The 108199-nt window shown below is 38.8% G+C and overlaps 3 protein-coding genes across 13 annotated transcripts; 2 read left to right on the plus strand and 1 right to left on the minus strand.

The window, feature by feature from the left end:
- The first annotated feature begins 46716 nt into the window (after positions 1–46716).
- Positions 46717–58260, plus strand: NFE2 (nuclear factor, erythroid 2). 5 transcript variants are annotated; one of them, XM_074270146.1, is made up of 4 exons: positions 46717–47002; positions 48487–48774; positions 51554–51724; positions 56893–58260. In XM_074270146.1, exons 3-4 carry the CDS (start codon positions 51611–51613, stop codon positions 57904–57906), a joined length of 1128 nt encoding a protein of 375 aa, XP_074126247.1. In that variant the 5' UTR covers positions 46717–47002; positions 48487–48774; positions 51554–51610; the 3' UTR covers positions 57907–58260. The 5 variants fall into 5 exon arrangements, with proteins under 5 accessions (XP_074126247.1, XP_074126248.1, XP_074126249.1 ...); XM_074270148.1 differs by having other exon boundaries at positions 46870–47002; positions 48487–48503; XM_074270147.1 differs by lacking the exon at positions 48487–48774.
- Positions 58261–60816: 2556 nt separating this feature from the next.
- On the minus strand, positions 60817–67690 carry HNRNPA1 (heterogeneous nuclear ribonucleoprotein A1). Of its 4 annotated transcripts, XR_012482560.1 has the most exons (12): positions 67560–67690; positions 66811–66927; positions 66488–66634; positions 66157–66367; positions 65959–66051; positions 65777–65869; positions 65396–65470; positions 64972–65130; positions 64262–64414; positions 63782–63847; positions 61186–61263; positions 60817–60943 (listed from the first exon to the last, which is right to left on the minus strand). XR_012482560.1 is itself a non-coding variant. In XM_074270150.1 (11 exons), exons 1-10 carry the CDS (start codon positions 67572–67574, stop codon positions 63792–63794), a joined length of 1119 nt encoding a protein of 372 aa, XP_074126251.1. In that variant the 5' UTR covers positions 67575–67690; the 3' UTR covers positions 63220–63556; positions 63782–63791. The 4 variants fall into 4 exon arrangements, 2 of the variants coding, with proteins under 2 accessions (XP_074126251.1, XP_074126252.1); XR_012482561.1 differs by lacking the exon at positions 64972–65130; XM_074270150.1 differs by lacking the exons at positions 60817–60943; positions 61186–61263 and adding an exon at positions 63220–63556.
- A 535-nt stretch (positions 67691–68225) lies between these two features.
- CBX5 (chromobox 5) lies at positions 68226–99411 on the plus strand. 4 transcript variants are annotated; one of them, XM_074270152.1, is made up of 5 exons: positions 68226–68356; positions 86964–87142; positions 92770–92956; positions 97085–97185; positions 99133–99411. In XM_074270152.1, the coding sequence occupies exons 2-5, from the start codon at positions 87006–87008 to the stop codon at positions 99281–99283; spliced, it is 576 nt and encodes a 191-aa protein (XP_074126253.1). In that variant the 5' UTR covers positions 68226–68356; positions 86964–87005; the 3' UTR covers positions 99284–99411. The 4 variants fall into 4 exon arrangements, with proteins under 4 accessions (XP_074126253.1, XP_074126256.1, XP_074126255.1 ...); XM_074270155.1 differs by having other exon boundaries at positions 97088–97185; XM_074270154.1 differs by lacking the exon at positions 68226–68356 and adding an exon at positions 84908–84928.
- Positions 99412–108199: the final 8788 nt, after the last annotated feature.

Below are 108199 nucleotides of genomic sequence, written 5' to 3' on the forward strand. Positions count from 1 at the left end.
ACAACCATGTTCTCTCCTCCTTTGTGATAGTGGATATTAAATCTTATGAGATTCTGACTGTTTTTCCTCAGTACTTTGAATTCTATTTCCAATTACTTGAAGTATTTGTCTTGACTTGGATGTTCCAGACTTTGGCTATAAACATTCCTGGAAATTTTTATTTTGAGTATGCTTTCTATTTTTTTCCTTATACCTATTTTTAATTTTTATTTTAAAAATTATTTTAAAAAATTTTCCATGTAAAAACAATACTTTTTATTTGTATATGCACAATCATTTTTTAACATATTTCCTTATGAATCATGTTGGAAGAGAAAAATCTGAACAAAAGGGAAAAATCATGAGAAGGAAAAAAAAAAAAACAGAAGAAAAAGGGGGGGAAAGTGAACATAGCATAGATTTATGTTCAATCTCCATGGTTCTTTCTCTGGATGTGGATTGCATTTTCCATCCAAAGTTCACTGAACTGCTGAGAAGAACCAAGTCTTTCAGATTGATTATTGGACAATCTTCTTGTTGCTATATATTATGTTTTCCTGGTTCTATTTGTTTCACTCAGCATCATTTCATGTAAATCTTTCCAGGTCTTTCTAAAATCAGTCTGTTCATTTTTATAGAACAATAATGTTCTAGTACTTTCACATACAATAACTTATTTAGTCATTCCCCAATTATAGGCTTCTCCTTATTTTCCAATTCTTCGCCACCACAAAAAAAAATATATATTTTTGCACATGTGGGTACTTTCCTCTCTTTTATAATTTCTTTGGTTTATAGACTCCCTAGTGGCAAAGTAAGATCAAAGGGTAGGAACAATTTGATAGCCCTTTGAACATAATTCCAATTTGTTCTCCAGAATGGTTGGTATTTTTCAACTCCAACAATACAGTAATGTTCCAGTTTTCCTACATCCCCTCTAACATTTATCATTATCTTTTCCTGTCATCTGCCAATCTGTGAGATGTGAGGTAGTACCTCAGAGTTGTTTTAATTTGCATTTTTCTAATCAATAGTGATTTACAGCATTTTTTATATAAGTATAGATGGCTTTAATTTCTTCATCTGAAAATCATTTGACCATTTATCAGTTGGAGAATTTGAATATTCTTTCAGGAAGTCATCTGTAGATTCTACTTTAACTTTGTATTCTTATTCTAATTATTTCTTCATACTTCTGGCAGGATTGTCATGGCCATGAATGTTTCGGTCCTGCTGCTATTTTCTCTTGGTGTTGAATGCTTTGTTCTTCAAAGATCACAGGATTGCCTCAGTTCAGGAGCTTCCATCTTTTAGCAGGCACTAGACCATCAAAACAAAGGCATAGTCTGATCACTTCTCTCCTGGGCATTCCACAGTCCACAATCCATAATTATATATCTAGGTTAATAGCTACATATTTGCTCTTGGATGGCTCTCCAGTAGATAATAGTTGACTGCAGTCCCCTAATAAGTGAAAGGCTCATCAAGTTCAGAGCAATCAATCCTCTGATCTTGCTCCTTTCTCAGTACTCAGGCTCAGTCCTCACTCCAACCTGGGCAAATGCACTGTTCTTTGTTGGAAGATCTGGAAACTAAATTCAAGATTCTAGCTCCTCTGAGAGACTGAGCATTGCTGGATTGCACCAGAGAATGAGTATACAACCCCAATCTATTTTTGTTCCACAAATACTGCTCTGGTCACTTGCAGGTCAAATTTGTGATTTGGGTCTAGTTAGATGCCACAATAAGATTTTTCATTAAATTTCTTTATCACTGTTCTTCTAAGAACTTTGTTGATGTATTTATGAGGCATTTGAACTACATTGCTTCCTCCTATTCTGCCATTTTTCTGGTCTCCTTAATCATGTCTTTTTTATGACTTAGTTCTCTCAGAATCCCTCAGCTTCATTGTACTTCACAAATTCTCTATATTTTTATCCATATTCTTTTCAGATTCTTTGTTCTCATTTCAAAGGGAATGTGTCCTTTATTCTTTTGAAGAAAAAAAAAACCCTCTTTTTGTACTCTGTATCCATTCCTTCTTAACTCCTGTGAGACATTGTTTCATAACTTTTATCTGCTCTCATATTTATCTTTAATCTCTTCTTTTTAACTGATTTCTTCCTTACCTACAAATATATATATATATATATATATATATATATATATATATATATATATATATATATATATATATATATATATATATTTCCCCCCCCCTCTGAGGCTGGGGTTAAGTGACTTGCCCAGGGTCACACAGCTAGGAAGTGTTAAGTGTCTGAGATCAAATTTGAACTCAGGTCCTCCTCAATTCAGGGCTGGTGCTCTATCCACTGCGCCACCTAGCTGCCCCAACTTACCGGCAAATATGATTTCTCCTTTCTCAACCAAAATGTATTTTATCCATGACTATTTTCTTTGGATTTGGTCTCCCACTTAAGCTTTCATTTAATTTTTTCTTTGTCATTTTCTAGTCAAACTTCTTCAGGGGGTGAATTACATTTATTGATATATTTCCTTAAAAACCATCCACTCCTATAATCTGGTTTTCATTGTAATTATATCCATAAAACACCTTTTTAACAAATCACCAATGGTCTAATTAGCTAAGTAAATGTATTATGTTGAATTATCATTTTATAATACATTATATTATGTTATAATTATCTAATTCATCACCTTCCTTGACTACTCTGCAATTCTGTTTGTTTGGGTTTTTTTGTTTTTATTTTTGTTTTTTTAATGATTGAGTCTTCTCATATACCTTTTTGTGGAAAACCAGAAATTTTGCCTATTCTGAATGGGGAAATATAGTAACTTCATGGCGTGGATATAGAGCTGCCAAGTTTTAACCTGATGATGCTCCAGGACTAGTGCTGGATTTGCTGTTTGAATGCACTGTTTTTTTCAAAACCACAATCTTTGTGCATGCTAGATAGCATTCTTGTTTATTCTGTTTTTTTTCATGCTTAAGAAAGTTAAGCTTCAGTTAGTAATAGAATGTCTCTCTTAGGTAAGATCCAAGTGCTTTTTCTTTTGAGGGGAATGTACAGGTGATAGGGAGAGGGAAGAGTTTAGATACTGTATGTTTTTCTATATGAATTGAATAAAGGATGTCATAAGCACTTCTGTTCCAGATCCTCACTTTCTGACCATTCTAGTGTCCCCATCTTTTTTCAGATAATTTTCTTTCCCCCCCCCTTTTTTTTTTTTAATTTAAATGTACCTCAAGGTCATAGGATCCAGGATTTGGAACTGAAAGAGATCAGATTTGGACCTTATCTCACAGATGAGAAAACTGAAACCTAGAGGGGTCAAATGCTTTGTCTAAAATCACAGAGCTAGTTTGTGTTGTAGTTAGAACATAGAATGCATGCTTCCTGAAATTCCTGAAGTTCTGTGAACAAGAACTTGATTCCATAACATCAGAGAGCCCCTCATTCCACCAAAAAATGAAGCCCAAATCCACCCTTTCCCTGAGAGTTCTTTAATTCATACTTATTTCTGGAAATGCCATACTCTTCTACTTACCATTTGGGAGACTTTAAGCAATGAATAGAACTGGAGAATAGGAAAATATGAGATTTACAAAGGATTAAAAAGGTGATAGAAAAACTATTTCTGAGGGTTGCCTATATCTATCTCTTTGTCTGTTGGAGGTGTGTTTGGGAGGTGTGGATGTGCATATCCATATATATATACACCTATATACTCCCAGAGAGGGTAAAATCTTCCACTTGTTCATAAAATTAAAGAGCATTCAGACCTTTTTTCACTACATTATTGCTCAATGGCTTTCCTTTAAAAAGAGAGCTTATCTTCCCCCATTTGATGTCACTCACTGTTATAATGGTTGGGTCTGGGTTTTCTAAGAGTTAGGAGAAGGTCAGCAGGATTTGGATAGGGGAGTAAGAATGCAGTCTCCAAAAAAATAAAGTACCAGAGCTTGCTGGACAAGATAATTCCTTGATCTCCTGTGTATGTATTCTATTCAGTCAATAAAGTAAGTAGTCTTGCCTTAAATTCTTTGAAACATCCTAGTAGCCTGTTACTTTGTCAAGTGAAACTGGAATGAGAGTCCCTTTCTGAGCTTAAGGAGTGCTGCTGAAGTATAATAAAACATGTCATTATGGGGGAGTCTGTGCTAAATAGTGAGTGAATATCAAACGCAGAATTCAGTCAACAGATAGTTAGCACTTGCTATGTATATTTTTCCTCACTGTCTCATCATGACTTCATTAGTGAATCAGACAAAAGTCAAGTTCTTAAATACTCCATAGTGCCTTCTACAGCCACCTATATGGTCATTGAAATAAATTGTTCTCATCTACTCAATTCTATCAGAAGTCTTCATATACCTGGGATAGACATCACCAATGGGTCTAAGGTCTGTCAGTTATCCATAATCTGGTTTAGCCTGTGTGCTGAGCTGGTTTATTAGGATGTGACTATTATGCATGCTTCAGGTTTTTGGGAGGTAAAAGTAAATGTCTAAAGTGGACAAGCAGCCCAGAAAAAGCCTTAGCCAGCCTTCATACAGAGGCACTTATCCTCCCCAATCAAAAAAATGAACAAGGAAAAAGGAGGAGAAAAACCAATTCAGGAGGAAATCTAGCCTATGTAAGAACTGATAGTGTATTCTATGTTCCCTAGTCCTCTCAAGCACACTTACTCTGCCTCCCCTTCCACAAAGAAATAATGGATATGAATTTTCTCATCTCTTCTTGAGTAGCCATGCTTGAGTAGCCATAGATTCTCAATCTCAATGCCAGCGGAGAATAAGCTCTGTCAGTTGTTACACAGCTGGAAAGACTCCAAAGATAAGCCTATATACTTTCAGGAGGTCTGAGGACCACCTTAGATAAAATTCAAAGAGTTAAATACCAGCAGAGTGGCACAGATTGGGATCACAACTCTCTTCACCAGTTCTAGGCAGGTTGTAACATCCATGACTACAGACTTTCTGAACTTTGAACCATTGTGGCATAACTTGTATAGCTCTGTGCTAAACATTATACAGGATGCAAAAGACATCCTCAAAAAAAGTTGTTCCTCACTGAGAAAAAGGCTTGTCAAATATTATATAGCAAGACAGATATTATTACAAGGCAATGTTGTGACTCAGGATCATTTAAGTGATCTTAATAAGATTCTACAAGAATTCACAAATCATTGTGAACAGGATAAACTGGAGGAGGTAATGAATGAGATAGGACCCAAAAGAAGGATAGGATTAAGATGGGGAAAGGAGATTGCAGATGGGGAAGGCAACATGAACAAAGATTTTGAGCTAGGGACAAGAGGTCCTTTAGGCACAGTCAGAAAACCATCCATGATTTTTTTTCCTGTAAGAAAACCAAAAGCTGGGAAAGTAAAGAATAGATTATGGAAAGCACTGAATGTCAGACCAAGGAATTTGGATTTGACCTAATTGGCCACAGAAGCCCATTGGAGGTGGGATTACATTTTCTGAACTGTTAGGGCATAATGGTAAGTATAGCATAGAATATTGAAAAGAGAGTCTAAAGACCTAGGTTCAAGGCTCTGTGAGATTGCTTTGTATCTTGGTCTCAAGCTCTTTGCTTCTCTGAGCCTCTGTTTTCTCCTCTGTAAAGTGAGGTTATTCTCAGTTCCCTATGTCTCTAATATCTGATGTTATCAAGTGGTAATAGTGTTAAGAAGGAACTGATGTGTGTGATGGAGGAAGTCCAGATGCCTCAGACAGCCAGAGACCCAAATAGAGTAGAGGTGAGAGAATCAGGAAAAGTGCATTCCTCAGCAAAGTATACTGACCTGACACACCCAGTAGTCTCTTCCTATTGCTCTCAATCATATCATTTAATTTTCTTCCCTTTCCTGCCAAGAACTTTCATCTTAGGGTTAATCAGATATTATTGAACCATTAGCAATTTCATATCCAAACTACCTATGAGAGTGCAATATCAATAGGAGAAGGCAACATGGTGTAGAGAAAGACTCTGGGACTGGAATCAGAGGAGGTGAGTTTGAATCTCACTGAAGTTCACTAACCAGTTCATCTTTTAGTACCTCAGTTTCCTCCTCTATGAAATGAGGGGGGTAGAGGCAGAACTTGAATAATCAGTTTTGGGGAATGAAGTATTTCTTTTTAGTCACAGATTGAAATAAATAACCCAAAGATCACTTATAGCACCTTGGGTTCAGTGATTCAATGGGATTCAACAAACACTTATTAAATGACTACTGTGCGCTGTGGATACAAAAACAAAAAACAACTGTCCTCCGGCTCCTTGCCAATCCCAACCCTATCCTGTTTTAACTTCTCAGAGATGTTCAAATTTTTTCTTCCCAGGATCCAAACCTGCCTCATGGGAAATGTTGCCAGGCCCTCCTCATTACTAAAGGCTGGACCAGCTTCCCTTTTAAGGAGTACAGTAGATGCTGTCATATTTATTATGTCAGGGTACACAGTTGCCTTCCTTCCCACTTGGTGCCTGGCACAGTGCCTATGTAATATAGGAAGAGGTGTCTGCTATACCTCAGGGTGCTAGTCATCACTTCAGAGAGATGAGGGTGGTTCATTCACTCAAATGCCTCCTAAACGCCTCTGGGCACCTGCCAGAATAATCTTTCTTCTATGTTGATCTACTCATGATATATCTGTCCAAAAATCTCTAGTAGCTATTCATTGCCCATCTGGTAAATTTCCAAATCTGCTGCTTGGCCTTTACTGATGCCCAAAAGCTGGCTCCCCCACACCTTATCAGCCTGATCTCTTGTTATTCCCTGAAGGAATCCTGTGCTCCAGCCAAATCAGAAAAATATGGCCTGAGAGCATACAAAGCCTTTGCTGTCTCTGCACCTTTGCTCACTCTATTCTCCAGGCTTGGAGGTGCTTGCACATTCCCTCCTTGCCTTTCTATTCCTTCCCTGGAAAGGTGCCTTGGTGGAGAATATGTCTTCTAGGGGGCAACAATTCAGATGGTGGAAGTACATCAGTAGAGAGTTGACCACTGTTTCTGTTTGATCAAAGTAATAAATTGTCTCCTCAAGCATGGAGGACTTCAAGGATCCATGGGTACTCTTTACATTGAAACATTCATTTGGTTTTAATGGAAGAAGTACCCATGGATCCTTGAAATAGTTGTAGTAGTAAAAGAAGTAGTAACTGACATTTATATAGTGCTTCAAGTGAGTTTTCCAGTGTCCATGGTACCCTTTAACTAAACTTCCTCTTTTGCCCACTTGACAGATAGGAAAATACAAGCAGGGGACGAGTGGTGAGTACTGTGTTTAATGATAGATGCCACAGCTTAAGAAGTATGGTAATAAGTGGGAGAGTTTCCTTAGGAGGAGAACCGGGGAAGTACAAAGTCATTGAATCTGTCATATGAAGATTGGTGGAAGAAACTGGTGGGGTTGAAGGCCTGAGCCTCTGAATTTCTGACTTTTGTGCATTCACCATAAGTTGTGACCCACACCCACCAAGTTGCTACTCCCCAATCTTATTCATGCCTTGCCATTACATACCTATGCAGCCCCTCTGTCCTGTTTTCCACCTTTATATCTGGAGCAGTCATCAAATTTACAAGACCATTACTAGAAAAGATATGCCAATTGCTTAAACTCCACTCACCATGCCTCTATCTTCTCTAACCATAACATCCCTCCCTGATCACCATTCTTTTACGCTCCATTTAGGGGTCTAGAACACAATTTATTTTTCCCAATTGCCCTGAGCATATAAAGTAGCCCATCCAGTGGAGGTAACAACGTACTTCTGGCAAGCTTAGCTCCTTTCTGTCAAATATTTGACCCTGCTTTCTTCAACCTGAAGGAGTTCTTGGAAGCCTTTTCAATGCTTTTTCTCTATTCATTGTGTTTCTTAGAGCACAATAACAGATGGTCATTGAGAGTGAGCAAACATTTATTTAAGCAAAGGGTGAATTGGAAATTGGGAAAGGAATACAGATCAAAGAAGAGTTTAGAATTTAATTGATTCAGGAAGAAGCTAAGATCTAGACTCAAAGATGTCTACACTTGGCAGTCTTTGGGGTAGTAGGAACTGGGAGTCAAGAAACCTCTTTTGAGGGAGAGGGGTCTAGGAGCTTGCTTTCCCCACTTATATGTAGGACTGGGGAGATCTCCTTTCCACCTTTCAAAGATTGTACCTTGTCTTTTACCATCTCTCAATGATCCTCTAGTCTCTTTGAAAAATATCTCTCAGTTAAATGAGACCCATAGTCATGAGCTCCTAAGTTTCTCAATCAGGAATCTAACTTCTTATATTTACATAGGCTCAGAAGACTATCTTTTAGGGATCTGACCAATACACTTCTTCATTCCCCATCCCTATACAGGTGTTTTATATATTTGAGAGCTTAAATGTAAATGGAGAATTATGCAACTAAAGTGCCTACAATATCCCTATTGGCAGCTAGGTGGTGCCATGAATAGCTGAATCTGGAATCTGGAAGATCCAAGGTAAAATAATCTCAGAAACTTACTAGCTATATGATTCTGGGCAAATCAGTCACTTAATTCTTTTTGTCTTAAATCCCTCAACTATAAAATGGGAACAATTACACTTACCTCACAGGATTATTGTAAAGTTCAAAAAAGAAGCTATTTGTACAGTGCTTAGCATAGTCCCTGGAATGAGGTAATAACTATATAAATTCATATTCCCTCTCCTTCCTACTCTTTGATCTAGAGATTCCATTATTGAGTAATGTTCAGGGAGGACTAGCACCTCTGGAGACCCACCTTTAGTGTCTACCTGTTACCTAATTCTCACCTGTGGCTCCATGAAGCTCTAGCATGAGCAGTGACCACATCGCAGTAAATCATCTTGACAGATAAATTAAACCAGGTTGAGGGTAGCTGACATTAGGGGGAATGCCTACTCCAAGCATATGAAGAGTTTTCCTGGCAGGAATGGACAGAAATTGATGCAATAACATAAAAGATGACTTAGCTCTTGGGTGGCCAAGAGGCCAGTAGGTTTATTGAAACAGATTTACCATCCTAACTTTGAGAGGCTTATTATAGTGAATTTGGGTGCCTTTAGAATAGAACATCAATGACCACAGGAATATAGAGGGATAAGAAGGGGACCTAGAATAAGGGAGATATAGATAGCAGATTTTATGGTTTTCCCTCTGAGACTTAGCATTATACAAAAATCAAGGTTTTCTGGATGTGAGGATTATATATTGAAGAAGGTCCTTGATGAAGCTTAGCTTTTCCAGTGTGATCCATCTGGCCAGGGAATCATTCCTACACACGCCAAATTTCATTTCTAAGCATTTTGTGTTGTCAATTGGTTGGAAACACAAAAGGAAACTCTATTCCTGTATACCTAGAGTTGAAATCACTAGAAAAAATCCTAGAAACTTTGTGGTCTAATCACTATCATTTTACAGAGAAGAGAATTTTAATATAAATGTGATTATAACCAACTATATTGGAAGAAGTAGATTTTCCTTCACTTTCAATGACAGTCAGAAATGCTAGAAGAAGATGAAATATGATATCCACAGGACCAGAAGGCTCATCCATCAATGTTCTCATCAAGATATAACATAGATAACATATATATAAGATGTCCACTCTTTCTGTTATGGTTTGCTTGCATTTTTGTTTTCCTTCTCTGGTTTTTTCTTTCTTTCTAGATCCAATTTTTCTTGTGCAGCAAAATAACTGTAGAAATATGTATATATATATATTGGATTTAATTATATACCTTAACATATTTAATATGTATTGGACTACCTGCCATCTAGGGGAGGGGAGAAGTTGGTACAGAAAGTTTTACAAGGGTCAATGTTGAAAAATCACCCATGCATATGTTTTGTAAATAAAAAGCTATAATAAAAAAATTAAAAATTAAAAAAAAATAAAAAGAATCTGGGGGTTTCTGTGGAAAAACTGGTAGATTATGGTAGAAAATAGCCTCTGTGATTTCTATCACTTCTTTGGTTATCTTTTTTACAGCAGACTTTGAAGTTGTGAGTTTGATTAATTCTGGTTGGATTGGTAAAAAGCCATGAATTAAAGAGAAGAACCTATCTATCACCCAGAATCATGACAGAAGCCTGGGGTGAAGGTTCAAGAATAAATACAAGGCCAAGAGGTCTCCCAGAAGCCCAAAGTAGAATCTTAATGTCAAATGACAACCCACAGGATGAATATTTCAGAGGGTTCATACATCTCTTATAGATTTTGTGATCATGACAGCATCTCAGAAAATATAACATGGCCAACACGGGGCCTTTTCAGATCATCAGGATGGCTAGCACAGGTATCTATGAGAGCTGCAGCAGGTCACTGCTCCAATGATTTTCTAGCCATTGGAGGGCAGCAATGTTTGCTAAATAAAGTGGCTCCATCCAGGATGCCTGTGGAAGTCCTGCCCAGACAAGAATTGGTAGCCATAGGGAGGACAAATCAAACAGGATTGTTATCTGTGGCAGTCCCAATCCAATCATCTGTGGAAGCTACTGAACAGCCAACTCAAGCAGAATTTTTCTTTGTGAGTCCTTTGTGCTTTTCTTGGATCATTATATTGCTGAGAAGAACTAAGTCATGCATAGCTGATCATCACACAATGTTGTTGGTGCTGTGTACAATGTTTTCCTGGTTTGGCCCATTTCACTTTGCATCAGTTCATACAAGTTTTTCTTAAATTAGCATATCCATCACTTCTTATAAAACAATAGTATTCCATTACATTCATATGACATAGGTTATATAGCTATTCCCCAATGTATAAGTATCCCCTCAATTTCCAATATTTTACTACCACAAAAAGGGCTGCTTTAAGTATTTTTGCATATGGGGGTCCTTTTCCCTTTTTTATGATCTCTTGGGGATACAGGCCTAGTAGTGGTATTACGGGGTCAAAGTGTATGCATAGTTTGATTGCCTTGTGGGTATTGTTCCAAATAGCAGAATAGTTGGATCTGTTCAAAACTCCACCAACAATGCATTAATGTTTCAATATAATTCATAACTAAGAAACAATTCTGGGACTTTGTTGTGGCTGAGATTATCCAGAATGTGAGCCCAAAGGATTATTATTATGACAAGCTTAGGGTATAGCTTGTTTGTGGGGCTTTAACTCTGGAAAACAGGATGTCTCCTAATATCTTGACACCTTTTACACCTTTCTAATTAACTATCTCAGTTAAATTCTTAATATTTGACTTTTTCATTACATGAATATACCACAATAGATTCAATCATTCTGTAATTAATCAACACCCACTTCTAGTTTTTTGCCATTATAAATATATTTGTTCCTATGAAACCTTTCCCTCTGTTTTTGATTTCTTTGGAGTCATTGCCTCTTCATGGTATTGCTAGGTCAAAGAATTTGTACATTTTACTGACTTTTTGGTTTTTGCTCTTAATTGTTTTCCAGAATATTTGGACTGATCTGACAGTTCTACCACCAATATGTTAGTGTACCTAGACTCTAATACTTGCCATTTTTCAGTTTATTATATTTATCAATTTTTCCCCCCCTGAGGCTGGGGTTAAGTGACTTGCCCAGGGTCACACAGTTAGGAAGTGTGAAGTGTCTGAGATCACATTTGAACTCAGGTCCTCCTGAATTCAAGGCTGGCACTCTATTCACTGCGCCACCTAGCTGCCCCTATGTTTATCAATTTGATTGATAGATGGTAAAACCTCGAATTGATTGTACATTAATTATATATAGAGATATGTATATATACACACACACACATTAGTGAATTTGGAATATTTTTTCAAATGGTTGTTGGTGTCCTACATTCTTCTGAGAACTTCCAATTCATATCATTTGATTCTTTTTTTTTTTTTTTTCCCTGAGGCTAGGGTTAAGTGACTTGCCCAGGGACACAGCTAGGAAGTGTTAAATGTCTGAGACCAGATTTGAACTCTGGTCCTCCAATTCAGGGCTGGTGCTCTATCCACTGTGCCACCTAGCTGCCCCATCATTTGACTTTTTAGACATAGAAAAATGCCTTTTCTTCCTATATATTGGCAACAATTCTCTATCTTGATTGTCAAATTTTTTTCAGAGATTATTACTGCAAAAATTTGTAAGATTTGTTCTAAAGTAATGATTTGTCTTCTAATTCTAGCTATACAGATTCATGTAAAACTTACTAATTTTATCATTCCAAATTTTCAGCTTAGTCTTCTGGGATCACCTTTGTTATTTCTGGCCAAATATATCTCCTTTCCCTGCACCTTTACTTTTTTAAATGTGACATTGAATATTTAGGTGCTATGTCTTTTAAGGCATAAGTGGCATATGGTGGACATCTAATTTCTCCCAGAAATGACTCATAGTTTTTTTTCAAATAGAGAGCTCTTAATCCAGTAGGTATTGTTCCTGAGATTATCAAATACTAGATTACTTTCCTTGGTTGCTTCTAGATTTGGTCTGTCCATTAATCAATTTTTCTATATTTTATTCAATGTCAAACAGTTTTGATGAAGGACTGAAGGAGAAGAGGGCTTTTCCTTTACAACACAGCCCTGTCTCTAAATTCTCTGAGAGGTCTTGCTAGTACTGAATCATTAGCAACTTCATACTTAACTTCTTTGTAAGATCTCTGTCAAGAGAGGAAGCAACCCAATTTAGGGAAAGAGCCTGGGATTAAAATCAGATGACCCAGATTGGATCTCCGTTGTTGACCATTGATTCATCTTTCAATGCCTCAGTCTCTTCCTCTATAAAATAAAGTAGGTAGAGGATAGATGACTGTTTTTTTGGGAATGGAGGATTTCTTCTTATGTATAGATTGGAATAGATAATCCTGAGATTTTTTTTCTAATATCTGGGGTCAGCGATTCAATGGTGTTAACAAATAAGTAATAAATGTCTACCATGTGCTATGGATACAAAAACAAAATTATATCCATCTCTACTAGCCACAAGGAACTTATACTTTAATGTTAGGTTGAGAAAGTAGAAAATGTATATATAGAGAAATAAATAGAAAATACATATGTAGGTTAGGGCCCTGTAAAACTTCTAGGTTCATATTCACTGGGACAGTGGCCCAAGATGCTTAGTTAGCTCGTTACACACCAACTGGGAGTTTACTCAGGGACAATCTTGAAATATAATTTCAGTAAAACCTAAATCTTAATTACCCCAAGTAATGGGGTCCCCAGTTCCAATACCATCACTCAAGGTAATAAAGGTAAGTTACATTGAGATGATCCTAATTGCACTCCAAAGAAAATACAGACACTGTCAAGGATTTATGAGAGCTCCTAAACAAATAAAGAGAAAATATGAAATATTCCTAGCATCATAGATTTAAAGATAGATAGGACAAGGGAACTTAGACTATTGAATTTGACCTCCACATTTTACAGAGGAAGAAACTGAGTCTGGGAGAGGCTAGCTCATTTGTTCAGTATCACAGGGGTAGTAAGGTCATACTAAGGTCTGAATTCAATTTTGAACTCTTGCTTACTAACTCCCAACCTGTGTACTTGCCCCAGAAGGGCCTCATATTTTGGGGCTAATGAACAAAGTGCATCCCTTCTTAGTATCTGTAATGTTAGAAGCATTCACTATAATAGAAGGAAGTATCAAGTTTTCCAATTCACAAGTGACACTTAATACTTTTTTAGCCATGAGGAGCAGTTGCATTTTATTTTTTTTACTAAGTAATTAATGATGCTTAGGAAATCCCTTTCTCTCTGTAGATCTGATTCACTTAATTTTCTAGTTTAGGAACACTTGATTTGACATTACCCATCAGCCAATCTCTAAGGTGAATCCCTCTTGTGGTTAGACAGGTTGACTCTACATTCTGGCTCCCTATGAGCTCAAAATCTTCCCTCTTTTACACATCAAGTTGGCATCCATCTCTCCATCCATCATCCATTTACTCCCTTTTTCTTGGGTAGCAACTTGCTTTATTTTTTTATCCATATGCTTTTGTTGAAACCATATGCCAGCTGCTACTATTTCTTGGAACAGCAAAGTCATCCTTGAATCTTTCCTATCAGGCCACTTGAGGAATATTTTTTCCCCAATAGTATTTTATTTTTCCAAATATATGTAAAGTTAATTTCAATATATATTTTTTCTCTATTTTTATTAAAGTTTTTTAATTTTCAAAAGATAACCATGTATAATTTTTCAACATTAACCCTTGAAAAACCCTATGTTCCAATTTTTCCCTCCCTTCTTCCCATCCCCTCCCCTAGATAGGAAGTAATTCAATATACACCATATATTTTTGAATTCTAAATTTTTCTTCTTCCTTCCCTTATCTCCCCTCTCCCCAAGACAGTAAACAATCTCATTTAGATTAAATGTGCAATCCATTTAAACATTTTTTCATACTTGTCATGTTGTACAAGAAAAATCAGATTCAAAGGGAAAAAATTATGAGAAAGAAAAAAAAAAAACTAAAAAGGTAAAAATACTATGCTTCAATCGACATTCAGTCTCCACAGTTCTCTCTCTGGACGTGATTGGCATTTTCCATTCCAAGTGTATTAGATTTTCCTTGAAATAGCCTCATTCTTGAGAAGAGCCAATTCTATCACATAATCTTCTTGTTACTATATACAGTTCTCTGCTCACTTCACCAATTGAGGAATCTTATGTAATTCTCATATGCCTTTGCCCAATTTAAGAAAAATATAGATTGTCCCCTCAGTACCTGTTAGATACTAGCCCCAGTCTCCAGCTTCCTGGTCTTGAAGAAACAAGGTATCTTGTATGTCTTCTCTACTGAATTCCACAAACATTGTTGCATTAGGCCCTGCAGGACAGAAACAAAAAGGAAACAGTTCCTGCTCTCAAGAAATTCATGCTCCAAAGACTCAAATCCCATTCTGTAACAATATCTGGTAGTCAGGAGCTCACTCTCCACATCCTCATTTCCCTTCCAAAGTCCCAACTTTGCAAAGGCAGAACTAATCCTGATGTATGATTGCTATGGGATATTCCTACACAATAAAAAACAATGAATATGAAGAATTCAGACAAACTCAGGAAGATTTGTTTAATCTGGTTTAGTGTAAAACAAGTAGGGTGAGGAAATCAATTTGGACAATAAGTACAAAAATTTAAGGGAAAAGAACACTAGAATAAAGCTTAACACTGTATAACTGTTATGATCAATCTTGACCAAGATGAGATGAGCAAATATATCTCCCTTTTTTCCTCAGAGTAGAGAGATGCTGAGTGCAGAATGTTGACTAAAATTCAGATTTGGCTGGTTTTGCTTAATTTTTTTTGTTGTTGTTACAAAAGAAGGATCAAGGATGTAACTACAGGAATAAATCTAGAAATGATTGAGATGCTAAAAAGAGATCTGTCAAACTTTAAAATAAAGACAGAAGGGAAGTCTCAGTTCTCCCCTAGACCAAGAGCTAAAGTCACAGAGAGTTGTAGAAGAGCTGAAAGTAACCTTACAAGCCATGTGGACCAATCCCTCTCATTTCACTTATGAGAGAAATGAGGCCCAGAGTAGAAAATGATCTGTGCAAGATCATGCATGTGGTTTAAATGTTGAGGGAGGATACAACTCAGATCTTCTGAATCTTAAAAAAAAAAAAAAAGGGAATTCTTTCCAATATACTTCATATTCCAACAGCTCCATTTCCTGTATTATAGGGTCCTAAAGAAGGTCATTGAAGCTTAAATGTCCCCTTGTACCAAACCCATCTAGACTTTTTAGACAAGTGCACATTTTTACCTTCCCTTAACCTCAGCCCTAGAGCATTTTGTGTGGTCAATGATTGGTTGGTTGATTTTTTCATCTGTAACACAATTGTGTCTACAACCCTAGAACCCAATCACTAGAAAAAAAAAAAGAAAAGAAAAAAAAAACAGAAAAAAATTAATTTTCTCTACTTTGGATGAGCATCATGGTCTCTAGAAATAAATTCAATATATTATTCAGAAGAAAAAAGGTTTATCCATTTGTGTATCTTTGTGTGTGCATATGTGTAAGAAATGTGCATACCCTTTGATCCAGGAGTGTTTCTATTGGAGTTACATCCCAAAGATCTCTTAAAGGAGGAAAAGGGACCCATCATGTACTAAAATATTGTGGCAGCCCTTTTTGTAGTGGCAAGAAACTGGAACCTGAGTGACTGAATAAATTATGGTATATTAATATTATAGAATATTATTGTTCTATAAGAAAGAATCAGCAGGATGATTTCAGAGAAACCTGGAGAGACTTATATGAATTAATGTTAAGTGAAATGAGCAGAACCAGATCATTATACATGGTAACGAGATTATATATGAAGATCAATTCTGATGGACATGGCTCTTTTTAACAGTGAGGTAATTCAGAGCAGTTCCAATGATCTTGTGATGATGACAGCCATCTATACCCAAGAGAGAGGACTGTGGAAACTGAGTATGGAATACAAGATAGTATTTTCACTCACTCTTTTTATTGTTTGCTTGCATTTTATTTTCTTTCTTATTTCTCCCTTTTTTAACCTGATTTTTTTCTTGTGCAGCATGATAATTATATAAAAATGTATACACATATTGATTTAATTATATTTTAACATTTTTTTAAAAAGAATGAAATTACTTATTGAGGGCCCATCATTTAACCATCAATGACTGTTCTTTAAAATCTGAGTATTTCTGAGTGTTAGAAGTCATACTCTGAGGTTTTTATCACTTCATTAATGAGCTCATTCTGATTATTGGAGTGTAAGAAATTGTGCAATAAAGTGATTCTCCTTGTCCCTTGGGAATGGCTATTCAATTGAAAGATCAAAAATCAAAGCTGGAGGACATAACCTAGGAGCATAACAGAGGCCCAGTCTGAGGGCTTGAGGGTAAAGGTAGAACAGATTACAGTTCAAAAGGGCCTAGTAGGTAGAGAGCTGCAGGAAGCCCAAGTTAGAGTGCTTCTGGAAGAAAAGATTTCTTTCTCATTGCTCCCAGGATGATCTAAACCAAAGCAACCTAGATTCTAGGAATGACACATTTCAAAGGATATTTGAGAACCATCCTTCAGGAACCATAGTGAGGTCAAATCTTGCACCAATACTCTTGGTAGGGCCAAATCAGGCAATTTTAGAAGCCATTGCAGCATCAACTTGATGCTGTGGTACAGTGGTATTGCCAACACAGACAAAATGGTGAGCTTTGGGGGGATAATTAGACTGCTTTGGGAGCCCTTCTGGGGCCATATCAGACAAGTTGTGGAGCCATAATTGCACTAATTCAAGCAGCTTTGCAAGGTACAGCAGGGTCTCCCTAGGTGCCAGTAGCAAGCCCAGTGGCAACTAATTCAGACAACTTTGCAATCACTGTCAGGACCAATCCATGCTCCAATAGGCACCCTGATGGGACTAGCTGGATTATATTTGGAGAAACAAATCTAGAAAACCTGAGGAAAGCTCAGGGGACAACACTAGGCTCTCTCTGACCAATTCAATAGCTAGTGCTGGGCCATCTCTTAGGGAAAAGACCCAAACTGGATCATATATAAAAGAGGGAACAGAGAAAATCAAGTTGGAGTGCTTAAAGATGTTTTTCAAGGAAAGGAACAGGAGAAATATTCCTCAAATAATAAAATGCTGATGGGGCTCCTTCTCTCAGAGCAGGAACAGATCAGCTGAAATAAATAAATACAAAATCATCTCAGGAGAGAAGCAGAAGGCCAAGCCTGGACTTTCTCAGGCTTAAGCCTCTATCAAAAGTGTCTCAGTGACAGGGGAAACACTGCTCAATGAAGATAATTCAAACTGCACTGTAACTATCTGAAGTAGCAAGTCTAAGGGCCTCCCAGCTGTATTCTTCAACTATAAAGTTCAGGCAGTGAGGAATTATAAAACTGGGCATTATATCAGAAACAGAATCAGGACTTTTCAAGGTGGGAAAAATCAATATGCATGGAATACATTCCTGGTAGAGACATTCTCAAGGGGTTCAGCCATCCCCCAATTATCATATTTTGTTACCCTTCCTCTACCAGCTTCATCATAAGAAAAATGGCATATGGGACAGTATCCCCAGTGGAACCCAAATGAATTTGGAGATGATCCCAGGCATGAAATTTGACACTTGAGAAAATGTGAGTATAGTTTGAGGAATCCTCTCTTATGGGCTATGTGACTGCAGTTCATCGGCTAAAGGCAGGGCCAGAATCTAAGCCAGGGGATAATAAATTTGGTCACCAGTCAACATGAGCATTCAAATGTGTGAAAAAAGATTGTATAAGAAATTTTGAATTATTACACAGTTATTTTTTTTTAAGTTTGTTAAATTTGACAGAATTGAACAAGTAAAGGAATGATATGGGTCCTCTTTAAACTTTTTAAAGCACGTACATTTTTAATATTTTGATATTTTAGTACTTTTTTTTTCTTTTTGCACCTGGCCCTTCCCACTAATACTACTTTTCCATCATCTCAGTAGAGACTTCCCTTGTAACAAATAAATGTATTTAAGAAAAACAAATCTGTAACTTGGCCACGTCCCATTCTTTATCACTTCTCTGCCAAGAGTTGGGAGGAGTCCTCTGAATTTGCAACTGGTCACTGCATTGATTAAAGTTTTGATGTTTTCCAAAGTTGTTTTCCTTTACATTATTTTATTTATTTATTTAAAAAAAATTTTTTTGCCAGCTTTTTTTATTTTATTTTTTATTAAAGCTTTTTATTTTCAAAACATATGCATGGATAATTTTTAAACATTAACTCTTGCAAAACCTTGTGTTTCAATTTTCCCCCTCTTCCCCTCCCCAGATGGCAAATAATCCAATATATCCTTTTCATTATTTTAGTTTTTATATAAATTGTTCTCCTGGTTTTATTTGTTTTGTTTTGTTTTGTTTTTTTTGTATGTAATTTCTTCTTAAAGTTTTCTCCAAATTTCACTGAATCCCTTACATTCAGACAACTCTGTGTTGAGCCACTCTCCAATTAATGGACACCAACTTTATTTCTCATTCTTTTTTGCTATAAATGTCTTTGTACCACTGACTCCTTTCCCATTATTTTCTATTCTTTAGAGTAGAAAATGCCTATTCCTGATATTGCCAAATCAAGAGTCTGGACAGTTTAGTATCTTTTTGGATCTGGCTTAAATATTTGTCAAAATATTTAGATTAACCCACAGCTTCACTAATATTGTGTTAATGTGCCTAGCCTTTCCAACATTTACTATTTTCAGCTTATGTCATCTTTTCTGTCTGTTAGCTGGATACTATCACTTCAGGGTTAAAATATTTGCATTTATCTTATTAGTGAATTTGGAGCATTGTTGCAAATGGTTATTGATTTCCAACATTTCTCTTGAAAAATGTTTATTTATATCATGTGACTCCTTATCTACTGGGGAGTGGCTCTAATTCTTATATAGGATATTCCAAAAGTTTTAGAGCAGTTAGTAGTTTAAAACTGCTCTAAGATTGTTGTACCCTGTATATTTCATCTATATCTTGGATATCAAACCTTTACCTGAGATATTGGCTGCAAAGATTTGTTCCAAATTACTAAATTCTTTTCTAATTCTACTTTTTTTTTGTTTGTTTAAGCAAAATTTATATGAACAAAATTGTCTGTTTAATCAACTGTGTTCATATCTGTTCCTTGGTGAGTTCATTCTTCTCCTAGATATAATTGTAAAATAGATCTCTTTATTTTTTTATTGATATTGCTTTCAATATTTAGTTCATGTGTCCTTTAAAGACTTAATTGTGATAGATGGAATGAGATGTTGTTCTAAAATAATGTCCATAATATGTTTAACCTAATTGTACATTACAACCTATATCAGATTGTTTCGCATCTTGGGAAGGGGAAAGGGAAGGAAGGAGAAAGAAAACTTTGGAACCCAAAAATATTATTTAAAAATGAATGTTGATGTGCCAGACTGTCCGGGCACACTATGAATTCCCCTAACATGTTGAAAACTATCTTTACTTGTAATTGGAAAAATGAAATTCTAATTACATAAAATAATTTCCATGAGACTGCTTTATAATTTTTCTAGATATTTTTGTTAGTGTTCTTTAGCCAATGGTTGGTATCCTTGAATTTATCAAAGGCTAGCTTATTGTGGTTAATAGCTTCCAGGTCTTATGTATCTAGTGTGCTCCACTCATGCACTACTTTCATTATTATTGTTATTATTACCAGAACCATATAGTTTTGACGATCATTATCTTGTTGTTTCAGTTTAAGATTCAATACTGGTAGATTCCTTTCATTCTTTTCTTGAGATTCCTTCCCTTGAGATATTTGATCTTTTGTTCCTCTAGATTAATTTTGTTATTATTCTGGCCAGTACTAGAAAGCAAGACCTTGGTAAATTGATTGGTGCCAGCTCTTTAAATTTACTAACATAATATAATTTCCACTCATGACTCAAACATGAATAGTAACACCTCTCCATTTATTTAAACCTATAGTTACATCTATAAAGAGTATTTTATATTTTTACTCATATAAATTTTGAGCATGTCTTATTTAACTCCTGTTGTTGTTTAGTCATTTCAGTCACAATTATTCCTGACTCCTTTTAGGATTTCCTTAGCAAAGATACTGGAGTGGCTTGCCATTTCCTTCTTCAGCTCTTTTTACGGATGAGGAAACTGGAGCAAACAGAAGGAAACTGAAGCAAAACTGAAGCAAACAGGGTTAAATGACTTGTCTAGGGTCACACAGCTGGTTAGAGTTGAACTAAGGTCTTCTTAACTCCAGGTCCTATCCATTCTATCCACTTCACTATCAAGCTGCTATCTTAGAAAAATTTATGTTTCTATGTTTCTAATTGCATATATTAGCTCTTTGGTTTAAATAGGTATTACAATAAGTTTTTTCATAAGGAGAGGTCTACTTATTCCAATGATTTTAATGTTTTTATTTGAAAACATATCTTTTTAAATAAAAGGCATTTTATGTTTCTGCTTATATAATGGTAATTTTAAAATTGTTTTGTCATTATTGTAATATATCTTCCTAAAGTTGAACCATCTCTGCTTTTTTTTTTTTTTTTTTTTTTGGCTGAGGCAATTGGAGTTAAGAGACTTGTCCAGGGTCACACAGCTAGGAAGTGTTAAGTGTCTGAGGCCAAATTTGAATTTAGGTCCTCCTGACTTCAGGGCCAGTGCTCTATCCACTATGTTATCCAGCTGCCCCAGTTATTCTTTTTTTTAATATATTTTATTTTTTCCTGAGGCTGGGGTTAAGTGACTTGCCCAGGGTCACACAGTTAGGAAGTATTAAGTGTCTGAGCACAGATTTGAACTCGGGTCCTCCTGAATTCAAGGCTGGTGCTCTATCCACTGCGCCACCTAGCTGTTTCCTCCCCCCACCCACCCACCTTCTCCCCCCCACCCCACCCCCAGTTATTTTAATCTGTATTGCTCTTAATGACACTGAGTATTTTAAATGTGTTTTTGCTAGTTTGTACTTCTTTTGAAAGCTTTTTAACAATATCTAATGACTACTTAGCTCTTGGGGAATCCTGCTTTGTTCTTCTCTAGCTACTGTTTCTCTGTATCTTTACCTACCTTCTGTTCTTTCATTCCCTCTCACTTCATTGGGAAGATGTATCCCTAATTCTTTTAAAGGGAGTCCTTCCATCTATTCTGGATTACATTCCTACTTAACTCCTGTAAAATATACCCATAAATTAGCCTTGCTCTTAGATACATTTTTAGTTTTTGCCTCTACTGTTTCTTTCTCCTTCATATGAATACTCTAGGCTATCCTCTGAGACCCTCCCCTAACTCCCCAAACCATTTGCCTTTTTTTCTTGTACACTGCCTTATCCCTTAATATGTAATCTAATTTCTTTCCATGTCTGGATCAAACATCTCCAAGGATTGAACTACACTTAGTGTTTTCTTTCCTTAACACCCATTCATTCTATAATCCACTAGAATCTGACTTCATTCCATCCTATTTCCATCCTAAAAGTTTGTTCTCAGAAGTTGTCTATGAGGCTTCTGATTTCTGTTTGTTGATATAGAGATAGGTGATGCATATAGGTATGATATAGGTGATATAGATGATATAGGTGATGGATATAGTATGATATAAGTGATTAGCTGAAACCTGTTTATTGGCAAATTAAATTGGAAGTTTGAGACCAATTTGTTTTTTCCCCCAGTTTCTTTTTTTAATTAATTAATTTAATTAATTTTTACAGAAATTTTATGCATAGGTAATTTTCCAGCATGGCCAATTGCAAAACCTTTTGTTTCAACTTTTCCCCTCCTTCGCCCCACCCCTTCCCCCAGATGACAGGTTGACCAATACATGTTAAATATAAGACCAATTTGTTAGGAAACTTATAAATGACCTCTGTTGGAGAAGAACAGACCACACCAGAGCCACAGGACTGCATCAGATGTTTCTAGAAGAAGGGAGATATCTACTTTTTCCCTTCCTGTTTTTTATCTGTAAAGTCTGCTTATAGATAAGGTCTACTTATCAAAGGGGACTGACCGCTTTGATTTTTTTCATTGTTATCAAAGGGGATTGCTCCCTTTGATTTTTGTCAAGCACTATCATTTTTTCTCTCATATTTGGAGGGGGGTGCAATTTAATTATTTTATTAACCAACAGATTATTAAATTTAAAAGGATGGTCATCTGGCCATCTCTTTTACCAAAGACAAACACTTCATCAAGCATTTCTTGGGACTCATGAAAGAAAAAATGGATAGTATGTGACAAAAATCAAAGAAAGCAATCCCCTTGATAACAATGAAAAAATCAAATACTATATCCAAAAAACGATGACAATGAGTTAATAATTGTCTAATCCCATGACCTTTTTTCAGTTATTCCCTTCCTTGATCTTTAGGCAACATTTCACACTCACTAGCTGCCTCCTTGAACTTTCTTTCTCAAACTGCCATAACGCTCTATTGTCTTATATCTTCTCCAAATTTTCTAAGCATTCCAATGTTTCCTTTGTCTGACAATTTTCCCCATTTCCTAAATGTGGGTATTCCCCAAAGTAAATCAGCAAAAAGAAAATATATTCCAGACTCTTCCTGAGGACTATTTAATCCATCATATCCATTGCCATGAATGTTTAGTCTTCCAATTTCTATTTTTATAAACTATAAATAATGAAAATAAAGGGAAGGGATGAGAGACAGACAGATAGAGGACAGAGACAGAGAGACAAATTCAAAGAGGCATAGAGAAAGAGATCCCATTTCTAGGGACTGCCAACCTCTGTATGATATATACATATATATATATATATACATATATATATATATATATATAATGTGTATGTGTGCATATATGTAAAACATACATTTATCATGTATATGATTGATGTGTATATGCATATGTATGTTGTATATATATATATACATATATATATATGTGTGTGTGTGTGTGTGTGTGTGTGTGTGTGTGTGTGTGTGTGTGTGTGTGTGTGTTTTATTTTTTCCTCCAAAGATGGTGAAATCTTCCATTTGGACATGATTCTAAAGCAATTCAAGAATTCTTCCCACTATAATATTGCTCAAACTCTACTGTGACAAAGACAGCTTATTATTTCCCTCCTCAGAAGTCCTTTACTGAGATAATGCTCAGGTCTGGGTTCCCTACAACTAGGTAGAGTCTAGTAGTGTTAATAGGGTTTGAATCAGTTAGGAGGAATGCAGCCTGGAGAGATGAAAAGGAATTCTTAGAAGGGTTGAATGCTGCACAGGATAATTGGACATTTCCTCCATAGCCTGTGGATGTTCTCTGATCAGTACATAAAGAGGAAGTCTTCTCTTCAATCACTGGCAGCAGATTAGTGCCATGTTATTTTGTCTAGGCTTCACTGAGGCTGTGTTATCTTCTAGGATAGGAGAACTATCAATGAACTATCCCCATGCATAACATTAAAGAGGAGAAAATGATAAACAAATGAGATGGCTATCAGCCTAAGAACTTAGTAAATGATTATTTGGCATTTATGCATATCTTCCTCCCAATGTCTATGAACTCTTACATTTTAAAAATATCTTTTTGTTTATATTGCCTTAATGTCTGAAAATATCCCTTCCTCCTCCATTACTTAGTGTGCCAAAAAATTTAGTAAAGAATAAAAAAGAAAAAAAATAATGGAAAACAGTTCAGCAAAGATAACCAAAGTGACAGCTGAATCTGACAGTAAGTTTCATGTCCTGTAGTCTTCCCAAACACAAAGGAATCTTAAAGGGACTATATAACCCATATCAATACCCCCTAAAGGAAGAAAAAAAGTAGGTGGGTTTTCTCATCTTTTATTAGCACCAAGTCCTTGTGACCATGGATTCTCAAAGTCTAAGGGAGCAGAAGACAAGTTCTACTAGATCTTGCCAAGCTGAGAATGGTCCAGTAATAAGCCTCGAGGCTTCAGGAACACCCTTCCTAAAACAGAATGAATTTAACTCCAGGTGGACCTGAGGATGACTCGGGTTAGAACTACAACTCTTCCTAACAAATTCTAGGCATAGTACAATCTATGTTGGTGGAGGGAACCTCCACAATTACATAAGTACCAACCATTAATGTGTAATTGGTTGGTCATTTCCATACAACACATGTAATTATATATATATATATATATATATGTATATATATATGTATGTATTCACACACATATGAATATCTGATATGCATTTATCACATGTGTATGTGCAGGTTGTATATGTGCATATATATTGTGGACAGTTTTCCTCTATGGAAAGTTTTAAATGCCAGAGTAGATCTGGATTTTACTCTATTGTCCACAGGAGCCCATTGAAAGCAAGTCTAAATTTTCTAGGTAGTTTAGGTATGAAGGAAAATGTAGCATAGAATACTGAATCAACCTTAAAGGAGGGAAAGGGACCCACATGTACAAAAACTGTAACAACCCTTTTTGTAGTGCCAAGGAACAAGAAACTGAGTGGATGTTCATCAGTTGGAAATTGGCTGAATAAGTTATAGTATATGAATGTTATGGAATATTATTGTTTTGTAAGAAATAATCAGCAAGATGATTTCCGAAAAGCCTGGAGAGACTAAGTGATGTGATGCTAAGTGAGTAGAAGCAAAAAGATCACTGTACATGGCAACAGAAAGATTATGTGACTATCAGTTCTGATGGACATGACTCTTTCCAACAATGAGATAATTCAAGCCAGTTCTATGATCTTGAGATGATGAGAGCCATCTAAACCCAGAAAAAGGACTGTGGGAACCGAGTGTGGATTACAACATAGCATTTTCACTTCTTTTGTTGTTGTTTGCTTGAATTTTATTTTCTTTCTCATTTTTTTTCCTTTTTGATATGATTTTTCTTGTGCATCAAGATAACTGTATAAATAGGTATACCTGTATTGGATTTACACATATTTACACCATGTTTAACATATATTGGATTATTTGTCATCTAGGGGAGGCGGTGGGAAGAAGGGGGGAAATTGGAACACAAGGTTTTGGGAGGATCAATGTTGAAAAATTATCCTTGCCTATGTTTTTAAAATAAAAAGCTTCAATAATAATAATAATAATAATAATAACAAACTAAACAGAATACTGAATCTAGAGTCTAAGACCTAGATTCAAGAAGAGCTCTGATTACTTTGTGTCATGGCCTCAATCACTTTCTTCTTCTGTAAAAAATTAGAGAATTGAACTTCTCTAAGTTCCCTTGGGATTCTAACAATTCATGCCCCTGGAATACAAATGGCTCTGACAGTAGAAAGGTCTGAGAAGGGGCAATTTTGATGCAGGAAGGACACCTGCAGACAACATGAAGGCTTCATAGGAGGGCAAGTCTAAGAAAACTAAGTCAGAAAAAAATAGATCCGTCAGAAACATATGTCACTATAATCTGGCATGCAACAATCCCATTTACTATTATCCATCATTCACCTATTCTAATATCCAAGGAGGGATTGGATTATTTTCTTGTTTGTTTTTTAGCTTTAAAAAAAAATCCTAAAATTTATTTGTTCATTAATGCTGAAGATGGGACTAGAAACTTAGTTGAAGAAAAAATGTGATGAAAAATCAGAAGATTAGGAAAGAAGAAAGAGAATATAGGTCATGAAAAATGGGAAAACACACACACACACACATACGATAAAGGGAAACCAGTTTGGGCAGCCAGAGTCAGAGATCTTGTCTAATCATTGTTTCATGTAAGTTTCTAGCAGATATTTTTCAAAGATGTGGAGTTTGTCCAGAGCTCAGCAGTGTGTGTGTGTGTATTCAAAGAGCTGTCAATTTTGGATTTTCCCAGCAGGCTTTGGATAGGTAGTAGGATGACCCTAATATGATTCAGGAGTGACCATTCATCTTTGAGGACATCCAAATAGATAGTGCCTTGGTATCCATATACTTAAAGGTTCTTAAACTAAAAATAGTTAGAAATCTGATTACTGTGTAGACAGGGTGGATATGACCCCCTTTGCTCTTTTCCAAAAACAGCATAGCTATCCCATTTTATTCAAACATTCCAGGGACTTAATTTACATGGGTTTTTTTTTTTTAACTTGAAGCAGGGCACACAAAAATTGTCCTGTCCTTTAGCCTCTTTGGGATGCATTAGAACCTTGTACCTTATTTTCAGGTTGTCCCCTTTTGGGGGGAATATTCTATCAAGCCCCTCATTCTCCATACAATCCTGTCTTTGTCATGCTCAGTTCTTCCTTCATTTCCCCTTCCTCCTCCTTTCATCTCTGTTGCTTCTGAGTTTTTCTATCCCCTAGCCAGGGTCAGGGCCTCCAATATACTTGTGGTCTGTGATTCTTTTTCTAAGTTACTGATATAAATTGCTAAAGAGTAGAATAAATATTTCTGATGCTGAAAATTTAATTTATATCATTTCAAAAAGCTAATTTCATTCCTTAAAGCTTGAATTGCTAAAAGGGTGAAGTCTTGAAGTTCTCCAACCTCTTGGCAATCCCAATCCAATTATACAACTAACTGCTTAGATAAATGTCTGATCATATTTTCTTCTTAAGCTCCAAACCTGGCTTGTGGGAAATTCTAACTTCCTCTTGAAAGAGCACAGCAGATGCCTATATTGATCTTCTCGGGCCATAGAAATAAATGTCTACCTACTTTGTAATTGCACCATGACAGTCTGCCTTCAAGTAGTTCATATAGGTTAGTTGTCATTTCAGAAAGTGAGAAGCACTCACTTACTTGAATTTCTTGAATGCATCCTTTGACAGTCTTTTCTATTTTGATACATTCGAGTGATTCTTCTATCCTAGAGTCAGGAAGAATAAAATTAAAATCTGGCCTCTAATCCTAAATAGGTGACTCTAGGAACCTTGCTTCTCTGTCCCAATTTTTCAGCAGTAAAATGGGGATAATAATAACACCAATCTCCCTGGTGATTGGTGAGGATTGTGAGGATATTGTGAGGATCAATTGCAATATCATTTGTAAAGCACATAGCATAGAATAGGCACCCATTAAATGCTTGTATTCTTCCTTTCTTTACTGCAGTCCCAGATCTTATTACACTAAATCTGTCTCCAATCTGATCTCTTGTGCTCCCCTCCTTTCACCTTGTGTTACCAGACAAATCAGATAGATGTGGCCTGAGAACACATCTGGAATTCCCTTGCCTGTCTGTGTTAACGCATTCTATTTCCCAGGCTTGGAAATGTAAACATTTTCCTTCCTTGCTTTTGGATTCCTTCTATTTCCCTTTAGTCCTTTGATTCTAAGAGATTCTAACAGTTTTCTTTTAAGATTTCTTGAAATTTGATTTATAGGCTCTTTTTTTTGGTTATGAGATTCAAGTAATAAAATGATTCTATTTTTCTCCTCAAACTTTTCCAGATCAAAAAAAGATAATGATAACAAGAACACATTTCAAAATTTGTAGGATGCAATCAAAGTACTCAGTGAAAAATTTATGTCTCAATATGCTCTCCAACCTCTTCTCCACCTCTGGGCTTCCTTTTTAAGGATAGCTGAAATTCCATCTACTTTTATGATGGTAGATAATAAGCATTCTCTCTCTCTCTCCTCCTATTTTGCAAATCATTAATATAATATTGAAATTAATTGCTCTTTCAATGTTTGAGAAAATTTCTTTACATTTTCATCTGATTCTGAAGATATCTTTTTTTTGAGAGTTGGGAGTTTGTTCAGTTTCTTTTTCTAAGACTAAGTTGTTTAAATTATCTGTTTCTTAAGTTTAAAAGAATTCACATATTTAATCTATATCAGATTACTTGCTGTTTTAGGGAGGGATGAGATAAGGAAGAAAAATTTGAAAGACAAAGTCTTACCAAAAAATGAATGTTGAAAACTATCTTTACATGCATTTGGCAAAATAAAATACTATCGAGTTTTTTTAAAGTATCTATTTTTTGCTTAATCTGGGCATTTTAGAATTTTATAAAAATTCAGCCATTTCATTTAAATTGTCAATTTTAATGGTAGATAGTTGGCTAAAATATTTTCCAATAATATCCTTTATTTATTCTTCATTTACAGTTTCATTTTTTTATGTTGGCAGTTTGGTTTTCCTCTTATTCATTAACTGTGTTTTCTTTTTTTTTTTTTTTTTAAATAGATCTTAGTTTTCTTTGTTCAATTTTGTAAAAATTCCATTTTAGTAATCTCTTCAGTTTTTAGAATTTCTATTTTTTTCACATACTGTTTTTCTTTTTAAGTCCCATACCCAAATCGTTGATGTAGTCTCTTCTATTGTTGCAGAAAGAACAATTTTCCCCCTAATGACTGCTTTGAATGCAACCCACAGATAGTTTTATGTGATCTTAATGGGGTATGGGGGTTGAATCCAAAAATATATTGGGGCTTTAGGATTGATGAGGTTTAGAATTGGAGTACCTAAATGAAAATAGTTCTAGTGGCAGGTTCAGGGCACAGGGAGTCAAATAGAGCTCCCCTGCAGCCCCTTTGGATTCAGTGCAAGGATACAGAATTAAATGAGGTCTAGTAGAAGCACAAGAATCCCCTGTAAAGGAATTTACAGACCCGAAAACCTAGATTGATAAAAGAGGTTTATTATAGGGTTTGGAAGTCTAGTTAGTAAAGTTGAAGGTGGAGATAAAAGGCACCAGAACCAGGGTTCCAGTGGAAAGAGATCCTTTGGTGTGCTAGGCATAAGGCTGCCATGTTAGGAACCTCTGCAAAGAGAGAGAGCTCCAGCTTGGCTCTTTTATAATGAGAGATTTAGCCAAAGGGGCCTGTGGGTGGTGTCCCAAGTTGACTCAGATCTGGATGGGGGTTGTAAGAGCCCAGATCTCCTATTGGAATTCAAAAGGGTGCTTTTGATAGGATTTGTGAATCAAAGGTCCTAGCTTCTTGAATTGATAATGTATCAGCTAGGAGGGAATCAGAAAGGAATAAATCAATCTGAAAGGATTAGTTTCCTAAAGGGAGCACAACCCACATCAGGATGGTGTTGAAAGGTGTCTCAAAAGAATTTGTAGGCTTAAAGCATCTCCAATGAAAAAGGCAATTATTTTATTATGCTATTGGCAGCAGGCTAAGTTCCAAAAGGGAGTTTAGTGATTAACAAAAAGAAGGACTCAAGCTTAGTTCTCTAGTGGAACTCACAATTAATAAATGGGAAGATGGGAATAACTTGTTGCCATAAGGCATGCAAAGTTCATAATGAATTAGCTAATACTGAGGTCAATGAAAGGAATTCAACAAAGGCCCACTTAAGGAAAACAAAGGCACCCTCGAGTCCAGTCTGGCCCACCTGGCTACCAAGGGTATGGTCTTGATTCAATTCATTTATTAGTCTTATTGTTGGTATAATCTTTAATGAAATTACCTACCATTTCAATACTTTGTTCTTTGGCCTGAATTCTAGGATTAAGTTATTTAATTAAATTGATTTATTTTAATTCTTTCTTCAGCGACCCTTTTCAAAATAAAATTGTTATTGTGGTCAATAAATGATATATTAATATCTGATTTCCTGATCTACTTTGTGAGGTTTTGATGCCTTGAAAGATGGTCACTGCATGGGATAAACTGAGTGAAGACCTCTCATAGGAATATGGACTTGAGACTGTGCAATAATAACTTGAATTTTGGCTAAAAAGCTGCAGTTGTTTGATTGTCTTGGATGAACATTTCTCCTCCTTCCCCTCCCCCCCTTATTTAGCATTTAAGTACTTCTTTTAAAGAGATGATGGCTTTGGGAATTCTGGTAACAGAATTCTCTCATCCAAAAATATTTGCTTGTATAGCAGTTCCCTTGGGAAAATTTAAAATAAGAGTTTGTCGGGGCAGCTAGGTGGCGCAGTGTATAGAGCACCAGCCTTGAATTCGGGAGGACCCGAGTTCAAATCTAGTCTCAGACACTTAACACTTCCTAGCAAGACCCTGGGCTTAACCCCAGGCTCAAGGCGGGGGAAAAAATAAGAGTTTGTTATTTGCTATTTTTTTTTTTGTTTCTGGGATAGATTTCTGCATTTAGAATGTAAGCCTGGATTCCCCCAGACAATGGGAGAAAGGGTCTAAGGAGAGTGGGGGCTTCTGCATTTAAGGTCTATTTAATCTTGTGTTTTGCAGTTTGTGCTTTGTACTCCTTTACTGACAACACCTTGTCTGTTAGGAGTTGCCCTTTCTCTTAAAATCAAAATAAAATCTTTTTTTTTTTTTTTTTTTTTTTAATTGCTTTTCTACCTTGAGAATCTAGGATTTTAATTTGGGTAAGGGTTATCTTCCCACACAGTCTCCTTTTATAAAAATGCAATGCACGGATACACACACTCAAACTCATTTCTTTCCTATTCAATAACTGCCTGAAGCATGTATAGCTAACTTTTCTAAAATCCTATTCATATTTTTAATGTCTTTTGTTTTTTTATTATATTTGTCTAGCTCAAAAAGTTAGACTTTTAAGATTCTCTGATATTATAGTGTAATAAAATTTAATCCCATTTTAATCCCATTTTGCTAAGACTTAATCAAGCTAGATTTAATATCCCTTTTCATGTTTCCTCCCTCTTATAAACTCCACCCACTACCCATATCCCAGAGAAATTTGCCAAAAAGTCAAACCATTACATAATTACCTCCACTTTTGAAATCCCACCCATCACCTACTTTCCAGAAAAACTTGATCAACCCCAAAGGTCAAACTCAACAATTTAAACTATTTTAGCAATTACTATAGTCTGCAGACTAATCCTATCACCTGAGAACCTTTGTTTTATGTGTCAAATCACAAATCAGGGCAGTGGTTAAGGGGGTTTCAGAAGGGGAGTTGCAAATGATGTAATTTCAATTTTAATTACATCATTGATTGCCAATAAGAAGACACACCTATGTTGCTTGAGAGTTTACTCTATAATATTGCTAATTCTTAGAAAAGACCCTGTCAGTTCTCATTTAAGGTCTTTGGTCTTGAGAAAAGTCATTGATCCAATTTATTGGTTATTGTTAGCTTACCCTCAAAGTGGACAAAGTGGGAAGAAATGAAAGATGTAGAGGAGTCTCTTTCATGAAACCTTCTGAGAACTGGAAGACCTAGAAAAAGAAAGCCTGGATTTCAATATAAAAAGAAGCCCAGAAGTGCTGTTTGAATGGATCTATTTTGCCTTCCATGCCAAAACTACATTGTCTATTCCCTTGAAACAAATAATTCCCTATGGCTTAATCATGGTGCTAGCCAAAGTGCTGATTGATGATTAGTTGATTTTAAGACTTTACTTCTTAATCCAGATGGCCAGGAGTTTGACTTCTGTATGGGCCATGTGGACATGCTCTCTGTGAACAAAGAAAGACATACCCAATCTTTTTGCTGTGTTCTTAAAAAGAATATAACTACCCCTATTTCATCATCTTAAAAATGCTAGGGACTCAGTTCACATGGTTTTCTGACTTGGGGCACACAAATCTGGGCACACAAAAACTGCCGTTCTTTAGTCTCCTTGGAATGCATTAGAGCCTTGTACCTCATTTTCAGGCTATCTATTCTCTTTGAGATATTCTGTGAAGCCCCTCATTCTCCACACAATACTGTCTTTGTCATACTCAATTTTTCCTTCCTTTTCACCCTAATTTCACTTCCCTCTCCTCTTCTCTCTGTTGCTTCTGATCTACTATAACCTTTAGCCAGAGTCCAGGGTAAAGGATTGAATTCGGTAAAAGTCTGAAATGGAGGGGCCTCCTGTATTATGGTTATCCCTTCTACATCGAAGGAGGTTAGGGTCATGGAGCCCCCACAATTAAGAATATCTGCAAAAAAAAATTTTTGGCCCTCACTTCATATCAGAGAAGAAATCTGATTTTTTTTTCTTTTATTTCCATACAGTATTTACAATATTTTATTGCGAAATTTGGGTGAAAATATTTTTCTATGTCATCTGCTGGCCTGTACGTTTTACTTTCAGCTTTATCAAAATTCCCCCAAATTCCCATTTTATTTCTTATGCTGACCTGTGATACATTGAAATCTTGATGGGGAAAGTAGAGGTTTGGAAAAGATAATTATACTGTTCTCTGTGATCTTTTGTATAAGTTACCAAATTGAATTACTTTATTTTTAAAATTTATTTTTTAACACACATTATTTTGTCAATCATGTTGAGAAAGAAAAATCAGAACAAAAGGGAAAAACCATGGGAGAGATTAAAAAACAACAGAAAAAAGAAATGAACATAGCATGAGTTAATTTACATTCATTTTCCTTAGTTCTTCTGAATATAGATGGCATTTTATGTCGAAAGTCTTTTGGAATTGCTTTGTATCACTGAACCACTAAGAACCAAGTCTTTCATAGTTGATCATCAGACATTCTTATTATTGTGTACAATATATTTCTGGTTCTGCTTGTTTTGCTCAGCATCAGTTCATGTGAATCTTTTCAAGCCTTTCTAAAATCAGCTTATTCATCATTTTTAATAGAATAATAATATTCCATTACCTTCATATAACACAACTTGTTCAACTATTCCCCAATTGATGGACATCTACTCCTTTTCCAATTCTTTGCTACCACAAAAAGAACGGCAACAAACATTTTTGCACATGTGGATCCTTTTCCCTCTTTTATGATTTCCTTGGGATACAGACCCAGCAAAGGTACTGTTAGGTCAAAGGGTATGCACAGTTTTATAGCCCTTTGGGTACAGTTCCAGATTAATCTCCACAATGGTTAGATCATTTCACAGCTCCACCAATAATGCATTAGAGTCCCAGTTTTCCACATCCCCTCCAACATTTATCATTATCTTTTCTTGTCATCTTAGCCAATCTGAGAGGTATGAGGTTGTGCCTCAGAGTTGTTTTAATTTGCATTTCTCTAAGAGTGATTTAGAGCATTTTTTATATAACTATAGATGGCTTTAATCTCCTTACTTGAATTACTTTAAACAGTGAGTAAGTATTTCTGGTACTAAAAAGTAGCCCATATCACCTTTTTTTTTTTTAATTAGCTTCATTCCTTAAAACCTGAATTATTGAAGGGGAGAAAAAGCCTGAAGCCTTCTCCTCCATTCCCTTGGCAATCCCAAGGCTCTAATAACTACTTAGAGAGATGTCTGATCTTATTCTTCTTAATCTCCAAGACAAACTTGTAGGAAATTATGCCAGGGTCCCCTCTGCTAGAGGAGCTGGATCAACTTCCCTTGGAAAGAGTAGAGCAGATACTATCATATCTATCATATGAGACCACACATTTTAATATTGATCTATTTTGTGCCTGGCACAAAGCCAGACGTGTCTGCCCTCAGAGTGCTTATAACCTAGTTGCTATTTCAAAGGGAGGAGGATGACTCAATTACTCAAATTTCTTGAGTGCTTTCTACAGGACAAAGCCCTTATCTGTTTAGCACCTAGTTTCCCAAAGTGCCAGAAGCACATCCCATGGAACAAAGAACTTAAAGAGATTGAATCAATCAAGATTTATTAATCACCTATCATATGCTAATTTCCAAAAATACAAAAAAAAAAAAAAAAAAAAAAAATCAAAATAATTCCCACAGTTCAGAAGTTTATATATTCTTTTTTAAAATTTTATTTATGATTTTTTGACATTATATATGCATGAGTAATTTTTTTTTATAACATTATCCCTTGTATTCATTTTTCCAAATTATCCCCTCCCTCCCTCAACTCCCTCCCCTTGATGACAGGCAATCCCATACATTTTACATGTGTTACAATAAAACCTAGATACAATACATGTGTGTGAATACCATTTTCTTGTTGCACATTAAGTATTAGATTCCGAAGGTATAAGTAACCTGGGTAGATAGACAGTAGTGCTAACAATTTACATTTACTTCCCAGTGTTCCTTCTCTGGGTGTAGTTGTTTCTGTCCATCATTGATCAACTGGAAGTGAGTTGGATCTTCTTAATGTTAAAGATATCCAAGAAGTTTATATTCTAATAGAGAAACACTATGTAGGTTTAAATAACCTGGGAAAAGAAGGTACTAGTCCCCAAAAGAGGACGAAGAAAGACTGACTCTAGAGTCTTAGTACAAGACTTAAGCTAATCTTGAAGGAGTCCAAAAAAGCAAAGAAGAAGAGTCTTCTAGGCCCAAGAGACAAGAAATGGAGTGTCATGTATGAGAGACAGCAACAAGGCACTATAGATCATTTATGGTCAGTATAGACATAGACTATGTTTAGGGAAATCAAGTATAAAAAGATTGGAAAAGATAAAAATGAGGCTAGCTTGCAAAGAGCTTTCAGTGCCATGTTTATATTTATATACAATATAAATTTGAGTTAAGAGGAAGTCACTGGAGTTTATTGAGTAGGGAAGTAACATACTCAGACCCCAAATTGAAGCCACATATTTCTCTGGTGGGAGCTACCTAGATGTCTGCAGTTGGAGTTTTCTTAAGTAGACACAATGGATTGTGAAGCCTTTGGGGAATTTATCCAATACATGCACTAGAGAGCACCCAAGATGGCCACTGGACTGGTGACTCAAGGAAAATGTCATATGGTGGACAATGCAAATATGATGCTCTCTTGCTGAGCAATTTCATTTAATTATTTATTTGTGTTTCTCCCAAAGAGTTTCTGAAACCACACGTCTCCAAAAATCTCTAGAGCCCATTTCATTTATTCTTTATGCTGGGGTGCATCATTATATTATTTTCAGTATTTTCTCTGCCAATTTGGAGTCACAATTCCCTTCTTATAAACAAAATGTCCCAGGCTTGAAAGGAATCTCAGTGACAAAACATTTTTCCAAGAGGCCTGAGACACAGTATCACAAATGCACACACCATCCACAAGAAGAATGTACCCATTTAGGGAAAACCTGCCAAGAGCAGTTTGTTCTGGAACACACTCACAGAGTATTATCCATTTGAGATGTGCCTGTGGAGGGACATATGTGAGAAAGGATATTCTAGGTGAGGGGATCAATGGATCAAGATGGGAAATTAGAACAACTAGAGCATGTGCAGCATATATTTGGGATGAGGAAGAATATGACTTGACCATACACAGGTATTCTACTTCCCAACCCCAGAGAAGGATGCCCTTTTCCAAGCAGCTCCATTTCTCGCCCCCCTCTTCTTGTGGGGAATTGCAACAGGGTGAGAGACGCTAGGGTTCCTGGAAGGTGCCTGAGGCCTGGCAGAATGCCCTATCCTGTGGTTATGGCTGGCCCTGCCCCAATAGTGATGGGGGGTGGAGAAAGTCAATGGGTGGAGACTGGTTCCTGGAAGGTAGGGCCCCTAGGTTCCTACTGACTACTGGCCAAATTCTCTTTGATCTCTGGGACAATCATCATCCCAATTCTATCCTCTGCATCCCAGTTATCCCAAATACATAGGCTGGGTTCAACTCAATGGTCCTCTGGAATTTCTGACTTCAGGATTTCCGCCTACCTCCTCTTTTTGGAGTTCAGGCTTGTAGGTTTCTCCTCCTGGGATGTTCTAGACTTTCCAATGTTGCTCTGGAGCCTCTCTGAAATTAGTCAACATTTCTAAGATGAGAAGTAAATGGAAATCTTAGATATTATAAACTGACTTCTAAATGGAAGTCCTCTTGCTGGGGACCAGTTGCCTCCTCCAAGCCCCAGATCCTAAAAGCTCCAGAATGGATGATCTTTGACCTCCCTTAGATCCCAACTCTTTTCTTATATCACAAGCTGGGATTTGAACCAGAATATTAAAGCCTCTCTTCTGAGTCTCTGTTTTCTACCCCCTCCCCCCAAATTAGAAGGCCTTCATGTGTCTCAGGGCCATCCATAGCTTCCCTTTCCACCACCTCCCTCTGCCCCTGGGTAACCGCCCTGGCTCTGTGAGCTCAGGATAAAGCCCCAGCCCTCCCCTTGTCCCTTGTGGCTGCCTCCCTTTTCCGTCTGTTGAGAGAGGAAGCCAGGGGGGTGTCAGGCCTGCTCTGCAAGGGCACTGATAAAGAGGCAGCCTATGCTCCCACCTCCTGGGGCCACTGTGGTCAGGAAGGCAGGCTGACTCCCTATAGGGACACCCTCCTCCTCCCCCATTCTGCCCCACACTCTCCACCCTTCTCGGGAAGCTGGTTGCATAACCAAGAAGGGTATTTGGCAACATTTCTTGTGGTCTGATGGCAGGGTGTGTGTGGTAGGGTATTTGGGGGGGGGGTGGAGAGTGACAGAAGTCATCTTCTCTTAGGAAAGGGACAAAACAGGCTGAGAATGGTTGAATCAAGTAGGAAAGGGGACAGACCCTTAGGGCCTAGAGTCTGGTTCTCTTTGTGTCACTAATTCACTGTGTGTCCATAGCTAAGGCCTTTCTATTTTTGGCCCTGGTGTTCTTACCTAGAAAACAGAGGTAGGGCGAGAAAGTCTCGTCTAATTTTTTAATACTTCTGCTGTCCTTTATTTCTGTTCAACTTTGCCTGATGGGTCTCCTTTTGCCTCTGTGATCCTTTGTCACCATGCATGTCTGTCTCTTCAAATATTTATTAGGCATCCACTGTGTAAGGTGCTCAGAGAGAGCATATGGAATCTTTCATTCAAAAAATGAAAAAAACAAAAAAACAAAAAAAACAAGCCTGTTCTCAAGAAGTTTATCTAGTAGGGATATAAGACATATCCTCAATCTCTTTAAATTCTATGACCTATTCCTTCATGCCATAGGATTCTATCTCTATCCATACACAGGGATGGTCACAATATGATCTCAGTAGAACCCACAAGTGTTCTACTTTCCTCTTTAAAAACTGACATTCATCTATATGATCCTAATCTCTTATCATACCTCTGCCTATTCCTTACCCATTCTAATTAACGTCCAGACCTTTCAACCCTTCATGCCTCAGGATTTTCAGGGCATTTCCATTGTTCTGACTTCCCTTCCCTTTTTTTCCAATCTTGACCAAGAAATTCAACACTATCTTTTTGCCTATCATTGCTCATCCTTTGCTAAACCTCAGCCCTTTCATCCATCCTCTCCACTCCTATTTACATGCTATTGAGCAGACTTGGAAGAAATCCCAAACATGTTAACTAGGAACATAGTAAATTCATGTCATCCAGCTTTGACTGGGTCCTCATTTTGGTAGGTAGTCCCTTTGTTCTTCCCTAATTGCTTCCCCATCTCATTCTAGACAAAAGTTTTTTGTTGGTTTTTTTTTTTTTTAATTAATAGTTTTTATTTACCAGATATTTGCATGGGTAATTTTACAACATTGACAATTGCCAAACCTTTTGTTCTAATTTTTCCCCTCCTTCCCCTCCCCCAGATGGCAGGTCGACCAATACATGTTAAATATGTTAGAGTATAAATTAAATACAATATATGTATACATGACCAAACAGTTGTTTTCCTGAATAAAAAGAATCAGACTTTGAAATAGTGTACATTTAGCCTGTGAAAGAAATCCAAAATGCAGGGAGACAAAAATATAGGGATTGGGAATTCTATGTAGTGGTTCATAGTCATCTCCCAGAGTTCTTTCCCTGGGTGTAGCTGGTTCAGTTCATTACTGCTCTATTGGAACTGATTTGATTAATCTCATTGTTGGAGAGAGCCACGTCCATGAGAATTGATCATCAAATAGTATTGTTGTTGAAGTATATAATGACCTCCTTGTCCTGCTCATTTCACTCAGCATCATAGACAAAAGTTTTAAAAATCTTCTCCTTCCTCCTTTTCCAACTCTCCCTTTTCCCTTTTTGACAGTTGAAGATTTGGCTTCTCATAGTATTTTCACCTTTTTTTGTTATTGTTGTTTGATTGTTTTTTCTGTCTTTCATGTTTTTTAAAAATTTTTATTTATTTATTGCAAAGCTAGATTATTGAACACTGAAAACTATCTTTGCATGTATTTGGAAAAATAAAATACTATTTTTTTTAAAGAAGAAAATAATAAAAATAAAATAATAAACTTCCATTAAAAAAAGACTTGGCTTCTTCTTGTATTGAGAAAAGTGAGGCTATCAGAGGTAGTCCCCTTCTTCTCTCTTTAATGTCCAAACTCCTTAATATCACCCCCCTCCCATTCTCTCTTCCTTTCCCTTAGTTTGACAGTGAGGTGGCCTCTTCTCTCCTCCTCTTGAGCACATTGCAAACCTCATTCATCTTCTCTTTCTCTCTACTCTTCAACCTCTGCCTATCTATTAATTCCTTTTCTACTACCTTCAGACACACCATTCCTTCAAGCTGTTGTCCTGCATTCTTGTCCAGTCACATCTGACTGTTCATGACTTTAAGGACATTTGTCCATGGGATTTTCTTGGCAAGGATACTTGAGTGGTTTGCCATTTAAATCCTTCTCCAGGAGATAACCTTTTTGTCAGTGAGATAATGAGACAAAAAGAAATAAGACTGGGGAGCATCTGAGGCTGGATTTGTACTCCAGCCCACTGCTCTATCACTTAGCTGCCCCATATGTTCTACTTTCTCCCTTTCTTTCTTTTAAAATTTCTTTATTTTTAATACATATTGCTTTATAATTCATGTTGGGAGAGAAAAATCAGAGGAAAAGGAAAAATCTATGTGAGATTTTTTTTTTTAAAGCACAAAAGTAAACATAATATGTACTGATTTACATTTGGTCTCCATAGTTCTTTTTCTGGATGCAGATGGAATTTTCTGCCCAAAGTCTATTGGGATTGCTTTGGATTTCTAAATCCCACTAAATCACTGTATAATTGATCATCGCACATTCTTGCTGTTACTGTATATAATGTATTCCTGGTTCTGCTTATTTCACTCAGCATCAGTTTGTGACCTTGCTTCTGATTTTATCATTCAACTAAAACTGCTTTCTCCAAAACTACCAATGATTTCTTAGTTGCCTTTTTCTCAGTTGTCCTTCTCCTCGATTAAACTGTAGCATTTTACCTTATTGAGTATTGTCTCCCCCTAAACACATTCTTCTCTCTGGGCTACTACCTTAACATAATTTTCCTCTTAATTGTCTTACTACTCTTTTCAAGTCTCCTTTTATGATTCACCATGCCCCTTAACTAAGGGTGTTCTTCAAGACTCTGCAGTAAGTCTTTATTGGGCCACTTCTCCTCTTAGAGACTAATTTTGGTCAGGATGCAAATATGCTTAGCGCATGTTTTATGCAAAACAGGAATATATTAGTTTGCTTTAAAAACAAATTCTGGTATTGTATGTGCATTTTTGTAGAAATTGTTACTGGAATTGTAACTACTTAATTTCAATCAAGATTCTGTAAAAATTTAAATAAAACAAATTTAGAAAAAAAAAAAAGACTGCAGTAAGTCTCCTGCTCTTTGTTGACATTTTCTTTCTTGATGATCTCATTAGCTCTATGTCCAAATAATGTCCAAACTCCTTAATATCACCCCCCTCCCATTCTCTCTTCCTTTTCCTTAGTTTGACAGTGAGGTGGCCTCTTCTCTCCTCCTCTTGAGCACATTGCAAACCTCATTCATCCTCTCTTTCTCTCTACTCTTCAACCTTTACCTATCTATTAATTCCTTTTCTACTACCTTCAGACACACCATTCCTTCAAGCTGTTGTCCTGCATTCTTGTCCAGTCACATCTGACTGTTCATGACTTTAAGGACATTTGTCCATGGGATTTTCTTGGCAAGGATACTTGAGTGGTTTGCCATTTAAATCCTTCTCCAGGAGATAACCTTTTTGTCAGTGAGGTAATGAGACAAAAAGAAATAAAACTGGGGAGCATCTGAGGCTGGATTTGTACTCCAGCCCACTGCTCTATCCCCTGCATCACTTAGCTGCCCCATATGTTCTACTTTCTCCCTTTCTTTCTTTTAAAATTTCTTTATTTTTAATACATATTGCTTTATAATTCATGTTGGGAGAGAAAAATCAGAGGAAAAGGAAAAATCTATGTGAGATTTATCATTTTCTCTATGCTGATGATTTCCAAATCTCTGTATCTAGCCCCAGTATTTTCCTGAAACTTCAATTTAACATCACTAATTGTCAATTGAATATTTCAAATTTAACATGTCTAAAACAGAACTCATCTTTCACTCAAAACTTTCTCCTCTTCCACACTTCTCTATTTCTGTCAAAAAGCACCAGCATTCTTCCAGTGTCCCAGATTCATAAGCTTATATTTATCTTGCTCCTCATTCTGCTTTGCTCCATAAATCCAAACAATTATCAAATCTTGGCAGTCTCCCTTGACAACATCTCTCAATCTGAACTCTGTTCTAAACTAACTCAGCTACCATCTTGGTTTAGATCCTTATGACCTCTCAGCTAGATTATTACAAAAGCTTCCTAATTGTTCTCCCTGTCTCAAATCTCTCCCCACTCCAGTCCACCCCCTACACCACTACTAATGCTATTTACCTTAAGTGTAGAGTTGGTCCTATGTCTCTCTATTCATCAAATACAAATTCCTGGGTTTAGTTTTTAAAATCCATCACAATCTGGCTCTGTATAATCCATCATTCCAGCTTCACTGGGTACTATCTCCCCTCACACACCATGAAATCCTCACAAAATGATCTTTTCTCTGTTCTTATCCTCAACGCTTCATTTCTTTTCTCTGTGCTTGGAATACAAACTATCTACATGGTTCAATACATAGAACACTGGCCCTGGCATGCTCTTCCAGAAAGGAGAAGATCTGAATTCAATTTTGGTCTCAGACTTACTAGCTATGTAACTCTGGACATGTCATTTAACCTGTTTGCCTCAGTTTCTTCAATTGTAAAATGAGGATAATAATGGCCCCTACCTCAAAATCAAATGAGATAATATCTGTAAAGTGCTTAGTACAATGCCTGGCACATGGTAGGCTCTATATAAATATTTATTTCCTCTTTTGAGGAAGAACTTCTGAATGAAATGTTTCCTGATCTATTGGTGCCTTTTCTCCCTAACTACTTTTAACTACATTGTGTATGTTTGAATTTATTCACTTTATATTCATTCTGTATACACATTTGTATTTATCATCTTCCCCTACTAGACTGAAAGCTCTTTGCAAGTAAGAATTATTTCATTTATAGTATTTCTAACATAGACCCAAAGATCAATGATTGTTTTTGTTTGTTTGTTTGTTTTTTGTTTTTTTCTTTTCCGAGGCTGGGGTTAGGTGACTTGCCCAGGGTCACACAGCTAGGAAGTGAGAAGTGTCTGAGACCAGATTTGAACTCGGGTCCTCCTGAATTCAGGGCTGGTGCTTTTTTTTTTTTTTTTTTTGCATGGGTTCTCCCAACATCAAGGAGGATTGAAATTCCTCTATAATTTAAAAGATGACCTTAAAGGGTTACTTTAACTGAAAATTTCATCACTTGGGGCCAGTCTGGTGATGGGCTTCTCTGATGAAGTACAGGAAAAGCACCAGGCCAACAGACTGGAAACTAGAGATACATATAGAAGTACAAAGAAAGATAGATCTTGCCCTCAGGGAGCTTACCTTTAATTGGGGAAGACATCTTACAGAAGAAAGTTGAAAAGCAAGGGGGATAGAAATGGGAAGAGTACCTGCTCAGAGACATAGTGGCAAAGTTGGGCACAGCTGGGAGGACAATGAAACATGTCTAACCAGAGCCCATTTCTAAAATGGAAACCCACCAATGAGAGGAGAAGACAGCATGGAAAAGAGATGTTCTGAACTAAGAAGCAGCTGAGTCATGGTGGGGAATTAGTAAATCTGAATTCAAATCCACCTCTCTAGCCCATGTTTCTTCATTTCTTCTAAAAAGGGGATACTGGACTTGATAGTTTCTGAGATTGCTTCTAACTCAAGATCTATGAGACTTGAGGCTGGGGCACAGTCTTCCATAAATACATATAGCATCCATGGGAAGAGGACTGGAAATTTGGGCAAAATAGTAGTGATAAATGCCCCAGTGGCCCCCTTGCCCTAGAAAGTCTCATTTCCACTCTTTTGGCTCCCTCCTCCAAATGATGAACTCCTTCCCCCTGAAGGATTCAAGTTAGTCATGATTACTCCCTCACTTCTCTCCTGACTCAATCCTCAACTCCTTGGATTTCCCCATCATGCTCCCAAATGTACTTTCTCCGTATTAGAACCAAAGAGGTTCAAATTCCATTTCTGTTACTTACCATCTGTGTGACTTTGAGCAAATAACAAATTCTCTGGGTCTGCTTCCTCCTGTATAAATCTTTACATCTTTACATGTAGTTGAAAAATAAAATTTTATTGAAAAAAACAACAAGAAGAAATTGAGGTAAGCCGAGGCTATGTGACTTGCCCAAGGTCTCCTGAATCACAGAAATCTAAAAACCATTGGAGGCTAGAGTTGAACTCTGTTCTTGACTCCAAGTCTAGAGCTCTATCCACTGAACCATCTAGCTCCCTGTGGGGAAATTCAAACTAAATCAGACCTGGCCTAAGTTAAATGAAGCCTACAAGTCACAGAATTCCATGGCCAGAGTCTTAAAGAATCCATGAAGTTGCAAATCTAGTTCTGGTGACAGAACCAAGCCTTGAAAATTGGGGCCGGGGCCGGGGTTGGGGGGGTTGGGGGGGGTGGGGGGAAGGTTTGGCTTTTACCTACTAGAAGGGCTTCCATCTGAGTGAGGGATGTCCCTGTCCTACTCTATCCTCTCTAATAAAGATGGACAAAGATCATTCATAGTACTTATTACCTAGAACTCTTATGTAAGTACTTATAAGGAAGGTGTTGTTTTATAAACACTGGCTAGCAAGGATTCTTGTTCTTCTGTTTGTTTAATTTTTATTAATTCCTTTTATGTTTACATCACTTCATTTTCCACTATAATTCTCCCCTCTTCTCCACTTAGAAAACCATCCCTTATAACAAAAAATGTTAAAATAAGGAGAATAACAAAAATGCAGTTGGACACAATCAGCAACACCCATTAGGCCTTGTCCCATTTAGCCAGAGTCCCCAACTATGGCAAAGAAGACTGACCTGTTTCTCCTTCTTTTCCTCCGGCTAAACTTGCTCATCACAGTTACACAGTGTTGTTCTTTCCAGTTACCTTGTTGTACTTCTGGGTACATTTTCTTCCTGCTTTACTTGGCATCAATTCATAGAAGTTTTGCCATGATTCTTTGTATACTTCACATTCATTGTAATATGTTATCGCCTTTGTACTCTATACTCCTTTTAATCATTTCCAACCAATGGGCAGTTACATTGTTTCCAATTCTCTATCACTACAAAAAGTGCTGTTATAAGTATTTTGGTTTATATTGGACCTTTCTTTGGTTTTTGACCTAAATATATGCCTAGGAGAAGGATCTCAAGGTCCAATGGCATAGCTATTTTAGTCACCTTGTTAGAATAATTCCAATGGGCTTTCTAGCATGATTGAACCAATTCACAATTCCACCAACGGTGGACTTATCTTTCCACAGCCCATCCAACAGTTTGATTCTTCCCATCTTTTGTCACCTTTGCCATTTTCCTGAGTGAAACCCAAATTAGTTTTGACTTGAATCTCTCTCATTATTGGTGATAAAAGATAAGAGAGATTTTTATCTCTCTTATCATCTCCCTCTTACTCTTTGACCCATCCTGGACTACTTATCTTTCCCCATTTATTACATACCATCTCCCCATGCCATGGCTTTGCCCAAGTTATCCCATGGGACATCCTAGAATGTGGTGGAATGCTCTTGCTTCTCATCTTGGCTTTGGAGTGCTCCAATCTTTGTTCAAAGATACCGTGTCCTTTGTGAGTCCTTGCCTGGATTAGTTCCTCCTTCCTCATGTCAAAAAAAAAAAAAAATTCTTTATAATGACTGTATATATTTTGAGTATATTGATTTCCCCCAGTGGAATGTAAGCTTGTTTTTTGTATCCCCATAATCTGATAGTTTTGTATCCCCATCACCTGGAATATAACCAATTGTTACTAATCATCAAACTCAATTACTTGCTGGTGCATTTCCAGCACTTCTACTCAATCACTGGGCAGAAACTTCAGTGGGCCTGAAATCAGGAAGGCCTAATTTCAAGTCCATCCATAGACCTTTACTGACTGTGGGAACCTAGATAAGTCACTTGTCTGCCTCAGTTTTCCCAACTGCAAAATGGGGATAATAATTGTACCTACCTCCCAGGGTTGTTTGAAAGGATAAAATGAGATAATATTGTAAAGTGTGTAGTACTATATAAATGTTTATTTCCTTCCTTCAGCAATCATTCATCTTTTATTCAACAGCACTTTATGATGACAAAGTATAGTATCTCATTTGATACTAGGAAGGTAGTGCAAATATTATCATTCCCATTTTATAGGGAATGGGAAGGGAAAGGAATGAACATTTATATAGTACATATTCTCATTTAAACCTCTCTCAACAAACTTGAGATGTAAATGCTGTTATTAGCACCATTTGCAATGAAGAAAACTTAAGTAAATAAAAGTTAAATTTTTTGCTCAGGATCATACAACCAGTGTCTGACAGATATTCTGACTCCAGACCCAGGGCTTTACAGATGAGATAACTGAGATTTAAATTATTAGTATGAGCTCCCTGAGAGGAGGGATTATATCATTTTACCTTTTTTTTTTTTTTTTTTTTTTTTTTTTTTTTTAATGTCCTTCAAGACCTGACTAGGACCTTAGAAGTAGGCATTTAATATTTTCTAAATGAGACTAAAATGAATGAACTGTTCACAAACACATAGCTACAAAGCATCAGTCTTCTAATTTAGATTTTTGACCGCCTACTTAGGCCATTCCACCAAACTACTTCCTCGTCTGCTTATTGATTGTAACAAATCAGTTTGCCATAAACCATGAACACAATGTTTCCCACCATTCACATCACCTGTATGGAGTCTAACAGGGGGCTTTGGAAGTTTCAGTACATGACCAGGACATATGGCATCTCTGCCCACCAGTTGGTGGAACATAACAAGCATACATATGTGACCTAGACTGGTACCCATGTGGGAAGCAAAGAGGCTTTTATGATGCCCTGAGCAGACTTTGCCTCCTGTTCTACACAAGACATACATATAAAGTTCTACTCTACTCTGCCACCCTCCACCAAGACATTCACAGATGCAACAAGTTGCTAGGGAAGACTCTGAAAATCAAAGTGGAAAGAGTATTGGATTTGAAGTTGGAGGACCTGAGTTCAAATTTCAGTTCTAATCCGTACTACCTGAATGATGTTAGGTAGGAACACTTAACCTCCTGAACTACATTTTCTTTTTTTGTCCCTCATTAAAATGAGGCCTCTATGGTCCTTTCCTTTCCATATCTACAGCAAGAACCTTGATCCCATGACTAGATGGCTCCTGTGGTCCATTTGGATTCCAAATCTATGATCCTCTAATAAAAGAAAAATGGGTTTAAGGTACAGCTTGAAGAACTAAGGCTAGAGATCAGGAGGGATTAATAGAGTTCCTAGAATCTGGAACCTTAGGGATGAGTTAGCTCACAAGCCCTCATTTTATAGAGGAATTCAGCCCAGAAAGACTTCATTAAATGACTTTAAAATGACATTAAATGTCTCCCAAATCCAAATTCAGTATTCTTTCTACTAAAGCAATTTCAAAACACTAGAAAGCTAGGGGAAAGGGTGAAAAGGGTAAAGGGACAGCAAAAAAGGCCTTAAACTTTCCTTCCTTCCTGATCTACCTATTTGGGATGGAACAAGAGTTATGGACATCTGAGAAGGGGAATGGACGCAGTATCTTTTCTAGAGCCCCAGTTGCCAAACACATAGAAGAGACTGAAATCTTCAGGGGTGGGATGCAGTACCCTCCACACTTGCCCTGGCAGTTGGCAGGCTGCAGAGTCCCTGCCTGGGACAAGCAAGCTGATGGGGAGGACGGCCAAAGGCATCTCTTTAAGGTAGGTGAGTAATTCTGCTCCCCACCCACAATACACACACATACACACACACACACACACACACACACACACACACACACACACACACACACACATCCTGGGCAAGAAAGAGGCCTTTGTCCCAGGCCATATGAGGCAGAGGGGGAGGGGAAGTTACAGGTAGAGACTTTAAAGCATCCATTCCCCCACTCCTCCTGCACATCAGTCTTCCTGCTCCCCATGATCTGGTCCTGGCTCGGATGGGGCATCCTGAAATGAGGATCCTAGGTGTTCTGACCCTATACACCTCTACTGGCCCAGTAAATCAGGAAGCTGGACAGGTGGATCATGGCCATCTCTTTGAGGCCTTCCCTATTCCTCATTTCTGTCACCCAGGGGCTGCTAGAAATCAGAACCAGTGTAAGGGCTTGTAGGTCATTTTCAGATAGGGCTGCCACAATTAGGATCTCATCTATACACAGAATGCAAGCAACTGAGGCCCATTGGGCAGGGAGCATGTATGTCTGGGTCTGCCCAGTAAGCCTGGGGCTTGGGGGTGGAGTAAGAGGTGTGGGCAGAAACCACATAGGGCTCAAGTTTCCTCTGTCAGCCAGAAGGGGCAGGAGGAGAGGAGGGCCAGGGAGAAAGGGGAGGTTGGGAGGAGGGACTGATAGCTCATAGCCTGGGGGCTTTGGAGAAGAGGTTTCAGCTGCCTGGGGATCTACAGCCTGAGCTCTTGAACTCAGTCCCTGGATATGCTACAAGGAACGAATCTCCATCTTTCCTCCCAGTGACACCAGTGTGGTCTGTCTCATCTCCCTGCCTTCTCAGAGACAGAAATACCAAGAGAAACCTCTCCTTCTTCTCTCCACTGCCTGGACACTACTACAGGTAAGGGACTGGAAAGGAGATTCTAATGGGGAAATTAGGGCAAGAAGAATTCTTAACTTTCCATAACTTCTGCTGAGTCTTAAGATCAGATCTTTGGATTGGGAAATGTCTTTGGAAAGGCAAATAGATATAGGTTATACACTCTTGAGATCCTCATGAAACAGAGTACAAAAAGAGAGAGTATCTCAAGAAATAGAAATTGGGATGGATTATTTGAAGGATTTGCTGAAAAAAGAAGCCTGAGGGAAACACAAGAAGAAAAAGTGGGACTAAGTAAAATCAGGAAAAATCAGGAAAAATAGTGTTCTTATTATCTAACTAGGTACATGGGAAGAATTGAAAAAGTTCAGTATGCACCATCTTTTTCCTCCCATCCATCCATCTATCCCTCCATCTATCCATCCATCCATCCATATATACACAAATACATACATAGTCACATCCCAAGGTTCCTAATAGATTTAATGTGGGCGTTGTATGTATGGCAGAGGAAGGTATAGGGAAGCAGTATAAATACAGAGAATGGGTCCACTCGGGATACCTGGTTCCGTGCCTCAGTATATTCTTTGCCCCTCTGGAAAGATGGAAAGTAAGATTCAGAATTTAAAATGAAGAGTGAAAAGAGAAAGAAGAAAATAATTTCTTTCATGGAGGAGCCTGGCTTGGGGTGGTAGATGCTAGACTGGGGAAAGTGAGGATGATGGGGAGCAAGGATCTTTCTTTTACTCCTTCTCACTGCTTCCGCAAGGAATAGGCAGAGTAGAAGTTGAAGAGGATAGTGGATAGTATTCTCTGCCCTCCCTTCACCTTCCCCAGCTGTACTTACATTTCCCCTCCACCCTACTAACCCCCCCAAGAAGCAGAGTTCTGTTCTGAAAATTTTCCTTTCTAGCTTTTTCTCTGGGTTGATTCCCCCTTTCTTTCCTTTACTTCTTTTGCCTTTTTCTCTGTGTATATTTCTCTAGTTTTTTTGTCTCTCTTCAACACATCTAATGTTATATCAATCTCAATTATATCTAACTAAAGTTTTAGCCAACTTTTCTTGACCACCACCAAAGGTAAGCTCATTTCCTGATTGGGAGGCTAGTATGAAAACAAAATGAGGGCAAAAATAGAGACCTTGGGGCAGCTAATTGGCACAGTGGATAGAGCACCAGCCCTGAAGTCAGGGGGACCTGAGTTCAAATCCTACCTCAGACACTTAACACTTCCTAGCTGTGTGACCCTGGGCAAGTCACTTAACCCCAATTGCCTCAGTAAAAAAAAAAAAAAGAAAAAGAAAAAGAAAAGAAACCTTGAAACCAGGATACACGAATTAGGAAGCACAGAACTCAGGGATACTTGGGATCTAGGGCAGAGTAGAAATCCTGGGAAGCAGGATTTGGGAAAGTTCTCCCTCCTTTCTTCAGCACCTCCAATTCTCAAGCCTTGGTGCTCCCTCCCTAGATGATCCTAATAATTCTCTATTCCTCATCTCCTCATAGGACTCCAAGATCTTTCTGTAAGTGTTTAGAGATTCCATCAAGAATATACAGAGCAGAACTAAGAAGAGGCAGCGGTAGCCTGAGGGAAAAGATGTTTCCATCCTTAGAAATCTCTATATTCTGCTGTTTATATTCAACTTCCATTTGTATGGGCTAAAAAAGAGATCATTCAACATGAAGGCAGGAGGATGGAGAAAATAGCCCTAGCAGAAGCTGTACGCACTACTGAATGACCACCTGGAAAAGTATCAAGAGACAGGGAGATTTCCTTCAGAAGACCTTCCTCAGGTGAAAGTCACTAAGAAATAAACTTAAATGCATTTGTATGGAATAAATTGTATGTCATAGCCACAGATATCTCCCCAGTGTCTTCCCACTAATCCTTGGCCCTCTCCCTCAGGGTACCCCACACCCTTTTTATTTGGAATGATCTTTTTCACCATCTGTCCACTCCTTTTTTCTCCCCACTTCATTGGGTCTCAAACACGTGTTTTCTGAAATTGAAATCCCTAAGGGCCAAAGAGGATAAACATGTTTTTGAGGGGACTCTTGACTATCACCAGGTTAGTTGTGGGGAAAGAAAAAATTTACCCCTTCCTCACCCCCTGGCTCAAATCCCTTAATTTCCCCTTGCAGAGAGATGGTAGAACCAACCAAGAGATACATCACCATTTTCCTGAATGGGGAAGACAGAACTTCAGGGAAATGGGCCCAAAGGGAAAGAATACTAAGGCCAAGGGAAAGAGAAAAATCAGAAAAATTTAGACCTTGGGTTTCCAAGGGACTTTAAGACAGCATGTCCTTTTTACTCACAAGGGCATTATCTGCATTTAAAGATGAGGCAATAGAACATCAGAGGGTTTCAATGATATGCCCAAGTTTATACGGGCAGTTACTAGTAGAAAAGGAAGCACATTCTAGGTCTTCTGCCTGCTGACGCCTGAAGGAGGCAAAGGCAGAAACCCTTCCCAGAGAAACTGAGAGGAGAAAAAGAGGGGCTTCGAGTGGAATAGGATAAGGGAAAGAGGGGGCATATCTATGAAGTAAGAGCCATTTCCCCCAAGCCCTCTCACTTTTCCTTTGTCACCACCCTTAAAGGGACTCAGGAGTGACTGTTCTTCATTCACATTGCTTTTACACAATTTCCGGCCAGAAGCCAAAGTAGAAGGCCAGAGGTTGGGGTTCCGGTGTTGAAATGGCATCAAGAACAGGACACAAACACCCCACCCACTTAGCCCCAAGACACAAAGGGGTTCACCCTATGACTACACCCAGCCTGAACCCAAGGCCTCCAGGCAGGCCTATGGACATTGGCAAGGAGGAGGTTGGAAGGAAGGCAATGATACTGGGAGGAGGGGGGAAGATAACACAAGATGGGGAGTCATAGGGTCAGTGTTCAAATCCCAGACTATCCATTGCTTTCTGTGGGAGCTTGGACACATCTAAGCTATCTAGTCTTTAGCTTTCTCCATTATAAAAGGAAAGGGTTGGACCAAATGATGTCTAAGGTTGCTTTAGATGTAAGCTATGATTCTATGATGCTTGGGACAGGGGACACTTAGAAGAGAGGGACATGAACAGAGAAGGTAAATAGGGGAAGAAGGTAAGGGCCATTGATACATTCCTCCTGTTTGAGAACATTACTGTTAATAATATTACAAATAATTATTTTATTAATATTACTAATAAACCTCAACAATACCTTATGTATACATAAGAACCTTTTCTAGTTCTCACTAAATTGAGTTATTAAATATTACTTTTTGAGGGTTTGTGCCTAATTAAGGAGTAGGATCTATACTAATTTACCATGATTGATTGGGAATGTCTGTTTCTAAGGCCATACTTACTGCTGAGATCATTAAAGCATTTTAGCCTTAGGAACCTATTATTGAAGGTTTCTCCTATGCTAAGGAAAGTAAGTTTGACCTCCTTTCGGAAGAAGAAGAGGTCTCTGATTCTTAAATTATGAAGAGGTCCCTCTCGATGTCTTCCTCAAACTTGTTTTAAATTTCTTCACTCAAAGAAGATGATGGGGTGCTGCCTTAACAATTTTTAGATGCTTTCTCCCACCCACTCCCAACTACTTTTCCTCAAATCCCTTCCTCATCTGGCCCTATACCTTTCCTATCAGAGAAAAGATAAAGAGAAAAGGGATGTGAACTGGCGTGAAGAGGAATGAGTTGGCAGTGTTTTGCCTAGAGAAAAATAGATTGGGAATGCTAATAATGGTAATGATCTTCATGTCTTCAAAATGGATTCCTAAATGGATGGAACAACTGGAAAATATTGAGGATAGATAGTAAAAAGAACTTCTAAATAAGAGATGAAGGAAAACTGGAGGCAGTTTTGCTTTGAAGAGATCTCAGTTTAAAAAGAAAACTGTGTGGGCTGGGGAATGACTCTTTTGGGGCCACAGGCACAGAGGTTATGCCTGGAAACCCTATCTTCCTTTCCTACTCTACTCTTTGCTCTAGGGCTGATAAGCTCTTATCTCCCTTGGCCAGGAGGAGCCTAGGGTGGGGAAATAGGAGTGAGTAAGGCTATTATCAAGGACTAGGTCTGGAGTGGAGGTGGTTGACTCTTTCCATGGTACAGCCTCTTAAGGATCTCAAACTTCTTACATATCTTAGGAAGAAAAAAAAAAAGGTTAAGGTCCTGGAAAGGATAAGTAAAATGAAGGAGAGAAATAAACTTCTGCTGTTGCCCCAGAGAAAAAGCCCTGGAGTCCTGACTCCCTTTCCCAGCTGTGGATGTGGTTTTGGGGTGTGAAGAGGAATAGAAGAAAGGACTAAAGACCAGGGAAGATAAAAGACCTAACTGTTACTGCCTCTCCAAAGACAAATAATTTGTTTTAACAGAAAAGTGGGTTCTGTGATACTAAGGACTTCCCAGCTCATAGAATTTGGTGGTCAAGTAAGGGAAATAGGAGCCTTTTTCCCTCGAGGGATCTCCCAGAAGTCAGAGAGTTGAGATAAGGGGAGAGTCCCTCCCAATACAAGCTGCAGGATGGACAATAGGCACTTGGGTAGGTGAGATCCTTACCCTTCTCACTTCATCATTTCAGGTTGCTTGGGTGACCCTTGGCCCCAGGGGAGCCTTTCCTGGCTCCTGGCCTGGTAGGATGCCCCCGTGTCCTCCACAGCAGAGCAGGAACCGGGCTACGCTACTCACTGCCCCAGAACTGGGAGAGATGGAGCTGACTTGGCAAGAAATTATGTCTATCACAGAGCTGCAGGTGAGAAGGGGGAGGATGGTCTGGGCAGCAAGGGTGGTGACTAGGAGTCTGAGGAGAAGGGCCAGAAAATGCTCTCCCCGAGAAGGGTGTGACTGCAGGAGTAGGCCAGAATTGGAGATCAGGTGAAAATCAGACAAGCCCAGGTCAGGAGATGGGGATGGGCAAGAAATTTGGCCTGGGTAAACAAGGGAGAGAGTAGCTAAAGAGGGCTGGGAGCAGAAAGGGAGTAGCTGTTGGTGTGGTAAAGGAAACACAGGCTTTCTCCACTGTTTTTCTTCCATCTTCCTTTTCTCACTTGCTCACCTACTTTCTTTGTTTTTTTCTCTTCTCCATCATTCTTCCTCTTCCTTTACTGCTTCCCTATTTAATCCTTTTCCCCATACCTTTTTACTTCCTGCTTCCTCTCACCTCCTTAACCTCCCCCTCTTTAGTGTCCCCTTACCCCTCTTCTTACCCGGCCCCTCCCCCCAGGTAAGAGAGTCTGGGGCCTTTGAGGGAGGATGATGCAGGGGTCCCCTCCTCCTGCTGGTCAGACAAAGGGGTATCTGTTGAACAGAACAATGACTTCTTTGTCCCTAGTTGGTTAGGGATCTGGGGTGGCCGCTGGCCATGGGCTGGGGGCAGTGCTCATAGCAGGCTTACTGCATCCCTGCTTGGACTGGATGGCAGACAGAGGAGAGACAGATGGAAGCAGGGGCAAGAAGAAATTGTACCGATCTTCAGAGTCCCGAATTACCCCAGAGCTCTTCACCTCCAATTCTTTCCGTTTTATCTCACTCCGTCATTATCCTTTTTCAGACTTTCTCTCTTTTCCCCAGTTCTAGATTCCTCCTCCTCACCTTCCACTTTTCTATGTCCCCCATTCTGTCCCTTTCCCTTCTAATTCATCAATGCCTCTCACCCCACATCTCCCTAATCTCTAGGTTTTTAAACACAGATGAGCATCCAATACTAAAATGTTCTCCCTCCCTCACTGTTCTTATATCTTACAAAAACAGCTGCATTATTATAAGATCATGAGATCCCTTATGGAAGCACTTTGTTGTTGCTCCTCATCTCAGATCTCCTCCACCAAACTGCCTCCCACTCAGCAATTGTCCTAGCAAGTTGGTATAAAAGTCCCCAAAAGAACTTGACCCTAGAAGGAAGACTTGACATCCATTCCTCTGTCTATACACAGAAAGATTCATAGGATTATAGGACCATAAAGCTAGACTTGAAAAAGACCTCAGAGGCAATCTAGTCTAAACCCCAAACTGGGATAATGACTTGACCAAGATCACATGCACAGGCATGTTAAAGGCTTTCTAATTCCAGAGATTCTTTGATTCTTTGTATCATAATTTACCATTGATGTACTTCCTTCTTAGAATAATGAAGATCTTTTTTAAATTTTAAAACTTTTTCCAAAAGATTCTTCGACTAAATGCTTTGGGAATTCTTCCTTGGATGCTAAACTCAGTATCTCCTATAATTAATAATAATAGTCTAGCTAACATTTAGATAATTCATTTAGGTTTGCAAAATACTTTACAAATATTAGCTTAGTTCATCTTCACACCCTGGAAAACATAGGCTAATATAATCCCCATTATACAGGTGAGAAAATTGAAAAATACAAGGTTAAGTGACCTGCCCAGGGTCACACAGCAAGTAAGTATCCAGGGCCACATATGAACTCAGGTCTTCCAGACCCAGTACTCAACAGACTGCGCCACCTAGCTGCCTCTTTATTTACATATTAATTTAATGGTTCCTTGTGTCAAGGACCCTTTTGGCAATGTGGTGAAGACTGGAAATCATGTTTTTAAATACATAAAATTAAATATCCATAACATTGCAAAGGAAATCAATGATAATGAAATGATTTTTATTAAAAAAAAAGTTCCTGCACCCCAAGTTAAGGACCCCTGCTTAAGTCAAAACTTAGTAAATAGGCCATATTTTCTGTCCCACCCTATGTGGTCTCTATTTCCCCAAACTTTTTTCTTGCCTTCAGACTATCATTTCAGATCCTTCAATCAGCCATTCAGTCAAAAAAAATATTTACTATGTGCTAGGCACTGTGCTCAATTATGGGGATACAAAGAAAGGCAAATCAATCAATCAATCAATCAATCAATCAGTCCCTGCCCTCAAGGAGTTCACAAGCTAATCGAAGAGAGAACTTGCAAATAATTATGCAAAAGTAACATATGCTAGACAAATTGGTGATATATCACAAAGGGAAGGCTTTAAGTGAGGTCTGGAAAGGCTTTTTTAAACTGGGACTTGAAGAAGGCAAGAGAAAGGAAAAAATTCCATGAGGCATAGGGGGTGAGTGGGGCCAACAGTGAAAATCCATGGACTTGGGAGATAGAATATTTTGTTGGAAAAAAAACAAAGAAGACAATGCCATTGAATAACAGTGCATAAAAGGGAGTAAGAGATAAACTTAGAAAAGTTGGAAAGTTTTGATGTGCTTTAAAAGCTATAGGATTTTATATGGAGGTAAAAGAAATCATTTAGAGTTGATTGAACAGAAAGCAGGGCAAGGCCAATGTGAGACATAATCAGACTTGTGATTAAGGAAGCTGTCAATTTGACCGCTGAGTAGATGTCCTGGAGTGGGGAGAGACCTAGATAGAGAAACCAACCAGCAGGCAGTTGCAAAAGCCCAGGTATGAGGTGATGAGAGCCTACACAAAGGTGGTGAGAGATGGAAACACATCAGGGAGATGTTACAAAAGCAAAATCAATGGGATAGATCGCACTGGGTGACTTAATGGTGCCTTTGACAGTAACAGGAAAGTCGGGAAGAAAGGAAGACTTGGGGGTAAAGATAAGGAATTCACTTTTAGACATGTTGAGTTTTAAATAAATATAGGACATCCAGTTGGAGATGCAAGACTGGAAGTCAGCAGAGAGGTTAGGGATAGATGAAAAGATCTGAGAACACTTATATTGAGATAATTGCATGATGTTAATGAGGTCACCAAGCAGAGAGCTGAAAGAGGATCCAGCAAAAAAAGACTCAAGAAACAGTCAGAACCAGAACCACGAAAACCTAAGGGAAGAGAGTATCTAGGAGAAGAGAGTGGTAAATGGCATTACATTTTTTTTTTTTTTTCAGGCTGGGATTAAGTGACTTGCCCAGGGTCACACGGCTAGGAAGTGTTAAGTGTCTGAGACCAGATTTGAACTCAGGTCCTCCTGAATTCAGGGCTGGTGCGGCATTAAATGTTAAAGAGAGCATGAGGAAAGAGAACTTAGATTTGGCCATTAAGAAATCACTGGTAATTTTGGATAGAGTAATTTCAGTTGAATATTGAAGTAAAAATCTAGACTTTAGAGCCTAAAGATGAGAGTGAGAGGAAAGGAAGTGAAGGCTCCAACTGTAGACAGTCTCCTGAAGGAGTTTAGCTACAAAAGGGGAGAGACAGATAGTGAGGATTTTTTGAGGATGGTGGAGATATTTATAGGAGGTAGAAAAGGAACTAGCTCTCTATGAAGAGCCTCATTTTTTTTTTTTTCCAATGAAATATGAGGAAAAGGTTTTCAGATGAGAGAACCACAAGAGGTTTGAGGAGGGATAAAAAAATGTTTAGAAAGGGCAGCTAGATGGTGCAATGGATAGAGCACCAGTCCTGAAGTCAGGAAGACCTGAGTTCAAATGTGACCTCAGATGCTTAACACTTTCTAATTGTGTGACCCTGGGCAAGTCACTTAACCTCAATTGCCTCAGTAAAAATAAATAAATAGAAAAATCACTGATGATTGGGATAAAGAATCAGTTTAAGAAAGTATAATTAGATTGCCTTGCTACAGTGAGAGCCCAGTTGTAGTGATTCCCATGAGCAGTTTCATGATTTTTCTCCAGCTTTATTTGGCACATGGGTGGTAGTGAAGTCAGCAAAGGCTAAGAGTAATCCATGGTTAAGGCTTGGAAGGGCAAGATGGACAATAAGATAAAGGAGCAGGGGTTTCTTTTTTCTTTTTTCCCCCGAGGCAGTTGGGGTCCAGGGTCATACAGCTAGGAAGTGTTAAATGTTTGAGACCAAATTTGAACTTGGGTCCTCCTGACTGGTGCTCTATTCACTGCGCCACCTAGCTGCCCCAAGAGCAGGGGTTTCTAGAGAGAAGACAGTTTGGGACTGAAATGATTCACCCAAAGAGTCAAGATGAAGAAGGGAGGAGAATGTAGTCAGAGTAATAGTGACAGACTGGGAAAGAACCGAGAGGAGGAGAGTTGCGAAATTTCGATGAGTGCAAAGAACACTATTAGGGTGTAAAGGTAAAGGGGAATGGTAACAGATTGGGAGCAGTGGAAGGGATTTCAGAGTTTTCTCCCATCCTCAATCTTCCTAACTTCTGTTTTCCCTTATCTTTTTCTCACCTATCCCCAAGTATTTCCTGACCTTTCAGGAGGGAATATGTGTCAGGATGGGACTGGAGATGGGAGTAGATATCTATGGAGAGTTGAAGCTGTAGTGCTGGGCCTTGGTATGAGATTTATCCCATCCTGCCCTGCTCCCCAGACTCCCCACTATTCCTTCCAGAAACATACCAATTAGTATATTCCCACGGGGTGCTACTTTTTCCTTTCTGTGGCTTGCCAGTGCTTGTAGGAGCCTAGCTGGGGGGAAGAGTTCACTCCATAGAAACCTTTCCTGCCCCATTGCCTGGAGGAAATGCTGGGATGTGTGTGCTAGATAAGTTAGGACTGATGTGTACCAGGGGACGAGGCTGAATATAAGGCTGGAAAGCCTGTGTGGAGAATTCAGAGCTAAGCCCAGAGAGAAGGAAGTTGATTATAATGGAATGAGGACCAGTTATCGGTCATGTTGATTGAAGGGCTAAGTATAGGAATAGAAGAGCTAAGGAAAGTATTAGCGGCTGAATGTGGGCAAAAAGACACTGTAGGATTGGGGATAACTATAGAGAAAGGAGGTTGCATGTAAGGATGAAAAGCGGAGTTCAACAGAAGTTGAGTATAGGGGATAGGGATGCTGAATGGAATGGGAAAGTGGGTATAAAAAATGGGGACATGAGTATGGGAAATATGAAGATGAATAGAATGGGGGGATGAGCATGAAGGAATGGTAAGGGGTGCTGGGGATGCTTGGAAAAACAGGCCTAGCCAGGCAAAGCTTCTTTCACAGTGAACTGACCGGTCTTTCCTTGCACAGGGCCTTGATATACAAAATGAGCCAACCTTTGAGTCCCCAGTGCCATATCCTGGGCCTGCACCTCCCCCTGCTTATGGACCTTGCCCAATTCTCCCTGACACTGGGAGCCACCTCACCTCACCCTATGAGGGTCTCTACCAGGACTTCCCCCCACCTTCCGCTATAGTTCCAGATTCTCCCTATGCATATGGCAGCTTGGCCCTTCCTGTTTCCAAACCCATGACTCTCTCAGGACTCCTCAGCGACCCTCTCCCCAAGTCCCTGTCCCTGCTGGACATGGGGCTGCCTGTGGGACCCACCAAACCTCAAGAAGATCCTGAATCTGACTCTGGTTTATCCCTCAACTACAGCGATGCAGAATCTCTAGAGATGGAGGGAATAGAGGCTGGGAGACAGAGAGGAGAATATGTAGAGATGTTCCCAGTTGAGCACCCCTACCCCCTCATGCCTACCTCTCTAGTCCATTCCAACTATCCTCTGCCACCTCCCGAGACTCACTTGACTTTTGAACCCATGATGTGCCCTGCAAAGGCCAAACCCTCAGGGAGAGGGGAGTCAGGAAGCAGGGATGAGCGCAGGGCTTTGGCCATGAAAATCCCCTTTCCCACTGAGAAAATTGTCAACTTACCTGTGGATGATTTTAATGAGTTGGTGGCTAGGTATCCGCTGAGTGAAAGTCAGCTGGCCTTAGTCCGGGACATCCGACGGCGGGGCAAAAATAAAGTGGCTGCCCAGAACTGTCGAAAAAGGAAGCTGGAGACCATTGTGCAGTTAGAACGAGAATTGGAGAGATTGGGCAATGAGCGGGAACGGCTGCTCAGGGCCCGAGGGGAGACCAACCGGACTCTGGGGGCCATGCGCCAGCAATTGGCAGAGCTGTATCGAGATGTCTTCCGGAGACTGCGTGATGAAGCTGGAAATGGCTACTCCCCAGAAGAGTATGCCCTGCAACAGGCTGCTGATGGTGCCATCTTCTTGGTGCCCAGGGGAGTCAAGATGGAGACTTCAGACTGAATGGGGAAGAAAAATTAGGAGGGAAAAGAAATTGGAGATCACGTGCATTTCCTTCTTCCCCCTTTTTAGACGGGTGCTCCTCAAACGTGGTTCTTTCAGACAGAGGTTGGAGAATTGAATTGATTTGGAAGGTTCAGGAAGAAGGGCATCCCTGGGAAAGTAAAGGGTAGGGGAACAAGTAGGAATGCCACAGTGGTAACTTCAGGAGAGCCTGGTTTGGGGTATGTAGGAGGCCTGGAAGCTGTTCGCTCCCTTCCTAATCATCCCCCTCAATTCAATTCCCCAGATAGGCCCCTGCCCCTCCAAGGACTCAAATTAAGCTTTGAAAGATAAAGCATGATACAAAAAACTTTATTTGGTCTTTTCACTTGTATAATTTGGGCAGTGTCGGGCATCAACATAGAAACTGCTCATAGGCGGGAGTTATTGGGGGGAAGGGAGAGGGATATGGGGGAGTGCTTAGGGGATGAGTGGAGAACATACTGGTTGGACCCTGAGGAATAAGTCGAATCTAGTCCCCAATAACAGAAGGAAGGTAATAGTAGGTTCTGGAGATTTAATATCTAGCAGTTATCTTCTCTGCCCCTTCTAGACCAGATCCTATAGGCACAGGGGACTGCAGTTGGTACAAGACTTCCTCCATTCCCCTCCCCCCCTGGACTTCCTAGGAACATTTCTCCCTTAGAGAACAGATCATTTTTCCAAAGCTTAGGGTTGGGGAGTAGAGGGGAAAGGTCAGGGAGGTGGAAAGAAGGCAGTAACATATCTTAACTTTCCTTTACACAAAAGTCCATAAACCTGTATTCTAATGAAATCAGTCTAGGGCCAAGCTGTAATAGAAAGCCCAAAAACTTAATAGGTAAGTTTTTAAGTAGACCTCACCATGACTACTGATCCGTCCTAAAACAGGACTGGTAAAATTCTCATCACTTGTGATGAGCTTGTTCAATCTTATTTTGCCTAGAAGAAATGACTGCTCCCTGAATTCAGACACTATTTGACTCACACAAATTAAGAATTTCAGGAGAGAAAGCTAGTCTAGGAGTATCTCATGGTTCCAAAGAAATGGTCATCCAACTGTGCTGTTTATAATACAGAGAAGACTGTACACAAATATTAGAGGAAAAAACTGGCAAAGTGACAAAACAAAATTTGGTGTCAGAATGCAAACTACCTGGTGGGTATTGGAAGTAGAGCATTAGAGTAGAAATGCCATTTAACAAAATGGACAAACTATTAGATGAGCTAGAGCAGTGTTAAGTGAGATAAGAAGGGGGAATAAAAGTTGTTCAAATTTAAGTATGCACTCCTCCCATTTCCAAAAGGACTTGAATAGGAATAATTAGACAAAACCATCCAGTCCTTGAATAGGAGTCGTTTAAAAATTTTTTAAACCAGGTATTTTCCTGTACCAGTCATAATCTTGAAAACTCATCTTTCCTCTTCTCCTAAAAATATCTCTAAGCAACTTGGTTTAGGGTTGCTCATTATATTTAAGAAATTCTAGACCATTCCTAAATCCACATCACTCTGCAATCCTACTCAATTTCTTTTTAAAAGGATTGGTTCAGATGGTGCTCCATATCACTTGAATGGCTAGACAGAAACTTCTAATTTTGGTAGCCCCCAATGCACTGGTGGCTCCAAATCTGAGACATTTGGCGTTTGCTGCACCTTGGCTGTAGGGAATGGGGTCTTTCTTGTTTGATTTCCAGCTTCCTGAAATCTTGATGTTCATTGATTTAAAGGGCTAATTACTTACTAGACTAGGAACTGGACCTGATTTTATTTGTACAGGGATAAAAGATAAAGTACTTTTATGTCTGGCTGGCTTTTAAGACCTGTTCCATGGATTTCTAGAAATGTCAATTTATTGTAGTAGGTAGATACATGGAAATTTCAGGGAGGTGGGGAAGGCTGTTATGCCTCATGTCTGACACAAACTTGGAAGATGAATTTGAAATTTTAGGACTACTTGACCAGGTGTGGACTATGGAGAAAATCCAACAATTTTGCAGTTGACGTAAGTGGCCAATATTGGCTATAAGGGGTTTGAAAGCCAAGGTCTAGTGAAAAATTTGAGAAGGCAGATTTGGCTCCATACCCACCTTTAGAATCTGCTACGTGGTCATAGTGACTTAAAACGAGTGTTAATACAAGTAGTTCCACGGCAACTTACTAATATATAATTCACTTTTGGCTAGCTTGTTTCATGGCAAGCCCAGGATCAGTATTTGTCACACATTAGAATTTTAGATTATAGCTAGTATTAGTGGGGAAGATCAGACTTCACACATTAAATCTCTAGACTCTCAATGTCCTTCTCTAACCTTGACCCATCCAAGACAAATAGGGCTTTTTCACAAAACTCAAATTCCATCGTTCCTTGATTTTACTGTGCAACTGGAGGAACCTAAAAGGCTCAGTCACCACCACAAATACAATTATAGGTCTGAGATTTGTGCTCTGGTTGTCAGTTTGTCTTTATGAAGCTAGGGGAAGTATCTGTATCCAGAAGGAAGAGATTAAGCATGGGGCTGGCCTCTATGTAAGAGCTATTCTTGGACTGAGATGGCTGTTCAGCAGTCAAGTTCTATCTCTAGTATATAGATTACCTATGTGATCAGAAACAAAGATTCATTAGACCTCTTTAGTTCTAGCCAAAGAAAACCCAACATCTATAAATCGGAGATTTTATAGCACCAAACCTCCCAGGATTGTTGTGAGGACCAAATTATTTGCAAGTATTTAGCAGTACCTGGCACAAAGCTAAGCATTATTATTAGCTATTCCAAGAATAGTATTGCTATTTTTACTTTCAAGGCGCCCAAGGACTGTTACATAAATCAAATTCTCTGAGTTTCAGTAAGATGCTGTAAAGGTTGAGACATTATGACAGGAGGCAGGTAATTCATTTTAGAAACATTTTACTAAAATATCCATTCTCAAATTTTTGAGCTGCACAGCAGCCAAGAATCAGGTTAGCTGCATACCAGCTAAATTTACAAGTGGCTTCAATTCTGGACCTTAAATGTTCCTGTAAAAAAAAAAAAAAGATTTCATTCAATAAACATAGGCACTTACTGAGTAGCATTGTACTCTCAAATCCCACTTATCCCTGCCCAGATAAAACCTGGATTTACTTGTGCAATTGATTTATTGTTTCCTCTAACACCTAACCTTAAATATCCCCTGAATTCTTTATTACTATTTACCCATTACTACTTATCACCTTGGTTTCCCCAGTCTTAAAAAAATACAATGTTTTAGATAACTTACATTTGAAGTAGCCACTTGAATATGCCAAAGCCTCTAGTTTTTAGAGGGCTGAACAGGTAGGGAACAGCAACTTCCTTCCTGGAAAAGTAAGAAACTCTCAGTATTATCTCCTGATATATAATCTAAAAATATCCCTCACCCACCCCCTTATCCCCCCCCTCTTAAGGAATACAGGCCCAAGCTAGCCCTTTGCAAAAATTAATTTTAAAATAAAAGGGCACTCCTAAGGCATTACTGTGAGCCACTGCTGTGAAGGAGAAATGGGAAGAGGGCAAGAGGCCAATACTTTATAATCATACTTTAAACCATTACAATGTTAAGATTTAAAGTGCCTTCTGGCTCTCATGGGTATTAATTACATTAGATTTCATCACCAGGGCAAATTACACTGGAAAGGGGTTTTAAGACACTAGAGGAGTACAACTATGCTGGACTATTTTATTTGCTGGGCTCAACATGTTATTTTAGCAAAAAGAAACAAACAAAAACAAAACAAAAACACAAGAAAAAACAACTATAATTTTAGACAAACTATATGGACATAAGTAAAATCTGTTCTTACCTACCAGTATAGCAATAAAACCTTTCCTTCTGGCTCTGACTGCTAGTCCTAAGAGTCAGATGTGCCTTACTCTTGTCTGCCTCCTTCCTTCCGATGGGCACTGAAACTTCTCTCCCTCCTAGCTTTCATGGATCGTGCCGAAGCCTGCCCCTGGCTTATCTCTGTACACTTGACTCCATACCACAAGTGTCTAAGCGCGGAGCCATTCGCGCTATACTTGCTAGCAGTTCCTAGTAGCTGAACATCTCCTGGATCTTTAAAGCCATTGTCACGATTCCTGAGGTATCTGCAAACTCCCTGAACAGTTAAGGTTCCACCTGCCATTGCAAACTCAGCCAATATCAAGCCCAAGGGACTAGAAAACCATGCTTCTTCCCACCCCCCTCCCCCCCCCCTCCCCTCCCAACTCATCCCATCCACCCACCCTTCCTTCCCCCCCCAGGTCTTTTTCAAGATTAGTTAAGGGATAGGATAACAAACCAATGAAATGGAACACAGACCTATTAAATAAAAATGTTTTCTATTCTACAGGGTACAAAGTCACTGGGATAAACAGAACATAAATTGACTTAAGGAAAGCAAAAGGCTTTAATCAATGACCTTAGAGCATATCTTTTCTAGGAATTGGGGCTGAAAACCGGCCCAAACTCATGACTTGATAGGCAGCCACCTGAGTGACATTAAATTTAAAAGGAAAATTGCAGTTAAGACAGCCTCAATATGGCCACTGAGCCACTTTTAAATTACTATCCTCCTCCACCCTCATTACACTCAATTTGAGACCCCCCCCCAGATAATAAGGGTGTACCCTACAGCCCCCAACCTTGTTAAATCCATCCATGCTTGTAAAATGCAAAGTAAAACCACTGCAATTTTCCTTTAATGATACTTAAGCCTCAAGTCAGTAATGCTCCTCTTAAATCAATCATGAACATGGTCTTAGAAATGTTAAGATTTACCCAACTTTCCCTCCCCTCCCTCCCCAACTCAGGGCCTTTTCTTCCACTGTGGGGGAAGAGGGGTGGCATGTGCCAGGTAACTGCTAGCTAGGTGAGAGTTGACTCAACTTTGTGAGTCTATAACACATAAAAGGCTTTGAAAGTTTTCCCTCCAACAAGTTATAATAGTTAAAAATCATTGCCAATGACCGTGCAAATAATGGAGGACAAGTTTTGGTTTTTTTAAAAATCAATTCAAATCTGAAGCCTTGTGGGTTAGGGTTCTAAGTTTGGGGATCCATGATAGCCAGATTTTGTGAATAGAAAATTTTCTATTTTTAAATATGGGGTCAGAGGGTTTGGTAGGATAAACTGCTAATCATATCATGGCAAAGCTATTAAGACACAAATGACTAGGAATAGGAATTGTATAGAAGGGAAGTGCCATCACACTTTTTGGGTCTAACTTGATACTGGCATGCTTGTTGGGGCAGTTTATGGAGAGCTCCGAGTAGACTAACTTAACACAGCACATTTAAAAAAGACACATTTATTCAGCGTCATGATCAGACTATTACATTTAGCAATCAACAGCATGGGTGCAAAAAAAAAAAAAAATCTACATTAAAACCCTTTGTTGGAATGCTTTACACTTTCCACAGAAACAGAAACTAAAATAACCTCTTATACAATTAGTCACAAATACAGTCCTGGTGTTTTTTGCCCATACACAAAAAGTATTGTCTAAAACATGTCTTCTTGTAGCAGCTAGGCCCTGCCACCACTGTGCTTGGCTGAGTTCACAAATCTGTTGTAACCTGTAGCTTCCCTGTCACTTCTCTGGCTCTCCTCTCCTGCTAAGCTTTGTTTCCTGTTGAACAATATGAATAAAGTTGTTAATCTAAACACATATTAAGACTCAAAGCTATAATCCAATAGCAAGTTTTCCCCATAGATTTTGCTGATCTGAATTATTAACATCCACAAATTTACTGCAATTAAAAATGTTAACTATGTTGCACTGCTAGCTACATTAGTTATTACTGGGTTCATTAATTATAAGCTTAAGTGTGAGGTGAGAAGGCTTAATACTTACCTAACAGTAATTAAAATCTTCTGCCACTGCCGTAACTACTGCTACTACTGGAACCGCCATAGCCACCTATAGACAAAAATCTTTGTATTAGTTTAACTTTCTCACCTATACCAGTATTTATTGCTTTTAGCATTATAACTGTCATGACCCTAAAAAGCCAGTCATTCTACTGAGTGTCTTGGGCTACCCACAAAAGGTGCTTTTTGGTAGTGGGAATTTCCCTATTCGCAATTCACTACCAACTTACATAGTTTTTACTTAGTACATTTAGAAATCTAAGCTTAAATCTAGGGGTCAGTACTTAAACTCCCCACATGGACCAAATTATGAACCCTATGAACATGCCCTTGGAACCATTAACTATTTGGTTGTGCACAAGCTGCTCTACGGTATCCTACCCCACCAACTCCAATCCAATTTCACTCACTGAACTCATTTGAGCGTAGCAAATTATTCAAAATGATCAAGCTAACATTCTACCTTGGTTACGGGGTTTGGCAAAATATTGGCCCCCACCATAAGGGCCCGAGCTCCTGCCTCCAAAGTTTCCTCCCTTCATGGGACCAAAGTTTGATGACTGATTGTTGTAGTTGCCAAAATCATTGTAGCTTCCACCACCTCCAAAGTTGCTTCCTAAAACAGAAAGGATCCTAATAGTTACTTACTAGAAGACAAACAAGTTAACAAATTATTGCCATCCTCCCACCACTTTGAATCACTGAAAGCTTATAAGGCCCTTTGTACATTCACTTTCCACACTAGATAAGACAGCGTTTTGGATAATTCAAATCAATGACAGTAAATAAAATGTAGCTATTTCTCTGGGGCTTTAGGGGAAAAAACACTGATCTAGTAAATAGTCTATGAAGAGGCTACTACTGTCTAACACTGTTGGAAAATGTAGTGCTAAAGGACCCAAAATGCAGTTAACACTAAATCTTGCTATGGAAGTAACTCAGTATCCTAAGACACTATACTGCTTTATCTAAAAAACAGGGAGGGAGTGAGGCGGCCCAGCTTAAAGCTGGGAAGAGGTAGCTTTTTGAAAACCAGGTATCATGCAGTGTACTTGTTCAATGCTGTTAAGAGCATCAAACCCCAAATATTTGAGTATATATATATTTAAAAATACTACCATACTAACCTAGACTACCAACCATAGTCCTTGTTTGGGTTTACTTGATACCTACCACTACCACCGCCAAAGCCGCCTCCGCCTCCTCCGTTGTTATAGCTGTCATAGCTGCCACTCCCGCCATAGCCACTGCCCTGGTTTCCATAACCCTGTCCACCACTTCCATAGCCTCTGTTTCCTCCAGAGTAACCAGGGCCGCCTCCTCCATAACCACCTACAGAAGAATACAATTCTTCTCAGTAAGACAAATTTGACAATCAAAAATCCATGCAAGCTTAAAGGCTCAAGGCCAATACACAGCATGCATGTTATGTATGGTGGGACAATCAGGTCAAGCTCAACACATGCAGCACTTAAAACAAAAAAACAAAACAAAGCAAAAGAGGAAAAAAAGCAAGACTATGCCTATTCTAATTGGGAGAGGAAGGGCCAAAAAAACCTCCATTTATCCAACTTATAGCTAAGTAAAAAGTACCCACCATCATTTCCAAATCCATTGTAGCCATCTCCACTTCCACCATATCCTCCTCCACCTCGGCTGCCACCAAAACCACCTGGAAGAAAAAGGGCATTCAATTAGTCATCAACTAGGAAACCTATAATAAAAAAACAAAACCCATCCTGAAGCAGCCAAGTTACTAGATGTACTTGACTTACTTTCCCCTCTGTGGAATTACCAACTCAATAATCAAAGCTGCCTAAAACAGTCTCCAAAGGCTTAAGTAAATTTAAAGAATGGTCACTAGGCTGGAAGAGACAATAGCCAAATTCTCTTCATGTGAAATAGCTTTAATTCAAGGCTGACAATTAAAAGTTAAAAGTACTGACAAATCAAGTGTTGCTTGTTTGCAAAAACATACCACGGCCACTGAAGTTTCCACCTCGGCCAAAGTTATCATTTCCACCAAAGCCACCTCCACGGCCACCACCAAAGTTTCCAGAACCACTTCTACCTATTAAAAACAAACAAAAAAACCGACCATTTAAAAAGTGGGATTCAATAGGCTAAAGATGACCACCATGCCAATTAGAAAAAACTTACCTCTTTGACTAGATGAAGCACTGGCCATTTCTTGCTTAGACAAGGCTTTCCTTACTTCACAGTTGTGGCCATTAACAGTATGGTATTTTTGAACTAGAACAAAAAAAAAACACAACAAACGTTATAATCATCTAATGGCTGGAAATCTCAAAGGAGATTAAAAAAGTTTGGTTACTCCCAAGGCCATGAGATACTCACTGACAATCTTGTCCACAGAATCATGGTCATCAAAAGTAACAAAAGCAAAGCCTCTCTTTTTGCCACTGCCTCTGTCAGTCATGATTTCAATCACTTCAATTTTTCCATATTGTTCAAAGTAGTCTCTTAAGTGATGCTCCTCAGTGTCTTCCTTAATGCCACCCACAAAGATCTTTTTCACAGTTAAGTGGGCACCTGGCCTCTGAGAGTCCTAAAGAGCAAAAATTATTGGTGAGACTTGATATACAACATGGATGCCTGCAGCCTCATGAAAGAACCAAGCTATACTACACATTATTTGTCAAGACTTTCAAAGTGTTGAAACACTTACCTCTCTGGAAACAGCTCTCTTTGGTTCAACAACTCTGCCATCGACTTTGTGGGGTCTGGCATTCATGGCTGCATCTACCTCTTCCACTGTGGCATAGGTAACAAAACCAAAGCCCCTGGAACGTTTGGTATTTGGATCCCGCATCACCTGAGAGGTTAGGGAGCACAGGCAGCAAGTAGGGAAAACAAAAAAAGGTGGCTTTAGGTACAAAAGCAGAAGGGCCACTGAGGTTTGAATTTAACAGGAAGCTACTTGGAAACAAAAGCTCCCCTCCCCCAAAGTGAGTTTTTCCCTGCAGATTGAATCCCGGGCCCTGCACTTACCACACAGTCTGTAAGCGTGCCCCATTGCTCAAAATGGCTCCTTAGACTCTCGTCTGTCGTTTCGAAACTCAGGCCTCCGATGAAGAGTTTCCGAAGCTGTTCGGGCTCCTTCGGGGACTGCAGGGCCAAATACAAAGGATTGGGAAAGGAAGGGTCGTTAAGTGGTCGCCGGTGGGCGGGGGCAGATACGAAAGGGAGCCCGAGAGAAATGGGAGCTCGCTTTAAAGGACACGTGCCCCCCCCTTCCTCCCCCCCCCCCCCCGCGGCTCCAGAGATCAGACAAAGAGTGGGCCCCGAGCGTTACTCTTCAGCCCAAGGCCGCCTATTTGGCGCCCGGGTTCGGGTGGGGACAGCAGAGAGAAAAATGCAACGCATGCGCAACAAAGGAGATGAGGACTACCGAGATTACCCAATAGGGGAAAAAAAAATCGTTGCCAGGCAATCGAAATCGGTCACAAATCAAGGGGAGATGAGGGAAAATAGACAAAGAGTCTGGGCCCGTGCGACTGAAAGGCCCTGAAAGACGAAGAGGGCCGCGAGAACTGAAGGCTCATGGCGGCCGGGCCTACAAAATGGCGACCCCAGAGGAGGGGGTGTGTGGGAAGGAGCAGGCCTGACCGAGAGCGGGCTACGGAACTCCCGAATAAGGGTGGAGTAATAGGTATATGGAGCTAAGCTCCAGAAAGGGGTGCAGGGGAGGGTAGAAGAAAAAGCAAGAAAGGAACATCTCAGCGCTGCGATTGCCTTACCTCTGACTTCGACATGGCGAGAGCGGTAGCAGACGCTTCAGCGATCCTTCTCCAACGGCGTCGAGGACAGAAAGGACCTGGCTAACTAGCGTATCTGCCTCCCCACCTCCGGCTCCGCTTTTTAATCCCGCCTCCTCGCGTTCTGCATTGGTAGACTCCGCCCCCACTTGGCCACTATTGGCTGGCCTCAATCATTCTACCTAGCAATTGGTCTAAGGTAGCGTATCTTTGCGTAACGTGATGTGTTGCGTAAATTCCGCCCCAGGAGACGGATGATTGGCTTCCGAGAAGTCTTTTTTTTTTTTTAAAGCTCCTGATTGGCTCTTCTGTCAGTCACTCTTGCCTGAATGTAACAATTTTTTAAAGTAATTTTCATTTTTCATTCCTTTAAATATTACGTCATAGAAAACACGATTACACATGAAAAATTGGAAAAATAACGAATGACAAATTTAATTTTGGTGCTTCTACTACTACCAGAGCGCATGCGTAGTACTCACTACCAATAAACGCAAGCGCAGTAGTAAGACCTGAAGGCTATTTGTAACACGTGTAATGGCGGGGAAGAACGGACCTATGTAATACACTTGCGCAGTGGCGGGATTCTGGCTCCTTTCTGCGCAGGCGCAGTGGGCGGAGGAAGGGTTCTTCCTTGCATCGCGTGCGCAAGCGCAGCGGCGGATCCGTTTTGGCGGGCGGTTGGCGTTGCGCAGAAGGCGGCGGTGGTTCCTTGTGGTCCGGCCTCTTCGCAGAGGAACGGGGACAAGGTTAGGGTGAGAGAACGCTCTCAGTCCCGGGTAAGTGGAAAACAACCACGTCTACACTTCTAGGTCCTTGGAGCAATTCCAATCGGGCCCGTTATTGTGTGAAATGAATGGACTGCTGGGGTTGGGGGGGGCGGAGGAAGAGCGACAGGGTTGGTCAACCAATAGGAAAACGGGGGGCGGGTGTAGTTGTCCTGATGGCCTTTCCTCTTCTCCAATGGCTGTATAGGAGGGAACCTAGTGGATAAATGTGATTGACAAGACCATAGACCAATTGAGCCTCCATTTGGGGGTTCCAAGTAACTGACATGGGTCCTTGAGCCACAGGAAGGCGGGAGGCGGGCTCTTTTTTCCTAAGCTGGGACGCTCTAAGCAAATTGGAGAGAAGTGCGCGGGGAGGTTGGGTTCGCCAGAGAGACAGGAGTCTGGGCCCAATGTGAGAGATGAGGGTCGGGCCTTTCAGATAGATGGACAAGACGACTAGCCAATAGGAGGTCAAACCAAGGAAAGCGCGCGGGGATACGGGCCAATTGGCGCTTGAACGGAGGGAGGGTTTAGGTTTGGGGTTCCAAGGAAAGAGGATTGCCTTTTGGGGGGTGGGGATCCCCAGGGGATGATTTGTTTTTCCCTGAGGCCTCCGAGCTTGCCCCAATCCTATCTACAAACCAGACTTTTTTTGTGTTCTGATTGCTCTTCGATGCTTGCCCGAGTTTGGCCTTCTCTTCGATCTTTTTCCATCTTGGGGTTCAGTGCAGGCCAAGGAAAGACCAAGACCACATGTTTGTCTGGAACCTTTCTTTGTATACTGCCCCCCATCCACTTCCACTCCCTCCAAGATCACACGTTTATCTGACACCTCCCTTTGTAATACAACCCCCCCCCCACGTGTTTGTCATGAAATTAGCTTTTTAACAAGCACACACACCAAGATCACGTGTTTGGAACCTTACTTTTTTTTAACACGAGGTACATGTTTGGTTGATTTTTAAGGTAGAAATACACCCTTTCCTTTTGAGCCGAAGGGAATTTCAGACTTTTCTTCACCCAGTCATTTGGTCATACTTGAAAATGGAAAATGGAAAAACTAAACAAGTAGCCATTCCTGGAGGAATCCAGAAGCCTTTTGTTAATAAGTTAAAGTGATTAAGATAATGCCTGGTGCACTTATTCCCCTTCTAGGGTTTTGAGAACAAAAATTCTCAAAAAATATCAGTTGAGTTGGGTAAAAAAAAAATTATCAGATATTTTCTTCTGAATAAGTTCAGTAAGAGTTAATGTACTAGTTTTTTTTAAAGTAGTTCCATTTAGGAAATCTTGCTATGTAGTTGCTGGGGACTTAGTACAACCAAAAAATGAAATTAAAAGACATTTGGTAAATAAAAATTCAAAATTTGCTTCTTTGTTAACTTCTGTTTTTTTCTGACTTTTGCAAAGGATGAAGTGTTCTGAATGAGAGCCTGTAATTTCTCATCAATTTAGAGAGATGCAGAATCAAGAAATTCTCTAAAGTGTCTGAGTTGCTGGGCACAGATTAAGTAACTTGTAGGAAATCAGTCAAGCAGGATATGTGTGTCAGGGGCTAGACTTCGTGTTTGTGACTCCAGCATTCTCCAAACACAGGATATGTCTGAAGTGATTTAATAATCTCAGTGTTTGACCACGGGGTGTGATGTGAATTGAAGCTAATCTGTCATTCAGTTTTAAACTTAGGAACAAGTGAATAATTTGATTTAATACCACATTTGATGAGATTAATCTCATTTTAGCTTTTTATCTTCCCATATAAAATGGAGATTGAGCAGAGAGAAATAGGTCATTTTGATAGTAGTATTTGATCAGATTAATAATTAATATCCATAGGTCTCAAATTATCTAAGAGGAGTGTGTTGTAATGTATTTTGTGCTGGGTTGAATAAAAGCAAAATTTTATTAAAATTTTTATTACTGTTACCAAGTTGCAACCTGTTAATTGCTATACATTCTTGCTGTGTTCACAGATGTTTGGATGCTTAACATGAATGTGAATGTACTTTTGTTCATGGTGGGCTTTATTCATTGTGTTTTCAGCTAAGTTGCATCTCTTACAAGCCATTTTAATTAGGTGGTTTATTCACACTTTTCCCTTTGGAAACTAAGTTCCCAAATCATGCCCTCCTTCAGTCAAGACTGGGCAGCTGATTTGCTGATCTTTGGGGGAAAATGTTTTCCTGTGTGTGAGGATTCATCTTTGCATTCCATTAAACCTGAATATGGCGACTTAAATGACAAATTAGGTGAATAAGGACTGGGTGGTTTGAATAGCTTCAGGTTCAAATCCCAGAAATTCTTGTTTGTACAACTAAAATAACTAGCAGTCCTTGATTTAGTATGTTTTATTGAGAGATTTTCACCTTTTTTTTTTTTGTTAAATTTTAAGTTCCAAACTGTCTTCCTCACATCCTTTTTTCTTCAACCAACACTAGAGAAGACCATCATTTGATATTGATTTGTGTGTACGTGCATATGTATACATGAATATTTATGTTAGTCATACTAATATATATCATGCCATACATACTTTTATTTGTCATTTCTTTTTCTAGAGGTAGATAGCATCATCCTTCACACTTCCTTGTTTGGGTATGTACAATATGCAAACTAACTTAGTCATTCACAGTTATTCTTCAAATGACATTGCTGTTGTACACATTTTCTTGGTTCTACTCATTTCTTCACTCTTCCGTTATTTGTTATAGCACCATAATATTCCATTCCAAACATACACATACCACAGCTGGTTTAGTCATTCCCCATTTGATAGGCATCTTCTCAATTTTTCAATTCTTTTCCATCATAAAGAGCTGCTTTACTTATTTTTAAATATATGGGTTCTTTTCCTTTTACCCTGGTCACCTTGGGAAACAGACCTATTGGTATTGATAAGTCAAAGGGAATTCACAGATTAATAACTCTTTGGACATAATCGCAGATTGCTTTCCAAAGTGGTTGGAATGGTTCACGGTACCAACAATGTATTAATTTTCCAATTTTTCCACATCCCCACTAACATTTGTTATTTCCCCCTCCTCTTATTTTAGCTAATCTGATAGATATGAGGTGATATCTCAGAGTTCTTTTAATTTCTATTTTTTTTAGCCAAATAATGATTTGGAACATTTTTATTTGACTATATTTCTTTGATTTCTTCATTGAAGAAGAACTTCGTAATCTTTGATCATTTATCAAGTGGAGAATGATTTGTATTTTTTAGGAAATTCTCTTAACTTAAATCAACTCTCCTATTCCTCCTTCCCCCAAATTTATTTCTCGTGGAATATGTTGCTGTGTTTTACAGATGGGATTTTAAAGTGTAATATAGATTAGTTTCTACTTCCAGATGTTAGGTAAATATTTCTCTGTTAACTCATTATTATGCAAATGGAGACTTTTGATTTTTCATCTATTATGACTAACAGGTCAACCCTGAATTGAAGCACTAAAAGGTGTTCTTTGTGCCAAAAAAAAATTCTCATTTGACCTAGTCATTCCTACAGGAATTCAGTTTTCTATTTCTGCCATTGAAGAATCCAGTTCAAGGAATGAAGTGGAAACCATTCTATTAACTACATTAAGCATTGAACTCACCTAAAATCTAACAAAAGACCATTTATCTTGAAGACTGTTAATGACTAAGGAAGACCTGTATTGGGGGAAACTGAAGAGCAAGATAATGGTTAAAACTTAAATCTTGTCTCAGGACATAAGGAGAATGAATGAAGGATATCCTGATTTGCCACCCTCATAAAAAGCTGTAGAAACTCAGATACAGGTCAATAGGAGCCCTAAAAAAGGAGATTAAAAAGAAGCAATAAGCATTTATTGAGCACCTCCTATGTGCCAGCTCTGTGCTAAGTGCTTTACACAATATTTCATTTGATCCTTACAACAGCCCTGGGATGTAGGTAGATGCTGTTATTAACCCCATTTTGTAGTTGAAAAGCTGAAGGAGACAGGTTAAAATGACTTGATTAGGATTTACATGACTGTAGTGTTGGAGGTCATATTGAATCGGGTCTTCCTGACTTTAGGTATAACGCTCCACATAGCTTCTTGGTACCACCTAGGCTGCTTAAAGGTTCATGGATTAATTTGAAGCAACTGAAGTTTATTGACCATTACATTTCAAATATTAAAGTGATTAACAATTCATATTTTAGTTGGCTAATAACACCTCATCTCTTTCCCCCCAGATGTTTCCAACTACTTGTCTTTTTTAAGGACTGCTTACGTGTTGGCTTATAATTAGCTGAATCTATGTTCTCTCTTTCTAGCGGTAGGGAGGAATCTGACTAAAGAAGTAACAAGGGAAAGTTGAGAAGTAACAAAGAGTTACAGCAAGGTTTTCTTGTAACCACTATTTATACATTGTTATTGATGAACTTGGACTCTGAGCAAGCATCTCTTTTCCCAAACAAACTTTGATTTCCCTTGTCTACTTGTAAAAGATGAATCTTCCTTGCAATTACACTAATGGGAAAGAATCCAGGTCGTCCTGAGAAGAGTTGGCTTGTGAGGAGTCCAAGACGCAGATTTGTTGGGATTTCTGTAAGCCACTGTAAGGCACATATTCATTTCTGATGACAACTTTACACTTGTGTTGGCAGAACACCCACAGTGACAACTGCCTATGTTTAGTCTGTCCAGGAGCTCTGCCCGCCAGCATGTTTGGGGAAAAACCTACACTGTTCTTCTCAGCAGCTATGTCAATAGTAGACCATTCTGGATTTATCATGTTGAATCTGCTAAGGCTTTCTTTGGAAAGCTGCCTCAGTTTACCTCTAAGTAAGCAAGGGCAATGGGTGTTGCCTCCATATATGTGTGTGTGTGTGTGTATATATATATATATATATATATATATATATATATATATATATATATATATATATATATATATATAATATTTAAAAAAATTTACTGCGATTTTAATAGCTTTAAAGTGCACTAAGACTTTTAGGATACTTAGTATTTGGCTTCTCTCGTGCCCCTGATAAGATTAAAAGAGAAGGTTGATTCATAAATGAAATTCTTCCTCTAACTTAAGAATGTGCTTTTTGCCTTTTTTTTTTTTTTTTCCCTTGCATCTCTACCTTTCTAAAAGAATTTAATTTAAAAATAAACTTTGATGTCTTTATTTGAATAATTTTTTGAGAACCTTTGTTCAGTCAAGCTGAAGGTGGGTCTGTACTGCTTGCTGAAATGAAGAATTGGCTTGAGCATCTTCAACCCCAGGTCCTGGGCACTCTTTGTGCAAGTTACTTAACTAAACTCTCTGTGTGACTGAACAATTTGAACAATGGCGACTTGATGGTAAGCTTAATAGCATATATCCTTCTCTTTAGAGGTAAGTAGTGCCCATTTTACAGATTTTATGGGTATAAGAGGTAACTTTTTGATAGTGTCTCTCTCTCCTCTTAAATGTGACTCCCAGGTTTTAAACCTATAGTGTTTTGTTCACTCCCTAAGGACCCATTTCCTCCTGCTTTAATATTCTATGAGTAACTGTCTAGTTAATCAGAGTCTTTGGGGATTTAAAAAAAAAAATAGCTTTGGTTAGTTTAACAAGCAGTTTCCCACCAAAGCTCTGGGTGTTCCCCTAGCTAATGCATAATTAACTCACTTGTTAGCCTGTTCAAACCAGTGTTTAATTAAGTAACGAACAAAACTCTTAAAAGAATGGACTTTTAAAATGGTATTTAATGGGCTATCTGGGCCTTTGCACTTGCATCCTAAGAGATTGTTTATTGTGTTTTTCTTTAGCTTTACTTCCCAAAGGCCATAAGCCCTCCAAGGCTAAAATTATACCTTAAGCTAATTTAGCCATGGACAAAGTTGGTATTGGCATTATTTACTCTGAGAACAATAAAATGCTCTTAGGCCTAGGAGTCTGCCCTCATACCTTAACAGATGAGCTGCAGTAAATGTGAGATTTGGGGAAGGAGGTATATTTTACACCCCCTCCACCTGTTCCTAACCACTGGGAGATTTTCTAGAGTTTTTGAGTTTTCCAGGGATTAGAAAAGGAAAGAATAGTCCAGAGCACAGCTAGCACACGTCATTAAATTCAGAAAATTTGAAGCGCTGCCTTCCAAGAAGTCAACCCAGGCTCTTCTTAGAAATCTTGGGTTTTGTTACGTAGGCCATCCCTTTGATCTCTGAGAATTCAGAGAGCTGAATAGGATAAGTAGATGTCTAATTTGTGTGGTCTTTCACAATAAATTGCATTTGAGAATATAATATTAATCTAAAGATAATGGGGAACAAAGGTATAAAGAAACCTCAAGAAATAATCCAGAAAGCTCATTTTAATTCTTAGTTATAATTTCCCTCATCACATCAAATCTTGTATTTCTCTTGATCACAAAATCTCAACCTTTTTATGTCAAGATCCTGTTGAATCTATTGGCCCCTTCTCGTGTTTTGTTCTTTTAAGTTCCTAATGGAAGGAAATTCTCATTTTCAGTTTGAGATTAGTAAAAATTTCTTCTTTCCATCCAAGTTCATAGGCTTCCCCCAATCTCTGTGGATCCTGGATCCAGGGCTCTGTTCTATAGTTCTATAGTCATTCAACCAGTTCCTTCACTTGGGGAGAATGAGGAATCAAGTTAGCAATGTCTACATTGCCAGCGGATGACTAAAAGGATGATGGTGCAAAAATAGGAAAATCTGGAAACTAAGAAAATGTTTGATTTTGAAGATGTTGAATATGGAATATCTGTAGGATATTTAGTTTGAAATACTCAATATGCAGCCAGTTGGATCTTTACCAAAAAAACCTACACTGCCTTTGGTCTCGTACTAAATTTAGAGACAGCCTAGCCTCCACCTCTGACACTGTGATCAGGGGTAAGTCATTTAAAAAAAAAAAAAAAAAAAAAAAAAACAGTTTCCTCATCTATAAAATGAGGAAAATATATAAAAATTTCTTTAAAATCCGTCCTTTTCAGGTTCCTCTGACCTTGAGAGGTAGGGAGGTCAGCTATTTCTAGCAGTAGCACAGGTGAAGAAAAATCTTATTTTCTGGATTCCAACCCCAGTAAGAACCCTTTTCCCTGTGCACAATTGACTGATTTTTTTATTTTTACTTATTAATATCCTCTGGTAGAGGTGCTAAAAGATGACAACTTGGCCAAAATCTGTCAGCAAGCATTCATTTATCAGCCTACTGTGTTCCAGTTTTCTGGGGATATACAAAGACCAAAATGAACTTATTCCCTGCTGCAGTGAGCTGATTTGACAGTTTATCCAAAGATCAAGGACTCAAGTATGGCCATACCAAATAAATACAGTGTATTTTGGGGGTGGCAGTGGAGAGGCTTGAAGAAAGTGAGGGGAGCAGTAGCACATTTCAAACATGGTAGGTTTAGTTGGTAGAAAAGTTCAGACATAGGAAATGTAGTTTATATATGAAGAACCCTTAAAAGGCTGATTTGACTGAAGAATACGGGAAGGAAAGGAAGAAATATATATAAGATTGGGGGAAAAGATAGAAATGAATGACTTGAGAACTAAAGAGAATCTTCTGTTTAGTCCATGGTAGTTAAGCACCATTGGAGTTTATTTAGAACTCCTGTTGGATATTGTTCATCCTGTGCACTTCAGGAAAATCATTTTGACAGCTATCTGGAGAATGCAAGGATAAGGAGAAAGCAAGAACCTTAAGATAGGTTGACTAACTAAGAAGCATTTGAAATAATAGTTCAGGCCAGAGGTGCTGAGTACCTTAATTAGATAGTGGCCCAATGAATAGAGAGAAAATAATGGATGAAAGTATGTGGTAGAAACATCAAGATGTAGTAATTATTTACATATGAGGGTTGAGAGAGAATGAGGTATCAACAATGTCCATATTGCCAACCTGGGTGACTGGATAGCTGATGATGCCCCACTAAAAGTAGGGGAATTTGGGCTCTGAAATAAGTTTAGTTTTGGACAGGCTGAACTTGAGATGTCTGTAGATTGTTCAGTTTTGAAGTAGCCGATAGGCAGTTGAAAACTTATTTTTTAAAATACCTGGAGTTCTCAAGAACCTGGATATATAGATTTGAGACTCATCTGCAAAGAGATAATTAATTTCTTGAGGACTGATGAGGTCACTCTAAGAAAGTAAAGAGAATTGCAGCAAGCCCATCACTGAGCCTTAGGGAGCATAAACAGGAGTATGGTATGGACAACAAACCTGCCTAGGGTCCTGAAAAATAATCAGATTAGTAGGAAAACCCAGAAAAGCAATGAGACAAAAACCAAGAGGAGAGTTATCCAGGAGGAAAAAGTAGTCAGCAGTGTTATACTTCAACTTCTAAGAAATTGAGGAGAGGCCTTGGGGAGTAGGAAGGGAACTTAAATATATTGAGTGCATGCTATATATCAACCACTCTGCTAAACTTTACCCAAAAAAAAAAAAATTCTTCACAGAATCCCATCAAAGTAGCTATTAACCTCATTTTACCGTTGAAAAAACTGAGGCTAACAGAAGTTGTGATTTGCCCAACATCCCACAGTTATTGTAAGTGTATTTGAACTCAGACCTAGTATTTAATTAATTAGCATCAGATTTGGCAGTTGCAGCTATAAACATTTATTAAGACTCTACCATGTGCCAGACACTGTAGTAGAGCTACAGATGGGGGAAATTGGTCATGTGCCCTCAAGGAGCTTATATTCTAAAGAGTGGAGTAAGGAAGAAAAGGCACCCCAAAATATGAAATCCCAAAGTGGTGCACCTGATGTATCAGAGCTGAGCTGTTTCTTTAAATGGAGGTTTAAAATTTGTGATCCTACTTTCCATTTGAAAAGGGCAGTTAAAAGTATTTGGCTATTAAAAGATCTTTGGTAACTTTGAAGAAGGCAGGTTGTTTTGAACTTGTGAGATAAGATATGGACCCAATTTCAAGGAATTTAACTGATAAGAGGGTCTGTGTATGTTTTTGGAGGGTAGGAATAGGCTATGGGATAAATGAATGGCTTTTGGGAAAGAATGAGTATGTAATGGACAATCTGCTTCCTGAGAGAGAATGATGGTTGGATGAATCTAGGATGCAAATAGGACTAACCTTGATGAGGTCAAAAAAGATGAATAGGAGCCTGAAGGTGAGGGTTGTGGAAGTAATCCAGAATTAGCATTTGGCATGGTGGGAACTTGAAAAAAGCAGAGGCCCAAGAGATTAAAGGTCTGTGTAGACTTGAATTAACTGGAGAATCTATCTTGGGAAGAAAGGAAAAGAGTGATTGTCAGAATTGGTAGCCTGGTAGAGAATAGATTTGGTGGGGAACATTTTGAAATTATTGCACAGTTTTTGATAAAAAAAAGTGCAATATTTTTGGATGATAATGATGTCAAGTGTGTGGCTGAGGTAAAATGGAAGAATAAATCTTGGGAAGGGCAGATAAAACTGGGCCAGGAGTTAGGAATACTCCCAAATAGGATCACAAAGAGTCAGATATAACTGAAAAATGACTAAACAACAGTGAAATCTCAGGAGTTGAGAATGAAGTATTTGAAGAAACATCTTAGTTGTATTTTGGGAGTCTTCAAATATAAAGGAATATGTGGAGGGAGATAAAAAAGAAGCCTTTCAACCTTTGAATGTTGAAAATTTGACTGCTTAACTAGATTTTTTTTTTCCCCCCTGATGGGGGGGGTAGTATAGAGGAGAAGAGAAAGGGAGACAAAATATAATGAATAAAAAAGTGGGTTTTAGAAAGTAAAAATCATTGGAACACCCAGTTGTGGAATCCAGTAGTTATAGATTATCTATCCCTTTAACCTGCTTGTCTAGTAGTGACCTTTGTGTGCTATTTTAAATATCAATATATCTAGAGCACTGAACATACTTTTATGAGACTGTGGCATAGTAACTCACACTTAAATGTCAATAGAGACACTTGCAAAGACCTGCAAGGTTCAATAAGTTCTGGTGTGGGTTTGTTTCTCCTGTCATTACCCATTATATTTTTTTTACAGCTTTTAAATTGCTGCAGAGAGAAATTGGTCTGGATTGTAATGGATGGTTAAGGAGCTGCCAGGGATACCCTTGTATGGGGTAGGGAACAGTTCAATACTGTTTTGATTCTATTTATCTAAATTGTAGGCTATGGTTTGAATATAATTCATGTTGCAGATACACCAAAGTGATGGCAAAGCACAAAATTATACTGTACATTGAAGGCATGTTGGCCATTTTTCTAGTGCCTGAAATTTTACAGTATTTTGAATTGCCTTTTTTAGTTGGGTTGTATTAAATCCCTTTTGCCTTACCAACATTTGCAAATCAAAGTTTAATTATGTTGGAAACTTTAGGTTGTAGTACAAATTCAATTTTACATTTCTGGCATTTCTGTCAGTGTTTAATAAAATAAAAAATCCCAGATTGTGTGTAGAGGCTTAAGCATACCTCTTTTTAGAAGTAGAGGAGTGAGTGTAATGACCCTATTGATCTTCACTCCCTAATGATGCTTATTTCCAAAACTACTTGTGTATTTGATGTGAGCGTAGATACTAAATGCTATTTATTATATGGTGATTGATGTTTGAAAAATAGTTTTAATGAAAATAATAGGAGTGGACTCTTATGTTTTAACTATTGGCTATGTGGAAACGTAATATATCAAAATGGCTTTTTCCTCTAAATTTCATAAACCACACAAAAGGGTCACATTACAAATTCCTAATAATCACTAATAGTTCTATGAGCAAAGTGTATTTGATTCTCACTAGTTAGTCAAAAAGGTATTGGCAGTTATTCTTTCTTATCCTTAGGTATGGAAACTGAACCACAGAATAAATCATTTTAAAAGTATCTACTGGCTATGGGGGATAAAAAGAGGCATTTTATCAACTTTTTCTTTGTTGTTTATCAGTAATTTTTCAATCATGTCCAACTCTTTTTCATCCCATTTGGGGTTTTCTTTGCAAAGGTACTAGAGTAGGTTGCCATTTCCTCATCATCCAGATCATTTTACAGATGAGGAAATTTTGGCAAACAGTTTAAAGACTTACTCGGTCACATAAGTTTGTGTCTGAAGTTAGATTTTTAACTCAGAAAGGTGAGTTGTCTCCTGAATTCAGGCCATTTTCGTGACCACCTAGTTGCCCCTGAAAAGTTAAGGAATCTATCCAAGATCACATAGCTAAGTTCCCTTTTACTAAAAATTTTTAATTGTGGTGAAATATAACACCAAAGAGAATTCATTGATCTGTTATTGGTAAATGGTAGGTTCAATAGTTGATTTATCTTGGCTTTAAGATTGTGAAGGGAAATAAATTTTTCATTTAATATTATTTAGGTGTGCCTTTAGATGAGTTTAGCTGGTCCAAAAGCTAGCATTACTGGTCTGGCTAACCCGGGATCATGTTCCATCATTACTTCAAATTTTATTCAAAAATGATTGACTTGTGAGGCACACAATCCAGTACAGTTGATTTGAGAAGGGGGGGGGGGGTGGGAGAGGGAAGAGAGAATGAGTGTGAGTGTAGAGAGGGAGGAAGTAGTGTTTCTAGAAATATGATCTAGTATCATAACTTGGTTGTTAATTATAAATGTTTCATTAAATTAGACTTTGGAATTACAAACAGCTAAATTTTGTGGTAATTTTAAGAGGGGATAAATGTAATCCTCAAAGTAGCCTTCTCTTTCAACTAATTTAAAAATAAACTGGACTATTCCTGGTATTTCTGTCTACCCTTTAGGAGGTGTAAATAAGCCAAGAGGTGAACCAAACAAGAACACCCAAATAAACTAAAATATTTATATATATATATATAGTCCCTGAGTAATTGAATTTCAACTGTAGCTGAAGAAGTATTTTAGTTTTTAGAAGATCATCAGGAGCTATGTTAACCAGAGTTTTTTCTTTCCTGTCACTCTTCTCTGTTAATAAAACTTTGTGTAGTCTCTATGTGGCTTGTTAATGATAGGGGCGTTAACTGTCCTTAATCTTTCTCCCCAACTCTTTTCCTAATCCAGTCTTTTAAACAGACATTTAAACAGCTTTTAACTCCTTGAATTGGGTACTCTTGGGCTTTTTGGTGGAGGTGGAATGATAGTTATCAGTCCATTTAACAAAACCTGAGACAGCCAGGACAGCTGTAATGGGTATTTCTATAGTATGTTTTTGTTAAAATGCCACACGGCTACTACTTTGGAAATCATAAATCCAGTGGAAGAAAACATCTTTGTAGATGATGTTTTACTTATATGTCATTTATGTAACATGCCCAAGACTATCAGTGCTCAATTCCATAAAAACAAAAAACAGATGAAGCAGATTGAAGCACTCTTTTAAATTTGGGTTCTTTTCATGAGTTCATTTCCCTATCATATAGCTAGATGGAACAGAGTAAGTATATATTATTAGTGTTGCGGATGATATTTAATCTTCACCCAAATCATTTGCTAGTCCTCATCCCGGCAGGTTCTCTATCCCCTAGAGTAAGAAAGTAGAGCAAGGCCTCAGCCTAGCTTAACCATCCAGGATTTTTTGTTCCATTTCTCCCATGTGGTAAGAGATTTTATTTATAACCTTTTCCTTTCATGACATTTAATGTTGTGCTTTTTTCACTAATGATGATGCAGAAAAGGTAGTAATCCTTCATGGGCTAGGAGAGATTTTATTGAAACCTTTAAAAAAAATTTCAAGCTATCATTGTAGTCCATCTTTCATAGTAGTTAACCTGTCTTCTTCCTCAAAAGAGCTCTTGGGCTTGCATGGTGGTACAAAGCGTACTAACATAACAGATGCCTTATTTTAAATACTATCAAGCTTCCCTAAAGGCAAGCTTAAGAACATATACACTGTCTGCCATCAGTCATGGAGAGGTAATGAAAATATGTTCCACATGTGGCCCAAGACAAGCCACAAAGGTATCTGGCATTGAAAGCAACGACTAAGAAGCAAAACAATAAAGGAACATTAGTATAAAAATACTAGAGATCCAGTGTGGGTGGTTCTGTAGGTCCAGAACTGGTTTGTCTCTTGTGTTGAAAGATTCAACCATGAATTCATTGTTAACTTCCCCCAGCACTCTACAGTCTTTCCCTATGTCTGATTGATAAAGATTAACTGATATTTAAAAAATTTTTTTACCTTTTTGTCTTATAGGTTCTCTTCCCTCCCTCATTTACCCAGCTAACCCCTTCTCCTTTTCCGGAAAATTCATCTGTTGAATGATTTTGCTTGTCAGCAGCTTGGAATGTGAATTCTGACTGTCTGACTATAAAAGCTCTTTGATATCTTTCTGGTGGTTAGCTCACCGGCACTCTGGCTCAAGGGCTTTTTCCCAACAGACTCCTGGAAAGAACAACCCTAGCGTTCAGAGGTCTGTGTGGCAAATTTACCTCTCATTGCTGAACCAAAGCCTTGATAAAACCTGACAGTACCCCAGCCTCCCTTGTCCCTTGGGGTCCTAACTGCCGGAATTGATCTATGGATGATGCCTTTACCAGAAAGCTCTCCACCAGTGCCCAAGAGAGGGTCGAGAGCCGTTTTGCTTGAAAGACTTTTCTTCAGAAACATGAGAAGCATCAGGCCCATCCCGTGGCAGTTTCCACAAGGATAAGGTTGCACTTGGACGCTTGTCCTCAATTTCTTCCTGCATGGTATCTAGATTCCACTTTAATCACTCCATCATCCTGCCAGCACTGTCTCATTTCTCATGCTGGCTGAGTGGTCTCCTCCCATGCTCAGTGTGAAACACCAGTCTTACTGCTTTATCTGGTGCAGGCCATGGCCCTTAAATTGTCCATCCAGCTTTGTGTTTCATTTGACCCTAATACATTGGGTCGAGCTGTCTAAGAGAATTATGTCCCCTCGCCTGTCTGAGTGCATTTCTCATTTCTCACTGCTGCTCCTGAGCAGATCTGTAACTTCAAGGTTAAGATAAGACACATTCCATCAGAACCATGTCGTCATCCTTGCCAGCTTCTGATCTGTGACTGTCCAAGAGATTTACCGAACAACTGCATGCCATTCTTTATGGCACATTAGGGTAGGACTCTGACTCCTGGCAAAAACTCAAGAGTTGATCTGTTGTCAGCTGTCGCAGAACCTGTTTCCCTAAAGGAAAAGGCCACTGCCTCTGTGGCCCTTAGGCATTTCTTAAAGGTGCCCCTGGAGAAGTGAAATGACTGAGGCTTGGGGAGATAGAAAGGGCAGCAGAAGGGAGGTGACAAGCCTTTTGTATTTCTCCCTTTGCAATTGTTTCCCCCTCCCCTTTCTTTAATGATCCCACAAAAACTTCCCAGTGCCGATATTTTCCTCCACCCTCTTACTCTCTTATACTACCAGTTGCTATTAGTTACTCTTTTCAGCCTTCAGTCCCCAGAGCAGTTCTGACTCCCCAGTAGTAGTGATGATTGTTTTTGCCTTTGAGAACTGAACATACCAGGACTTGTTCTCTGAAGGCTTATTAGTTCCTGCTGATTCAAAAAGCAGTGCTTCCCAATTCTACTGCTGTTCCTCTTCTGTTGCTGCCTTTACTTGTTTAGCTCTAAGGGTTACTTTACCCCTCAGCATGTGATACAGTTTAGCAGTTCTGGAATTTAGAAGGTCAGAGATTTCCTGCTGTTGTTCCAACAGGATTCTAGTATACCCTTATCCTACTCTTCTCTTTCAACCTTTTGATTTTCATTTAAATTCAGTGCATTGTTGAGAAGGAAGGATTGGGAGATAGTTGATTGGTTCATTTTATAGGCAGGGAAACTGAGGCTCACTCTACTCACATAGCAAATTAATAATTCTTATTTCTAGAGTAGTGCTTTGCCCACATTCCCCAGATAAAAACTATAGAAGAATTAGTAAGAAAAGATAATATTGTACAGATATTTGACTTCTGCTGAATGGAAACCTATGATTTTTATTCTATGGATTCCCTTTTGATACCTACCTAATATGAGGAAATCTTAATTATTTTTATAACTTGGCCTTTTTATGGTGCCCCGGAGTCATTTTCTTTTTCTTAACAATCTTGATAACCACTAACCCTTGATTCCTCACATTTGAATATTCCTATTGTCCAAAGACCTTTATTTCCCTTTCTAACTGGCAGCATCTCGAAGGTCCTGTGAACCATTAGAGGATCTCCATTATCCACAGAAGAGATTCTTTAAGAGAAATGTAATTCCAAATTTGCTGGTGTTTTTCTCCTCCTGTCTTCATCAGTGTTCCTTTTCTCACATATTTGTCCAATCTTTCAATAATGAATAATAACGAATTCAAAAGCATAACTTGAGCCAACACATCAGAAATAGTACATGAAACGTTGGCTTTTTCTAGTCATTAAGTAATTTAAGTAGCAGTGGATGGAGCCCTGTGCCTGGAACCAGGAAAACTTAAATTACTATCTGGCCTCAGATACTTTATTAAGGAAAATAATAACAGTATCTACCTGCCAGGTTGTTGTAAGGATTAAGTGTGAGAATTTAGAGTTTGGCACCCTGCCTGACACTCACTAGGTGCCTTAATGCTTCTTATTTCCTTCCTTCTTTATTTGTTAATATATTCATTGCCTTGTAGCTAAACAAAGTTTTAGCAATTCAGTTTAGCAAAATTCTAGTATTAGGGGGCAGGTGGTGGTACAGTGGATAGAACACCTGAAATTAGGAGGACCTGAATTCAAGTCTGGCCTCAGACACTAAACACTTTTTAGCTGTGTGACCCAGTTACCTCAGTGAAAAAATAAAAAAATAAATCCAAGTATTAGACCTTATATTTTCTTTTTCTATCTGCACAGTAAACCCTGGAATTGGGTTCCAATTATGGTCCCTGCCATTTTTGTCTTTGAGACCTGAGGCGTCATTGAACTTTTATAGGCCTCAGTTTCTGCTCAGGCTGCTTTCTAAGTCTTACCCTGAGTTGAGACAGCCTCTCTTGAGGTCTGATTAGGAGGAAAGAAAACAGAGGCAGTCTCACCCCTTTGGACTGCACTCCTTCCCTCTAACGATTAAGTTCTGAAGGGGCTGACCCTTTCACTCCCCTGGCCCCTCACCTCTTACTATTCTTCCTCTCTCCTTTCCCCTTCCCCACCACCATAGAACCAGGTTTTCACATCCAACCTCAAGTCCTTTCCACCCTTCCCCATGTTGCTTGTCCCATTTGAGCCTTAGTTTCCAAGCCTGTAAAATGGGGGTGAGACCTACTGTCTGCCTCCTTACAGGGTTAATGTGGGGGCCTTAAAAGTCTCTGCAACCTTTGCTGTACTGTTATATATTTAATTTGATTGATCTCCCAAGATCTGGAGGGAAAGTTTGTGTTTTCTGGCATTGGCTTAATGACTACTTCCTGGAGAGGTTTTAGGTGCAGACCTGAAGCTGTCCTTTGGCCTGACCCCCTTCCTCCTCCTCCTCCTCCCTGTTTAAACCGAAAAGGAAAGTTCAGCCCTTTAACTTTTCCAACCGCCTCTCCCCCTCAAGTGCTGCTGCCAGTTGCCTTGGCAACGCACTGTGGCAGCTGCGCAGTGGCGCCTAGACAGCTGGGTGGGGGCGGGGGAGCTGCCACCCCGCCAGGCCCCAGACCTAGGAGGGGAGGCCCCTCCTATTAGCCCAGAGGGAAAGAAAGAGCTGGGGAGATCCGGTAGGTAATGGAGAGGGCCATCATTCTTCTTGTGCCTTTTGGACCTCTTTACTGCCTAAAGGTGTAAGGGCTGATTTTTCTCCCTGCTCCCTCTTCAAACTGAACTGAAACAAATGTGAATCCCTCTTTTCCCTGGTGAGGCAAAAGAGGCCGTGGCCACAATGCAGTTAAACACTGAGCTGGTTTTAACCCCAGCGCTCTGACCCAAACTGCCATGCTCCCGGAAATTCCAAGGTGAGTGGGGGGAGCAAGGGGTTGCTCTGCTGGAACATGACATTTCCTGTCTCTGCTGAGGTCGGTGTCTGCTTTTATTGGTCATTTTTTATTTCAAATAAACCACCTTTTTTCCCCCCAAAGAAGCTTAAGGAGCTTTTCCAAACTGATGGAAAGTGAATTTTTAAATGCTTCTGCCCCGCCCCCCCCCCTTTCCTTTTCTTCCTTCCCTTCTCTCCTTCTCCTAGCTCCACTATGTAAAAAACTCTTTCACTCTTAGACAATGCTGGGTGGGGAGTATTTGTGGGTAAATTAGAACTCCTTGCTGGATGGATTTTTAAATCCCAGGAATTTTAATTTCTAACTGTATTCATAGGCTACTTCTCCCTCAATCTTGTTTATTTGAAATTAATTCATAAAAGCCATTTTCACAGATATCTGCTTTTTCTCCCTCATCAACTCCAGTTCATATCCTGAACTTAAAAAGCACTGTGCTCTCTACTTTCCTGGAATGATCTGGCGGGAAAGAAAATTTTGCTTTTCTCAGGGCACATAGAAGCATCTCTAAAGATGACAGCAAAGCCAAAATGGAGTTTTGCCAAGGAAACAGTTTTTGTTACTCCCTTACCCCAGATGGTAGGGACCATTTAACACAAATAGAACCCCACAGTGGGTTGATGATGATGATGATGATGATGATGATGATGATGATGAGCTGTCATTTCAAAAACTTTAGAGATTGCTGAAACCACCCCCCTACCCCCAGAGTATATATTTCTCAGCTTAACTCAATTTCTATTTTGTGTTGCTTTGCTTTGCCTTTACTCTAGCTTATGAATAGCTTCTCTGTATTTGTAGTTCCCATGTTGAAGCTTCAGACTGGGTGGGTGGAGGGGAGGTTCTTCTCTTCTTCCTCTTTGGCTCAAGAGTCAGCTTAATTTGAGAAGAAAAGAGTTGCCTCTCTAGCTATTGGTACTGGTTAGCATTGGGAATTACTACATATATCATCTACTTTAGGTTCCTGTGCATTTTTCCCCTGACTACTCCATCATTCTCTTCAGAGGTAGTAAACTTATAACAAGTAGAGTTTTAAACGTGGGGGAGAGAAAGAGATGTTGAGATATCAACTTCAATTTTATAAGTTAATATCCCTAAGGAAACAAATTTAGGTTGCTTAAGGGTGTCCCTAAAATTGTATTCCTGAAGAGCCATTGTTTTATAGTTAAGGGTCAGGCCAGAATTGGAGGGGGGGGGGTGTGCCATGAATTTGTTTGTTTGTTTAGGAACTGCCTTGTTTAAATAAAGTATGGTTTTAGTTGCCCCTGTGCAGACTTTGAGGTGATCTGGTCTGCAGGCATTCAGAATGTAGATTTTTCCATGTACTTTTTTTTATTTTCTTGACTTGGATTTAGACAACAAAATCGCCAAGTGTTCACTTCCTGAATATCAGTCACTAAGAACTAACTAGACTGGCCTTTAGAACCCTTTGGAACCTCTGACTACAATTTTGAAGAAAAGGATTTGAGGTGGCCCAGTGGATAGAGCACCAGCCTTGAATTCAGGAGGACCCGAGTTCAAATCTGGTCTCAGACACTTCCTAGCTGTGTGACCCTGGGCAAGTCACTTAACCCCAGCCTCAGGGGGAAAAAAAAGGATTTGAGGGTAGAGTTGTTTGGAGCTGACCCATTTATGCATGGGCTTCTTAGAGCTCATCTTTGACACTATTCCTTTAGAGAAATTCCTTGTTTTTCTTGGAGTCAGAGATTGAAAATGTTTAAACCCTTACTGTGGTTCTTAACTGCCTTACCCTTCCCATTTGCAGAAACCGGGTGGCCTTAGTCCTTCAGGTGAAACATCGTGCGCTATGGGAAAGAAAACCAAGCGAACAGCCGATAGTTCATCTTCAGAGGATGAGGAGGAGTACGTCGTGGAGAAGGTGTTAGACAGACGCGTGGTTAAGGGACAAGTGGAATACCTACTCAAGTGGAAAGGCTTTTCTGAGTAAGTCCTCTCTCTCTTGTTCTCTGGCATTAGTGCCTGAGGGATCTACATCAATAAAGGTTTCTTTTGGTCCTCTTTCTCAGATTGCTGGCAGTCAGGGAGTGTAGTGAATAGAATGTCAGTAGGATTCAAAAAATCTGCTTTACTTTTTTCAGCTCTCTTTAGACATCAACCTCGGTGTGGTTGCCACAGTTTCCTCTGAAATTGTAACTGGTGTTTAAGTTAAGTTAACCATATAAGATAACCATATGAGGAATTTTTCCATGCTGGGAATGGGGAGTCAATTCAGGGGAAGGCTCTATTTAATCAATCCTAGGAGAAATCTTTGATATCCAAGTGATTTTAAAAATGAATTTGAACTCACTCTAGAGAGCTCTTGGTAGACAAAATGGTTCTAAATCTACACCATAGGACAAGTTGCAGAGCTTTTCATCTAGACATCTCATAGGTGTCTTAAACTCAATAAAATTATCGTTCCATAAAATCCTTTTAACTGCTTTTTCTATTGAGAACATATCGTTCTTCCAATCACCTAGGTTCCTAACCTCAAAAGAGTGTTCTAACCTTCCCTCTCCCTCTAGCCTCAGAAGCACTCAGTTATCTCTTGTCTCTTCTCTCCAGCATCTGTCATATCTTGTCCATTCACTTCCCATCCACTCTAGTTCAGGTTCTCAGATATTTCATCTGTGCTTTTCCAATTGTCCCTAATTGGTCTCTCTGCCTCTATTATTTTCTTTCTCCAATCCATTCTCCTTATTGATGCCAAACATATTCCTAAAATCTTGGTCTGGCTGTGCTTAAATTCCATTGTTTCTCTTGCCTTTAGGATCCAATACCAACTCCTCTTTTGTCTTTTAAAACCTTTCACAATCTAGCTTTGGTCTATGTTTCCAGGCTTATAATCATCTCATTCACATACTCTTTGTGCTCATGGGTCACCTTGCTATACCATCCCTGTGCCCTAACTTGTCTCCCATGCTAGGATTATGGAATTAGAACTGGAGAGAACCTTCAGGCTATCTCTTCCAGTCCCCTCATTTTACAGAGGAGAAAACAGAAGTGCAGAAACATTCAGTGGTTTATCCAAAATGGCAGGAGCGGAATTTGAACCTATGTCTCCAACGCTACTTCTCCAGCTCTACCATACTATTCTATCTTCACTTCTGTTTCTTAGATTTCTTAAAATCTTCTAGACTTCTCTTCCAGTGTTCTCTTCTACAGAAAGTCTGGCTCCATCACCCAGTTGCTTGTTCCATTGTCTTGGAAATGATTTTGTGTTTTATTGTACATGTTCTGTGTTCCTGATCCTCCCCATCTTCTTTTCCCATTGCTTTGCTTTTCTCCTCCGTCCCCTCCTCCCCAGATAAGAGACAGTGATCTCCAAATTTATATATAGTTGGGCGATCAAATAAATGTTTGAATCAACATCAGTCTTTATCCTATATTGAAACCACTCTGAGTACTGCTAAGCCAAAAGAGAATTAGGATCTGTAGTGGGTGTAGCCATCCTTCTTGTTTGGAAGTGCCCAGAAATCATGGGATCTTAAAGAATCCTTGAAATGTGTTCAAAGTCATCATCTCCAAGCTTTGGGTAGAATCAGAAGAGGGAAAGGGACATTATGACCTCTGGGGAAAGCTCTGGTTCAGAAATCAGAGAAGCCTGGTTCTGATCCTATCTCTGAAGCTTAGCTTGTGTAATTGTTGGATAAGACATTCATTCTCCTTGAGTCTCAGTTTCCTCATCTGTAAAATGGGGAATAGAATTAGATAGTTTTTGAAATATCTTTGAACTTTAGATATTTGATGCTATGATCCTCATGCTACCTGAAGTATTAAGTGAGAAAGAAATGAATGCTTGGAGAGGTCCTGGAGTCATTCCTTTGATTGGAGAAAGTGAACATTGAGGCCTAGGTTGCAGATGTTCTCCCTGTTCTTATTCTTTATGCTTGACAGGTAGCTTTCAAAAATGAGAAAGGTAACAGTAACCCTGAGGCATTTCCTGACCATTGCCTTTTCCTGAGCCCTGACTGATGACCTGGAGTTCATGGGTGAATACATTGCTGTAATGATTAAGAACTCTGGAGAGAAAAACTCCCAACATTTCTCTCCTTAACTTGATTAAGTGGGAGCTGATTCAGTGAACCAAATAGAAAACCTGGTCATATTTGGAGAAAACTGTGATAGTTCCTAGAATTTGACCTAAACTATTAAGTTGGACAACTATATAGATAAAAATGTTCATCTTAACTTAATAAAGCAAAATACCCATTGGCTTTGTTTTACAGATGTTGGGAAATTACTGAATTAGATAGTGCTAGAGAACATTTGAATTTGTAGATTCAAGTTCTCTTAAAGCTATCACTGGGTGAATATTAAAAACCAAAGAGCTTCAACCTCAGGAAGAACTCAAGCCATTGTCAATTGTAAAAATGCACTTCAGCAAACATTTATTAAGAATCTGCTTTGTGTGAGGCTCTGCACAAGGTACTGGTGACACTGATACAAGAAGCAATGCCAATCCTCCAAGGGCTTGTTTTCAGTTAAGGGGAATCTAATCTGAATCTAAGTGAGTATATACAGTAATTCAGAAAGAGACAATGAGCATCCAGAAAAGGCTTGCTTCCCTGGACACTGGTAACCAAGCTGACTTGTGGGGGCTAGCCTAAGCAGCAGAAGTGGAGAGGCATGTGCATGTGCAAAAACCCCAAGGTAAGAGTATGACTGTGAAAGCCCTTAAGCCCTAAAGATTGTACTTCATCATAGAGGCATTAGGGAGCCACTGAAGACTTTATAGCAGTAGTAGTGACATAGTTCCATGTGGTTTAAGACTAGGGAATGTAGGTTTGATTTCACTGGTGTAGGAAATTTCCATTCAGGTCAGTGGACTTGAGGTCTTCTTTGCAGTTGAGCCTTATGGATGCCTAGACTTGCCCATAGTCACACAACCAGAACATGTTCAAGATGATATTGAAATCTAGGGCTTCCTATCTTCATGGCTGACTTGCCCTCCACCAGAGATGTCAAACTCAAAAAGAAACAAACATTTTGTAATTACATACTCATCTGTTTCCAGCTGTACTTGGGAGGTTTGACACCTCTGCCCTATACCATGCTTCCTCAGATATCTTAGAGTTAACAGATTTGATAACTGTGTGACACCCTTCTCCTAAGTAGATTCAAACATAACCTAGTACTTGTATGAACTCAACCCATACCATTATGTACACATGATAAAAAGGATAGGAATCTAGAGGGATAAGGCCATTCCTACCAGGCAGTCCCTATATAGTTCTGGCTTTCCATTGAAGCCCTTGTTCATTATAAGTATATTATTTCCTTATCTCCCTAGCTTTAAGAGTGACAAATGGGCTGTCTTTATATAAAGAATGTGTTTTATATGGGGACAGCTAGGTGGCGCAGTGAATAGAGCACCAGCCCTGAATTCAGGAGGACCGAATTCAAATTTGATCTCAGACACTTAACACTTCCTAGCTGTGTGACCTTGAGCAAGTCACTTAACCCCAGCCTCAGAAAAGGGGGAGGGAAAAAAAAAAGTGTTTTATAAATAATAATTGTGAATATTTTTTTTGTTGTTATTTTACACTTAAATATAAAATGAGAAAAGGAAAAAAAAATTGCGATGTACACAGCAGACCATAAGAATGGATTCATTATGAAACAATAAATTTTCATTTCAAGAAACTCTATACATTGTTTTGAAAATTGCCCAGCTTTTCTTTGTTTCCTTGTTGGTTTTCTTTTATTCTCTGCTGTGTAGTTTTTATTTTATTTTTCCCCTCCTTTTCCTTCTCCCATCCTAAAAAAGGCTACGATTAAATGTGAATATGTGTGTAAGTGTGTATACACACACACACACACACACACACACACACATACATATAGATACTATAAACATACGCATGTATTCATATACAAAATTTGTTTTGTAATAAAACCATTCTGTACTATTTTTCTCCTATCTGTTCTCTGAAGATGGATAGCGTCTTCCTTCCTAAGTCCCAAATCTTTTCATGTTTTTCTAAATCAACCCAGTTCATCATTTCCTACACCACAGCTACATTCCTTTCTGGATTCAAATAGCATTTTCCTTCCTAGGATCTTGGAGGCTAATTTGAGTATTTATAGGTCACATAATTTTTGAGTCAAATCTGGGCCTCAATCCCAAGTCTGTCTGTCTTATGCCAAGTTGAAGGTTCTTTCCATTGCTACATTTCTAGTTACTTATTAACTTTAGGCTCCTGAGGAACAAAGAGTAGTAAGATGCTTTTCTTGCAGTTATGTGGGTGACATTTTTAGTTCTTACATTGGTTCTTGACTTGAATGAATGTATAACTTGATTTCTTAAGTTGTCTGACACATGAAACTGTGGGATATATATTAAAATATGAACTTAGTCTTTTTAGGATGTCTTTGAAGCCATGGAACACCGATAGAAATGCATTTGAAGTCATTGATAGGTGATCTGAAATATCCAGAAATTAATTCATTTTAGTTTTACACAGATGAGGAAAAGGTGTGATGTTTGATAAGTATTACTTTGCTCTGGGAGTAATCAGCTTCTTTTAAGGCCTGAGAATTTTGGGAAAATTATAATATGAGAAAATTCATAGCTGGGGAGGAAAGATTAGCCCAGTTAATTCTGAAATATCTTTGAACTGAAATCTTGGATCTCTTTGTTGTTTTTAGGCTATTATCTGTACCATAGGGTGAAACTGGGGAGGGATTCTTAGGAAGCATCACTGCATTGCTGCCTTCTAGAGCCTATATCTGGAGCTCACAGGGTGGATTCATACTTCCCTGCCCATAGGGTGAGATTGAGTGTATCCCAAGCTTCCCTGCCTGTAGGGTGAGATTGTTAATCTTGTTCTGGTTGGAGATTTGGAATGGTAGCACCAGGGCTACCTTTGAATGGAAAATGGGTATGTGTTAGTTTGACAGAAAAACCATAGTAGTTTGATGGTAGTTTATTGTGCAAGTTTTGGTTAGGAGAAATAAAAAATGTCTAATTTGACTTACCTTGCTGATTCCTTATATTTCTCAAACACTAGTTAGATGTGGGTTTTTGTTTCTTTGAAACAAAACCAGGGAGTAATCAAATAAATGCATGCTGGGGAGTGTTTCTTAGTTGTATATTTATAGTTCAACAGATTTCAAAAGATCTGTGACCAGAATTCTTTGTGAGCCTGATGGCCAAAAAATTCATTATCTAACACCTCTCTTCCCATCAGTCCCAGTTGATGAAACTTATTTATTATGTTGGTTTCCCTAGTGTAAAAACTTAGGCTCCTTTCAATGGGCACAGAACAGTTTTAGAAACTAGCTGGAGGCAAAGCCCACTGTGATGGAAAATGGCTATTTCACCCACCTTTTCAACACTCTAAAGGTTAAACCCGTGGCAGATCACATTCCCTTTAATACTCTTGTGTTGATTTAATTCTTCTTGGTGTTTCTTGGTGAAAGTGGAGGAAATGGTGTGAACACAAACACAATTTGCCATGGCCAGAATTTTGCAGTCACATCTCTTGCCCACATCTGTTCTAGAACCATGATGCAGTTTTCTTACTTTTTTTTTTTTTTTTTTTCCTTTCCTTCCCCTTTTGTCCCAGGGAACATAATACCTGGGAACCTGAGAAAAACCTGGATTGCCCTGAATTGATCTCAGAGTTTATGAAAAAATACAAAAAAATGAAGGAAGGTGAAAACAACAAGCCTCGGGAGAAATCAGAAAGCACCAAAAGAAAATCCAGCTTTGCCAACAGTGCTGAAGAGATCAAGTCCAAAAAAAAGAGAGAGGTGAGTGGGCTCTCATCTTTTTTTTTCTTCTTTCCTTTTCTCTTTGGAACTTGTTCAATGGGATCTGATTTCGGGCCTATTAAGCTCTTTTCCCAGAATCCATGGCTGAGGTTGAAACCCTGGAAGGAACAAAGACCTTTCTGGGAGGAATCTTGTCTCCTGCGAGTGCCCCCTTCTGGTTGACAGAGGTACTGGTCCAGTTTAGCTGCAGCTTGCTGCTAAACCTCTCTTTGGAGTGACTTCTTCTTTAGGAGGCAGAATAGGATGATCCCAGGGAGAGTGTGGATTGCTGTGTTTTGGGTGATGGGCAAAAGCAAATGTCCAAAATGTTACTCTGCTCCCTTTTCTGCTTTGTTGCAAAGGTCATTATTATTCTTTGCCTTTTTACTTCTTTGATACTGTTTTAAATATTAGCTTAGGAGTTCATGCTGTATTGTTTCAACTTGGCTCAGCTCAGTCCTTCTGCATTTCATTTAGTAGCCTCTCAGTTTCTCTGATAGCTAGCACAAGCTGGGTTGGTTTTGTTTTGTTTTTTGCCTCATACTATACATCTTAGGATCTTAAATCTTGGAGCTGGGAAGCTTTGAAAAGCCATTTTATCAAAGAATTTTTGCATGAATCTCACCTTCACTGCCCTGTTCCCTCACTTCCCAGCCCAAAACAAAGGACAGGCATCACATAATCCTGGTTAATAAGATACATTATTTGTTCATTACCTCTTAAGTCTATCCCTTCCATTAACAGCTACATAGATCTCTATTCTGTTTACTTAACAATGTATGAAGGAAGTAAAATATAATGAAAGAATATAATTTGGAAATTCTATAGAAGAAAGGAATTGCTTGAAATCTTTGTCCTCTGCTTCTTTATTCTGAGTAAGTGGTTTTTTAATCATACCACAACTCCTCCCTTTATGCACATATCCTCCCCATAGGCTGCTTAGATAAGAACTACCTAGTTATCTTTTATAGAGCCACCAATTCTTATTCTGAGAATGTGGCAAAGGTAATTTTTTGGTCATTTGTAGCACTCAGCATTTTTAGATGATCTGGCAGAAATTTACCTTATTGGGTGGCCTTTATTATAATGTCCAAAGTAATTCTTGCCTCTTGGGAGGACGGAAAACAGATTGCCTTTACCCAGAATTGAAATAAAATTGGAAGATGAAGCTTTGCAAAGAAAAATGGGCTATGAATTGTGTGCTTTTCCATATTTCCCCCTTTTGACGGCATTATTTGAAGAGTTATACATGTCCTATTCTAACAAGTTTGAATATGTTACTACGGATTACAGTGTATCTTCCTTTTTTCTTTAGAAGAGGAAGTTTTGTGCCTTTTCCCTCTCATTTTTCATTTCTCATGACAAACAAAGGTTAGCAGAGGGGGGATTCTCCTATAACCTATCTTAGGGTTGGATAAAGTTAGGGAGCAAAAAGTGTCTAGCACTGAGCTTTTTATCAAGCCATCAGTTGCCAGCTGCTACTTTCTCAGCCCAGTGTGGATTAAACTAAAAAAGAATGACTTGGGCCTCAAGCCACTGGCTAGGCTACCAGGTATTAGCTAGGCCAGATTCAGAATTGAGCTGACCTTGAAAACAACCCTCAGCCATCCTCTGCCTCTCACCTCTCATCTGGGGGCCCCTGCGGCATTCTCAGTAGTGCTGGCACATGGCAGGCAGCTGGAATGATCAGTGAGTATATGTTTCAAAGGTACAGGAGGGGATTGCATTTCTTTCCTTAAACCATCACAGAAGAAATTTGTTAGTCGGCATTATGCCTGATTTAAGATTACTGCCTGTGTGATGATTTTAGCATTTTCCTCGCCTCAATTCCTTTTTAGCAGCTTGAACATTTTTCTTGCATTTTTTTTTCTCTCCCTCCCTATGTGGCAAACTGTTTTCAGCCGCCTGCTATGATTTACAGCTCAGTCCCTGTGCCAGCATTCCAGCTGTGAGCAGCTGTGTGCACATCTGGGAACCTTCTCTCCTTCATCCCCTCCTCCCCCCAAAAAGAGCTATGTTCTAAGAGCCAACATCTCCCCTTGATCCGTGGAGTTTCCTTCTCAATTGAAGGTTCTTTTGGGACCTTCTGAATCCTTTATGCTTTGTTTCTCCCAGAAGAGGGAGAAATGAGTATCAAATTAAAGATTTTATTATGAAAATGAAACACTAGAGATTTCATTTATTCAGGTAGACTCTTCAAATCTGGTAACATGTTGCTACTCAATAGGTTAACAATTATAATCCTGTAACAGACTTGAAAATGAGCTTTTAAAAAATTCATGGTCTGTGAATTTCAACCATCAACTTACGAACAGCCAAATTTGCAACTAGGGCTGACAATTGAGTTTGAACTGAAGAGAATATTGCATTTCAGTCAACTCTGGATAATTCCCTAGTGAATCAAGAATGACCTCATCTTTCCTATTCCATCTCCATCTCCATCCTGGAATGTAGACTATAAGATCTGAAACAGGAGGGGCCTGGGGCCAGTTAGACACAGAGAGGATGGAGTGTAATAGGATATAGGTATCTCAGTGCCATAAAGCCTGTGACCGGCCATTCCTATATTAGCACAGCTAATTGGTAGGTGACTGTTGGAAAAGTTATATTGCAAATGGCAGGCATTATTTGTGAATATCTGACAATAGATTCTATACCAGTAGTCTACCACTTCTGTGGAAAAAGGGTGCATTTTCTCATTGGTCTCTTGGAACTAAGAATGGGTCATTGCATTTAATATGTTTTCTTGGATTCTGTAGTAGTTTTTTTTTTTTAATATTATTGTAGTCATTCTGTGTTTGTTTCATCTGATTTTACTTTGCTTTATGTTGATTCAAACAAATCTCATTTCTTTGAATTCATCAATATTATTTTCTTAACACAAAGACAGTCTTTTAAAATACATTACATTCACATATCACACCATGTTCAACCATTCCTCAAAAGTAGGTGTCTACACTGTTTTTTGCTACTACAAAAAATCCTACTCTGAATCCTTTGGGGAATGTGGACCTTTCTTGTCATTAACTTTCAGGGATGAGGGGGCTTTTCATAGTAAATAAGATCTATGGATGTGAACAGTGTAGTGACTTTTCTCATGTAATTTTAAATTGTTTCCAAGAATTGTTGGGCTACTTCACAGATCTACCAATATTGTATTGGGGGACTGACTTTTCCACAACTTCTCCAACATGACTATTTCCTTTTTTTTTTTTTTTTTTTTGTGTCGTCCTTGTCATGATGGATGTTTGCTAAAATCTCTGAGGCGTTTAATTTCTTTGATTAATATTGATTTAAAGAGACTTTTTTTATATGCTTGTTGACATTTTGCTTTTTTTTTTTTTTTTTCTTTTGAAAACTGCTTATATCTTTTGACCACTTTTCTATTGGAATAGTTTTTCCAAATCAGGACCTTTCATTCTGGTAAGATGAAAGTTCAGAATGAGATGTTTTCACATTTTCATATCTTCAAACTAAGAGACTTGAAATTTAAAAGAATTAGTTTTAGAACAAATAAAAGGTATTCTTTATGTAGTAAGTTGTATTGTATTCCCAAGTATTGTAAACTTGGGAAGTTCATTGATAATACATTTTCAATTTATTATTAGAGGAATTGAGGACACCAGTCTCTTAACTTTTGAAGGCAACCCTGACTTTTTATAAAATAGTTTCATGCCTAATATCATCCATAGTAAATCTAAAAGGACCATTGACCCAGAGCACAGTCCCTTACAGATAGAAAATGCTCAATAGAGATCTACTGAATGGAAGCTGAAGACAGTAAGATGGGACCAGACAGTGCCAAGCCTTGAGTGTAAAGAAAAGCTGGGTACAAATCTGATCTTAGTAATTCTGTGATCCTGAACAAGTCAATGAATGCTGTTTGCCTCAGTTTCTTCATCTGTAAAATAAGTTGGAGAGAAGGAAATGGCAGGCCATTCCAATATCTTTGCCAAGAAAACTCCAGGCGGAGTTGAACATGACTGAAAACAACTGAATGAATCAAGCTCTCCCTAGAGTTGGAGCCAGTGAAAATGTTTTCAGCTTAACTTAGGTTGCTCTCAGTAGAGAAATGGTCAATAGTTTTCTTTCAACCAAATTATAATGCCTCCATTTTTGTGTTTGTAGCAGAGCAATGATATTGCCCGGGGCTTTGAGAGAGGACTAGAACCAGAAAAGATCATCGGGGCAACAGATTCCTGTGGAGACTTAATGTTCCTAATGAAATGGTGAGAGTTTGTGTCTCTGATTCAAACAAGCATTTACTGAGTCTGCTATCACTGTACCACAAGCATGGTCCTATGTTCTAGGGATACAGAGACAAAAGAGAAACAGTTTTGTCACTGGCTTAAATTTATATGCAAAATAGAGCAACATTCAGGATTGCTGAACTCAGGAATATTGATCATCTTCAGGGATCCTTAACTCTTTAGACTTTCTTCGAAAGTCCCCCAGAGTAAGTTGATTTTTTTTGTTGTTGTTGTTGTTTTGTTTTGTTTTTGGAATGGTACAGTTCTGATCTAGGATTATTACAAAGGAAATCCACTGGCTTCACTATTAGGACAAACTCTTCCAATAGCGCACATATTATTTACCAGGGTAACTATGATGAGGTTTGTATAGTTTTTGTGTTTTTTTGGTGATCATGATAAGTCATAATCAGTCCTGAAATCTCGTGTGGCATTGGAAAAGACAAGAATGACTGAGGAAGAGACATTTTTGAGGAAGAGATTTTCAAATGCTGAAATTAAAAAGAAAACTATTGTTTTCACAATCATTATTAAGACCAGTATGGTCTAAAGTTATCTCATCCGGAAGAGGGAATGGCTCTTAACAGAATGTAGTACTTCCCCTCACTTCTGTTCCAGCTTTGCTTTAAAGATACAAGGTGATTTATGACAAGTCCCTTACCAGACATTGCTTTCCCTCTGATTCAAGTGCTTTAGTCTCAAGATGAAGTCTGGTCTCTAACATTGGAGGGCTCCAGCTTGAGGACTATGGAGGAAGCTAATTATCTTAAAAGTGGTTTAATCAGTAAGTTTAATATTTTATCTGATGGAAGAACTGGTAGTAAATTATCAAGAAATCTGTGTTTGAAGAGCTAGTGCAGTCTGTGGAGAGGAACTGATAGAGACTGTCCCTTCTTATTCAACCACATCATCCCTGTGGTTTTTAAGTCAGATTAACCAGTTTTTCTACTGTCCTATGTAGTCTTTCCTTCTGCATAAATGTCTACATTCTCCCCAACCTTTTGCTCCCTCAGTTTAATAATTGACTCTTCTGTAAAATTGGAAAGTGTCAAATTTGCTGGCTTTTCAGCTGAACCTCATCATTACAATGCAAAGAAAATATTAAGATGTTGCAGCTAGCTCCTGGTTATCCATGGCAGGGGGGAAAGGAGCATCCAGGATACAGGGTCACTGAAATTTACATTTAATCCAAATCTCAGTTTAGTGGATACCAAACAAGATCTCTCCAGCTCAACAATCTATAAGAATTGCTGAAAAATTGCCATTATTGACAAAGTTGTGTTTCCATTTCCTTTTGTGGTTTATCTCCCTTTCTCTGAGGATGGTGATAGTTTTAATATGACCTTAATAAGGAAGATGTGATCAACAAGTAAGCTAATTGGCCTTTTAGTAATTAGAAGTTAGCTATGTTTTTCCAAGATCACAACCTATGTGATAGAAAATGATGAATGTTTAGCATAAACTATACAATTTGGGGATCGGGCCTAATTTTTTCTTCTAGTTCCTGGAACAAACATGTTATGATGAGTGAATAAGTACAGTATACCTGAAATTTTCAGTTCTCTCATTCGAACAGCCATGAATTTCACTTTCAAACAAACAGCTCTGGGTTTTTTTCACTGTCCCTGAAGAGATTAGTATAATGTAAGATTCGTGAAATGTTTGGAGTGTGTTTTCTTGAATTTTTCTCTTTTAAATTTGTCTTTCAACATATAAAAGCTCTATTTTACCTTCAACCTTGAAATAGCACTTCAGTTTCATAGCACAAAGGACAAGGGATTAATATTTTCCTTGCTGAATCCGTTTTCCCTATTCACAAAATGGGGATTATCACTTTTCTCATTCTGTGAAGGTGCTTGCCATTTAGCACAGACCTTGTTTGGATACTTTTGAGTCTGTATCCTCAAGTTCATTTTCTCTTTCCAGGAAAGACACCGATGAAGCTGACCTGGTCCTTGCAAAGGAAGCCAATGTAAAATGCCCACAGATTGTGATAGCATTTTATGAAGAGAGACTGACGTGGCATGCATATCCTGAGGACGCGGAAAACAAAGAGAAAGAAACAGCCAAGAGCTAAAGCAGGGGTGGCCTCTGTCATTTCTCTTTGTATATATAACACATTCACTTCCCCACTGCCTCCCCTTCCCCTTCCAGTTCCACTACCCCTTCTGTCCTAAACACATCCATAAAAAAAAAATGTGCTTATTACTGTGCTACACAGAAGAAATGTTGGTATTGGTTCTCATAACATAACTGATGGTCTGATTCATGATGTGTCTCTAGTGAAGACCAGCCATTTACATACTGTGTGTAATCCACCCCATTCTCCCTTTGCCCTTCTCTTCTCACCGACTCCTACCCCATTCTTCCCCCCAAGATGATGTTTAGCTTTTTAATCATCTTAGAGTCTTGATCTTTTTCAGGATTGGATTTGAGGGTTTTGTTAAAATGATGATCATTTTAGTTATTTGCTTTGGTTTCAATCAGTGTATTGATGACCAGCAAGCCTCAGAATTGAGGTATCGGGATAGGGTGGGGAATTTGGAAGATTTTTCAGGCTATACTTTGCCTGATTTTTATAAAGCCACTAGCAACTTAGTTACCTGCTAGGCTTTCCCCAACCCCAAGAATACAGTGTGCCCAATGAGGTCATGTGGACCTTGCTCCCTAACCTCCCAGTAGAAATACTTGGGGCCCTGGAAACATAAAAATATTTCTTGAAGTACCTCGGACCCCTAAACTCATGTCTTTTAGCAGGCTTTATTTGCAAAAAGAGTCCAAAGTGACAGGATTGTTAACAGTTTGACTTGTTAGCTGTAGTGCATGTGGATGGGGAGGAACTCTAGTTCATTTCTTTTTGTTATTAACATGAGGTATATATATATATATATATATTTTATATATATATTACTCCCTTCCTCTTATCTGGACTGTGTATTTATGTAAGTGTGAGTGACTACCTGGTGCTTGTGCCAAGATCCTGGGTGTTTCTCTCTCTCTCTCTCTCTCTCTCTCTCTCTCTCTCTCTCTCTCTCTCTCTCTCTCTCTCTCTCCCTCCTTCCCCACTCTTTCTTTTCTTTTCCCTCTTTCTTTCTCATCTCCTTTTTCCCTCGATTCCCCTCTCTCCATCACTGCCAATTCTTGTAGCCTCCCAAAGCATTTTTCTTAACTACCAAAGAGGCTTCAAACCATTCCCCCAACACACTTTGTTCTCCTTACTCATTCTTAGGGAAGCTAAGTCTCTTACGCTCCCTATTCTCTCCACACACCATCATTAAAGTGGATAAAGGGAAAGCTCTCTGAGAAGAGCCATTGGCTACAGCACCAACTATGAAAATATATTTAAGGTTCCAGATATCTTCACTTCTTGATTTTGCCCTTCATTTGTACATTTTCTTTATTTTTTGATGGTATTTCCACACTTTTCTGGAATGTGGCCCTAGTAAAGAACTAGCTGGGCTAAAGGTGGCTAGACATTTGTATCTTGACACAATCTCCTATTGATCTCCCCATCAAAATAGGTTCTTTGATTTCTTGATGTAGTGTGATTGTATACTAATCCTACCTTTCTATCCTTCCTCTCAGGCTAAGAAACAGGTCATTTCTTTTTCTCTTTGTGGTTGGAGTTTAGCAGATCATGTAAAGAAAAGGCAAGAATTTAGGGATTGTAAACTACAGTCCTAGTTACATAGAAATATAAATAAGTTTAGAATTAGCCTTAACTCCATAGGATCAATTGCCCCCCCGAGACTGGTTTTTGTTTTGTACATACTTAACTCTCTGGAAAGAAATATTCTACCATTGCTAGAATGTTCAGAGTAAAGGGAAATAGATATATTTCTCTAATGTATAGATTTCAGATCATATACAAATCATGCATTTAATCATAGTGTTTGTGAACTCTCTTGCCTGGCAATTCAGCTACTGGTTTGAGTTCTGTGCATTTTTAAAAATTATCACAGACACCATATTACACTGCACTGTAGAGAAGACAGGTGTTTCCCTCTATAGTTTAGACAGGCATGATGGTGCTTGAGTTGATCACCAGAAGGTGTTCCCCATTTGTGGCACTGTGATTTGGTAACATGAAATTCTCTACCTTCAGTGATTGAAAGATTTTAATCTCTTCTTGCTCTTTGTTTCTACTTAACAAGCAAAGACCTTAAACAAATTTAGGCACAAGAACAATTAAAAGTTGGTCATACTTGATGAAAGGAAAAAAGAGAATTGGTAGATACCTGAAGGCAATGATTCTCTTACTCCTTAGTTAGCTGGAAATTGGTAGCACAAAGTCTTTGAGTAGGTAGGCTACTTCTGGGCCTGCTGTTGACAGCAACAGTTGTCAGGTGATCTTTTGAATGAAATTGAACAGCTTATATGAGACCTATGAAAAGTTCATTGTATTCTGGTGTTTTTCTTCTGACAAATGATTCCTAGGTCATGCACTGCTCCTCATCACACTAATTCCCACCCTTATCCTCTGTCCTACCTTTTCTTTCCTCATCCTTTGGATACCAGTGCCACGCTGGATCTTTGCCAGTACTGCTTTTGCCCCCATCCCTATAACCCCCCATCACAGTTATCTGTGATAACTGTTTTTTCAGGAATGTAGGGGGAGGCCTTAGTCCCAGGCTGGGTGATTGACTTCACCCTCCCTTCCCTCCCTCCTTTTATATAGGACTGCTGTCAGAGTTTTAACAGCAGATGTCTGCCTACCATCCTAGGAATTCTTTTTTTTTTTTTTTTTTTTTCCCTTTAAGTAAAACAGCTGGTGTAGGCTTTCTTGGTCCTTGAGAAAGTAGCTTCAAGTAGGACCATGTTTCCCTGGAATCCTGTGCCCTCAGAGCAGTTAATAGCTGTGATTTAAATATTTTCACGCCCAGGTCTTAGAGATTAAAAGTATTTGTTAGACTCTGAAATTGTCATACAAAATGTGTGATCATTTCCAATAAGTTCTAAATACTCTAGTCTCCTCCATATTGTTCAGACAAACCAAATGGTATAAATTTGGAGGGAAGTGGGGTAGCCACAGGACAGGCAGATCGCCTTCATGTGGAGATCTTAAACTGTCCAGCTGCTGGGAATATCAGCAGGAATAAAATCAACCTCCTTTCCCCCCTTTTAGAAATCCAGTTCTATTTTAGGAAGCTGCTATCTTCAGATTATCTTAAATCAGAGAAATTCTTATTCTCTCCTTACACTCCTTGGCAGTTTTCTTTCTTTCTTTCTTTCTTTCTTTTTTTTTTAATGTGTTACATATGTTAAAAGAACACTTCATGAACTTAAAAAGTAAATTTCATGTGAAACTGTGAGTAGTTGTGACTAGACCAAGTGAGTTGTGCCCAATGCCTTTGGTCTGCTTACATGATTTTGATACAGAGGATCAATGGAGGTGGTTCCCAATCTAGGGTGGGACAGATCCTATGATCATTCAGGACTACTCTCGATCTAAATGCATGGTGGATTCTTAGATTGTCATTAATGATGTGTGTGTTTCAGGCTTTTAATTGCTTGATGATTGATAACTGGGAACTTGTTTTGTGGGTGGCAGTTGTGACTGGCAGAAGGTTAAGATGTTGCCTTAGGTCTTTACTACTTTGTGAAACAGATTCCCTGATGTGTATGGCATGACAAGAAGATTGTGTCTGCAAGAACTTTGTTAATTCTCTTCCAGGTAACAGAGATGACATTTGAGGTGCCATATTATCTATCTTTGCAGTTATATTAACTAGAACTGAGACAATATCCCAAATGGCCTTGTAGCACTAAGAAACCATCAATGAGAAAATGGATCTCCTTTTTTCCTCTTAATTTTCTCAGTAGTATTAGTTTTTGCAGTCAATGTAAACCCTAAAAGATTGGTCTAGATCTAGAAGTTCAAGCTTGAGTAGTGTTCCTTTAAAACCAGGAGAGGAATCTTCTGATGGAATTGCAAGTGCTCTAGCTTGAATCAGCATCTCTCTTGGTTCAGTTTCAATCAGATGTTGGTTCTTTCCCCGAAGGTGGGTTAAGTTATGAAACCATGGGTAAGTCATACATTGTTTCTTTAAGGTCCACCTTCCCTGTAGTCTTAACTCACATCTTTAGAAGGATCTCAACTTCTTTCCTAGTTCTATTCACTTTTTCCCCTAGGAAGCTTATCCTTCTGTCATCTCTTCTCATCAGACCAAACCATAAAGATTTGGGCATGCATAAACACGTGCCAAATGCATTAGGAATCATTCTTGTGTTTTTCTTAACTCTGAGGAAGCGATGGATTCTAACCACTACAGTTTAGAGTAACTGCGAGTTAAATGGTAGGAATGGGTCCCTCCAAAATGTGATAGTCATTCTTAATCCCTTGGATTTGAATCTTTATGGAAATCTGTCTATAGGGGAACATGAGTCTATATGTTGATGCCAGCTAGGTGGTTGTCTATCTTAAAGTCTAGTAAGGGAGTTAGGAAGGGGACTTGTTAGAGGAGAGGGGTTGTGGTATAGAGGGGAGGCATTTCCTAGTTGTCTGGGCGCTTAGGTTTCAGGTTAGAGGAAACTAAAACTATTTTGCCAACCTTGCTGGAGGGTTGTTTAGTCCACCTCTCAGGTTAAAGGAAGCTTCATAACAGGTGTGCCCCACCATCACACTGACTTTATTCTCCCATTACTAGGAAAAAAGAGTAGTGGTTTATGTGCTTCTCAGATTACAGGCCTTTCCATTTGTAACCTTGCCCTAGATTCCTGTTGGTCTGGATTGAAAGCTGCTGCTGGAGTGCATTTGGTATGCATTCTCCTTTACAAGGAGAGAGACTAAGCTCAGTGCCCTTTGCACATTTGTAGAGAAATCCTTTATATTTCTGATTTCATGTGTTCCTTAAGGTATTTTTGGCTTTATCTCCTCAGGACTCAACTCAATGAGGTTTTGAGATGATAAAAAGAGTGCCTTATGGACCAGATGGAGTATTCAGGGATCAGAGAACTCTGGTTTGAACAATAGTGTTTGGAAGTTAGTCACTAATGTTCTGTTGGTAGAGTCTGCATTTTGAGATTTTTTATTTCCTCTAGTTGTGGTGATGGATCTGCACTGATCCATTCTCTTGCCTAATTTTTTGTTACCAGTAGCATGTACCTGCAAGATGTTGGCTCCATGTTAGAAGTTATCATGGCCTTTAACCTTGGAATAGAGGGACATTAACTATCCCAACCAGGAAATCATGAGTGGTGCATTCTTTTTAGTTATGCTAAGCTGGTCATAGATTATATCTGTGAGTGATTTCATTTAACTCATAATTCAAAAAAAATGTTTTCATCCTTGAAATGGGGGACAGCTTCTTTATGAAATGGGAGTCCTTAACCCTTGTTTCTGGTTTAGAATCTTAAAACTGGAAGAGTACCTGATAGAGTTGAATCTTCATGACTTAGGATCTTTGAGGGCAGAATTGGGTTAGATAACACTTCTTTTGTGGAATTTCCTTAAAGACAAGGACTTTGCCCCACACTTTTTTGTGCCCGTCATAATACCTAGCATAATGCTTTGTATCTGAGAGATTCTCAGTAACTGTCAGATTTGCCCAAATCTAATTTGAACTTATATCCTTGCTGTTAAAAAGCATTTATTTTGTTTAATAGCTGTATGTATGCCTTTGGTAAATAAGTAGGAAAACTTATATTCTTTAACAGACTTTTTTTGCTAGAGCTATTCAGTATCCTTTTAAAAATTCCTCGGTCAAATTTTTTTTTTTAAGTGATTAGAAAGTCTGAAAATAAGAAGGAAAGAGTAAATGGGAACTTGGATTAGCCACATGTAAGCTGCTCCTCTCTTTGAATGAGTGAAGATTGCAAAAATATTTCCAGGTTTTTTTCTCTTCAGCTGAATTTCTTGGGTTTTAATCTACCTCATTTTATCAAAATAAGTTTCTTCAGCTTGTGTCATTGCTGCTTTCAATGTCTTCAGTGACTAGATTATTTCTTAAGGGTGGTCACCTCACGGTGAACACATGTTCTTTTGCCTTTTTTCTTCCTGTCTTTGTTTTCATATTGCTTCATCCTTTCTCCTGGAACAGTTTTTTCCATCTAACTCTTAAGTTTGTGGGAGGCAGCACTTCTAGGACCTATTGCCTCTGAGATCAGCAAGGGAAGGAATTTTGAAAAAAGTTGTTGATGAAGGCGAGGCAATCACTGGAGAAACCTGTGCTGAAAGGCAGCATACACAGTGAGAGCCATTAATTAAGACATTTCAAAGTCAACTGATTGTGGTCATTAATGTCACAATAGATCAAAACCTCATTATCGCAGGCTCGGTAAGAGCCGTCAGTATTAATCGGAAAATCTAATAGGAAACTATTATGGAGAAATTAGGCCAAATTGAATCCAATGAACTTCCCATCTTGTTATGCTCTGTTTTAGGCTGTGACCTGTGAGGCCTGATGCTACCCCAAGTTAAATCAAGCTCATTTTGTAAAAAGGTGCTATCCTTCCCACAGCTTGAAATTAGTCGACTAGATCTAAATCATCCTTGTTCCAAATACCCAACTCAAAAAGTGTTCATGTCTAGGTCTTGCAAGAATTTGTTGGTTGAGCTTTCAGGAATTAGTGTTTCCCAAGTATAGATCCATGTGTACACTGAGGAATTTAAAGAGACAGAAGTTATTGTCCTTTCTCTCAAAGCAGTTAAAGTGTAATTGAATTGCTAGGTTTGAATTTGACATGTTAGACAGTCTTTTTTGATGCTGGCATCAATGTTCCAAGTTTGAAATAATATTTTTGCTATGGATAAAAATTTTTCAACATTCAAAGTTGATCCGAAAAACTAAGCATAGCTGCTCTTTTTACCTTCTGATGCTTAATGATTGGCTGAGAAGGAAAGAATGAAGCAAAATATTATGTCTAATTAGGGAAAAATGCATTGTTTCATGAAATAGTGAGCTGCCTGTCACTGGAGGTATTCAAATTGAAGCTGTTTGACCACTTGGAATCTTGGTTGTTGTAAACAGGATTCATATTTTAGGAAGGGATTGGACCAGATTCCTTCTTATAACACGTTTAAGTCAAAGGCCCCATATAAATTTAAAAGCAGCTTTTAAACCATCTTAAGTTCTATTTATATTCTATTGATCTTTAGTTGTGAAAATGCCACAGTATTGGAGATGAGATGTTACAGAAAGGAGGGTATCTTTTCAGAGGAGGAAGAGGCAGCATGGGACAGTGATGAGTACTGCAGTTCTTGCCCTGCTCAGCTTTGTCCAAAGATTGGACACCTGATAGCAGCCTTCTCTGAAGACCTGGCAGCTCAGAGCACTGCAGCGACCACCACTGTTGAGTTCTTCATTCTCCCTCTCAGAAAAAGCATCTGCTCACCCATTGGTTTCTGATCCTGAAGCATTTCACTATAGCACCCAGAAGAATTAGTGATTCGATCCTCCTCCCTGTCCCCATCCTTGATGCAGGTTGGCCTTGATCTAAGCAGATCTGATCATACTAATGGTAGATGTTAAAAACAAATCCATTGGAGTTGAAGGGGAATAATTTTTCACCTTACCAAAGGATTCTTTAAATAGCAAAGAAAAAAAAAAAAGACAAAACACCTGTCGAATTTAAAATATTTGATTTCCTAAAACAAAACAAAAACGTGCACAGCTTTACCAGAGAGTTCTTATGAGCAAGGACTCATCTGTTGTGCCCTGTAGCCCTGTAAGTGTCCCAGGTGTAAGTGCTCAGTGTTTATTGTTTGAAAATATCTTTTGTGCAAAGGGAGCTACACCTACACACGTTCCTATCATGCAAACCTGCAAGAGTCCAGTCCGCTCTATGAAGATAGGGAGTCTAGGAGGATATAACACAGGAGTTGGGTGTGATGCTAGGTCTGGTGTCTGCTGACCCCCCCTCAACTGACTCATGATGGATGACTTTGGGCAAGTCATTTTCTCTCACTGCCTCAGTTCCCCCATCTGCTAAATGGGGGCAATAATACTGACCTACCTCACAGGGGTGTGAGGCATTGCCAATTGCTCAAAAAGTACTTTAGGATCTTTAGATGGAGGATGCTGGGAGCTGAAGTCTAAGCCTGGCCCGGGCTTTAGTCCTCATTCAACTGTCTCCAAGAGTGGAATGACTTAGCAACCCAGGCCATTTCTCTCTGTCTCTCATACTCCCTGTTCCTCTAGTCACCTTTTCGTCAAAGCTGCTAATTCAGATGTTGACAGTGTTTTCATAAATGTTGGAGTCTAATAGCCAAGAAATAATTGTGGAATTTTAAGGGGGGGGGTAGGCACTTTCTGTTTTCTTTGTCTTTCCACAGAGAAAGTGAAGGTGTTTCTCTAGTATTTGGATTCAAATCCCCATGGGCTAAGAGCAGAGGCCCAGGCAGCAGTTTTTGATTCTATTCTTTCTTGACTATATCCATACATTTACAATTGATCTGATCTTAGGACAGCAACATCCTTACCACCATCTTTATGGAATCCGCTTCCTCCTGGGATCTTGTGTGCCTCCCCTTCCTATTTCCTATGTAAGGGAAGAATATGTATATTGCCACATTGGAAATAACCATTTTTAGAGTATTGTTACATTTTACACTCCCAAATTAGAGTGTTAATGCTCCATAATAGTTTCATCCAAGCCATTATATTCAGCATCTATTATCTCTCTTCTCCTGGGTTCACAACATGGACCTGACATTGTTTTTACTGGTCTGGTTTGGAATGACTTCTCTGGATCATGTTTTGTTTTTTTAGACATGGGCTTGTGGACCTTATTCCTTTTTCAGTTTCAGGGGACTCATCCAGTCCCTGTCCCCAATAAGTTCCATATTTTCCTTCCCTTACCTTCATCCCTGGATATGTAACCTACAAAAAAGCACAAGGTCTTGGCCCCTTGCTGCTGCTACATGTTCCTCTTTGTGTTACACGGACTTTTCTCCTTACTCTTCGCCCAGCATCAGAAATGCCAAGCACAGCTCTTTGAAAATCTGGACGAAGGAGAGTTCTCAGCCACCACAAGCCAGGAATTAAAACTTTGA

The sequence above is a fragment of the Sminthopsis crassicaudata genome, chromosome 5, assembly GCF_048593235.1.
Source record: "Sminthopsis crassicaudata isolate SCR6 chromosome 5, ASM4859323v1, whole genome shotgun sequence".
Taxonomy (NCBI): Eukaryota; Metazoa; Chordata; class Mammalia; order Dasyuromorphia; family Dasyuridae; genus Sminthopsis; species Sminthopsis crassicaudata.

What these genes read in the sequence shown, in the direction of transcription:
- NFE2 (XM_074270144.1), top strand. Translation starts at nt 51,076, where the DNA reads ATGGTACAGCCTCTTAAGGATCTCAAACTTCTTACATATCTTAGGAAG. An exon ending in TTAGGAAGAAAAAAAAAAAG is followed by an intron (nt 51,136 to 51,553) that starts GTTAAGGTCCTG and finishes TCATCATTTCAG; the next exon opens with GTTGCTTGGGTGACCCTTGG. An exon ending in TGTCTATCACAGAGCTGCAG is followed by an intron (nt 51,725 to 56,892) that starts GTGAGAAGGGGG and finishes TTCCTTGCACAG; the next exon opens with GGCCTTGATATACAAAATGA.
- HNRNPA1 (XM_074270150.1), bottom strand. An exon ending in GCACGCTTACAGACTGTGTG is followed by an intron (nt 66,635 to 66,810) that starts GTAAGTGCAGGG and finishes CTAACCTCTCAG; the next exon opens with GTGATGCGGGATCCAAATAC. An exon ending in CAATGGATTTGGAAATGATG is followed by an intron (nt 65,131 to 65,395) that starts GTGGGTACTTTT and finishes ATTCTTCTGTAG; the next exon opens with GTGGTTATGGAGGAGGCGGC.
- CBX5 (XM_074270152.1), top strand. Translation starts at nt 87,006, where the DNA reads ATGGGAAAGAAAACCAAGCGAACAGCCGATAGTTCATCTTCAGAGGAT. An exon ending in AAGTGGAAAGGCTTTTCTGA is followed by an intron (nt 87,143 to 92,769) that starts GTAAGTCCTCTC and finishes CTTTTGTCCCAG; the next exon opens with GGAACATAATACCTGGGAAC. An exon ending in AGTCCAAAAAAAAGAGAGAG is followed by an intron (nt 92,957 to 97,084) that starts GTGAGTGGGCTC and finishes TTGTGTTTGTAG; the next exon opens with CAGAGCAATGATATTGCCCG.